At 56.5% G+C, this 136,600-nt stretch overlaps 5 protein-coding genes across 10 annotated transcripts in view; 4 read left to right on the top strand and 1 right to left on the bottom strand.

Moving 5' to 3' along the window:
• The window catches only part of AHCYL1 (adenosylhomocysteinase like 1), a 27,447-nt gene extending 10,453 nt beyond the window's left edge, over positions 1-16,994 (top strand). For 2 of the 3 annotated variants that reach the window (XM_063418429.1, XM_063418431.1), the window contains exons 2-17: positions 4,787-4,898; positions 5,253-5,396; positions 6,093-6,193; positions 6,851-6,953; positions 7,822-7,916; positions 8,699-8,805; positions 8,885-9,001; positions 9,144-9,207; positions 11,031-11,119; positions 11,535-11,605; positions 12,191-12,285; positions 12,359-12,457; positions 12,985-13,053; positions 14,038-14,116; positions 14,506-14,626; positions 15,200-16,994. In XM_063418429.1, coding sequence (XP_063274499.1) covers positions 4,787-4,898; positions 5,253-5,396; positions 6,093-6,193; positions 6,851-6,953; positions 7,822-7,916; positions 8,699-8,805; positions 8,885-9,001; positions 9,144-9,207; positions 11,031-11,119; positions 11,535-11,605; positions 12,191-12,285; positions 12,359-12,457; positions 12,985-13,053; positions 14,038-14,116; positions 14,506-14,626; positions 15,200-15,206 — 1,473 coding nt within the window. In that variant the 3' untranslated portion in view covers positions 15,207-16,994. Of the gene's footprint in view, positions 1-4,786; positions 4,899-5,252; positions 5,397-6,092; positions 6,194-6,850; positions 6,954-7,821; positions 7,917-8,698; positions 8,806-8,884; positions 9,002-9,143; positions 9,208-11,030; positions 11,120-11,534; positions 11,606-12,190; positions 12,286-12,358; positions 12,458-12,984; positions 13,054-14,037; positions 14,117-14,505; positions 14,631-15,199 lie in introns of those variants that run through there. The other variant, XM_063418430.1, reaches the window with a different exon arrangement.
• A 401-nt stretch (positions 16,995-17,395) lies between these two features.
• STRIP1 (striatin interacting protein 1) lies at positions 17,396-32,459 on the top strand. Of its 2 annotated transcripts, none has more exons than XM_063418427.1 (21): positions 17,396-17,668; positions 19,842-19,911; positions 20,178-20,252; positions 21,097-21,231; positions 23,851-23,971; positions 24,295-24,363; positions 24,784-24,890; positions 25,266-25,393; positions 26,264-26,446; positions 26,533-26,750; positions 27,011-27,076; positions 27,270-27,333; positions 27,948-28,019; positions 28,212-28,286; positions 28,451-28,548; positions 28,922-29,048; positions 29,142-29,242; positions 29,458-29,524; positions 30,249-30,353; positions 30,497-30,701; positions 31,761-32,459. In XM_063418427.1, the coding sequence occupies exons 1-21, from the start codon at positions 17,411-17,413 to the stop codon at positions 32,006-32,008; spliced, it is 2,592 nt and encodes an 863-aa protein (XP_063274497.1). In that variant the 5' UTR covers positions 17,396-17,410; the 3' UTR covers positions 32,009-32,459. The 2 variants fall into 2 exon arrangements, with proteins under 2 accessions (XP_063274497.1, XP_063274498.1); XM_063418428.1 differs by lacking the exon at positions 17,396-17,668 and adding an exon at positions 17,675-17,834.
• A 1,119-nt stretch (positions 32,460-33,578) lies between these two features.
• On the bottom strand, positions 33,579-40,548 carry ALX3 (ALX homeobox 3). Its single transcript, XM_063418432.1, has 4 exons — positions 40,302-40,548; positions 36,892-37,193; positions 35,766-35,828; positions 33,579-35,105 (listed from the first exon to the last, which is right to left on the bottom strand). The coding sequence occupies exons 1-4, from the start codon at positions 40,546-40,548 to the stop codon at positions 34,800-34,802; spliced, it is 918 nt and encodes a 305-aa protein (XP_063274502.1). The 3' UTR covers positions 33,579-34,799.
• A 28,295-nt stretch (positions 40,549-68,843) lies between these two features.
• SLC6A17 (solute carrier family 6 member 17) lies at positions 68,844-93,476 on the top strand. The gene is made up of 12 exons (XM_063418359.1): positions 68,844-69,760; positions 76,830-77,237; positions 80,675-80,832; positions 81,415-81,541; positions 82,196-82,377; positions 83,438-83,548; positions 84,674-84,915; positions 85,930-86,122; positions 86,472-86,664; positions 87,215-87,374; positions 87,970-88,132; positions 89,143-93,476. Exons 2-12 carry the CDS (start codon positions 76,952-76,954, stop codon positions 89,509-89,511), a joined length of 2,184 nt encoding a protein of 727 aa, XP_063274429.1. The 5' UTR covers positions 68,844-69,760; positions 76,830-76,951; the 3' UTR covers positions 89,512-93,476.
• A 2,009-nt stretch (positions 93,477-95,485) lies between these two features.
• On the top strand, positions 95,486-119,687 carry KCNC4 (potassium voltage-gated channel subfamily C member 4). Of its 3 annotated transcripts, none has more exons than XM_063418337.1 (5): positions 95,486-96,448; positions 98,257-99,003; positions 103,527-104,463; positions 105,893-106,081; positions 111,986-112,774. In XM_063418337.1, the coding sequence occupies exons 1-5, from the start codon at positions 96,290-96,292 to the stop codon at positions 112,102-112,104; spliced, it is 2,151 nt and encodes a 716-aa protein (XP_063274407.1). In that variant the 5' UTR covers positions 95,486-96,289; the 3' UTR covers positions 112,105-112,774. The 3 variants fall into 3 exon arrangements, with proteins under 3 accessions (XP_063274407.1, XP_063274408.1, XP_063274409.1); XM_063418338.1 differs by lacking the exon at positions 111,986-112,774 and adding an exon at positions 118,820-119,687 and having other exon boundaries at positions 95,494-96,448; XM_063418339.1 differs by lacking the exon at positions 95,486-96,448 and adding an exon at positions 97,138-97,371.
• Positions 119,688-136,600: the final 16,913 nt, after the last annotated feature.

Below are 136,600 nucleotides of genomic sequence, written 5' to 3'. Positions count from 1 at the left end.
ATGTGGGAGCAGGGCTGGTGAGGAGGAGGATGCTCGTTTGAGCTGTAAAACATTCCTTGTCTGGCTGAATTTCCAGGACAAAGAAAGGATGAACTTAAAGGACAGGTCATGTCAGGGCTGCCTTGGCAGGTGGGCATCCAGCAGTGCCCTCCCAGCCTCTGCCAGGGAGTTTTTGTTGGGGAGAACATATTAAATAAGGGGAACTGGCTGCACTGAATAGTCCTGATCCCTGCTGCTGGTTTTCTGCAGCCAAAGGAAATGTCCAGGACTCTGCATCCTTCCAGGCTTTCTCCTGGGAGGACAGAAGTGGGTTGCAGGGACTCTTCTGTGTTAGAGGTGGTTGTGTGACTGTAGGAATGTGCTCTCCTCCCATTTTGCTGTTCCTCCCTGGGCAACTGTGCTGTGTCCTCACATCCACGGATGTCACACTCAGAAGTCTGGAGGGTTTTAGATGGTTCATTGCTTCCTGCTTATCTTGGGTGATGTGTGGAGCCTGCTTCTGTCCCCTCTCCACTTATCCAGGACAGAAGTGGCTGGGAGGACACTTTTCCCATGGCTGCGTGTGTGCTGATGCTCACGTTGTCCCTAATAATAAATAATAATAGTAAAAAAAGGATTGCTGAAGCAAACCTGGGGGTGCTAGAAATAGAGCCTGGAGCTGCTTCCCAGCCCATGTCCTTTCCCCTGTGGAGGCTGTGCATTGATGAGCCATGTCAGCTGTGAGTTGGTGGATGCTTTCCAAAATCTCTGTTCCTTCCACAACCTGCTCCTGCTCTCCCCCAAGGCTGCATGGGATGCAGTCAGGGATGTGTAGCACAAGAAAGGAATTTAAGCGACCTCTCTGGAGCTGGTCTGGGAGTGGAAGAAGTGCTAAAATGAAAAGTGGGATTGTCCTGAGCGAGAGAGACACGCTGGGCTCATCTGTGCCTGAGGTAAATCCAGCTCCATCTACAACTCTCTCTCCCTGAAGTCAGGGAGTGGAATTTTCTTACTCTGTCAGCTCCAAAAGCTGCTCTCCTGGCTGACCACTGGGAAAGTGCTTGGTACCAGCCATGGAGGATGGCACACCCTGCAGCCGTGAGCTGCGAGTTTGGTGAGACGGTACCAATCCAGACCTGCAATCTGTTTGCCCTCCCTGTGTCGCAATAATTAAACAAATGAGCCTGTGTGTGCTGGGGACACTTGAGCTGCTGGGTTTGGCTCTGCCCCACCAAGTGTTCTCACTGGTTGTGTCCCTGTAACCCGGAGAGAAGCTTGTTCAGGCTGGTCTTCCAACTTCCTGGTGCTTTGGGATGTCCCAGGCAGTGTGGCCGAGTAGGGTGGACAATGCTCCCTCAGCTCCAGCTCTAGCCCTGGAAAGGGGGGTTTGAGCTGAACATGGGCGGCTGTTGTTGGGAAATGTCAGATCTGTCTGGGAATAGGCACAGTGGCAGTGGATTTCCCAAGGGAGAAAATGCCCTCCTGGTTTGGCTGGTGTGACCGGGAGCAGGCAGTGCCCAGCAATGCTCTGGAAGAACTTGGCAGAAGATGCTGGATCCTGCTGTTTTCCTGCAGAACATCTCCCCAAATCCCTGCTGTTCCAAGTGAGGAGCTGCTCATTTGGCCCCTCATGTTTCCAGCCCCATCTCCTCCTTTTCCAGGCCAGTGATGCTGAAAACCCCTGGCTTCATTCCTGTGCAGGGAAATGGGTGCTGTCTTGTTTTCCCTTCTTGATCATGAATTTCTGGGATGAAAAAATATTTTCCTTGCTCTTAAGCCCTTGTGCTCCACCCGGTTGGAAAAGCAGCTTCCAGCAGGATGAAGTTTGGGATGCGATCCGTGACCGTGCCCTCGGGAGCTGGGCTGCTCCATCCCGCCCAGGCGCAGGGAATGCCGTTCATTCCAATTCCCATGACAGGCAGGGGGATTAGGAGATTTTCTCTGTCTCCTTAATGCAGCTCGAGCGCCTGGCACGTGGAGGGCACTGGTCACGCACCTCTGCTCCGGTGCCTCCTCCGACCTGCCTGGGCTCCCGCCTGGCACTGCCGGACACAGCGGTAACTTCCCGGGCTCCGAGGGGTGGGATGTTTGGGTGGTTGGTTGGATTCGGGTGCTGTTCGTGGTGTTTGATGATAATTTTAGCCAGGGCAGATTTTGCTAAGCTGGGGAGTTCAGTTGAGCCCTGGTAAAGCCATGGTAGGGATTACTGAGGGTAATTCAGCACTTGGTTTGTTTAGCACTTGCTTTTTCTCTCCCCTTGGATTCAGTCCCCTTATTCCTGTGTTTCTAACCTATTTCTCTTGTGTGGTGGGGTTGTGCCTCAGAGCTGGCTCAGCACTCACAGCTGGAGCCCTGAAGGGGAGGTGGATTGTGGTGTGGGATGTTGTGGGATGGGACAGTGCAGCATCCCTCCATCCCACCCTCTCTTTTCCACTGCATCCCAAAGGAGCTTTGCTCCATGAGACCATCCAGGCAGCACATATCCCTGGAGGGAATTGCCCTGTCCTGGAGCTCACACATGCTGGATGCTGCAAGCCAGGACAGACCTGCACCCTGGGCTAGAGCATTGTGCCTTATGTTATTTTTCCCTCCTGGGTCACCTCTTCCCCGGAAACCTTTCCCTGAGATACAGAAAATTCCTCAGCTAACACTTTAAGCTGTTGTAATGCCAGCAGCTGTTTTATGCAGAATGTTTTTTATTTCCTCTGGTTTGATGAGCTGCCAGAGGAAGAGCTTGATGTGACAGCATGGAAATCTTGTGTCCTGAAATTGCTGATACTTTTTCCTCCTTGGAAGTGCCTGTGAGCAATAATAAACTGACACGGAAGTAGCACAAGCCTCTCCCAGGCTGTGTGGGGAAGATTGATCCGAGCAGTAAACCTTGAACAAATTCCAGCGACATCATTCCTTGCTGGGAAACCTGCCAGCTCCTGCCACACGCCCTGAGCACAATGCTGGTACCTGCCTGGAAGTGCTTCTGCCCCTCTTATCCCTGGAACCAGCTTTCCTGTGGGGATGGGGGCTGAGCAGATCTTCCCTCTGCTCTTCCATGGGGATGGAGGTTTCAGTGCCCTCCAGGTCCTCCCTCTGCTTTCCCATGGGGATGAGGGTTGTGGTCTCCTCCACATCCTCCCTCTGCTCTCCCGTGGGGATGGAGGTTGTGGTGCCCTTCCAATCCTCCCTCTGCACCAAATGACCTCAAGCAATTGCAAAACCAAACCTTCTGTCTCCATTTACCATTCCTATTCCTTCCACTAATACAAACTGAAGCAGTTTGCATCAGAATCCAGCTGGAGTCTGCTGGGAGGTCTGGTTGGGGAAGCAGATACTGGGCTGTGATGTGTCCAGGATGGAGGAGCTGGCTGGAAACCCTGCAGCAGCAGCACCCACAGGAGTGCCTGGGATGCTTGGCTGGGTGTGGTAATGGGTCTGATCTGTACCAGTCAATTCCTGGAAGGGATGCTGGAGTCCCACATCATCCTCCTGGCCTCCCTTGGAGTGAGCCATGGGTTTCATGCCCCCTGTCCCTTCCCGAGTGAAATACCATGCTGGTTTTGGCCCATCTGCTGGGATTCTGTAGGATTGATACTTTTTCCAGCCCCAAAAGCTGTACTGGTGCTGCAGCCACCCCAGCTCCAGCTTGTGCAGATTCCTCCTTTCTGGAATGGATCATTTCAACTTAATGGTTTCATTCTTCTCCCCTCCAAAGGCTGTTTCCTGCATCAAAGCTTTCAGGGAGCTTTTGGGATGACTGTGGCACAGAAAACCCCTCCTTGAGGCCGCTCTGGGCTGTCTCTTTCCATCATCTTGATTTCTCCAGGACTCCTCTTGAGGTCTCCTGGGTCTTGGGAATGCTTTGTTAATCCCACTCCCTGCCATGACCTCTCATCCCTGTTAAATGGCAAAATTAAATCCTGCAGCGACGTGATCTGAGCAAAGGGGCCGTGCTGGGGTTCTTTGTCAGGGTCTCCTGCATGGCAGCAGGGAGGGGGCTGCAGGCTGGATTTGTGGTGCTTTCCCTAATTCCCTTTCATCTCGCCTTTCCCTGGCAGGAGCAGCAATAAAGCCCTTTGCTGGCTGCTCACTCAGGGCAGCAGCTGAGCTGTTTTGGGTTATTTTTCCTCTCTTTCTGGCCCAACACAGTTGAATTTGATGATCTGGTGGAAGGTGCTGGAGCCTTGAGTTGCCTCTGGCTGAGAGAGGTGGCTGTTTTGGGGGTTCTCTTCCAATGGAAACATCTTGTCCTGCAGAGGAGGCTGAAAGCCAATGCAATGTCAACTTCTTTTTGTTGAAATGTTCTCTCTTGCTGAGGTTTTTTCCTGTACTTTTAGTGTCACTTTTGGAAGGATGTGCAGTGTTTTTAACCTGCGGGATGCTTTGCTCCTGGGGAAGAGCCTGGAAGCACCAGGGGTCTGTTGGGACCACCCCAGCAAAAAACCTGCTGCATTTTTGGGCAGAAATCTGCTTGGACAGGGGCTGGGGGAGCAGGGGCTCTGCCTCCACATGGCATGTGGGTTGTACAAGGAGTGTGATTCCTGAGGGAGCCCTAGGGAGCTGGGAATGGGTTAAAGGGGATTTTTCAGGATGCTCTTTTTATCTTCAGGTGTTGTGTCAAATCTGCAGGGTGATGAAAACCTGGTGGCAGTTGTTCAGGTAGAGGGAGGGATTTAATTTTTGGCATCTGTAGCCTTGTATTTGGTGGTGTTAATTGTTGTAGACTGAAGGGATCTGTGGGTCCCTGTAGCTTGGGGATGTTCACGCCCTCAGGATCACCTCCTGATTCAGCACTTCTTTCCTTTGCTCCCAGCAAATCCAATTTGCAGATGACATGCAGGAGTTCACCAAATTCCCCACCAAGACGGGCCGTCGGTCCCTGTCCCGCTCCATCTCCCAGTCTTCCACCGACAGCTACAGCTCCGGTAGGTGCCAGGTCCTTGTCCTCGTATGTTCCTCTCACAAACCCAGCGTGGGAGCTGCAGTCAGTGTGCTGCTCACACCCTGTGGCAGGATTTGTGCTGCTGTTTGTACTCAGATGCTGAGGGAGTGATTCCAGGCATTCCCCAAGCTCAGGCATTGATTGCCTGTTGATAATCCTGTTACCTCTGGGTTGTTTCAGAGAAAAAAAGCGCAAAATTCCTTCAGGGTGTTGGCTTTCCTTGGGTAGTTTGAGCCATGAGTGAAAGCTGGGAAGGGAAACAGAGCAGAAATCTGAAGGGTAGGAGGTTTCTGGATTCATAGGGCCTGGCATAACACTCATTCCTCTTTTGGTTTAGCTGCCTCGTACACAGACAGCTCTGATGACGAGGTGTCCCCCCGAGAGAAACAGCAAACCAACTCCAAGGGCAGCAGCAACTTCTGTGTGAAGAACATCAAGCAGGCAGAGTTCGGGCGCCGGGAGATTGAGATCGCCGAGCAAGGTACAAAGGGGAGGGTGGGGCTTCTGGGGATTGGGGCAGGTCTGGGGGCTAGGAGCTGAGGAGTGGTGATGCCACTCCTGCTGCAGCCTTGGATATCCTGTTTTCCCCTGCAGATCAGTTAGGGAAGAGCAAGATGTGCCAGCAAACGTTGATGCTGTGTCCCTTCCCTTTTCTAGCAGGAGCAGAGCTCTTGCAGGGTTTAATGTTTTGTTGGCTTTGGATGGACAAGGGTCTTGTAACACCTTCAGAGACATGAAAGCTGAAAATCCCAACCCCTTCCTTTGGGGGTAGTAGGAAGCTGAATTACCATTTCCAGTGGGGTGATTGGGTAACTCTCCTTTCCTTTTAGAAGGGGAAGATAATCAGGCACATTTAGAGCAGCTCTTCTGAGATGTGGCAGCTCTGTTTTCCAGTTCAGATGCTTCACCTGCTCCCACAAGGCTGGTGCCGGTCCCAGACCTCTCCTTCCCCCTCTCCTTGTCCCTTGGTCAAGTGACAAATGACACTGGTGTTTTGGTCCCGTTTTGCACAGACCTGCCAGGCCAAGGATGAGGAGTTTTCTTCCTGGCTGTTTCACAGCTACAGCAGAAATTTTGGGGCTGGAGATATTCTGAGAGGCCCTGAAAGGAGGGGAGCTGTGGCAGAGAGGGGACCTCGTGGACTGAATCAGCATTAAAACCTCTCTTCCTTTTGCAGACATGTCTGCTCTGATTTCGCTCAGGAAACGAGCCCAGGGGGAGAAGCCTTTGGCTGGAGCTAAAATTGTGGGCTGTACCCACATCACAGCACAGACTGCGGTGAGTGGATGCTTATCTGGGGGGCCTGGGGTGGAACATCAGCTTTTCTATGGGGAAGAAAGTTCTTTATCTCTTCAGAGTGGAAGGAGGCACATCCAGTAGAGCCTGGAAGGGTTGTGCTGGTGGCATTTCCCCAGGGCAGCATTTGGTTCCTGTGCCCATCACTGCTGCCTGAGGCCTGCCCTCCTGTGGGGGGCATCCCTGATCCCCGGGGCATCCCTGATCCCCAGGGCATCCCTGAGCCCTGGGTCTTCCCTGAGCCCCCAGAGCATCCCTGATCCCTGAGGCAACACTGACCCATGGGGCATCCCTGACCCCAGAGACATGGGACCCCTGGGTTATCCTTGACCCTCAGGACGTCCGTGACTCCTGCATTATCCCTGACCCTTGGGTGCTCCCTGACCCCTGGGTCCTCCTTGGTCCCTGGGTTATCCCTGACCCTCGGGGCATCCCTGTCCCCTGGGGCATCCCTGTCCCCGGGGCTGTCCCTGACCCCGGGGCTATCCCTGACCCCGGGGCTGTCCCTGACCCCGGGGCTGTCCCTGACCCCGGGGCTGTCCCTGACCCCGGGCTGTCCCTGTCCCCCGGGCTGTCCCTGTCCCCCGGGGCTCTCCCTGTCCCCCGGGCTGTCCCTGACCCCGCTGTCCCTGTCCCCAGGTGCTGATCGAGACGCTGTGTGCCCTGGGGGCGCAGTGCCGCTGGTCCGCCTGCAACATCTACTCCACCCAGAACGAGGTGGCCGCGGCCTTGGCAGAGGCTGGTGAGTGAGGAGCCCTGGCAGCCCCTCCTGCCTCCCTGGCCTGAGCCCAGGGGAAATCCTACAGGGAACTTCATCTTTGATTTGTTATATTTCGTTTTCTATTTATATATGTTTTAATCTATATTTATAGATTTTAAAACATTCAGTATAATATTTAATAATATAAATTTAAATACTTAAATATAATATATAAAAGTATAGAAAATAATAGAAACAATAATATCAAATTAGTAATATATAATAATATAAATTTAATAATATATAATAACAAATTTAACATTATATAATAATATAAATTTACCAATAAATGATAATATAAATTTAATATGTATAATAATATGATTTTTTATGTTATAAAATAATAAATTTCTAATTTGGAAATATTTTATACTAGCTATGTATAAATATATACACATTAACATATAATGTACAATATAAACATATTAAGACATGTATAGATATCTATAAAATGCTTATAGATATATTTTATATAGAATATAAATATAAATGAATAAAAGAAATAAGAATAAATATAAAATTATAAAAAACATAAAATATATTTTCATTTTATATTTAGCCTAATTTAATTTAATTTATTTTTATACTGTTTATTGTTAGTTATACTGTATTCTTATTACTTATTTTTTATTATTTCTTTGGGGTTTTTTTCTTTCTATTTCTGTTTTAGGCAATTAATATTTTTGGGGAGTATCTTCTAGGGAGGGATGGACAGATCAGATCTGGTGTGGGCTGTGATGTGATCCCTGCATGGCCCCTTGGCTCCTGTGTCCGTGTGTCTGTGGAGCTGGCGGTGCAGGAGGGAGCTCTGCCAAGCCCAGCACACCCCAGGATGCCCCGGTTCTTTCAGGTGTTGCCGTGTTTGCCTGGAAAGGGGAGTCCGAGGATGATTTCTGGTGGTGCATTGACCGCTGTGTTAACGTAGATGGCTGGCAGGCCAACATGGTAAGGAGCCTTCTCCAGCCCTCGCTCCTCCTCCCTTTCACTCTGGGGCTGTTCTGGGAGCCTGCTGGCCTCAAAAGGGCCCTGACCCCCATTAAAGGGGGGCCCTTGGAAAGCAGCAGCTGGGGATGAGCTGGGAACAGCCACGAGAGTGTCAGGAGCTGCAGAGATGATGTCCAGATTGGCACATCCCAATGGCAAGGGAACAGCTCTGGGTGGAGTTGCCACAAGGCAAGCAGTGGGACCTGTTTCCCCCTGCAGGAGCTGCCCCAGCCACTCCTGTCTCAGCACAGATGCCATCTGCCCTCTCCTCCCAAAGCTGGGATCATAGTGGGGACCTTTCCCTTGTCCAAGCCGATGCCCCCCCTTGGTGCATGGTCTGTGGTCACCAGTGATGTGTCCGTGGGCTGTGACACTTCCCTGAGCCTCTCCTCTCCCATTTGCTTTCAGGGCATGAATGTTGTGGCATCCTGAGCTCAGCCTAGTTAGTTAGTGCTGCCTGTGGTCACCTTTCCAGGCTGCAGAGCAATAGCAGAGGCAGGAAATCCTGTTAGGATCCAGCAGCTCTACACAGGGGTAAGGAATCTCAGTGTTTTGGAGGAGATCCCAAGTTGCAGGCACCTAGGGGAACCCAGGAGTCCTGGCCCCCAAGCCTCTGCCCAAACAGCCCCTCCAGCAGTGCCTGAAGATGCTCCTCCAAATCATTTTCCCCATCCTGTCCTCAGCCAGTGCATTTCCCAGCGGGAGGCCTGACTGCTCCCTGTTCTTCCTTGCCCGTTCTCTAGATCCTGGATGATGGTGGGGACCTGACCCATTGGGTTTATAAGAAATACCCCAGCGTGTTCAAGAAGATCCGGGGGATTGTGGAGGAGAGTGTGACTGGAGTGCACAGGTGGGAGCTTTGGGAAGGCAGATCCAGAGGTGTCAGGGAGTTGCTGCTGTCTGCTCTGACCTGCTCTGCCCTCTCCCAGGCTGTACCAGCTCTCCAAGGCTGGCAAGCTCTGTGTCCCAGCCATGAACGTGAATGACTCGGTCACCAAGCAGAAGTTTGATAACCTGTATTGCTGCCGGGAATCCATCCTGGATGGGTGAGTCCGGCTCTTTTCCCCACTGGCACTTCCACAGGGGTGGGTTTGGCTATGGCTGCTCTTAAGCAGAGATCAGGCTCTGCTGCTTTGACCTGGTTTGGGGCTTGACTGATCCCAACACAGGTCTCTCTCTGTCCCCCAGCCTGAAGAGGACCACGGATGTGATGTTTGGAGGGAAGCAAGTGGTGGTTTGTGGTTATGGGGAGGTGAGTTCTGTGAGCTGTGCTGGCCTCCCCCAAGCTCAGCATCCTGCAATTCCCCGTGCAAAGGCCACTCGCCCTTGCTATAAGGAGTAGATCCAACCTGGTGAGCAATAACCAGGGAAATCTTACTGGAATCTGCTGGGAGGATGGAAATCTAAAATCAGATTTCCCAATTTGCTGCAAATGAACTGGGCTGCACAGCTGACAGTTGCTGGGAACACTGGCCTGAATTATAACTACCCATGGGTACTCCCATCTGCTGTCCCTGGCCCAGGTTCAGCATCCAGCCTGGCTGTCACTGAGCAGGGCAGGCGGCTTCTCCCTGGGAGTAATACTCTGGCAGAGGGAAATCATTTAATGAACTTGTAACTGATCCTACCCTGGAAGAGCTGGAGCTGGGAGCTGCCACCTTCCCTCCATCTGTGCACGTCCATGTGGGTGTTTATCTTCCAGCACTGTGCAGGGACTGGCAGGAGCTGCAAAGGCTCTTCCCAGCAGGAATTTGCTCCCTAATTCATTCAGGTACCAGTGGAGCCCAGCTTTGCTTGATCAAGAGACTGTGCTGGCTCTCACTGAGCTCTCTGGGCTGGTGCCTGATTCTCCAGGCAGGAGCTGTGCTGGGCGTTGTTGTCTCCAGGGTCTGTCCCAAGCTTTACTGGACTTCTTCACAACAGGAAAGTCAGAGAATCCCAACTTCCAACCCGTATTTGGGTTAGAGGGGAATTTCAAGCTCATCAGTTCCACCCCCTGCCATGGACAGGGACACATTCCACTGGACCAGATTGCTCCAAGCCCTGTCCAACTTTGGACACTTCCAGGGACAAGAAGCCACAGCTTTTTTGACAAGTCCATTCCAGTGCCTGGCCACCCTCACAGGGAAGAATTCCTTCCCACCATCCTATTTAACCCTGCCCTCTGGAAGTGGGAAGCCATTTCCCCTTGTCCTGTCACTCCATCCCTTGTCCACAGTTGCTCTCCAGCTCTCCAGGAGCCCCTTTAGGCACTGGAAGGGGCCCTAAGGTCTTGCTGTAGCCTGCTCTCCTCCAGATTTCCCCTAAGGATGTCAGTTAAGTCCCAGTTGGTCCTGCCTGGGTGTGCTCAGTAGACCCCAGGTTGGAGCTGGGTGATAAGTCGAGGTCTCTCTGGAAATGTTTTTGGTCCAGCACCTTGCTGTTCACAAAATGGGGCTGAGTGGAGTTGATGCAGCAGAGCCAGGTGTTGGTGTGGGTTGGTGATGTGGAGAGCTGGACTTTGTTTTAATTTTCCACTGAGGAGAGGGAGCGAGTCTGAGATGCTGTTGCAGGAACCCTGTGCTCCCTGTGATGAAGTGGGCAGCATCGGATGGAGGATCTGTCCCCTGAGGAGTGCAGGATGGCTCTGAAATCCTTTAGCTTAAAGGCAGTGTGTGCTCCTCTGGGCTGTCTTTAATTCCTGTTTGGAGAAAGGCTTCTGCAGTGCTCGGGCTGCACAAGCTGTGAGAGCTTTGGGTTGGGAAAGCTGCTGCCATGGACATTTCCAGATGGAGCAGCCACAGCTTGTCTGGACAACCTGTGCCAGGGCCTCACCACTCCCACAGGGGAGAATTCGTTCCCAATATCCTGTGTAACCCTGCCCTTTGGCAGTGGGAAGCTGGTGGCCTTGGAGGGGGAGCTGGGCTTGTGGCAGTTATGCCATTCACCAGGTACATCCTGAGCTGTTCCTGAGCATTGGGCAGGTGGCTGGGATGAAGATCTTCCAGCCTGGGATGGGCTCGGGCTGTTCAGGGCAGGGACTGTAGCACTGATGTGTCTGTGTCCTGCCTCACTGTGATCCTTTTGCCTCGGCAGGTGGGGAAGGGATGCTGTGCTGCCCTGAAAGCCCTGGGAGCCATCGTGTACGTCACAGAGATCGACCCCATCTGCGCCCTCCAAGCCTGGTGAGGGGTTCCCATCTGTGTGGGAGTGTCTCTGTGTCTGCTCTTCCAAAGCCTGACAGAGGCTGGAGTGAAGCCAGGGGGATCTGTGGCTCATTTTGGAGAACATGCACCTTGTTGGGGTGTGATGGGGAAGGGCTTGGGCAGCTTTCAGGGATGGGCTACCGGGGCAGAAGGTGTTCAGTGGGTGCTTTGGGGAGGCTGCTCAATCCCGTGTCCCATATTCCTGGCTCATCCAACATTTCCAAGAGTGGGTTGGGCAGCCCTCCCTCGTGGCACTGGTGTCCCTGGAGGGGTAGAGGAGAGCCTGGGCTGCTGCCAGAGCAGTTTGGAGCTGCTGAGATCCCTCATGGCCTAGAGCAGAGAAGGAACAAGCTTCTCCTCCTCATCACGGTCCCTACTCCCCTTTTTTTGCCAGCATGGATGGATTTCGGGTGGTGAAGCTGAGTGAAGTAATCCGTCAGGTGGATGTCGTCATCACCTGCACAGGTAGGGACAGACAAGCTTGGAGCAGGGGGAGGAGCATCATTCCCAAGTGGGGTCTCAAGGGAGCTGGGAATGGAGGAAATTTCACTGCTTTGTGCTCCTAATTTTCCACAATATCTGGGCGCTGCCAGGAGCTTTTCCCCTTGATTTGCTATTTGACCACAGTCCTGGCCCAGAGCAGAGGGACGTCTTGGCCACGTGTTCTCAGGGTATTTTGGGATCTCCTAGAGCCTGATTAATTCACAGGAGCAAAGATCAAAGATTTGGGCACTGAACAGGCTCCCCATGGAGTGGTCACAGTCCCAGTCCTGCCAGAACTTAAGTTTGGACAATGCTCTCAGGCACAGGGTGGGATTGTTGGGAGTGTCCTGTGCAGGGTCCAGGAGTTGTGGACCCCTTCCAGCTCACCATGTCCCAGCACTTGTCCCACATGTTCTCTGCTGTCACAGCCAGAAGGGCTCATGTCCTAGGGAAGTTCATCTGATGTTGTCCCAGGCTGAGCTTCTCTGACTCGAGTTCAGGGCAGGAGAAACCAGCGGGTTTGTGTTCCCGCTGCCGTGGGATCAGCTGTGCCCTCTGTGCCCGCAGGGAACAAGAACGTGGTGACCAGGGAGCACCTGGACCGGATGAAGAACAGCTGCATCGTGTGCAACATGGGCCACTCCAACACCGAGATCGACGTGGTGAGTGCCGGCGCCTCGGGCCGTGCCCGCTGCCGGCTCCGCCCTGACGCAGCCCCTGCTGCTCCTCTTGCAGACCAGCCTGCGCACCCCGGAGCTGACCTGGGAGCGCGTCCGCTCCCAAGTGGACCACGTCATCTGGCCGGACGGCAAGCGGGTGGTGCTGCTGGCCGAGGTGTGTGCTCAGGGCTGGGCCACCATGCCTTGGGCCTGCATCAGGAAATCACAGGTTTAGCCAGGTGGAAAGGTGCTGGGAGGAGCTTCAGGGCTCAATAAAGGGGGTTTTGGTTTATTTTATTTATTTTTTATTTCCTTTTCTTGCGGGCGGGTGTGTGATATCCCACATGCAGCCACAGAGGTGCTATCTGGCTCTGTTCTTCTGAACTGGGATGCATCCCACTCAGGCAAACCCCATCTGTGCAGGGTTTCCCAGGTGCTGGGTGGCCCCTCTTCCCACAGGAGCTGTTCTGGCAGGGGGAAGGACTGGCTTTTCTAGGGTCCAAAGCATTCCCCTGCCTTGAAGGGTTAAGATGGAAACTGGAGCTGGACTCTCAGCTCTGGTCACTGTGCTCTGGTTCTCTGTGCCCCTGTTCCCTGGTCCCCCGTGCAGGGAGGGGTTGGAGGTGAATCCCATCCAGGAGCTCAGTTTGGTTTGGATTTGGGAGTATGTCCAGCTCTGTGCTGACTCCTGCTTTCTCCCAGGGCCGTCTGCTCAACCTGAGCTGCTCCACAGTTCCCACCTTCGTTCTCTCCATCACAGCCACCACGCAGGTCCGTACATGGGTGGGGCCCTGCACCAGCCTCAGGGTGGGGATGGTTTGGAAGGAGCTGAGAACGTGCTGGGATTGGTCCTTGAGGTGGCACCACTGCCAGAAATACCATTTTGTCTGGGCTGGAGTTATTGCTGGCATGGACTCAGTGTTTTGGGTACAAGTTTTGGGAGGGCTTTTAAATGAGTGGTTTCATGGCACAGATCCAGCTGGGCTGGAAGACAGGTTTAAGTTTCCCCCAGACAGGTTAGAGCCCTCCTAGGACAGGTTTGAGACCCCCTAGCATGGGTTTAACCTTCCCCAGCACAGGTTTAAGCCCCTCTAGCATAGATTTAAGCTCCCCCAGCATCGGTTTAAACCCACCTAGCACAGGTTTGAGCTTACCTCAAAGCAGAGTTTTGTTTGGGCTGGGAACACCGAGGGGACTGGTGGCACTGGAACACAGAGGGGACTGGTGGCACTGGTGCTCATGGGGAAGGACAACCAGGCTGACAGTGGGGAATTCCCTTATCCTCACTCCTGTCAGCCCAAGTGGACAGGGAACAGGCCTGCGCTTTGGACTTGGTTCCCCACAGTGGAAGCTAGCACTCAGGGGATGCAGTTCCATCTGTCCTGAAGGAATGGCCCTGGTTTTTGGATGCTGCCAGTTTCTGAGGAGCAGCCCCTCCATTTCCATGTGCTGCAGCAGCTGGATGGTTTAAGAGAAGAGCTGCTAACCCTGAACCATCCTCATGTTTTCCCCGGGGGTGTTGAGCCTAGATACTGCACACGAGTTGAGTAGCATCTCATCCCTGCTCTCTGATCCCTCCAGTGGGGCTATGGAGACTCAGACAGGGCTGGACCCGGGGTGGGAGCCTTTCCCTCAAGGCATGTTGGAAATGGTTGCACTGTCCCTCCAGCTCCTTCTCTGCCTTTGTGAGCTTTGTGCTGCCCAAGCTGGTGGCCATTCCTGACTGTTCCCAGCTCATCCCTGTGCTCTCTGCAGGCTTTGGCTCTGATTGAGCTCTACAACGCTCCCGAGGGCCGCTACAAGCAGGACGTTTACCTGCTGCCAAAGAAGATGGGTGAGTGAAGGAGCTGACTTTTCCCTGGGGATTCTGTGTGCCAGCAATGTCAGAACTCAGACCTGGGCTGGGAAACACTTCCAGAGGGACAGTGAGTTCAGGGAAGCCACCAGAGGCAGTGACCTTAAAATACATGGGGGTTATTTGATTTTTTTTTTCATTGGTGTTCTGCAGCATGGGAGGCATCTCACATCCTGCAGCCTCCCTTCTCTGGGATTTCCATGCCCTCCTTGTGCCTTTAGGGGCACATCCCAGGCTAGGGCTCAGCTCTGCTTTGGGTGATGGTGAATCTGGGGTGCTGCCCAGCCAGACCTTCCCACCATCACCTCCCCGAGTTGTGGTGGGGGGTGTGGACCCCCTGATCCCGTTTTTCCTGTTGCCATTCCCAGATGAGTACGTGGCCAGTTTGCACCTGCCGTCGTTCGACGCCCACCTGACGGAGCTGACGGACGATCAGGCCAAGTACCTGGGACTCAACAAAAATGGGCCTTTCAAACCCAACTACTACAGGTGAGAACTGCCAGGGCAGGAGCTCCCAGCTCCCTCTTGGTTTGGAGTTCTACCCCCAGCTCCAGGTTCTCCAGCAGCAGAAGGATGTGGAGCTGCTGGAGCATGTCCAAAGGAGGCCATGGAGATGCTTGGAGGGCTGGAGTCCCTCTGGGAGAGCTGGAAGGCTCCCAAGACAGCTCAGAGCCCCTTCCAGTGCCTAAAGGGGCTCCAGGAGAGCTGGAGAGGGACTTTGGACAAGGGCTGGAGTGAAAGGACCAGGGGGAATGGCTTCCACTGCCAGAGGGCAGGGTTAGGTGGGATATTGGGAAGGAATTCTTCCCTGGGAGGGTGATGATGCCCTGGCACAGGGTGCCCAGAGAATCTGTGGCTGCCCCTGGATCCCTGGGAGTGTCCAAGGCCAGGTTGGACGGGGTTTGGAGCAGCCTGGGACAGTGCAAGGTGTCCCTGCCCCTGGAATGAGAAAAGCTTTAAAGTCCCTGCCAGCCCAGTCTGGAATCCTGTGCCGGGGAGATTCCCTTGCTCTGGCACAGCAGCACTTCCGGTGTCCCTCACTGTCCCTTCCTTCTCTCCTAGATACTGACGGGACCATTTCCATGAAGGACCAGACCACACAAGGCAACATTTGAGAGATTATTTTTAAAAATCATTTTTATTTTGGTTTACCTTTTTTTTTCTTAACCACCACCAGAACCTGTTTTTACATTTTATCTGTGATTTTAAGGTCAGGTTTTCTTTTCTCCCCCTTTTCCATGATCGCATCCCAGTCTGATCTTGCCAGACAATCTGGGATTTGCTTCTTGCTTTCATGTGGCTGAAGCCGCTGATTCCAAGCCCTGGCTCCAGGAGGGGCTTCCCTTTTCCTGCTGTGCCAAGGGCACTTCATTCCTGCAGCAATGGTTTATTTTGGCTTTTATTTTGTATTTTTTCCCACCTTTCCAGCCCACGTTGGTCTCAGCCGGGCTCCCTGCGGATCCGGAGATGCTCTTCTACTTTATCTTCTATTTCTTTGTGTGGATTATCTGCAACTTCTAAATTGCCTTAAAGAGCCCAGTTTTAGCTGCTAGATCCCTGCTCCGGGTGCTTCCTGGGAGCAGAGTGGCCTGCAGGACACCTGGCAAAGGGGGTGACTGTGCCCAAGCCCAGCCCAGGTCCCTGCGCTGAGGTGGCCCAGGTTTGGTGGCCACTGGCCTGGGTTTGCTGGCCACCTGGGTCCAGGGGAGTTCAGTGTTTCAGGGTGCTAATCTGAATCCGGATGGGGGTCGCTTTCCCAGCATTATCCTCATCTCTCCTAGGTTTTTTAATTTTTTTTTTTAGCCAAACTGCACCTTAATTGAGTTTTAAACATTTTTTCCATTTGTTTGTTTTTTTCCTTCCTCTTTTCCTTTTTGCTCCTTACAGAGATGTTTTAAAGAGGAAGCACTCTTTAAAGGATGTGGCCACCTTCCCTTCTCCCACTGGGAAGTGCTGGGTGGTTTTGAGGGTGTCTGGGGTGGGTTTTGGGGGTGTTTCACTATTTTTTTTTTGAGCTGGATGCAGAGATGAGCCTTCCCCCTACCCCAGCCTGGCCCTTCTGCTCCCTGTTGCTGTTTTCCTCACCCTCTCTCCGTGTGTCCCAGCTGCTCCCATCACCTCCTCCATGCCCACCCTGCTGGCATTTCCCTTTCCCAGCTTGTGCTGGAGTGTGGGGAAGCTCCTTCCAACCCACTGAGGTTCCTCTTGGCTATTTTTATCCTTCCCAAATCTCCTGTTCCTTTCCCCACCCGAGGGAGGGAAGGAGCAGCTGGCGCCTCCCGGCTCGTGGAGCTGCTCCTTCCCCCTTTGCAGGGATCCACCTGCCTGGGTCCTTCCCAGGGAATTTGCAGGTCTAGGAGTGCAGAGCTCCTTAGAGGGCCAGGAGATGGGAGAGGTGCTGCGATCATCCCGCTCTCATCCCCTCCTCCGTGTCCTCTGACTGTTCCTCTCTCCCACCCTGCCTGGTCTCCTCCTGGATGAGAGATTTGGGGGATCGCCTGCCTGCTCCCCGCAGATCCCGGGGATCACCTGGGTCCCCTCCACCATCCTGCAGACCTCCCTGGGGACGGCTTGGCAAGCTGGGATGGGTGTTTGTGGGAAGGACTGGAGCATCCCCCCTTCCCTGTGAGGCCCCCATGTCCCGGGCCCCGTTCCCACCCATCCCGGGTGGAATCAGCGCAAGGGCTCCGTGTCTGGATAAGCCATTGGGGGAGCCTGGGGGTGATGGCAGCGGCAGCGTTGGGCCGGGAGTGAAAGGTTTATTTTGTATATGAATGATTTTTAATGAATGCAATATTAATCCTTGCAGATGAGCAATAAATCATTAAAGTCTAATTAAACTATTAGGAAAAAGGAACTGCTTTTGGTTGTGGGTGGTTTGTTTGGTGCCTTGGAGGACCTTGAGTTGTTTCTGAGCCCAGGGGCAGGGCTGGAATCTGCCTTTGGCCACCTCGGGGCAGAGATTGGGTCCTGCCAGAATTTTCCGAGTGTTGCCATAACTCTGGATTTTGGGGTCTCACCCTCTTTTAAGCCCAATAGGGCTCCTTAGCTTGGGGGTTAAACCCTGTCAGGTTTGTCCGTCGGGGTCCAACTCCCCTCTGAGTCCCACCAGCTCCCCCCTCTCTGGGGTCTGAGCCCCCCCAGCCCCTTTACTGGGGATTCCTTTGTCCCAGGCCCTTCAAGTTGGGATCTGCCTGTTCCTGCCACTCTCAACATGGCGGCCTCCAGCGCATGGCCCCGCCCTAGGGTGAGGGTGGAAGTGCCACACCCAGCATGGCCGCGCCCGGTGCCGCGCCGCACCCAAGATGGCCGCGCGGGGGCGGAGCCCACCGCCTGACCGTGTGTCGCGCCGTCCGTGGCCACCGGGGGCGGGCGGCGCCGGCCGTGACGCGGCCGCCGCGGCGGAGCGCTGGGACGGGCGGGCGGAGCTGCATCGCACCCACCGGAGACACCGGCGCTCCCCCAGGTGCCACTCCCAACATGGCGGCGGCGCTGCCCCGGCTCTCCCTGCCGCTCCCGCGAGAGGAGGGGGTGAGTCCTCGCGAGAGCTCGGCGCGGCGGAGTGGCCGACATGGAGCCGAGTGGCGGCCCCGGGCCGGGCCCTGTCCCGGTCCCGGGGAACAACAAGGGCCGCGGTGGGGCGGCCGCGCCCGGGAGGGGCCGCGACTTGGCCCGGCCGCCGCGCAAGGACTCCGAGGTCAGCGCCGCCGGTAGCGGGGCGGCCTTTCCGGGCGGGGCGGGCCGCGCTGGGCCTCGTCCAGGGTCTGCCCGTGGGTGCCGGTGCCCAGGGGCGGTGCCGGTGCCGGTGCTCCTGGATCTCTGTCGGTGCCGGTGTCCTGGGCTGCCAGTGTCCGTAGTGCCGGTGGCCGGGGGTGTCAGTGTCTGTAGTACCGGTGGCCGGGGGTGCCGGTGCCGGTGTCCGGCTCTCCCAGCCCTGCTTGGGCGCCACCTTCCCGGGACCAGCCCGTGCGCTGGCTCCGGTGCTCCCGTTCTGGTCCCAGGGCCGGTCCTGGACCGGCCGCTCCCTCGGTACCGGTTCCCTGCGCAGTGGCCTCGGGCTGTGGAGCTGAGAGGCCTCGGAGCTGGGGGCTGCCCGGCCCCTGCCTGGTCTCGGTCGATGCTGGTTTCCTTCCCCGGGTCCGGGCCGCTGTCCGGGCTGGGGCGCCAGGGTGGCTCGGTCCGCCGGTCCCAAACGGGAATGACAGGGCTGGCCTGGGGGTCTCACAGCCCACCCGGGGGTTCTCTCGGTGTCACCGGTCCGTACCAGCCCGGGGTGGGGTGTCGGGTCCCGCTGCCGTGCTCGGACCAGGGATGGATCCAGCAGGGAGTGACCAGCCCCCCCTGGGGTCGCCCTGAGCCGTGGGGTCCGGGGGTTGTGTGGAGCTGAGGTGTCCCAGGGCTTTTCCAAAGCGTTCCCTTCCTGGGATGGCCCCAGAGCCGTTCGCACCCAGGGGTTCCTCAGAAAGGTCCCTGGAATGCCGGGGGAGGGATGTGAGGGGGAGTCTTGGAGAAGCTGAGGGGCTGGGGGTGCTCCCAGCAGAGCAGAGCCAGTGCAGGCCAGGGGCTTGGAGCTGCCTCTCTCTCAGACTCCTGGAATTTGGGATTGATCTGATGTGGATCTGCCCCTCTGTCAGGAGTGGGAGCCCCCAAACTTAGGAGAGTTCTGCTCTGGATTTGCAGCTTGTTCAGGGGGAGGTGCCCCAACATTTGTGTGGATTTGGCTCTGGGTATGCCCCTTTTTCAGGAATGTGTGCCCCAAAATAGGAGATCATTCTGTGGTGGCTCTGCTCCTTGCTCAGGGGTGTCCTGAAAGGGTTCTGGTGTGGGTCTGCCCTGTGCTCAGGAGTGTGCATCCCAAAATTCTGCTCAGGGTCTGCCCCTCACTCAAAAGTGGGTGCCCCAAAATTTGGGTGAGTTCTGGTGTGGATCTGCCCCTTGATCAGGTGTGGGAGCTCCAGAGCTCAGGAGAGTTCTGGTGTTGATCTGCTCCTCACTCAAGAGTGTGTGCCCCAGATTTTGAGATGGTTCTTGTATCAGTTTGCTCCTCACTCAGGAGTGGGTGAGGATTCTGTTCTGGATACTCCCCATGCTCAGGAGTGGGAGCCTCATAATTCAGGGGAGTTCTGGTGGGGATTTGCCCTGTGCTCAGGATCCCGAAATTTGTGAGGGTCCTGCTGTGGGTCTGCCCCACTCAGGAATGGGTGCCCTGAAACATTTTGGGTTAATGTTCATGACTTCCATAAATGGAGCTGATATTTTATGCTCTAAAGCTTCTCCTGGATGGTTTTTAGCCTCTCCAAAGCTGTTTGGAGTTGTTTCATCCTCACTAATCCCATCTGCTGGGATGGCACAGGAGGATAGCCCACATTTTCCCAATTTTTTGCAAAATGGGTGAGCTCTGAGAGTTCCCTGATCTCACAGAACCCTCTCCCTGTCTCCTGCCGTGTTTGTTGTGCTTTGGGGGCTCCTCCCGTGCTTTGAGGGTGCTGCAGTGGCTCCACGTGGCACAGCCGAGGGAGACGCAGGAGGTGGGCTGGGGTTGCCTCGGTAACATTTGTGCTGCTGCAGGAATGTTTTTGGTCCCTGAACCAGGAAAACCAGCCCTGGATTTGCAGGAGGATGAGGTGAATTGGGAGTGTTCTCAGGGATTTTGGTTTTCCTGAAATATGCTGTAATGGAACTGGTTTTTCCCCTGTGTTTTCAGGGCTTTTCGGAGTCGCCAGACCTGGAGTTTGAATATGCAGACACAGATAAATGGACAGCAGAGCTGTCAGGTAAGGAATTCTTCTGTGGTGGATCAATTAATCAACCATGATTTCCTCTCCTGATAGAATTAAAGGAACTCTGTCAATTCCAGTATTGCTTTATTATTATATTTAAACCTTGTATTGATGTTAGAAGAGACAGGATATGTGTAATGAATATTTTTGGCCTTACACTGCTGGGTTTTATTACATTTTGATATTTTGGCTAAAACCGCAGTTCCCAGGGCTGAGTTGCAGCTTGGTGCAGGTTTTTGGAGCTTCTCCTCTTTTGGCAGAGCTGTACAGCTACACAGAGGGGCCAGAGTTCCTGCTCAACCGAAAATGCTTTGAGGAGGACTTCAGGATCCACAGTAAGAGCCTTTTTCTGGATTCTTCTCCCCCTGGGAAGGGACAGGGATTTCTCTTCCTGGAGGAGCCTGATGCCAGAACTCACTGGGGTCTGCAGCTACTCCCGAGGGGCAGCTCCAATCTCTGCTCCCTGGAGTAGGGACAGGAGTCAAGGGAATGGCTGGAGCGGCGTCAAGGGAGGGTCGGGCTGGAGCTCAGGGAAAGGTTCTTCCCCCAGAGGGTGCTGGGCACTGCCCAGGCTCCCCAGGGAATGGGCACAGCCCCTAAGGCTGCCAGAGCTCCAGGAGCATTTGGACAATGCTCTCAGGGACGCGGTGAGATTTTGGGATGTCCTGTGCAAGGCCAGGAGTTGGCCTCTGTGACCCCTGTGGGCCCTGTGCAGCTCAGGGTATTCCACGATGCCATGAGGGATGGCAGGAGACATCCCTGAGCAGGCAGGGGACATCCCTGAGCTGGCAGGGGACATCCCTGAGCTGGCAGGGGACATCCCTGAGACATCCCTGGGTGGGCAGGAGTCATCCCTGAGCCATCACACATCCCAGGAGCCCTTCCCTGCGCAGCGCCGCTGCCCCTGTCGCTGCCCCTGTTGCTGCCCCTGCCCCTGCCCCTGCCCCTGCCCCTGCCCCTGCCCCTGCCCCTGTCCCTGTCGCTGTCCCTATCCCTGTCCCTGCCCCTGTCCCTGCCCCTGTCCCTGCCCCTGTCCCTGTCCCTGCCCCTGTCCCTGTCCCTGTCCCTGTCCCTGTCCCTGTCCCTGTCCCTGCCCCTGTCCCTGTCCCTGTCCCTGTCCCTGTCCCTGCCCCTGTCCCTGTCCCTGTCCCTGTGCCCAAGCCCTGCCCTGCCTTGCAGTGCGGGACAAGCGGTGGCCGGAGCTGGAGCGGACGCAGCACCGCACGCACGCCATGCGCCTGCTGGACGGGCTGGAGGTGACGGCGCGCGAGAGGCGCCTGCGCGTGGCCCGCGCCATCCTCTACGTGGCACAAGGTGACACCGCCCCTACCCCTCGCTGCTGAGCCCAGAAAATGGGCTATATTGTGATATAGTTAATATATATATATGTTAGATATAGTGTACAGTATAGTCATGGATGATAGTTAATTTTATAGTGATAGTTATATTGTGATATTGTGCCTCTGCCCCTTGCTTGCCCCCATGCCAAGTCCATAAGGGGGTTGTGTTGTGATATAGTTTATATATATATATCTGTTATATATATTGTACAATATAGTCATGGATGATAGTTAATTTTATAGTGATAGTTATATTGTGACATTGTGCCTCTGCCCCTTGCTTGCCCTACTGCAAAGTCCATCAAATGGGTTATGTTGTGTTATAGTTAATATATTATATGTTAAGTATATATAGTATATATTAATATATATACTATATATTTTTATATATACATTATATTTATAATTGTATTCACATTATATATATTTATATGTAGTATATATATAATGGATACTATATATATAAAATATATGTAGTATATATGTTAAGTATATATAAGTATATATTATACAATATAGTAATGGAGTGTATGGTGATATAGTTAATCTATATAAGTATATATTATATATATTGTACAATATAGTAATGGAGTATATTGTGATAGTTAATTTTATAGTGATAGATAGTTATATTGTGATCTTGTGCCTCTGCCCCTTGTTTCCCCTACTGCCAAGTCCATCAAATTAGTTATATTGTGATATAGTTACTATATGTAGGTATATGTTAAGTATATATAGTATATATTAATATGTATAGTATATATTCTATCTGTATTTTATATATATACATTATATATAATTATATACACATAGATTTTTAATATAGTATCTATATTATACATAGTATCTATATTAAATATGTATGGTATATATGTTAAGTATATGTAAGTATATGTTGTACAATACAGTAATGGATTATATTGTGGTAGTTAATTTTACAGTGATAGATTATGATATTGTGATATTGTGCCTCTGCCCATTGCTTGCCCCACTGCCAAGTCCATAAAATGGATTATATTGTGATATAGTATATATATGTTAAATATATTTAGTATATATATATAAACACTATATATGGTATATATACTGTGTATGTTAATATATATAATATAGTTATAATTATATAGACATTATATATATTTTTATATAGTATATATATTAAATATATATAATTGTATATTGTACAATATAGGAGTGGCTTATATTGTGATAGTTAATTTTATAGTGATAGATTGTGATATTGTGATCTTGTGCCTCTGCCCCTTGTTTGCCCCACTGCTAAGTCCATAAAATGGATTATATTGTGATATAATTAATATATATTTAAGTATATGTTATATATATTTATATATAGTTATATAATTTGATATGCAATGGTAAGTGTTACATTGTGTACATTAGCTATATTTTATATATAGTGTATATTTAAATAATATAGAACTCCTATATATTAGTAAAGTTTTTATATATTTATATATTGTATATCTAGAGCATTATATATAGTATATATAAAATATACAATATGTAATATATGGTTTTATATTATATATAGTATAATATATATTGCATTATATGATATATGGATTGTAGAATATATTGTACTGTGTATTACATATAGTGTACATATTGTAATTATATATTTTGATGTATATATGTGAGACATAGTACAATATAATCTCATGTAAATTATATACATAAAAATATTTAATTATATGTATACAAGTAATAATAATACAGTATAATCTACAATACATACAATATGTAATATACTATATATTATATATTACATATATTACATGTTGTGACTTACATATAATATATATACATATAATGTATGTATATAATATATTTATACATTATATATGTTATATATTAAATGCTATGTGTATTTTATATATTACGTAGATTATGTATGGTCTATATTATTAATATTATATATTATACATTATACACAATATGATATATAATATATTATATATTATATATATTATATATATTATATATAGTATAGATATGCTATATATTATATATATGCTATATATTGTATTTAATGTATCAATATATAATATAATGAATATATAGTATTGATATGATATGTTAATTACCAATTATTTTAATATGTAATATTTTGAAGAATTTTCATTTCTTGGGGTTTTCATTCCACCTGGCATGTCTGGAATGAAGCTGAATCTCACAGGACCAGATAGTTTAGAGCAGTTTGGCCCAAAATTTGATTTCCCTGTGTTATCCCAGTTCTGCAGATTGCATTACCCACAGAGGGCAGTTCCATCCTCTCATCCCAGTTTGAGGGGTGTGTTTTCCATAGGAGGTCACCCAACGAGAGCAGTTCCATCCTTTCATCCCATTTTTCTCCTGTGTGAGGGGTGTGTTTTCCACAGGAGGGGACCCCAAGAGGGCAGTTCCATTCTCTCATCCCAGTTTTCTCCAGTGTGTGGGATGTGTTTCCCACAGGAGGGGACCCCAAGAGGGCAGTTCCATCCTCATCCCAGTTTTTCCCAGTTTGGGGCTGTGTTTCCCACAGGAGGGGCTGTGGGAGGCCCGTGCAGGTGGCATCACCTCGGTCTCTTTGCAGGCACCTTCGGGGAGTGCAGCTCCGAGGCCGAGGTGCAGGCGTGGATGAGGTACAACATCTTCCTGCTGCTGGAAGTGGGAACCTTCAACGCCTTGGTGGAGCTGCTGAACATGGAGATTGAGTGAGTACTGCAGGAAAACACTTCAGGAGTGCCTCTGGAGCTCCTTGGTAGGAGTTTTTCAGCTTTATGGCACAAAAGCTTACCTATCCATCTATCCTTAATCTGATTCTTGCATCTACCAGAGTGACTCCTGTTGTCTCGGGTGGATGTGTAATGTAGGATTATACCTGATTTCTCCTGAAATTCCCAATGAATCAAACAGACTGGCAGCTCTGCCCCTCCTCCTGCAGCTGTGTTGGGAGCAGGGAGTTCATGGCAGCAGTGTCTGTCTCAGGGTTTGGAGAATTCCCCCGAATTCCCTCTGAGCTGTTCTCCCTCCACAGCAACAGCGCAGCCTGTTCCAGTGCCGTGAGGAAACCGGCCATTTCCCTGGCTGACAGCACCGACCTCAGGTATGGAGTGGGAATGGAGGGACCAGGAGGGGGCTGGGGTTTCCTTGGAGCTTTGGGAGGCTGAGACAGGCTCTAGAAGGAGTCCCAGAGCTGTCCCAGCTCTGAGAGTTTCCCCTGGTGTCTGTCGTGCTCAGCCTGCACAGCAGGCTGTGGGATATGAATTTTGGGATATGAATATGGAATATGATATTGGAATATGAAATTTGGGGTATGAAAGCAGTAAAATTTGGGAAAGCAGATTTTTTTCCTGTTTGGACTGGTAGAGACCTTTCCCCCCAGTGTCTGTGTGCTGATGTGGGGCAGGTACCTGAATTCTGGATGTGGTCTGGGTTGCTCCAGCTTCTCCCTGAGCCCTGGGTGCTGACAGTGCTTCCACAACTGATCCCAGTCCCCGGGATTCAGCTGCCCTGGTTTTTGCAGGGTGCTGCTGAACATCATGTACCTGATTGTGGAGACTGTGCGCCAGGAGGCCGAGGGGGACAAGCCTGAGTGGAAGAGCATGAGGCAAACCTTCCGAGCAGAGCTGGGTGAGGAGCAGGAGCTGGGGTGGAGCTGACAGGACATGGATTTGGCTCTTGGAGTAGGATAACAGTGACTGGCAGCACTGGCTTGGTTTCTGCTCAACTTGTGGGGCAGAGGGAGGTGAGCAGAGGAAGCCATCCAGCATTTTCTGCTGCTGGGTGCTCTCCCTGAGAAAAAACCAGAATATTGGAGCTGTTATCTCCTCTCAACATAGAGGTAAGAAATTATGGAGTTCATGAGGCCTTGGAAGGGGAGAGGGAGCTGTCTGTGGTGAGGATTTTGGAGCTGTTGGGGAGGAGGGTGCAGGAGCTGGTGGTGCTGGTGATTAGGGTGAGGCCAGGGATGGGGAATTCCTGGCTAATGGTGCTGTGTGGTTCCAGGAGCCCCCCTGTACAACAATGAACCCTTCTCTGTCATGCTCTTTGGGATGGTGACCAAATTCTGCAGTGGCCACGCTCCTCACTTCCCCATGAAGAAGGTGCTGCTTCTGCTCTGGAAGACTGTGCTGGTAAGGAGAGGCCATGGGATGTGGGATGTGTGGTTTGATACTTGGCAGAGGAGGGAATTCTGCCCTCAGAGTTGGCTGTAATTGTTCCATCCTCTTGTTCTGGTGTTCAGTTTTCCTTTAAACCCAATCCCGGGTTTTGCCCCATAGGGAAGCATTGGATATTGGTGTCTGGAGCTGGGTACTGAGGATAGACCAAAGCAAGGTCCCTGGCTGGGGAAAGGAAAGCTCTGAGTGCTGCAGTTGTGGATGCCTGGACATCCTCCTGTCCCTCCTGCCTCTCTCAATGATAGGAGGAGTACAGGACAGGCAGCTCCCACTTGATACCCTGGGGAAGGATTTGGGCCCCTCAGGACAGGAGAGACTTTGAGGGGCTGGAGCGTGTCCAGGAGGGGAACATTGCTGGGGAAGGGTCTGGAGTGGCTGAGGGAGCTGAGGGGAGAGAAGGAGGCTCAGGGGGGACCTTTGCACAGCTCCCTGACAGGAGGAGGCAGCCAGGTGGGGGTCAGGCTCTGCTCCCAGGAAACAAGGGACAGGACAAGAGACAATGACATCAAGCTGTGCCAGGGGAGGTTTAGATTGGATATTGGGAATTTTTTTTCATGGAAAGGGTGATCAGGCATTGGCACAGGCTGCCCCGAACAGTGCTGGAATCACCATCCCCAGAGGGATTTAAAGGACACATAGATGTGGCACCTGGGGACATGGACCAGTGGTGGCCTTGGCAGTGCTGGGGGAGCAGTTGGACCCGGTGATCCCAGAGGGCTTTTCCAGCCTGAGCGATTCTGTGATCCTGCAGAGCGGGTTTGGGAAGGGCAGGGGTAGATGCCCCCGGAGCCCGCCGTGCTCAGCATGCTGTGCTCTCCCTTGCAGTGCACCCTGGGAGGGTTCGAGGAGCTGCAGAGCATGAAGGCAGAGAAGAGGGAGATGCTGGGGCTGCCGCCGCTGCCCGAGGACAGCATCCAGGTGATCCGCAACATGCGGGCGGCCTCCCCGCCCGCCTCCGCCTCCGACCTCATCGAGCAGCAGCAGAAGCGCGGCCGGAGGGAGCACAAGGTGGGGACGGGGGTGTTAGGGAGGGCACTGCCAGGGGCTGGGCTTGTTTTCTGGAATGTTCCCTTCCTGCCCTCTCCCTGCTCCAGGCCCTCATTAAGCAGGATAACCTGGATGCCTTCAACGAGCGGGATCCGTACAAAGCTGACGATTCCCGTGAGGAGGAAGAGGAAAATGATGATGACAACAGCCTGGAGGGAGAGACCTTCCCCCTGGAACGGGATGAAGTGATGCCCCCTCCTACCCAGCACCCCCCCAGCGACCGCATCACCTGCCCCAAAGGGCTGCCCTGGGCCCCCAAGGTCCGGTGAGTCCGGGGGCCTCCCTCTTTGGAGAACTGGAGCAGGGTCAGGGAAACAGAGGCCGTTGGATGTTGGGAATCGCAGCAGGGATGTAGGGAAGGTGTTTGGGATGGGGTGGTCACTTTGATGGCTGTTTTCTTGTTGGCTGGGCATCCTTTACCTGACCACAAGGCTTTTCCCTGTGCCTGGGCTGTGCCTTTCCCTGCGCCTGGCTGGGCATCTTCCAGATGCACAGGAAGATGTGACTCTTCTCTCTTTGCTGCAGGGAGAAGGACATTGAGATGTTCCTGGAATCCAGCCGCAGCAAATTCATCGGCTACACGCTGGGCAGGTGGGTGCAGAGCCAGCCCAGTGCTGCCATTATGGGGGGCCTGTGGGGGAGGCCAGTTTGGGGGCTGCTTTTGTCTCTGCATGGCAGCAGGGAAGGCCTTGGCTGGCTGGTTTGTGCCTTCATCCCTGGGTGGTCTCTGCCCCACCCCTGGGTGCTCAGCCCTGCTCCCAGTGTGGCTCTTTCCCTCCTCCAGTGACACCAACACCGTGGTGGGCTTGCCCAGGCCCATCCATGAGAGCATCCGCACCCTGAAGCTGGTGAGTGCAGGAATTCCAGCCCCTGCTGCTCTGGGTGCCCCTTGCCCATCTCCCTGCTCCCATCACAGCTCAGGGTGGATTTTCCTGACCGTTTTCCCCTTCCTCCACCCAGTGATGGGAGAGCAGCCTTAAGCTTTCATCTCATCCTGGACTCACAGGTTGTTTGAGCCCCTTCCTTAGGGGGCTCCATCCCTTCCTTAGGGGGCTCCATCCCTTCCTTAGGAGGCTCCATCCCTTCCTTAGGAGGCTCCATCCCTTCCTTAGGAGGCTCCATCCCTTCCTTAGGAGGCTCCATCCCTTCCTTAGGAGGCTCCATCCCTTCCTTAGGGGACTCAATCCCTTCCTTAGGGGGCTCAATCCCTTCCTTAGGGGGCTCAATCCCTTCCTTAGGAGGCTCCATCTCTTTCTTAAGGGGTTTTATCCCTTTCTTCACGTCTTCATCCCTTTCTTACTGGCCTTGTCCCACACCTGAGCCCAGCAGCTCCCACCCTGCACATCTGCACAGGTCACCCGTGGGACAGGGACCTGGGGGAGTTGGAACAGGGTGGTGGGAGCAGGCTGGGGCTGGGGGCAGTGCTGGGGGGCCGTGGTGACCCTGCCCTGTCCCCCTGCAGCACAAGTACACGTCCATTGCGGAGGTGCAGGTGCACATGGAAGAGGAGTACCTGCGCTCCCCGCTCTCCGGAGTGAGTGTGGGGTTGGGCTGGGGGTTGGGGGCACTTGGTCCTGCCAGGCTTTATGGCGGGGCTGAGGGGTTTGTTTTGCTGGGGAGGGGTTTCTCTGGGGCAGGAGTTGAGGGTATCCTGCCCTTGGGTTCATGCTCCATGGTGCTGGTGGCAGCTCCTGGGATGATGTCTTCTGGTCTCTCCTGGCACCAGGGGGAAGAGGAAGTGGAGCAAGTCCCTGCCGAGATCCTGTACCAGGGCCTGCTGCCCAGCCTGCCCCAGTACATGGTGAGCTGGGGAGCACTGGGATCCCCTGGATCAGTCCCTTCCCAGTGATGCATCCCAAGTTTCACCCCCTGCCCCTGCTCTGTTCCTCCCTCCTGCATGGGGAAAGGGTGTGTGGCCAGTCCCCTGCAGCTCCCATTCCCCCTCCATCTCTCCCTTCTTCCCAGATTGCTCTTCTGAAGATCCTCCTGGCTGCAGCCCCCACCTCCAAAGCCAAGACAGACTCCATCAACATCCTGGCAGATGTCCTGCCCGAGGAGATGCCGTGAGTGGCCGTGGAGCAGAGGAGCTGGCTGGTGGTGGGAAGGGAAGGAGGGGGCTGGGGGACTGACCTGGTGTGGGCTGGGGCTCCCTGGGGAACCTTGTCACCCTGCTGTGCCCTGGATTGCACCCTGCAGGAACTGGGAGGGGCAGACCCTGCCCCAGCCCAAGGACTGTGGATCATGGAATGTTTTGGGTTTTGGAAGGGACTTTAAAGCTCATCCAGTTCCAGTCCCTGCCATTGGCAGGGACACCTTCCACTGTCCCAGGTTGGGCTTGGACACTTCCAGGGATGAGGCAGCCACAGCTTCCCTGGACAGCCTGTGCCACCCTGAGAGGGAAGAATCCCTTCTGATTCCTCCCTCTGTGTCCCCCAGGACCACTGTGCTGCAGAGCATGAAGCTGGGCGTGGATGTCAATCGGCACAAGGAGATCATTGTCAAGGCCATCTCCGCCGTGCTGCTCCTCCTGCTCAAACACTTCAAGCTCAACCACATCTACCAGGTGAGCTGGGCCGGGCTCCAGCTGTGCCCGTGGGTCTTTGGGCATGGCAGGACCCTGAGTGGGTCCCTGTTCACCCACGTTTCTCCTCCCCAGTTTGAGTACATGGCCCAGCACCTGGTCTTTGCCAACTGCATCCCGCTCATCCTCAAGTTCTTCAACCAGAACATCATGTCCTACATCACTGCCAAGAACAGGTGAGGGAGAAGGCTGCCCACCTGCATTGCTGGGGGATGTGGGGAGGGGTCCCTGTTTCTTTGGCCCCTCCGCAGTCCCTCCCTGGCAGTGGCTCAGGCAGGCCTGGAAAGTTCCCACAAAGCCCATCTGCAGTGGGTGGGAAGGGGGGGCTGCATTGACTCCAGGCCAGGGGGGATCTGGGGGACCAGCACAAGCACCCCTCTCCTTCCTGCAGCATCTCTGTGCTGGACTATCCCTACTGCGTTGTGCACGAGCTGCCGGAGCTGACGGCAGAGAGCCTGGTGAGTCCTGCTGTGACAGTCCTGGGCTGCTTCCCAGGGGAGTTTGGGATGCAGGGAGGCAGCAGGGCTCCAGCACCCAGCCCTTGCACCCTCAGCTCTCCTGTGCTGGGCCCCTGGTGCCACTGGGATTTTGGGGAGGATGGGGATGGCCGATGTCTGCTGGGGTGGAGTGTGTCCAGAGCTGGGGAAGGGGCTGGAGCACCAGAAGTGGCTGAGGGAGATGGGAAAGGGACTCAGCCTGGAGAAAAGGAGACTCAGGAGGGACCTTGTGGCTCTGCACAACTCCTGACAGGAGCGTGGAGCTGGGGGTTCAGGTTCTGGTCCCAGGGAACAAGGGACAGGAGAAGAGATAATGGCCTCAAGGTGTGCCAGGGGAAGTTCAGGTTGGATATTGAGGGAAAATTATTAGTGAAAAGGATGGTCAGGCACGGGTACAGGCTGGCCTGGGCAGTGTTGGAGTCACCATCCCTGGAAGTATTCAAAAAATGTGTGGGTGTGGATGTGGCACTTGGGGACAGGGATTACCGGTGGCCTTGGTAGTGCCGGGGGAACTGTTTGACTCAATGATCTCAGAGGGCTTTTCCAATCTTAACAATTCCATGCTTGGCTGATTCCATGCCCACATGCTGCGCTGTCCCCTTGGGACGTGGCTCCTCACATCACCACAGCCTCTCCCCATCCCCTCTCCGATCCCTTGCCTGACCCTGCATCTCCCTCCCCACAGGAAGCTGGAGACAACAACCAGTTCTGCTGGCGGAACCTCTTCTCCTGCATAAACCTCCTGCGCATCCTCAACAAGCTGACCAAGTGGAAGCATTCCCGCACCATGGTGAGGGCTGGGAACCTTCTGGAGCTCAGCATGGCCTGGCACCTGCACTGGGGATAACGCAGTGCCTGGTGGGGAGCGAGGAGGAGCGAGCGGGGCATGGAGGAGGGGTTGGCACAGGAGTGGGATCTGGGCTGTTCTGGCAGATGCTGGTGGTGTTCAAGTCGGCGCCGATCCTGAAGCGGGCTCTGAAGGTGAAGCAGGCCATGATGCAGCTCTACGTGCTCAAGCTGCTCAAGGTGCAGACCAAGTACCTGGGCCGGCAGTGGAGGAAGAGCAACATGAAAACCATGTCAGCCATTTACCAGAAAGTGCGGCACCGCCTCAACGACGACTGGGCCTATGGCAACGGTACATCCCGGCATTCCCGGCATTCCCAGCCCTCCAGGCTCTGTGCCCCAGCTCTCCCTTTGCTGCCTGAGGCTTGGGCAGGTGCACTGGGTTGTCCTTGGTGGACCTGGGCTGGTTGAGCTTCACCAGGTGCCCACCAAGCTGCTCTATCACTCCCTTTCCCAGCTGGACAGGGCAGAGGAAATCAGATAGGAGATGACTTGTAGGTTGAGATAAGGTAGTTTAGTACAGCAAGAGCAGAAAAAATTAGGTTTGTTTTCTACTTCCCATCAGCATGTGATGTTCAGCCACTTCTGGGAAGCTGAGCTCCAGCACATGGAGTGGCTGCTCTGGAAGGCATGTTTAAAATAACCAATGCCCCATCATTCCTCCTCATTTCCTTAGCTTTTACATCTGATCTGACATCTCAGAGTCTGGAATATTCCCTTGGCTGATTTGGGTCAGCTGGCCTGTGTCCCCTCCCAGGATCTTGCTCGCTTTCCTGTGCTTGATGGGGTGGGCATGTTGGGAGACAGTGCTGGGGCTGTGCCTGTGGTGGGGATGCTGCTGGAGCTGTTGGTGGCTCCTGACTGTGCTTTGTTGGAAGCACCCACAAAGACCTTTCGAGGTGTGAGGGGGCTGGGGCTGTATGGGTTGTTGGGAGGAGAGAGAACCAAAGGATATTCCAGACCCTAGGACATCAAGCTCAGAATACAAAGTGGGGGGAAGAAGGAGGAATTGGGGGATGTTGGGAGTGATGGTGTTTGTCGTCCAAGTCACCATTCCCTGTTCTCCTGAAGGTGCTGAACACCTGCCTGCTCGTGGGAAGCAGGGAATGAATTCCTTGTTTTCCTTTCCTTGTGTGCACAGCTTTTGCTTTCTTTATTAAGCTGTCTTCCTCCTAACCCACCAGTTTTCCAGCTTTTACCCCTGTCATTCTTCCCTGCTCCGGCTGGTGGGGGAATAAGCTAGCGGCTGCACGGGGCTCAGTGTGGCTGGGGTTAAACCACACCTCCGAGGGGTTTGGGCCGGCTGAGGAGCCCCCAGCTCCTCTCTGACCCCTCTCATCCCTGTCCCCAGACCTGGACGCCCGTCCCTGGGATTTCCAGGCGGAGGAGTGTGCGCTGCGGGCCAGCATCGAGCGCTTCAACTCGCGGCGCTACGACCGGGCCCACGGCAACCCCGACTTCCTGCCCGTGGACAACTGCCTGCAGAGCGTGCTGGGCCAGCGCGTGGAGCTGCCCGAGGATTTCCAGGTCAACTACGACCTGTGGCTGGAGCGGGAGGTCTTCTCCCGGCCCATCTCCTGGGAGGAGCTGCTGCAGTGATGGACACAGGGAGGCAGGATGGGGTGTTGGGAGAGCTCGAGGCTGACCTGCTGCCGCAGGGCAGGGGAGTGAGCTTTGGGGAGGTCTGGGGTGGCTGCAGTGTTGTGGTGGGCTTGGGAAGAGGATGGAGCTGGGGGTTCCTCACTGAGACCACATCCTGCCCCTCTGCCTCCTTCCAGGCTCATCCCAAAGCTGAGGGGGTTTCCTGTTGGGTGGGGATCTGTGCCCACCCCATGCGATGCTTTCAGGGGCACCACCCTTGTGTGCCCCTCCCAGCCAAGAAGGGAGAGCAGGTTGCAGTGTGGGAGTGGGGTCACTGGGTGGGACACCAGGCTGGCCCTGCCCAGCCCCCCTGGGGGGTTGTGGGGGCTTGGGAGGCTGGAACAGCCTCCCCTCAGCCCACGAGGGGTGCAGGAGCTGTACATAATTATATATATTTGGTGATACCTCTGCCCTGAGTGTGGCTGGGCTCTGTCCGTGTTCCTGTCCCTGCTGCCTGGAGTTGGGCGGGGATAAGAGTTCCTCATCCTGTGTCCTTGTCCTCATTTATCCCTCAAATCCTGGGGGGTACATGGCCCCTCACCAGAAGGTTTAGTCTTGTCTTGCCCCAGGTCTGTTGGTTTGGGGGGCTGGTGGCCTGTGTCCTTGCAGGCATTTCCCTGTCCCATTTGCTGAACCCTCCCCCAGCTGTGTCCTGGCATTTCTGAGACCAGTGTGGTGTTACCACTGGGATTTTCTTTGGTCCCTGCTCCTAGAGGAGGATCCTGTCACCAAATCCTGCCATAGCTCAACCTTGCACATTGCCTGGCCTCAGTTTCTCTGGCAGAGGGACAGCAGCAGCCCTGGGGGATGAAATCCTGGGGGATTCCCCCTGATTTGAGGCAGGGATTTGCAGAGATGGTTGTGGGCAGAGGGAGCCTGGGACAGCCCCAGTTCCACCCCTGCTGGGATTCTGAGCCTATGGAGCTCCAGGAGTGATTCCAACTGTGGGGATGCTCAGCCCCAGGCATGGAAGCAGCAAACTCAGAGAAGTTCTGTGGGCTCAGCATTGATGGTATCATGCCCTTAATCCCTGCCTGGAGCAGTCCCCATCCTGCCCTCTTCCCCCTCAGCCAGGGGTGAGATGGAGCTGCAGCTCTGGGGCCATCTGTGTGCCCAGTGCTGCACCCTGACCTTGTCCCCTGTGGGCAGCACAGAGCCAGGAGCTGGATGTGCCCCCAGGGTCCTGCCAGGGCTGTACCCACCCCTGGCACCCACCTGGGTACCTCCAGCACCATCCTGCCCCCTAAACCCCATTCCCAGCACCAGAACAGGCCTGAGGAGCCTGTTGGGTGTCTCCATCCCCAGCCCCTCTGGCTTTCCAGGGCTACTGAAGCCATAATTAACTTATGAAAAATGTGGTTTATTTTTTAGAAATGAATAACAAAATCCCCGGTGGTGGGAGGGGTGTGAGATGTCCTGGGTGAGAGTGGGCAGCCCTGGGCTGCCTCCTGGGGGCAGCCAGGGTGCCCAGGCTGTGCCCAGGGTGCCAATTCCTGGCTGAAAACCTTAGGGTTTGGCCCAGATTGGGCTGGAACCTCCTCTCAGGGAGGTTTGGTGCCTCCCCGAGGGGATCTGGGTGCCCCACAGGGGTGTCCCTCCATCAGGATGTGGGAGCTGGGGCAGGGCCCATTGCAGATTTTGCAGGGAGGGGGTTTGGCCTGAGAGGGGCCCTGGGGGTGTGCCAGCATCTCCTGGTGCTGGGGTGAGCAGGGTTCATTCCTGCCTTCGTTTTTTGGTGTTTCCCTGTAGTGGGGAGGTCACAGTGGGTGAAGGGGGGGACAGGACACGCTGGCTCTTGGAGGGACTCAGGGAGCCCCCCTGGGAGCCCCCTGAGCAGATGAACCAGGTTGGATACAGTGAGGTGCCCCCTCCCCCAGGACTGGCCTTGCAGGGAGCACCAGTAACATGCAGAGCCCTGCAAAATGCAGAACCCCCTCCCCAAATCGACCAGCTGTGCCCCCAACACCCCAGCTGGAGCACCGGGGAGGGTTCCCCCTGCTGGGATTGAAACACCTTCCTGAGGGGTAACAGAGCACCCCTTTAATTTGGGATGCCTTATCCCGGTAGCTCCCACCTCATGGAGTTATTGCCTGTGCCAGGGGGCTCCAGGAGCTGTGCCAGGGCGTTATTTCCCCTCCAGGAGGGAGCAGAACCAGCTGGGATGCTCTGGAGGGGACTTTGGAGCTCCTGGGCCCTGCCCTCAATGACCCGCGAGCACCAGCAGCTGTCCCAGTCCAGTCTTCCCAGTATGGGACTGGGAGAGGAAGAGCCCAATTTCTGCCATTGCTGGTTGTACTGGGCGGGGGGTGAGCGGCCAAATTTCACCTGGGGAGGGGAGAATTGCCCACAAAACTCCCCTGCCCCGGTGCTCCCCCTGGCACAGCCCCTCCTCAGCCACGCCCACGGCTGGCAGTGCCCGGAGCGGGGGGAACCACCGGGCTCTCCATCAAACCCCAGTCACTGCAGGCGCTGGGAGGGCTCAGGGATTTTGGGCAGCCCTTTCTGGGGTCCCGAGCTGCCAGTGCCAGCCCTGCTGGGGCAGCCTGGATTTGGGGGCGCCTCTTTTTCCTCCCCACAGCCCCCCTGTGGCCCCCTCTCAGTGGGGGTGGATCGAGGTGTGTGCAGGAAAGCTCAGGGCGTGCAGAGAGGGGTGAAGGTGACCCCACCACTCTGACCCCCCTCCCTGCTGCCGGGGGGTGGGGGATACGCTCTGGGGGGATGAAGGCTCCGTGTCCATCCCCCCAGGGGATCATGTGGCCCAATCCAGGAGGCTCCCGGCCCCCTCTTTGCTCTTCATCCTCAGTGGCATCAGGGTGGGCGCCTTGTAGTCGTGTTGGGGGGGCGGCTCGAAGGGGTGGGGGCCCAGGGCCGGGGGGGGCAGCCCGTGCAGGGAGTAGAGGCTGTTGATGCCGGGGTGGGGGCCCGGGGACGCGGGGATGCCCACGAAGCCGCTGCTGGCAGCGGGGGGGTACGGGGACATGCAGGGGGATGGGATGCCCTCGGGGGGCAGCAGCCCCGGGGGGCTCCCAGGGCTCGGCCACAGGTTGTTCTGAAGCTGAAATAACAACAAAACAGCCCAAAATGAGGGTGGGGTTATCATATCCCGCTCAGTTTCCCCCCCATTCTGCCTTAGAGCCTCCTCTTCAGGATTCCTCTTACCCCCTCTATGATCCCTCTCACCCCTGCTGGATTCCCCTCGTCCCCCCTCAGATCCTCCTCATCCTCCTTCCAATGCCCCCACCCACAGGCTGCAAAGGGAGCGATGCCTTTGCTCTGTTCTCTGGCCTTGGCGGGGGTTGAATCCTGGTTGAAATATCCCCCCGGGAGAGTCTGGCCTCAGGGATGTGGGTGAAGCTGAGTTTTTATGATTTCGATATTGGGGGGCAGGAAGTTTTGCAGAAAAGGGGGGCAGGAAGCACAGATGGATGTGGGAGAGCTAAAGGGGGTCTTCAGGAGGAACATCCCCAAACCTGCCCCAGAGGGCGTGTTCCCACGGGAAATGGAGTGGGACACAGAGCAGCATCTTCCTGCGTGTGGCAAAATGTGATCCGCCCTCCTTTCCATCCCGGGCCGCACTCTTCCCAAGGATGGGTGCAGCCGTGGGGGGAAGGGACAGGAATGGGAGATGTGGGGCACCCACAGGTGCCCTGGGACAGGACCCCTCCCCTGGGAGCGGGGGACACAGGGCTGGAGCAGCTCCCGCGCCGTCTCTCACCTCCTGGATTTTCCCGTAACGTTCCCGTTTCCGCCACTTGGCCCGGCGGTTCTGGAACCAAACCTGGGGGATGGAGGGGGGGCTGAGGTGCGGGGACCCTTCCCCTGCCGCTGCAGCCTCCTGCCGAGGTCCGCACCCCTCCCCGGCAGGAGGAGCAGCCGCGCATGGTGCCCCAGCGCTCCGGAGAGCCGGAGCCGAGCAGAGGGAGCTGCTCTGTGCTCAGCCTTGGAGCCCTGGCCTTTACCAACAGCAGGAATATCTTGTCCCGCCCCAAAAATGATCCGTCCTGCTCCGTGCATGAACCTTTCCCCTCCCTGGTGCTTCTGGGACTTGTTTATCTCAGATTTTTCAGCAGAGTGAGGCTTTTTGGGTGCTCATGTCCCCTCCGTGCTGGGGTGGGGACACCTCTCGGGGTGGGGGATGCACTACCGGGGTGCCTGGCTTGAGGCTCGTGTCTGCAGGTGGTTTCATCTCCATCCACCCCAAACCCGGGTTCGGACGCTGGGGTGGGCACTGGGTGGGTGCAGGCTCGGGGGACATTTCCCCCTGCCTGTGCCGTGTCCCCATTCCTGCTCCTGGGGATCCCAGCTCTCAGCGGGTGCTCGCACTCAACTTCCTTCCCCTCCACCTTCATTTCCTCCCTGCTGGGAGCACGCTCCAGCTGCCTCTTCCCACCAGGAGCCTCAAAGCGCATGGAGACCCCTCTGGAAGCAGCTCCCTGCCAGCGCCAGTGGAGGCGGGGCCGAGGGTCCGTCTCCTCCTGCCCCACGTTCCAGGATGTGCCACCCCAGCCCCATCCACGCTCAGCTCCCGGGGATCCCTCTCAGAGCTCAGCTGGGGAGGGTGGCTGGGAACGATGGATCATGGGGGAATCACGATTAGGGCATCCTGAGGGGTGGTTGACACCCACCTCCCAAATTTTAGGCTCTTTGCACCCTTTGGGCGCTTGTCCAGGGGGGGAATGCAGAGGGTTCAGAGCCACAGCACGGCAGTGGGTGCAGAGGGCACACGGCCTGAGATTTTCCATCTGGGATTTAGCGTATCTCATGGGAAAAGCAGCTTCTATCTCAGCATCACCTTACAGACAGGGGACCCCCCCTCCGTGCCCACCCCTCCGTGCCCGTACCTGCACCCTGGCTTCAGTCAGGTCTGTGCGCAGTGCCAGCTGCTCCCGGGCGTACACGTCGGGATAATGCGTCTTCTGGAAAACCTTCTCCAGCTCCTCCAGCTGGAACGTGCTGAAGGTGGTCCTGTTCCTCCTCTTCTTGCTCTTGCTCTTGCCCAGGGACTCGGGGAGCTCGGGGATGCCGTGGTCCCGGAGGCTGCCCAGGGGTGCTGCCAGGGGGCACCCCAGATCCTCCGGGGCTTTCTGGGAGACCCTGCAGGCTGTGGGAATTGCCTGGAACCCACCTTTGCAGCCCTTCTCACCTGGTGGGGGAGAGGCACAGGGCCAGAGGGTGTTAACAGTGCCAAGGAAGCCCTGAACTGTCTGTGCCACAGCCCTGGCATCCCATCCCTCATCCCGGGGGATGTCGAGGTACTGCCCCAGCAGAAAGGGCTCAGCATGGACACACAGCAGGGCAAAACCCGTGCTTGCTGCGGGAGCTGTGTGTACAAAAAGCTTCTGGAGGGTGGGGAAAGCCTGGCTGGAGCAGCAGACGCTCAGAGTCCCACTGGGATGCTGCGACTGGACAGGGAGGGGGCAGAGGAGGTGGGCACAGGGTTTTTGCAGACAGTTTTGCTCCTCTCCTCCCACTCCCTTCCCACACAGGCTGGTGCCTCCGCCTAGCTCAGAGCCCAGAACAGCCACAGCCCCACCAGTGACCCCAAACCCAGCCTGGCTCTGGGCTGTATCCAGACCCTGCACCCCAGATAGTTCATGGGGAGCTCTGTGGCCCTGAGCCAGCACTTCCCTGCAGCTGCAACTCCCGGGAAAGCACTTGGAAAGGAGTAAAAAATACCACCCTGCTTTTTTTTGCTGGAGAAGAGCGCCCTTTCCTCACCCTCCTTTGGGACCAGAGCAAGAAATCTGGGGGTTCCCCCCTTCCCTTCAGTGCTGCTGCATTGCTGGGTGGATGATGGAATGGGATCAAGGAGGAAAATCCCTGCCACACATTTTGGGGGCCACCTCTGTACCCCCAGGAGCGCTGTTTGTCCCCACATGGGAGACACATTTGGCAGCTCCGAATGATTCTGGGTGCTGCTGGGACCCCGATAGGCTGAGCCAGGAGAATTGAGCAGGGAATTCACAGATGCAGAGGGGTGCCTTGTCCCCATCTGCTGAGGGGACACTGAGGTGTCACCCGTGAAGGGACAACCCAAAGATGCTGGGTTTGCCCTGATCCCACCCCAGTGTCTCCAGAGATTTTTGGGTTCTGCAGGTGGGGACCGCTGGCTCCCTTGGAGGGGCAGGATCAGGCCCACAGCGAGGAGGGGGAATTCCTCCTTTGGGGTGAACCCTCCTTCCCAGCCCATCAACCACCACATCCCAATGGAGTGGGGAAACGGGGTCCCCATTCCTGTGACCTCCCCGGGGCTCGGCACCCCCCAAACCAGCCCCCGCCGCGGCCTTTTCCGGCCTTTCGGTTTTCATTTTTGGTTGTTTTCTAATTAAGGCAATTTGGGGGCTCTGGAGCCGTCAAGCCCAGATCCAGCTGCTTTGAATTAATGAGAAATTGTCATTTGGAGGAGGTTTGGGGGGCGACTGCTCCTCGGCCCTCTCAGTACCGACCTGTCTGGTCATGGATAACGGCAAAGGAATGAGGCCAAATTGCCGTTTCCTCCCTGCTCTGGCCTCTGAAGGGCTCAGCTGCTGGGCCGGAGGGTTTTAACGACTCAAACCCAAATCTCACCAAAGAGCAGACCCAAACATAACCAAAATTAAGGAAAAAAAAACTACCAAAACAAAATCCTGCTGCATAAAGCATCGAGTTTGGGTTTTCCCCCCCTTTTTTCAAAGGCAATGCGGCGCATTTCCGAGTGACCCGTGGGTTTTGGCTTTGGAGACGAATAAATAAATAGCCAGAAAAAGGAAAAGGCAGGAAGGAGCGGGATACAGGCACGTAGCTAAACAAACACAGTGGCACAGGGGGACAAAGGGAAGATACAGAGATTTTTCTCCCACTCCTTCCTAAACTGACACCCCCAGAAAGATTTGGCGGCGCTGGGGAAGGCGGCAGCTGGGAAACAGCTGTACAATTCCTGGGATAATGGGGAGGGGAAGGAACTCAGAAGGATCATTAGTGAAGGGATGGGGGCATGGAAAGGAGTCCCAGGGACCGGGGGAAACACCCGTGGAACGGCAGCATCCCCCCGCCGCAGCTGCAGCAGGTAAGCGCCGCGGCGGGGACCCTCCCGGAGCTCCCTGATGCCTTTTCCCGGCACTTCCCGGGGCTTTTTGTACCTGTTCCCCGAGGCGGCTTTGCCGGGTCCCACCTGGCTCCCATTGCCCCCCCCCGGCGCTGCCTTTTGCTTCTCATACGAAAGCAGAAGTGCGGGAACGATATCAAAGCGAAAGTGCGAATCCCGCGGGAGCCCCCGACGGGCCCTGGGAAAGCGCAAAGGAGCGGCGGGAGAGCCCCGGCAGTGAGCTCGGTCCTGTCCGAGCCCGGAGACGGCTCCGGAGCCCCGGGACATCCGGGCCGAGGGGAACCGGCTGCTCCGAGCTCCGGACATGGGTACCGGGGAGACCCGGGAGCGCCGGAGCCCGGGTCCGGGTACTGAGGAACCAGAGCGTTATCGGCCCGGAGCGAGGCACCGAGGAGTCCCGGGGAACCGGGAGCGCCGGAGCTGCGGGGAGCGGGGTGCGCTGCCAGTCCCGCAGTCCGGCCTCCGGCGGAGCCCCGGGCCCGCCCGTGGGGCCACAGCGCGGTTGCTGCCGCCGCTCCTGCCCGGTGGGGACCGGGAACCGGAGTCTGCGGCCGGACGCGACTTTCCAGCCTCCTCCGGGAGCGCGGCCGTTCTCCATCCCCGGGAACGGGGACCGGCCGCTCTCCAGCCCCGGGAACGGGGACCGGCCGCTCTCCAGCCCCGGGAACGGGGACCGGCCGTTCTCCATCCCCGGGAGCGGGGACCGGCCGTTCTCCATCCCCGGGAACGGGGACCCGCCGTTCTCCATCCCCGGGAACGGGGACCGGCCGTTCCCCACCCCGGGCCGCTCCCCGCCGTCGCGGCAGCGAGGCCGAGTCTCTCCCGCCGCCTTTTCTCCCTCTTTCCCCGCTGTTTCTGGAGAACGGGAACCATCCCCGAGCCCCCAGTGTCTGTCGTGACACAGTCCCAGCAGCCGACACCCGGCAGCTCCGGCTCCCGTCGGGGGACACCCCGGTGGTCCCCGATGGGGCCATATCGCGACATTGGCCGCGTCGGAGAAGCCCGGGAGAGCGTGTCGGAGAAATGACGCTCATGGGAGCTCAGGGCTGGGGCTGCTGGCAGAACCCGAGGCCGCGGGCGGGGGGCAGAGAGGGGGGAAGAGAAGCAGAAGGGGCCGGGAGGGGTTGGCGGCCCCGTCCCCCCATCCACCCGCCGCTCCCCCGGTACCTGCAGCCCCGGCCGGGTACAGGGGCTTCCCGTGCACGGCCGCGGCGGGGGGGCCCGGGCTGGCGACCCCCGGGTACCGCGGCTCGGCCCGGAGCGGCGGGCAGCGGCCGGGGCGGGGGCTGAGCGGCGGCGGCCGCCGGTGCGGCCCCGGTGCACCGAGGGCGAAGGCGGTGGGAGGCCGGGGGAGCCCAGGGGGACCCCCGGGCCGGCGAGGCGGGGGGAAGGCCGGGCAGCCCGGTGTCTCCATGGCTCAGGTTGGAGGGGACGGGGATGGTCCGGGGAGCGGATTTTGTGCGGGGGACCGGGAGGAGGGGGCCGGGGGGGGGGCGATGGGGAGGGAGGGATCGGCCCGCAGCCCCCCCACACCCCCACCCGCCCCCCACTCCACAGGCGTCACGTGCGTCCTCCCAGGCACTGCGTTAACCCTCCAGTCCCGAAGCCACCCCTGCCGGGGACACTTTCGCGAGTGGGTCAGAGCCCCTCATCCTCAAGGCGGGGGCAGCCCCGCTCCCCTCTCCCGGTGTCTCCCAGCTGCAGGAAATGCCCAGGGCACTTCTTTGATTTCCAGCTTCATCCCCCACTGCTGGCAGCAGCAAGAAATCCCAGGCAGGGGAGAAACTTCCATTTCCCTGCCACTCTCTGGGTTTATTTTCCCTTTCACAAGCTCTGCAGAGCCATTTGTAGCCTTTCCCTCCCCAAAGCCAGGGCTGAGGCCTGGGACCAGTTGGTTCAGGGACGATGGTGACCCTGGGATGAGGGATGCAGGGACGGTGGTGACTCCAGGACGTGGGATCCAGGACCCCACGCAGCAGGCCGTGTTGACCATGACAAAGGAGAAGGGACGGCTGTTTTGTTCTCGTAATTGCCCACTCCTCTTGATTTTATGTTGCTTACTCCCGACTCTAAGGGAATCCTGTCCTGCTCCCCGTGTGTCCCTCCACCCCCAGGGTTTGGATTCTCTCATCCCAGGTCTGGTTTGGCATCGGACACTGCTGTGGAACAAAGTGGATCAGAGCTTGCCTGGACTTCTCTATTCCCCTTTTTCCTGAATTTTGCTCCCCTGCTCCCCAGGGCTGGAGGTTTGGCTTGGCTGGGGAAGGATACACCCCCAGCTTTTGGGGTGTTTTGGTGCAAAACGAGGGGAAAGATCTGGAATTCAAGACTTGGAGGGGAAACAAGGGGCCTGGAGAACTAAGTAGAGATCTGGGCTGAGGGGTGAGATTTTACCCCTCCATTTGCTTTTTTTCTCTGTGCACAACACTTCGAGTTCATTCTTGGGCATTACTCCTTGCTCCAGGTCTATGAAAAAATAACCAACAGGTGTGGGGGATGTAGGGAGGGGATGAGCTCCCTGTGAGCAGCAAAGAGGTGGAGAGGAACCTGGCAGATCCCAGATGTGGATGTCAGGTAGCGGAACAAGGGGATAACACTGACTATAAATAACATTATTGCTTTTATTGGTGGTGCCGGGGCAGGACTTTGTTACCAGGCTCAGAGAAAATCTGGAATTGCAAGAAAATCTCATTTCAAAGGGTTTGTGACATAAATATGTCACCTCTGTGCCTTGGCAGGGGTTCAGGATTGACGTTTGGTCATTGGGAGAGCTGTTGATACTGCGGGGGTGATGGGTTTGTGGTGGAAATCACGGCGGGATTTTCCAGCCCCTGCTCAGGGAAACTGCGTCTGCCAGAAAATGCTGGGTTGTGATCCTGGGCTCAAAATGATCCTTTCAGAATCCTGTGAGGGGCTGGCTCTGCACAGAGGGGTCTGAGTGTGCCGTGCCTCCTCCTTGGCCACCCTTTTAATACCCACGGTGCTCCCTGTGCATCCCCCAACCTTCCCTGGTCCTTTCCCTTCGCAGCGGCCGGAGCTGCCGGGATTTCCCCTGCCCGACTGTCCACAGCTCGCAGGGTGCTGTAAATTATGGGGAAGCAGGGGCTGGGAAGCCTCTGGCTCACAACAGGTCATGAAATATTATTAAACATAACATACCTCCTGCAAAGGCTTATTAGTTTTAGGGCTGCTCTCCCGGTTTTACTGCTGGCATTCAAAGGGATTTAACAGCACAGGGATGAGTCTGTCCACACGTGCCGGGGGACGCAGGCTGGGTTAGGATATCCTGCTTTTCCAGGCTGGAGAGATTGCTGGGACCCTCCTGGGCAGGTGGACAGGTCCTTGGAATTTGGGGTGTTTGGAGTGAAGGCAACACAAGGTTTGTGGGGTTTTGGGGTGTTTGTGGCGGTTCCTGGAGCTGCTCAGGAATTTGGTTCTTCCTGTGGGCAGGGATGAGGACCACGACCCCGGAATCTCCCTCTGAAGCTGCCACCAACCCTCTGCCCTGTTCTTTTCCTTTCTTTGTGTGTAGAGCCAGAGCAGGGTGCCTCCTTCTCCTGGATTTGGGAATGTGTGTGTTGGGTGCTTTGGGATCAGGGAAAAGGCTGGGAAGTGGCTGCCCCGTGCTGGGGCACTGTGGGTGGGTGCCAGTGTGGGACTGACTGGAGTGGAGGGGTGCCTGTGCTGCTCCTGACACTTCCTGGTGTTCATTTTCCATGGATCAGCTTATTTTTGGGCAAAGAATGATCCCACCAACTTGAAAAGCTTCCAGGAGAAACTTTTCCCAGCGTCAGTGTCCCACTCCATCTCCGTAAGGGGAAGAGCTGCTGGGTCAGCTCCTGGCTGGAAATGACCTTTTGAGGCCAAATTTTAATTGGCTCTTCCACCCCATGAGCCTCACCAGAGAACCACCAGGAGTGCCAGGAGCGCTCTGATGGGATCCTCTGTAGGGAAAGGCTGGGTTTGCTTTGTCTCTTGCTTGCTGTGAGGATTTTTTTCCTTCCTCTTGGCATCCCATTTGCTTTCCCTTCGCCTCCAGCCACCCCAGAGCGCTGCCTGTCCTCCCCCGGGACCGCGGGGTGTCGCAGAGGAGCTCTGCAGGAGGCCGGGAGGGTTTGCAGAGCTCTGTGGTTTGTAGGAACATCCCTTCACAGCCAAAACTCTGCAGCATTACCCGGAGCCTTGGGAATGCTGGCGGGGGACGGAGCAGTGCACGGGGATTGCGCTTCTCCTTCCCCAGGGTCGCATTTTCCCTCCCAGCCAGGCAGTGCAGCTCAGGACCAGCAGCTGACATCCAGCTCCAGGCCCAGCTTTTCCTCAAGGGCACTTGGGTTTTGTTATTTTTGTTGTTTTGTTATTTTTGGCGATTTGGGAAGAAAGCCCTTTCCTGGGAGCCAGTGGAGGAAAAGCTCTGGATTCCTCTGGAGAGAGGGAGGCAGCTCAGCTCAGCTTGGCTCGGCTCAGCTCAGCTCGGCTCAGCTCGGCTCGGCTCAGCTCAGCTCGGCTCGGCTCGGCTCGGCTCGGCTCGGCTCAGCTCGGCTCGGCTCAGCTCGGCTCGGCTCAGCTCAGCTCGGCTTGGCTCGGCTCAGCTCGGCTCGGCTCGGCTCGGCTCAGCTCGGCTCAGCTCGGCTCGGCTCGGCTCGGCTCAGCTCGGCTCGGCTCGGCTCAGCTCGGCTCGGCTCAGCTCGGCTCAGCGTGGCTGTGGCACAGGAGCTGCAGGGTGGTGGCAGGAGGGACAGTCTGGGGACAGCTGTCCGAAGGGTGATCAGGCACTGAGGCCCCTCCTGCCTGCAGCATTCCCGGCTCTGTTGGGTGTTTCCTGACCGAGTTCGGAGCAGCGCTTGGAGGACGATCTCCAGTTCTGCTGCTCCTCTCAACCCCAGGCAAAAAATTCCTGTCTCCCCTCAGCCCGGGGAAGCGCCATGTGTGTGCAGAGGGATCTGGAACAGCAGAACAAAGGCCCTTTCCTCTGTCCTTTAAGGGATCAGCATTTGGGGGATGCCCCTGGGTCCTTCCCCTGCCTGAGGAAGATTTGGGACTCAGCTGGGATTCAGCGGGCCAAGCCTGGAGTGCTCCAGGACCTCCCCCTGCTCCCCGAGGGATCCATCCCCAGGGAGATCCATCCCGGGGGATCCATTCCCAGGGAGATCCATCCCTGAGGGATCCATCCCCAGGGAGATCCATCCCTGAGGGATCCATCCCCGGGAAGATCTATCCCCAGGGAGATCCATGCGGGGAGATCCATCCCTGAGGGATCCATCCCGGGGGACGCCCCCCTCGTGGTGCCGCGGGATCCTCGGCTCTGTCTGGGCACTCCCCTGCCCCTCTCTGTGACAGGGACACCCAGCCCAGCCCTGCAGGGAATCCCTGCCCTCCCTCAGGTTTGCTTTTCCCCAAACCTGCAGTCTCACCCTCGCTCTTTGTCCCTCTCCACCTCCCAAATATCCCCAAATCTCTGATTCCTCGTGTCCAGCTCTCTGCAGAGCTCCGTCCGCAGCCACCGCTGGATTCTGTTCAGGAATGTGCACGTTGGTGGCAGGAAAAAATCACTTAATTCCCCCGGGGAAATAATAAAATAATTTAAATATATATTTTATATAGAGAGAAATAAAATCCCTTGCTGGTCACAGCCCTGCTTTGTGTGAGGGAGCTGGAAGCAGAAACCCATCGGGATCAGGGCTCGATTTGTTGTTTTGGCGATGCAGGGAATGATCCTGGCTCTGGATCTCACAAAAGCCAAAGTACAAACACAGATATATCCACCCATGTGGAATCACCATGCCCTGGGCCACACACGAGTTTTACAGGCATGCAAATAGATTTGAATCTGTAATTTTGATGTAAATTAGATAATATTAATTATTAATATATAAAATATAAATTAATATAATATCATAAATTAAATAATTACAATACATTATTATTAGTTATAAATAGTATATATATTATATATATGTAGATTTCATATTATTATACATACCATCTATTATTATAAATACTAGTTTATGTTGCATTAATTATAAAGTATTAATTATATAATATTTTTATTTTATGTATTTTTAATATTTTTCTATCCCCTAAATATTTAAGGTCAGGTTGGACAGGGCTTGGAGCAACCTGGGATAGTGGAAGGTGTCCCTGCCATGGCAGGAGGTGAAATGAGAGGAGCTTTAAACCATAATATGATTCTGTAATTCTGTAATTCCATATTAATACATGCATATTTATCTAGAATAATATTTGTGCATTAATTCATGTTTTTATATCTATATAAATTTACAGTTATTCTGATATATTCCCTAAGAAGTTAATCCTATGCAAATATAATTATAATTTTCCCAAACCCAGTGTATTTCCATGTTAGCTCATGTTATCCGTACACGGGCACTAAAATCATGGAATTTCGCGTCTGGATGAAAGGAAGATGGGGATGAGCACGTGGAAATCACATGCAAATAACTGCACAAATCCCCCAATTTGTACAAATACACGATGATTGTGGAGTTTATGCATACAAAGCACGTGGCTGCAGCGAGGAGGGAGAACAGATGGACACTCTCAGCGCTGGCAAGGAGGGATTTTTTCCCAGGAAAATAGCGAATTTGGTAACAATTCGATTTTTAGCATTTTTCCTTCGTTGTTCTCTGTGTCGGTGAAACCTCGGCGCTCCTGTTTTGGTCCCGGTGCTGGCTCCGGAGCAGCGTTTGGTGTCAAACCGCGCTGCAAATGAACGTAAATGAAAACTCCCGAGGAAGCGAATCCCGTGGAAACAAACGGCGGGGACGGGATCCACCGCGGCGGGAGCGCCGAGCTCGGCGCTTTCGTTTTCTGCTGCATTTCAAGGAGTTTTCCTTCGATTTTCAAGGACTTTTCCTTTGCATTTCAAGGAGAGAGATTAGGAGGAGATAAAAGAAAATACAATACAAATTAACATTATTTTTAGCCCGATTCAAACCAGTATCGGAACAACAATTTTTTTTTTTTTTTTTTTTTTTTTGCCAATGCTGGATAAAATTCCCAATTTTTATAAATTAATGTAGTGGCCTTTGGAGGAGCCGCGGGAATAAAACAGTTTAAATCCCTTGGGCTGCTTTAAAAGAGGACTCTGACCTTGCAGTCAGAGAATTCCAGCCCGGGGTGTTTTGGGTCCATAAACTCGATTTTACTCCGGGAGGCAGAGGGGACTCCGTGGATCCCTTCTCCCGATGCTGTGCTGGATTTTTGCTTTAATGGGGAAAGATTTGTGCTTCATCCCCGTGGAGAATTTCCAGGCTGCTTTGGGAAGTACTTCAGGATGGCAAACTCGGGCTTGTTTTCCTTCCAGTTGCTCCAAAAATATATCTTATATAAAAATAAAAGGGTGGAAGTGAAGGCTGGAAGCGGCCGCGAGCCGAGCCGGCGGTGGGTGGGATTCAGGAGAGATCCTGGGCTGGAAGGGTGTTAATTCCATTAATCCCAGTAAAAGCTGTGGAACTGGGAGCAAAAAGGTTCTTTTGATTTCTAAAAACCCAACAGTGCTTGGAAAATCAGGAAAGCAACCAGGGATTAAAGGGAATTTATTCCATCTATGATTGAAGGGAATTTATTGCAATATTTGCTTTGCTGGGATGTGGTAGGATTTGAATCCTTTTGAGTTTAATTTTTAACCTGTTAAGAGTTGTAAGTCTCAAATATTGGTGTTAAATAAGTGGGATCACTTTGGATTTAAGATCTACAGAACCAGGAGCAGGATCTGGCCCCTGGATTAACACGGCAGCTGGAGAAATGGGTGTAAATCAGAGTAATTTGGGTGTTATGTGGATTTATGATTCCTATAGGATGTACAACAGTCTGGCTTGGGGGAATTAATTCCCAGGGAGTGGGGGGGGGAATTTATTCCCTGAGGGGAATAAATTAATTTATTCCCATCATTAGTGCAGGGCTGGGCTGAGCCTCTTGCTCTGGGCTCCATTATTCCAGGTTTCCATGGGATAACCATGGGCAGAGTTTATCTGGAAAACGGCTGGAAAATGGTGGGAATGGGGGAAAAAAGCAAAAAGGGGGGTGATGATTTGGGAGGGCTGGGGGAAATCTGGGGAAAACTGAGCAGTGTGAAAGGATTGAAGCAAGGCTGTGATCCCGGGAGGGATCAGGAATGAATCCGAGCTGTTCCAGAAGCCGTCCCAGCTTTGTAGGGACAAACACGCCTGGCCCCAGCTTCCCCTGCTCCTCTGGGATCCCTGGAGGTTCAGCACCCCCTGATTTCCTCCCGTGGGGGGCAGGACCTGTGGCTGTTCCAGGGTGATTCCCCCACCTCGGGGGTTCCTTTCCCCCGCAGCCGATTCCGCTGTGCCGGGGACGCCGAACGGCTCCGGCGAGGGCCCCGATCCCAATCCAAGGAAAAGCCCAATCCCCTGAGATCTGTGAGCAGGGCCGGACAAAGCCCTTCCCCTCCCCGGGGGATTGATGGATTTATTCCTCCCGTTCCCTAATGAGCCACTTCCAGGTCCCAGTAAATTATACGCACCGGGACGGACGAAATCTTGCTCCATAAATCAGATCTGAGGCTGACGCGCTCTGCCCGCATCATTATCCCGGCGAGGTTTGGAGATCCCAGGTATGGCTGCCCCCTTTGCAAATCCCAATAAATCTGGGAGTAATCATTCCTGACAGAGAGGCAGCAAAAGCACCGGAAAACATTTTCTTCCCTTAAAAATGTAAGTGGAAAATTTATTGCACAGAAAGAAAAGGTTTTCTCCGGAAAGTCTGTAACAAACAGCAACGTGAGGAGCTCCCCGGGGCCAGGCCGGTGGGGTGGCATCACCTTGGGATTCCTGGGATAAATTCACAGCAGCTCCTAAAAATTAAGGAAAGTTTTTTTTCTTGGGGTGAAACGAGAGGGAAGAAATAAAGCCGAGCGTCTCCAAGTGTGTCCCGAAAGGACAGCGGAGCCAGCGCTCTGCACTCTGCTGCCTTCTGGTTTGTGTTTAGCCTTTGGAAAAAAATTCCCCCCCTGCACACCTCCTTGTTCCTAGAGGGAAGATTGATTTTATTAACTGGCCGACACCTGAAAGTAATCGGGGTTTTTTTGGTGGCGGGGGAAGGAGCCGTCCCGGGGCTCTGCAGGGGCAGAGCTGAGTTTTCCCGCTGCCCTTGCTCCCAGCCAGAGCTGGAATGGAGAGCACACGGACTCTCCATCACTTCAGGCTGGATGTGTCCTTATCCTCATGGTCCCATCATGGAGCCAACACCAGGGGACAAAACTCTTTCCAAGGGGAAACTGAGGCACGTGGCTGTGGCACAGTGTTAGGGGTTGCAGTTCTCCCTTGGCGGGTGTGTTGGTGGATTGGGAATGTTTGGCTGGCTTTGCACCTGGAGGAAAGCAGGGAAGGGGAGGTTGATCCTAAGGAACCCCCTTCAGGCATCCCAGGGAGTGTTTCCCCCCTTCCCATGTGCTTCCCACTCCTCCCAGCTTTGCAGAGCGTTCTGCCTTCCCCACATCAGCAGGAGCTCTTGTTTTTCCATAACAGGATTGTCCACATCAGGACTTCAAGGGACCGGGCTGGTGGGGATGTCTGTGCCTGTCAGGATGAATGAGAGGGGACAGCGCCCGGAGCACCACGGGAGCTGTGCAGGACCAGACGGGCTGCAGGGGCTGCTCCTGCCCACGGACGGGTTTGACCTGCCCCGGATCCCAGCGGGGACGGGACAGATCTGTACAGGAGGGTGAGGAACAGGGAAGAGCAGGAAGGAGCAGGAAAATGGGCATGGAAGGGTCCAACAACTCGGAGAATTGGGATTGGGTGGATGGATGGATGGATGATGGATGGCTGGATGGATGGGTGGATGGAGGGATGGATGGATGATGGATGGCTGGATGGATGGAGGGATGGAGGGATGGATGCATGGATGGATGCACAGATGCATGGATGCATGGATGCACGGATGCATTGACGCCCTGGTTCTGTGTTTGGGGATGGATGGATGGATGGAAAGAGGGGGGTGAAGGCTGTGAACAAGGCAGGGATGGGCAAGAGCTGAGCCCAGAAGCATTTCAGCCTTGCTGGGTTGGAGGATGTTTCTGTTCTGATGTTTCTGTTTTGGGTTTAAGGCCAAGGTGGTCCCATGGGATGCACGTTGTGTGGAGAACCTGTCCCTCAGGACTGGCCAAGCTCAGGAGGCCTTGGTCCTGCAAAGCAAACACTGCTTCTGGCCTTCTCGGGGGGGGGAACTGTGCCCAGCCAGCTCCGTGTTCCTGCAGAGCCCTGGAGGAGTCCCCAGATCCAGCAGGGATCCTCGTCCATGTCAATGGATGACCCAAACCAAACCCAGCAGTGCTGGGAGGGACGTTGAACACGTCCAGAGAGAGGAGTGGCCACCCCTGGGGACAATTCTGTAACTCTGCAGCACCCAAATCCACTCTGGGCCTTGGCGTCCCCCAAAGCTTGGTGTGCCCCTGTCCCCTTGTGGGTCTGTGGGGTGCGTCCCCCTCCAGGCCTGGCTGCAGGGACAGGGTCGGCATTCCCGGCTCCTGGGCTCCTCCACACCCTCTGCCATCGGCGCCTCTCCTCCCGTGCCCCCTGCCCTGTCCCCGGCGTGACCCCCCTGACCCGACCCGAAGGTTTCCTTCGCTTCCTCCTGCCCGGCCAAGGCTGATAAGGGGAACCAGAAACAGCTTTGACCTTTCAACCACAAATCCCCCTGCCAGGAGCCCGGGCTGTTCCGCATCTCAAAGGCTCCTTGATAGGAAACAAAACCCCGGTGCTGCTGAACTTTTGAGGAATTTCACCCCCCAAAACCTCTAAAGCACCCGAAGGAAGAACCCCCGAGGGGCGTGGGGTGGGTTTAACCCTGCTGAGGACCAGGCCAGCACGTGTGATGTGTAAGAGGTGCCGTGGGCTGATCAGTTGTCTGGAGTGTTGGTCTTGTGCTGCCTTCCCTTTTCTTTCCTTTCCTGTCTCTCCTTCCCTTGGGGCTGCTGTGCTCCCCCCTGGACACCACTGATGGGGTACAAAGGGTTTTGGGACACCTGGCACCTCCTTTGCTCTTCTCTGAGAGCAAGAGACCTCGATGATGCTGGGGCCTTTACCTCTGCCAGTCGCAGGCCTGGGGACAGACAGACCCTCGGTGTCCCTACCCAAGGCATGGGGGTGGAGCCGGGTGATCTTTAATGTCCCTTCCAACCCAAACCACTGTGACTCTGTAATTTCAGCGGATACACAACGTGCCTGTGGATGCAAAGCTCCATCCTTGCTTTCCTTCCCATCCCAAAACTTCACAGTCCAGCTCTGGGGCATTCCCTGCTCCCTGCTCACACCCTTGGTCACGCTGTGATAGGCAGGTGATGGCTGGAGGTGTTGGAGCTCCTTAATTGCTGTGAGCGAGCTAATTGGTAGAAACACAACAGCAGGAGATGCGGTGGCTCGGCAAAGGGATTGGGCAGTGTCCCCATGTCCTGGCAGGTGTTTGGCCCCTGCTGGGTGGATTAAGGCTCTTGGGACCACGTGTCCCTCACTGGGTGTGGACTGGCCTCTGTGTGAGCCCCTGGGCTGGAGGAGAACTGTGTGCTCTGAAGCTTTCCCCAAACACATCCACTTGGCTTCCAGGACTTGGGCTTTTCCAGGGTGTTTGTCCAGAACAGCTCCACGGGGCTGTGGCAGGTGATGGAAATCCCAAATCCCAGAGGACCAGGCCCTAAACACCAGCAGGTTCCCCATATTGCCTCTGTTACTGACTCTGTGTTTTCCCTGCTCTTGCTTAACCCCATTAATGGGATCTGAGCTGGTTCAAAGCCTCCGGAGCAGCAGGAGGGAAAGCTCAGAGCAATAAGTGGAGGCGACCTCTGCCAAATTGGAGCAAGGCTTGCCTTCCTCCTGCTGTCCAAACAGCCCACAGCATTTTCCCATTAAACCTCGGTGCCCAGAGTTACTGGGGAAGAGGAAAGAGCCAGGACCAGCTCTTCCTGCATGGAACCAGGGTGAAAACCCTCTGGATGTGGGGATAAGTGCTCAGCAGCCAACCCTATGCCTGGGGGAGGACGATCCTGGAGGATCGCTCAGAGATCCCAGATCCCAGGAGGTGAAGCCTTTTGGAAAGTCATCAACTCAGGTAATTTGGGGGTAATGATGTTTTAGAGAGGTGGGGCTGGGAAAAAAATTATGCTGTGGTTTGGGTACGACGTTCCTCATGGGAAATGGGCAGAATGGGCCATTCTGGGTGAAAAGTGTTGATTTGGGATTTTGTTTTTTGTTGCTGCTCCTTGTGAGCATCTTCAGTGGGGGTTCCCCACCCCAGCTTGACCGTGCAGTACCCAAAAGCTGGAGGGAGGAGCTGGCACAGGGACCCGCGTGGTGGAGGGAGCTGGGGATGGAGCCCCTCGTGCTGGGCACTCAGGAGGGACACAGGACTCTGGGTTTGGGATCCTGGGGGATCCTGTGGGGAGGGGTAGGGGCCTCTGTAAGAGGTGTTTTCATTGGGGCTGAGGTTCTCAGAGCAGACACTGAATTTTAGGCTTTAGGGAGCACCGTACTTGGGACTGATGCTGCCAATTTGGGTAACAGAGATCCCAGTACATCCACTCCAGGCTGGTGGAATTATTCCATGAGCAGGATCTGACCTGCACCAACAACCCTCCTTCCCTCCCAACAGTATCTCTGCCTGCTCCCCATCCTCCCCTGCTCCTGGGGTTTTCTCCTGGCCCTCTTTTGGGAGGGCATTGCTTGGGGAAGAGGAAACAGAGTGCCCCCTGCTCCCGGGGCCTCGTGTGACTGCTGGGATGGGGTTTAATGGGTCCCAGGCGTGGCTCCCACTGCCCCTTCCCTTCAGCTCACGGGGGGAACTAAATCCAACAACCTCGCCCCGGGCATGAGCTCAGCGCTGCTTTCCCGGCGCTGCCGCCCCTCCGCTGATGCCCGGGGAGTCACGGGCAGCAGAACCTCCCCGGGTGTGCCAGCGGGAGCTGGGAAGGGTTAAACCACCACGTGATCCCAGCTGGTGATCCCAGCCGGTGATCCCAGCTGGTGATCCCACCAGTGATCCCATCCGGTGATCCCACCCCAGTGATCCTGCCTGGTGATCCCACCCCATTATCCCAGCCGGTGATCCCACCGGAGCCACGCCTGGGGACGGAGAATAGGATGAAGTTGCATGAGGAAGGTTCATTAATGGGCAGCAGGAGGGAGAGGTTGCTGCAGCATCTTTGTTTTGCTCTCCATCCCTCCAGCAGGAGCGGGGTGCCGGCAGTGGGTGCTCAGGAGGGGATTTAGGAGGAGCATCCCCTCTCTCCTGCCCTGCAGAGCATTCCTGAGAATGCTCTCCTGAGGAGGAAGGTGCAAAGATGGCTCTGTGTCCCTCCAGCAGGCAGTGATTTCGTTAATTCCTTTAATTCAGTGGAGGCTCTGCACCAGGATTCATTTTCTCTGTGGAGGCTGTTTGGTCTTCTAGGCTGGGATCCATCCACTGATTCCAGCTCCCAGCCCAGCCCATTCCCTGGATCCATCCATTCACTTTTCCCGTGAAAACAGCCACTTCTGGGCCAGGGCAGAGCAGCTCACGGCTGCTCAGGTTTTTCCTTGGAAGGAGTGAGGGCTCTGTCCAGCCCCAAAAGGGGGATTTGCCCTCCCTGGGTGGGAGAGAGAGCATTCACTACAGGAAGAAAGATTCATCTGGGATCAGGTGCAGGAGCCCTGTGAGATCCCTCATCCCACTGCCTGTGCTTCCTGCCGGGACAGCCCCACCTTGGTGGGGCTCCACCAGCTGCAGCCCCCTCCTCCCACGGGGAGCCCCCGTCCCAAGGCCCGGCTCTGCTCCTCACCAAACACTCGGCTTTGGGGTCGTGCTTTTTCCCAGGGCTCCTCCTGGCTCCGAGGGAATGCAGGAGGACACCTGGAGGCAGAGCCCCGTTTGCTGTTTTAATAAATGTGGAACAGACAGACCTGGTGGGGAGTGGCTCTCTCTGGAGGGGTTGGGTGGGCTGGGGAGACCCCAGCAGAAGGGGCTCAGCCCCACCTTGAGGCGCTGCCACTCCCTGGCTCTGGAAAATTCCTGTTCTTCCTGCTGGATTTGTGGTTCGGAGGAGAGGGGAACAGGACACAGGGGGGTGACTGTGGGGGCTCTTCTCTTGGATACTCTTACAAACATCTTCCTCCTGTGTCCTGTCATGGCAGCCTGTAGAAGGATGAGGATGAGGATGAGCATGAGGATGAGGATGAGGATGAGGATGAGGATGGGGATGGGGATGGGGATGGGGATGAGGATGAGGATGGGGATGGGGATGGGGATGGGGATGGGGATGGGGATGGGGATGAGGATGAGGATGAGGATGAGGATGAGGATGAGGATGAGGATGGGGATGGGGATGGGGATGAAGATGAGGATGAGGATGAGGATGAGGATGAGGATGAGGATGGGGATGATTTCTTGCTGCCATGGCTCCAGAGCCCAGCAGAGGCTCAGGTTCTCCTCATACCCTGTTCCATGTGCCCATGCCAGGACCTGTGTGGTGATGGCAGAAGGGAGGAGGTGAGTGCTGTGCCCTCCTCAAACAAGCGATCCCTGGGGTAACCCCCAAAATTCCCCTCTGGAGTGCACCCCAACATGTTCTACCCATGTAGGTGACCTCAGGGGGACCTGGGCTCTGTGGCTGTCCTGGCAGCTGCTGATCCAACCTCCCAACCCCATCCTGGCTCCCAGGGCCTCCCATCAGCCCCAATTTCCTGCAGACCCCGGTGATAAGAGGCCGATCCTCTGCCGTGGAAATCCGATGCCCCGGTGTCAGGGAACACAGCTCCTGGGGGACTGTGGAAATCCGGCTGAGAATGAGCAGATCTCGCTGCTTTCCCTCCTTCCCATTGCAAAAAACATCCCTTTGGAGGACGGATGGGGTCTTAGTGCTGCTCACTGGGACTGTCCTGGGCTTCATCCCCCTGATCTGTGCTGGCAGTGCTGGATTCTGTGGGTAAAAACTTCCGCCAGCACCCACTGAGCACCCCCAAAATAACTGGGTGCTCACTGTGAATTGTCATCTCTTTTTTTTTTTTTTTCAGGTTTTGCTGTGGTTGCTGAATCCCAGGGACTCACAGAAGCTTCCTGCTGTCTGGGAAGGTGTGGCTCAGGACTGTTCCCATCTCTCTTCTCCCTTCATTTGGGGTCTGTCCTGGCCGTGTCCAAAAGGAGGAAGTGAACCCCAAAATCTCTCTCCCAAGCTGGTCTGGGGGCAGCTCCTGGTGGGTGCTGTGGGTTTTCCCTGATGAAGGGGCTGTGGGACATTGGTTTTACTGGACTTGGAGGGGATGTCTCTTATCACAGCAGCCCTGCAGCAATGCTCTCTGCCCAGCAAGGACTGGGGTAATTCCAGGGGTTTTTTAATCCCTATTTTCTCAGCCTGGGTGTCCTCTGCCTGTGCTGTGTCATCCCTCTGCTCTGCTGGCCCTGGGCACTTTGTCCTCCCAGCTGATCTTGACTTTGGGGTGGATTTCTCACTTTTCAGGTGTCCCTGTGCATCCCAAGCAGGAGTTTGAGCCTGCACGTCCCAGACCTGACCACACTGGGGTGAAACCACCTCCAAGTTTTGCTGTCTCTTTCCCAAGCAGGAATCGACTCAGCTCCAGCACTGCTGGTCCTGCAGGGCAGAGGGAAGGTCCTGAGGCAGGAAAACCAGACCTCTCTGAAAATCCACTCTGCTGTGAGCAGTGCCCTGCTTGGAGGTCTGTAAACCCAGAAATAACCGTAATTGAATGGAGCTGGTTTCCAGATTGGTTCATCCCTGTGCCAGCCACTGCAACGATTGAACTAAACTGATTTTCCTAGTGAATTCCTTGTTTGGGAGTGCTGGAATCCCTGCCCTGCTGCAGCCCACGGGGGCAGTTTAACTGCCCTGGGGAGTTCTTCCCGTGTGATTGTTCCTGGGTTAAAGAGCTGGGTCTCATCCCAAAGGAACTCCAGGGTTTGTCTTGCCTCTCTCCGTTATAGCTTGGAGAGCACGGTGTCCCTGCACAGGGTCCTGTCCCCATTCTGAGTGTCTGCACGGGGTCTGGAGGGTTTTTTACAACCCCGGGACAGAGAGGGATATTTGGGATCCGCACCACGCTGCTGCTGCTGCCTGGCCGAGCCCAGACTTGGGCAGGGCAGTGAGCCCAGAACCGAGCCTGCTGCAGGGGGAATCGCGGCCAAGCAGCCGGGATCCTCCGTTTGTCTGCCCAAATAAAACCTCAGCCAGAAAAGCGGCTGCATCCAGGGCTACCGCGATGCCTCGGAGCTCGGGCATCGCACCTGGGACCCCTCCGGACCGGCCCCGGGGCGGGGTGAGGTGGCTGCGGGGCTGGGGGAGGCTGGGGGAGGCTGGCAGGGGCTCCGCGGCTCCCCCCGAGCCGCACCGAGATGCTCCGCTGCCATCTAGTGACAGGGACAGGGCTGGGGACAGGGGCGGCTGCGGGCACCGGGCTGAGCCCGCCGGGTCCCGCGGGCACCGGGCTGAGCCCGCCGGGTCCCGCGGGCACCGGGCTGAGCCCGCCGGGTCCCGCGGGCACCGGGCTGAGCCCGCCGGGTCCCGCCTGCCCCTCCCGGCCCTCCCCTGGGGAAAGCGGATTCTCCTTTGCTGCTGATTCCTTCTCTGCAGGGACAGAGCGCTGTCCCAGCTCTGAGTGTCCAAACCAACCTAAACATCTCCAAACCGAGCTGTTAAACCTTAAAATCTGTGTTTGTTTGTTTGTTTCCAAAGGAACTGAGGGGAACGAGGTGTCTGTGCAGCTCTGGCTGTAAATATCCCATTTCCTCCAGCACTTCGGACATCCAGAGCATCCCTCCTCCTGCCTCCCTCATCAACACAGTTAAATTATTTAATGCCTTTAACATAATTAACACGTTGCAATCCTAAACTGCGAGCAGCTGCCCAGCCCTGCAATTTCTCCTTCCAGCTGCCCATTAATGCCTCCCTCCGGGCGATTATAGAGCAGGAAAAGGCCACAAATCCCAGCCCTGCGCCGGAGGAAAAGGAAGGAGCAGCGCAGGGCACTCGTGTGCATTAACATAACTCATCCACCGCAAGGCCGGGTTGCTCGGAGGCTGCCTGAATCCCGGATTTATCCTGGCGATGCGCCCGCAGCGGCTCTTAGTGCAGAGGTGTGTGTGAGGCTGGAGCGCTGCCCCCTTCCCTGGCGTTTGAAGGTTTATTTTATTGATTTGTTGCTCTGTCTCACTCCTCAGTTTTCCACGGAATCACCGCAGTCGCGTGAGGATGATACTAATGCGCCTCCCATCCGTAATTACCTGTGCATATGCTAATTGTGTAATTCGGAGAGGCGATTACACGAGTTAGGCAGTGGGGCTGGATCGCTGTCCCGGGCTGGCTCCTCCCGAGATCCCTCCCTGGTACATCAGGTGCTCTCTGCTTTTCCCATGGCTTTCCCCCCCATTTTAATGCCTAAATGTCTGATCCTGGGGTTTTATCCCGGCACTGGTGGCTCCCTCCGGAATACCAGCCTGTTTCCAGCCCCACGCGTGCCTCCTCCGGCAGGATTCCCTGTGAGCTCGTGTGTTTGTGGAGGGATGTCCCAGCCCGACCCCGCTCCCTGTGATCCAGGGTGGATAAATCTGCCTGGGGTGCTGGAAGAAGGAGAGGGAAGTTCCGAGGGGAAGGATGGGGCTGGGAGCAGGATTTGCTCCAAGATTAAGGATCTGATTTCTTCCACCTGCAGTATTTTCCTGCTGGTGCTCTCGGCTGACAGCATTGGGCTGCTGGGTGAGGGATCTCTGGCTATGTTTTCCCAGTTTTGCCTGGGAATCCTTCAGGCAGGTTTTTGTTTTGGTCCAAGGGGGCCCTGCCTGCTCACCCCAAACACAGGACACCTCCTTACCTCCACATCCTCCTCACTGCTCTTGGACTCTCACCCCCACTGATGCCTGCAGGTCCATCCCCATCTTTTGTCTTTATTGGGATCATTTTCCCACTGGGATTCACAAGCAGCTCTGTTGCTGTTAGCCACACTCAAGTAACACATGGAGTCAGAATTTGGGAGAGCAGCATCAGCAGAGAAAAATCTCTGTCCTTTGTTTATTACTTCCTATTATATACTTTGTGAAAGGTAACCATAGATTGGAGGGTGGCATTCCCACCTCTCAGCCACATTGGTCAAAGGGGCTGTCAAACAACCTCTCCTCTCCTTGGAGAAGAATGTGAAAACAATGGTAATATTTACAAAACACTATCTCCTTGTTTATATCGGAGCATGAGAAGGTGAAAACCTTCTACTTTAATATGAACGCTCAAAAACTAGGAAAATCTCATGGTGGCACAGCTCAGAGGCTGACACTGCCAGAGGCCCACAGCTCCTCACACCTGGCACCCGGCACGGGGTGAGTGCAGTGCTCTGGAGTTTGGCACTTCAGACTTTCCCAAGGAGGGAATTTAAATGCCAGGCACAGCACATTTGTTCTGCTGCCAGCCTGATCCTGTTTGCAAACACTCTGGGCAGGGATGTGCAGCTCTGCTGCTTGTCCGAACCCCTGGACCTCCCAGCCAGATCCTCCTGCCAGCTCACACCTCTGACGTGTGGAGAGCTGCTGCCTTTTCCCCTCTGGATCCCAACCCCAGACGTTTTGCAGGATACTGATGCCTTAAGTTTGACCTTTCATGTATTTCAGACCTTGTGCTGCCCAGGGGTGCAGCTCTGAGCTCACACTCAGGGTCACTCAGCTCTGCACAGAGCAGGGACACAAAACAAATCCTTTTCCTGCTGCACACCAAGGACAACTTTCAGCCCAAAAGCACAAACAAGGGGGGCTAGAGGGAGGAACAAGAAAGATGAGACCTCACAACCTGGAGCTGGAATTGGACAATTAAACCCCAATATGCAAATGGACCAAAATTTATAAAAGTGTGAGACCTTGTGACTTTGTCCATTTTGTGACCATTTTGTGACCATTTTGTGACCATTTTGGGCATTTCAGGATGCCCCTTGGGTGCAGCCCTGGCCAGGCCCTCTCCTGCCCAAGGTGTATCCTAAAGGCGTTTCAATAAATCCCTGCTTTATTCTCTAGCTCTGTCCAGTCTCTGTTCAGGTCAGCCTTCCAGAGGCATCAGTACAAGGTGTCCCCTGTGACAGGACACACACACAGCTCAGTATTCCCAGTGGTCCCAGTGTGGGGCACTGGAATCCCCCAGGGGCCCACCCTGCAGCCCCCCTTGGGTGCCAGGAGCTGCCAGGAGCCGGGTGCACAGCTCCTGCTGGCTTCTCCTGCTCTGTGTGGAGACACGTGGGCGCAGCTTTGTCTCTGCATTTTCCTGCTGGGCCTGTCCCTGCTGTGTACAGCAATTAACAGGCTCTGGTTAATTGGATCCATGATGGTGGCTGGCAGCTCCAGTCCAGCTCAGGAAGGGCTGGGGGATCTTGGGGAGCCTGAGGAGTCCCTAAAGGGCAGGCAGTGCTCAGCTCTAAATCAACACCAGCCCCTGGGAGCGTGGCTGTCCCATGGTGTGGATCCACCCATGCTGAGGAACCAACAGCTTTTTGCAGGTGTGCTAAGGGATAATTAACAGCTAAGGTTAATTATTGGGTTCGTCCCAACCCCAGCAAGGGATAAAAGGGCTGTGGGGAGAAGGGGGGCTCGTTGTTACTGACACAAACACCCCCTGGGCTGCAGCCCCTGTGATGGGGGGACCCCCAAACCCACCCAGAGTGGGGCAGCCTGGCAGGGTGTGGGGGGTTCCTGGCCCAGTGGGAGGCCTCACACTCAGGAGGGAGGCCCAAACCTTTATTTTCTATTTTGATCTTCATTCCTCTCCTGCTCATTGGCAAAGATGGTTTTGGGAAAGCAGTGCTGCAGGAATGGGGACCCTGGGAGAGTTTGGGGGGTCACAGGTGAGAGGGGAGCACCAGGGAGGTGTTGGGGGTGCCGATGGATCAGGGGAAGCTGCTGGGGGAGCAGAGGGGTATTTCTATCCGGGAGCAGAGCTCAGTGGCCCCAGGCGCACGCTGAGGGCTGCAATTGAGGCATCCTTAAAAAGCTGCGAGGGATCGGGCAGCAGCCCGGTTCCGTGACGCCTCTGCAGCTGTTCTGAGCAGCTTTTCCCTCCCTGCTCCAGCGTGGCTGTGCCGGAGGTTCCCGTGCCCCGGGGCTGGTTTGGTGCTGGAGCCGTCCCTGGCAGCCGCCGGCCCCCAGAACGCGGCTCTCCCCTCCGCCCTGGGCTGCGCCGGGCTGGGGCTCGTCCTGCCCCGTTCCCCGGGCTCCTGTGGCCCAGGCTGGTGCTGGGACCGGTTCCCCTCAGCGGCAGCTCCTGCAGCAGAGCCGAGGCAGCGGAGCGGGAGCGAGCCCGAGCAATTCAAGGCACCCGCAGCAGATGGTCGGTGCCGTCTGTCTCCCCGCCGCCGCCTCCTCGCTCTTCCTCTCCTCATTCTCTCTCCTGACTCCTTCTATTCTTCTGTTTTGCTGATTTATCCCCCACCAGGACTTCCCAGCCGAGCAGGACCCCCACGTTCTCCTGCGCCCCCAGCCCAAATTTCCACCCAGGGCACGGTGCAAAGGCAAAGCTTCAGCTGCTGGGGAATTGAGGACACAGCTCCATACGAGGGGAAACTGAGGCACGAAGGCTGCTGGGACTTGCTGGTTCCACCCGACCCTCCCCTGCCAGCTGCAGAGCTGCTGCCACGTGTTTTGTGTCCTTGGCTCCAGCTCTGAGCGTCTTTTTGAAGGAGCTGTAAATTCTAGGTACCGAAGAGAACGGAAGGTTACAGCATGCATAAAATCGGCCTGATTGATTTATCCCCGCTCTCTCTGCACCCCCAAACTCCTCCCTCGACTCCCAGCCCGCCCCCCCAGATCCCGGATTGTTCTCAGCCCCAGGGGTTGAATTTTCAGGTGGTGCAGCCAAAATGGAGCCGAAAGTCTCTGAAAAGGTCACGGGCTCTGCAATCCCCTCTCCCAAACACGACCTCCCCCCGTGCCCCCCGTGCCCGGGGACCCCCCCGTGGCCGCGTTCCTCCGCGGTCCCTTCTCAGCGCCGGTGGCCCCGTCACTGAGCCGAGCCCCGCAGCGGGGCCGGTCCCAGCCTCAGAAAGCGGCATTGTTTCATTCGGGGGGGGTTTGATTTCTCTCGTTTGTCTCCTCGCCTCCTCCGGGGTCTCTCTGGCGCTGCCAGTTTTGTTGGATGCCCGCGGCTCCCGGCGGGTGGCAGCGGCCGGGCCCGCCCGGACAATGGGGCCGTGCTGCTGTCCTGGCAGCGCTCCCTGCGCCGGGGGATGCTGCGGGGAAGGGACGGGGACAGGCGGGGGCTGCCTGGATGGTTTCCCACTAAAGGCTGAGCTGCGCGGGTGTTTCCAGTGGAAGATGCCTCGGGAGAGCCCTGAATGGCCGCGTTTGAGGTGCTCGTGCTGGGGATGCCCTTGGGGTGGTCCCGGGGGGGATCCTGAAGCTCTAAGGGCTCTTGGATAAGGAGTAAAGTCCTGTTTGCTGAGGCCCCGAGTGAACCCTCCCCTGAGCCCATCCGGTGCTGCCCGAGCTCAGTGCCGGCTCCAGGTGCTGCCGGAGCCCCGGGGGAAGGGAAGGGGCACGGCGGAGGAGCCTCCACCTGGAGCCAGCCCAGAAAGCTCTGGGAAGCGGGGGGAAAGGAGGAGAGACCAGGAACACGGGGGGGGATGGAGCAGGGTCAAACCAGACCCTAAACCACAGCCCTGCCCTTCCCGGTTGGCTTGGGAGCACCTCCTATCACATCTCCCCTCAGCCGAGCCACCTCCTGCTGTCACCCCCGGGCACGTAAGGGCCCTACGAAGCCCTCTCTCAGCTCCTTGCAAAGCTGCAGGAAATCTTGCCTGGCCTGAAAAATCTCCCCGTCCTGACATCTTGCAGAGCTGCCCCGGTGCAGGATGCCCCAGGCACGGTCCCGCAGCCCTGATGTGAGGGGCACGGGCAGCGCGGCTCAGCGGGGCACACAGATCCCACCCCGGGAGGTGCTGCTCAGGCAGGAACGCTCCTCAAAGCTCTCCCGAGCCTGACTCCTTCTCCCGGTCCTGGTGTAGTCGGGCTGGGGCTGTGTGCTGGGCGGGAGAGCAGAATCAGCCCGGGGCTGACGAGGGGAGATGCCTCTGCGGGTGCCAGCCGTGGTGGGGAGCCCGTCTCTCCCCGCTGGATGGGAGCACAGCGGGGAGGGTGAGCGGGGATGGCATCCAGGCTCTTCTCTCCAGCAGCGTTTCACATTCCTTGGGGCCTTTTTTCTGTCCTGAAAGCTCGTTGAGGACCTTGGAGGGTTGAGGGGCACCAAGGAGGGAGGGGAGGGCAGGGCAGCCCATCCCAACCCGCCTGTCTTCACGTGGATGATTGTTTCCAGCCGAATTGCTCTGATGGGATTTTTTCTTTCTTTCTTTCTTTTTATCAGCTGCTTTAGTCCTCCCAGTGTCCCCTCCCAGCCCTGAGCCCTCCTGGGCTTTCCCCCTGTGCCTGTCCAGCTCGGGTGGGGGCTGGATCATGGACTGAGCTGTTCTAGTACAGGACAGGCCTGTGGGAACACCTGGCTGGGTGACAGGTGAGGATCCAAACAGAAAAACTCGGGCTGTGCCCAGAGTTCAGGGCAAGGGAACAGCTCCTTGGCCAGATGTTTTGGGTTTATTTTGGGCCAGGGATGCTCTCAGGGCACTGAAGGGTGGGTTTGGGCATTGTGGGAGTCAGTGGGCATTTCTACAGCATCTCCTGGTTTTGGGGACATCCGAGGAGGGACAAAGGGCACTTGTGTCCCTGGTGTTGGCTCTGGGACCCAGCAGGATGTGCTGAGACAGAGGCACAGGTGAGAATTCCTAGGAGGAGGGAAAAGCAGGTTGGATCCCTGCCCTCTGCTGCTCTCCATCAGTCACAGCTCAGCCCAGACTGGATCAGGGGTGGTGGGAGGCGCGGGTGAAGGGCACTGGGAACACAGGGGGAGTTTTTGGGATGAGCCACGCGAGCTCCAAGCTCAGTTTGTGCTGTGCCGCAGGGCTGCCAAGCCCTGCCCAGCCACCAGAACCAGCCCAGGGCCCTGCCCAGGTCCTTTGTCTCAGGTGGCTGGAGGGGCTCCAGCCCAGCACGTGAGGGATTTGGAGGCTTGGTGCTGGTTTGGGGCAGGGTGCAGCTCTTCATTTAACCCAGAAGTGCAGCTGGGGTGGAGAGGATGGGACAGGGGCTGGTTTGATGGGGCTTTTTTGAGATGGTCTGTTGAGACACAGGAAAGATTTTTCATTTGTGCCAAGCTCCAAAAAGAAGAAGGGAGCAGGATGAACCCAGCATCCTGCGTGGATCCATCCCTGTTGTCTTGCTCCCCACACCCACCCTGTGGGGCTGATGGATCAATCCTTCCCCAGTCTGATTGCTGGGTGAGCTGGGCATCTCTCAGCCTGGGATTTTCCCCACCTTTCCCTTGTTCTCTCCAAGGGGTTCATCAATATCCCCTCCCTGCTCCTCAGCTCTGTTCGGCTGCTGAGGGGTGACCTGGCTTGGGGGGGCTGCAGGGAATGGGAGAAATTCAGGCCAGGGTAGCTCCGTGCCTGGTGGGGGGAAGCAGAAAGGGAGATTTGGGAACGGTTCTGCCTGGAAACTCATGGAAAGCAGCATCCTGGGGAAGAGAAGGTGTGACATCAAACGCAGCGCTTAAAATACTCCCAGGGCAGAATCACATGGCAGCTGGTGAAACAGGAGCTGCAGGGCTCCCAGCACGGCCCCGTGGGATCCATCCTCCAGCTGGAGCTGCTTCCCAGCCCTTGCCATGGCCAGGGAGCTGCTCTGGCAGGCTGGGGACAGCAGGGAGGGCTGGGGACAGCGGGCAGGGCTGGGGACTGCAGGTGGCCGCCTGGCTGCCATCTGCTGCCAGCAGCCGGGGCTGGGGCTGCGTGGCCCCGAGGCGTTTTTTGGGTGACTTCTGCTGGAAGCAGCTACTGCTGGGGACTGGCTGGATGGTGCTTGGCTGCTCCTCGTTAGCTGGGGAGAAAATTGTGCTGGGTGCCAAGCTGCTGAGGGTCACCTCCCCGGAGGGACAGGGATGATGAGCAGCTTGGAAGGGTTGGCTCAGGAGGCCAGGACAGGCTTTTGCCACACAGAGGATGCAGGTTGGGGTGAAAATCCTCTGGTTTGGGCACTTTGAGCCCTGTTGAGCCCACCAGGCGGGTCTGCACTGCCAGGGTGAGCACTGCAGGAACAAGCCAAGTTCTGGTGTGGGCAGCATCAGACAAAAGCAGAGCAAACTCCCTCCCTGCAGGGCTGTGTCCTCCCTTTGGGCCTTGGGGAGGGGACACAAGTCCCACCCAGAAAAACCGGCCCCAAGTCAGGCTGAGATCTCTCTTTACCCCTCCAGGAATAGGCAGCACAGTCAGCAGTGCCTGTGCAAGGAGATCTGAGGCTGAGCAGCCTTTGAAAGGGTTTTATTTTCATTTCCAAGGACAAAATGTCCAAAGGCCACACAGCTCCCCTGAGTGGGTCCAGGCACTGAGGCTGTCCCAGATCCCAGCTCAGACCTCTCCGCCAGGCAGAGAGGGTCGGATCCAGCTGTGAGGGAGGGATTTGGGGGTCTATCCCACTGGAAACCCTCCAGGGAGATGGAGCTGGCTCAGATGGGCCCTGCAGACAGTGAGGGGCAGCACCGGAGGTCTGGTGTAGGGAACAATATCATCCAAACTATGGGAAAAACCTTAAAAAAACTCTCTGAGATCACCCAAATCCCTTCTAAAAATGCACCCAGGCCACCAAAACCACCTGGAAATGCTGTGACAGCCTGAGCTGGAGTGGTGCCAGGCAGCCCTGCTGCTCCTGAACTCACCCCGTTGCACAACATTGCCTCGGTCGCGTCTGCCCCACCAGCAGCTTGGCATGTGAAGAAAATTAAGACCAGAACTCTGGAGCAGCAGCTCTTTAAAGCATGTCCCACTGCTTGGAGCCCTTCCAGGGGCCATGGGACATGGTTCTCATTCCTCTGCCTGGGCTGGGGTTTATTATTTTTCCCTCTATTGTGCAGAGTCCCCTTTATTCCCTGCATGCCTGTCCCTCGGGGCTGAGGGAAGCAGTGTGGTTTTCTTGTGCTCAGACATGGCTTGCTGCCTCCTCCCCACCACCCTTTTGTCTTTCAGACGTGATCCCTGCTCCTTCCAGTGCTGGAGACAAAGAGCCAACAGGTGAGTTCATGGAGGGACACCGGGCTGGGCTAATCAGAATCCCTGATAAAAGGAGAGGATGCATTTAAAACTAATTTTCTCTGTGATTCCTGATGTTTCCAGTGGGGCTGTCTGACATCAACCCCTTTTTTGGGGATATGCTGCCCCGTGGTGTTGTCATCCCACCCTTGACTGACCCAAGAGGTTTGGGAGCACTCGGAAGTGCCCCAGGCCTGCGTGTGCTCGATGGTCACAGGCTCGAGTTGTCCCCAGGGAAGGAGCATCTCTGTGATGGGGAAGGCAAACCCAAGGGGAATGCCCTGCTTGGGATCCCAGTCACGCTGCAGCCTCTCCCATTCTTGGGAACATCTCTTTGCCTCATGGGATGAGAGAAACATCCTGGCAGAGAGAGCTGGGATTCGGATTCTTGGGTGGAAAACGCTCCCTAAGAGCCAGAAATTCCTCTGCTCTGACTCAGGCTGGGCCCTCCTTTCCCCGGGTCTGCTCCTTTCCCTCCTTGTTTGCAGCCCTGGCCCCGAATGAGCCACGACGGGCCCTGGCTTTGCAGGCAAATACGTATTTAGAAACCAGAGGGCTTTATCCCCTGCAATTATTATCACTTGAATGTAGGTCGGCTTGACAGCTTAGGTGGAAAATCATCTTCGGAGTGTTCCGGTGCTCCGCACTCACTGTCCTGTTAATCCCCACCCTGTTCCCACTCGGTTTTGGGGGGAAAGTCGGGTTTAGGAGCTGTTTCGCCAGTGGAGGAGGCACAAAGGTGGATTATAAAGGCGGCCGTCTCCTCCCGAAGGCACAGGAGGGGGCTGGGGGTAGATGAGAGGCGAAGAGCCGCTCCCTCCTGCTGCTCCGAAATGCCTGGGGGGAGAGATTCATTCATCCCTGTGCTCCTCGGTGTCCATTCATGCCTGGTTTCTGTCCATCCCGGTTTGCCTGTCTGTCCCTCCCTCCCTGCCTGGCTGCGGCGTGTTTGGGAGCTCCGGCTGTGCCGCATCCCTCCCGGGAGGCTCCGCTCCCTCCTCGCCCGCTCCACCCTCGCTCCCTCTAAACCTCCCTCCCTGCGTATTTTTCCCTCCCGAAATCACAACTTCCACCCTTTAAAAAGCCTCCCCCACTCCGGACCCCCTCCCCGGCCCGGTCCCCTGAATGAATGGCTGGTGGCCCTGCGATGCCATTTCCATGGCGACAGATGGGAAATGCGGGGATCAGGGTCACATGAGAGCAGCGGTAAATTCAGCCGGTTATTTATAGGCTGCTGCTCCAGCGTTTATGGAAATGCGTCTGCCTTCCACCGTGGTATCAGCCCCTCGCCGGCTCTCCGGGGCACTGCTCCTCCAGGAGAGACATTACTCATGCTCTGCTTTAATCCAGACTGTTCCTGCTGCTCAGGCTGGTGTCGGAAAAGTACCGGGCAGAGGGGCTGGTTTATTTTTATTTTTTATTTTTTTCCTGAGCCTGAATCTCTGTGAATCAGCCTCAGCCGAATGCAGCCGTAACCTTCCCGCGTCTGCCCGTGGCATCTCCTGGGCTGGTCTCTGCAGTGTGACCACAACCTGGATTTTTGGTCCTGAAAATGTTCACGGCAGAGCCCAAATCCAGCTTTTTTCCATGTCTCCTCTTGTTTTAGCCATGATACATCTGGGAATATTTCCGTGCCTCAGTTTACCAACCAACCACACGCTTTGGTGATGTGTGGTGAACTAAAGGGAGATTTAAAATCCGCAGGGGAGGATTTATGACACCTCAGGGTGTCATTGAGCCAGCCCTCCCCATCTCCAGCAGGGTTATCCCTGCTCCCTGGTGAGATGTGCAGGAGCAGGGAGCTGAATGGCTGCCTCAGCCCCTCCTTCATATGGATCCTTGATTTCTCTTTGCTTAAGACCCCCTAATCAGGTCAGCTGATCTTCTTTTGGTTAATCTGGGCGTGCAGACTTTGCTGGCACTTGCAGCCCATGGGATCTGCAGCTCCCCTTCCCCAGCCCTCCAAGCTCAGGCCCGTCATGGAGGCAACAAAAATCCCAATTTTCAGAAATTACAGTCAAGGAATCACGGAGTGGTTTGGGTTGAAGGGACCTTAAAGCTCATCCAGTTCCACCCCTGCCATGGCAGGGACACCTTCCACTGTCCCAAGCTGCTTCAAGCCCTGTCCAGCCTGGCCTTGGGCACTGCCAGGGATCCAGGGGCAGCCACAGCTGCTCTGGGCACCCTGTGCCAGTTTGTCACCTCCCTGTCCCTGGAGTGTCCCCACCAAGGCCTTGCCTGTCTGTCCTGTGCAAGTCTCCCTGTCCCAGCCTTGGCTCCCGTGTTTGCTTCCCCACCAACCAAGGGGAATGTCCCACAGGGGGGACATCCACAATGCCTCACTTCAAACACAGGAAGCACCAAGTCTTTGAAGAGGTCACGAGGGCTGACCACAGCCAGAGCAGCCTCTGGCAGGCACTGAGCAGGCACTGAACCTCCTCCAGGCTGGTTTGCATCATCCATCACTCCCTGGATCACGCCGAGATGTTCCCACCAGCAGACACCATGGATTTTGCACTGGGAGGGTGCTTTGATTTTTAAGTCATGATTGTGACTGGTTCATTCCCTTTCCAACCCTGAGCCAGGCTGGGAGAGGCGCAGGTAATGGAGTGTGGCCTCGTTCCTTCCCGGGGGAAGAGGCAGAGTTATGGCCATCAGTGCTGGCCCAGCTCCCGAGGACCTGGGAGGATTGATCGTTCTGTGCCTAATAGGCTGGAAAGGGAAACGGCTCCAAAGGCCAGGAATGTGTATAAACACTGCAATCCAGGAGCTGAGGGAGTGTCCTGGTTTGAAAGCAAAACCAGTGAGAGACTCCAAGTCAGAAATACAATTTGATAGGAGAGAGAGAGAAAAAAAAGTAAAATAAAATAAAATAAAAGCAATAGCACAAAAACCACTGACAGAGTCAGAACACAACCTGACACCCTGTTAGTTAGTGGGATAGTAGCAGTTCAGGTGAAGCGCTCTTGTTGAAGCAGTGATCCTGCAGAAAGGTCTGGTAGCTCTTGTCCTCTGGGAATCCAGTGGGTCAGGCCCCTGTGCTGTCCCAAATCCCAGATTATATCCAGGTGGGAATGCCTGGCTCCTCCCCTGGGCAGAGCCTCTCCCAGTGGGCTGAAATCATTCCATGAGCCTGCAGTGGGTCCTTGATTGCCCATTAAACAGAGAGAGCTCCCGAGGGAGTTACCTGTGAGTCAGGGCAAGGCCTTGGTGGCCCATGAACAGGAGATATCCGGAGGGAGGGGCAAGGGAAACACTGCCCCAGCTGGTTCCAGCAGCTCCTGAAGGTGGGGATAGAACACAGACTGCGGGCACATCTTACAGTGTAGCCTAGGACAGGGAGCGTGGTTTGAGGCCGGAGGTTTGAACCCTCTGGAGCCTGTCTCTTCCAAATGTGTTTTTGTGTTTTTCCCCCTATCAGGGTTTCTCCCCTGATATCGGTACCAGCATCCTCCACACCACAAATGTGCTGGTTGGAAAACGCACCCAGGCTCCATCGCTGGGGTTTGGATGAGCTCAATGTGTGTTTTCAGACCAGGAGACTTTTCCATGAGGTGCTGAACCACGAATGAACCCCTCTGAAAATTTTTCCCTCTTTTCCCTGCGACGAACCAACCCCACAGCCCTGTGCTTTTCCTGATTGATCTGATTAGGGCTTTTCTGAGGGCAGCACTGAATAGACAGGGAAGGCTGAGCCCTCCAGGTGTCCTGGGCTCTGCTCCCCACACCCAACAGCCTGAGAAGCTGTGGGAAATTGGGCCTAAAATTGGGCTGGATTTGGGGTTTGCTCACCCTCGAGCTGTTTGTGCAAGGTATTTCTGCCTTCATCCAGATTGAACATGCTGCTATATCCCATGTCCTGTTGGGAAGGAAAGTTGTGTCCTTTTACCTGAAGAATTTTATCTATTAAAGATGGGTTACAGGTGGAGACCTCAGAGCAGCTGAAGGGGCCTAGAGGGGAGCCAGAGTGGGACTGTTCCTGAGAAATTGGAGTGACAGGATAAGGGGGGATGGGTTTGCACTGAAAGAAAGGGAATTTTGGTTAGATATTAGGAAAAAAATCTTACCCTGTGAGGGTGGGCAGGCCCTGGCACAGGGTGCCCAGAGCAGCAGTGGCTGGCTATGGATCCCTGGAAGTGTCCAAGACCAGGCTGGGCAGGGCTTGGAGCAGCCTGGGACAGTGAAGGATGGTGTGGATGAAATGAGACGGGCTTGAAGATCTCTTCTAACCCAAACCATTTGACAATAAATGCAAATATCTGACACCCCAGCTCAGCCCACTCCGGTCAGTGCTGCTCCTGGGCTCCCCTGGCAGAGGAGAACTGATGTGGCCAGAGGTGTGGTATCCTCTGAGCCCAGCGCTGGCTCTGGGGTCCCCCAGTGTCACAGGGCTCAGGACAGCACTGAGCATCCTCACACTGAAGGGGCAGGTTGTGGATTCACACCTGAGTGAGGGGGAGCAGAATTTGGGGCCTGGCTACTCCTCCTGCCTCCCTCCTGTGTGGTCCCAGCCAAAGAAACTCCTCTGAAATACCAAATAATAAAAGATATACCTCTTTCAAATAATGACGCATAGTGGGTTTAGATTAGATTTTAGGGATAAATCCTTCCCTGTGAGGGTGGTGAGCCCCTAGCACAGGATGCCCAGAGCAGCAGTGGCGGCCCAGACCTGGAATTGTCAAAGACCAGGTTGGATGGGCTTGGAGCACCCTGGGACAGTGGAAGGTGTCCCTGCCCATGGCAGGGGTGGGATGAGGTGGTCACCAAAGTCCCCTCTAATGCAAACCATCCTGCAAGCCTCTGATAACAGATCTGGGCACAGGGGTGACCAAACCCCCCAAACTCTCCCTCCCCCAGGGGAAGCAGCAGCCAGGAGGGCACCCCTGGGGCCACTCTTTAGGGCGTTTTAGGGGGATTTTATTTTCCCCGCAGCAAAACCAAGCCCACCCTTTGTGTCAGGACTCGACGCTACTTTTTTCTGAACGCGAGAGCCTCCCTCGGAGAGGGAGGGGGGGGTGGCCCGGCACCCCAGCTTTGACGCGCAGCCCTGGTGACTCAAGCCTGCGTCAGGGGCTGCGTGTCCCTTCGCGCTGATTTTTTTTTTTTTAATATATTTTTTTAAATTGCTTTTCCCTTCCTTTCTTTATTTCCCGGGAGCCGAGCGGAGTTACCTCCCTCCGGCTGAGGCGAGCGGGGCCGGGCGAGCCAGCGCGCATCCACCGGGCGGTGGCGGGGCGGGGTGGGGGGGACCCGGAGCGGAGCCTCCGGTACCTCGGAGCTTCATCGCGGAGCGTTCCCGGCCGCCGCTCGCCTTTCCCCGGCCGCTGCTGCTCCCGGCTCCCCGCAGCACCGGCAGCCTCGGAGCGGCCCCGCCGCCGCCCGGACTCGCCGCCCCTCAGCGGAGCGGGGGGAACCTGGCTGATTTCTCCGGGAATTTGCGCCGTTTCCTCCGGGAGCGGGCCGGTTTCGCCTGGAATCGCCTGGGTTTCATCCTCCCGCAGCGCCCAGGTAAGGATGCTCCCCCCGCGCCGGGGTCCCGCTCCCGGGGGTGTCCCCGCCTCGCCGGGGGGGCCGGCTCTGGGTGCCCCCTCCCCACCGGGGTCCTTTGAGGGGGAAGATGCTCAGGGCCAGGGTGAGGTTAATGGAGGGCTCAGCCCAGCCCGGAGGCATCAGGCGTGGCCCTCAGGGTGGTGGCATCCATGGCTGGGGGGGACATTCAGAGGCAGCAGACGGCTCAAGCCACTCCAGGGGTGGGGGGTCACCGCCGGGGGTGGCACTGGGCTCCTGCCCGGCTCCTGCTGCTGGGGGGTTCATCCCGTTTGAGGATGGGTGGAAATGCAGCCTCCAGGTTGACCTTGACAATAACATTGGGCGAGGAGAAAGCGTTCGGCTGCAATGAATATTTCAGTCCTGGCCCCCGCAGTCGTGGGGGTTTTGCCCCTTCTTTATTTTTCTGCTGCTCCCTGAGTGTGGATGGTTTGGTTTGAGGTAGAAAATGGGGCTTGGGGTGCTGGCTTTGTGAAATCCCCAGTATCGGATGTGGGGAGCCCTTGGCCCCCTCCGTGCATTTCTTGCACTGCTGGATTCACCCAAAGGTGCGTTTTGGGCTGGCCTCGTGGCCGGGTCTGAATTTCCATCTCCCCGGAAATGTGGGGCTCAAACCAGCTGAGAAATCTGCTCCCAGCCCTTTGCAGAGGAGCCAGAAGGTGAAATCCTGCTTCCTGGATCACGCCTTGTGTCTGAAGCACCTGAGGTTTGACTCCATCAAGAGCTGATGTAACTATTTCTGGTCTTGGTAGGAAAAAAACCTGGAGCACCGCAGCAGCCGAGCTATTCTCGGCAGGGTGGAGAGTTCCTTGAGAATATTTCTCCAGAGGTGTCAGGACTAGGTCAAGGAACCTGGCTGGGGGTGTGACTGCTCCAAGGGAGATAAAATGTGGGTCTGAGCTGTCCGCTGGGATGAACTGGAGATGGCTCTGCTAAAATCAGTGGGAATAGAAGGTTCAGTTTAAATCTGGAGTGACTCCACTGCTACTTCAGGCTTGCACAGAGCAGGAAATCTGGAGTTACACCGGAGCTGGGGTCAGGAGGATCAAACTGACCCCAAATCGGACGCTGACCCGCTCATGTCCAGGCGAAAGCGTCGCCGTGGGAGGAGAGGCCGCGCTTTTACCCCGGGCTGAGTTTGGACTTGTTTGTTTACAAACGTGGCAGCAGCTTCACGAATTACAACGGGGACGAGCAGCACTTACGGCAGGGCTTGGTTGCTGCCCGTTGGTTGCTTTTTTGGGCTCAGTCTCGGCGGGTTTGGGGTTCGCTCGGTCACCTCTGGCTGGAGCGGGTGAGTTACAGCGGAGCGCCGAGGTCTGAGCGGAGAGCGATCGTCTGGTGAATCAAAGGAGCCCTGAGGGGATCATATGATGGCTGGCTTGGCTCTGGTATCACGTTATTGCAGCTGGGTGTGTTTCCAAGTGAGACACGAGAGGAGCCCGGAGCTGATGAATCAAGGGGCTCACACGCGTCGTGACAGGGCTGCTCCTCCACCCGTGACCCACCGGCCCTGTCCGGGGGCTTCTCGGCACCTGCTGGGGACAGGAGCCACTGCGTGTCCCTCTGGGGTGGGACAGGCTCCCACCCGCCCTGGGCAGCGCAGCCACCCCCGGGGGGGAGCAGGGGGCCGCTGTAGCCCTGGTTCTGCTCTCCTGGAGGGATTTGGGTTATTTATAACCCCTGGAGAAAGCCACTGCGGTGGGTGTAAGACAGAAGCGGGGGCAGCTCTGATTCATCGGCTCTCCTGTGTCACGATGCTAAAGCGGGACGGGGTTTGCAAGGGGAGGACGAGGAGCGGCTCCGGCCCCTCCCGGGGAAACGGGGCCGGGCTGAACTCAGCTCCAGCCGGCCTCGGGGATGGGAAGCTCCTCGCAGATGTCCCCTGCTCTCTCAGCTCCTCGCAGGTGTCCCCTGCTCTCTCAGCTTCTCTGCTGAGCCCACCTGGAGTCTGTGCCTCGCCGGGGGTGGGTGTGAGGAGGGCACAGCCCCGGTGGCACTGAGTCACCCCGTGTCCTTTCCGCAGGGGGGTGAGAGATGGGCGCTAATTAGCGGGGCTCATTTTAACGAGGGGAGAATGGGAGCAGCCCTAATGAGCCCAGATGGTAAAACCCTTCCCTGTGGAGGCAGAGGCCAGGCAGGAAGGAGCAAACCCCAGCGTGGAGCAGATTTAGGATGGAAGTGTCTTGGACCAGCCTTGCCTGGTGGAGGATTGTGTGGCAGAGGCTGTGGGAAGGCCCTCAGAGAAGCGCAGGAGTGGCCAGAGCTGCAAAAACTCTGCCTTGGGCAAAAATCCCTTCCTGGGGCTTTGAAGAGAAGTTTGGGTGCTGCTGGGAGGGTCCTGCCCGTGGTTTCCTGTGGCTTGGAAGAGCAGGATGCTTCCCAAAGGAGCAGCTCTGCCAGGGCATCCCCTGTCCCACCACAGAGGCTCTCCCACCCTCAGGGAGCAGCAGGAGGGGGCCTGGAGCTGCTTTTCTCACGACTTGGGCTCCAAGTGGGATGTGCACCCAGGACGCCTTCCCTTCCCTCTTGGCTGTGCAGCACGGAGGGACCACGGGAGGAATCCGTGGTCTTTCCCTCCTCCTCTGCTTCCAGGGTGACCTTGGATCTGTCCCTTCTCTCCCTGTTCCTGCACCGAGCAGCCTGGCCCTGGGTGCAGGATTTCCCCGGCCCTGTGAGTGTCAGGGAGGATGAGGAGCTGCAAATTGATGCTCAGATCTCCGAGCCTGAAGCTGGGAGTAGATTTCCACCTCCTGAAATCCCTCAGTTCTTCTGTCTCCACTCCTCCTTCTTTCCCTGCTCTGTGACCTTGATGGGGCCAGCTGAACCATCCCGGGCCTGGTGAGCTGGAGGCTCCTCCAGGAGCATCATTCCCCTCTTCTTTAGGAGCTGTGGAGGATTTGTGTGGAAGCTGAAGGGGGAGAAATGGTAATGGTGAGGCAGGGAGGGACCAGCAGAGAGTCCCCAGGGGTTGAAATGCTCATTTTTAATTCACCCAACCCCATCTTGTGGCTTTTCTCACCTCAGTTTCTCCTTTCTGGACCCAAACAAGGGATAAATGTAGAATTTGGATGCAGGAGAGGATAAGTTCCCCTGAGCCCCATCATTTGGACCCAGAACACGCCTACTGCCGGTGGCTGCTCTCCTTGGGTTCTGCTGTAAATCCCCATCTCCTCCCTGCCTTCCTCTGCGCTCCCCGGCCCTGCTGAAAGCTTTGCTGACACATTTCCAGCCCGTTTATTGCTCCCCAGCTGCCTTCCCAAGAAAGCAGGGATGGCCTGACACAGGACACGTGGCTCGGAGCCTCCCTCCTCCCCTGACCCCCTCGTGATGCTGCTGGCAGGCCTGGGGGGTGTGGGGGGTCTTTTTCACCTGCTTTTGGGATTAGTGGGAACCTCTGAGCGGGGATTAAACCCCCTGGGTGTAACAGGGCAGGAGCTTCTCCATCCCTGCCCTTTCCCTGATGGGTTGAGCCCAGTTTGTCCCACAGCAAACCAGTTCCACGTGCCTTGGGGCTGCTGCACTGGTGATTCCCACCCCAGCCCAAAGGGATGCTGTGCTTGTGTGCCCTGGGCAGGAGGACAGTGAGGGGGGACTGTCCCTCTGTGCCAGCAGGAGCCCTGGACCCAGCCCAGGGGTCTGCCCTGGGAGCAGGGCTCAGGGAATGGTGGTTGTTTGCTTTCTGAGGAGTTAAATATGGATGTATCCACTGGGAGAGGGAAGTGGGAATCTTCAAGGACACACTCAGAGACACGGAGCAGGACGAGGTGAGTTGTCCCCTCGTGATGCCTGTTCAGAGACACCAGCACTGCCCACAGCACAAACCACTCCTGTCCCGGGTCCTGCTGGGGGAAAAGCCAAGCTCCCTCTCCGGGTGGGTGGCACCAGCACTGCTCACACCTGGGCAAAGCCGTGGGTGCAAAGGCAGCCCTGCTCTGGCAGCAGGAGTGAGGTTCCTGCAAGCCGTGGGCTCTGGAAGACCCTAATCTGTCTTCTAAAGAGAGAGGAAAAAATGCACATTTAAGAAAATTAAGGTCATGGGGACTAAGTAAACAAGCTGAATCTCCATCTGTCGGTGACAAGGGGTTTCTATCTCTTTCCAGCCCGGAAAGCTCCTGGTTGTCAGCTGATCTGCCTTGTCTTTCTCACAGGGTGGTTGTTATTTTTGGCAGATGAATTTTTGATTAAATTCCCCTTTCAACCAACGAAATGCGCGGAAATACCTTTCTCAGATGGATTTGGATTGTGCTTTTTCATTTGAGGGCGCAGGCCTTGGGGCTGCTGCACGAGGCTGGGGGAAGGAGCAGGAAGAGCCCTGCTGACCTCGCTTCCCCTGGGTGGTGTTCCTGTGCTGTGTGCGTGGGTGGCTGGGTGCAGGATCTGGCTGGGCTCATCTCACAGCTCCAGCAGGGATGAGGATGGGGATGAGGATGAGGGTGAGGATGGGGATGAGGATGAGGATGAGGATGGGAATGGCTGGGCGTCCTCACGGACCTGCTGCTGGGAGTGATCCTCTCTCCTTCAGGCCTGGAGCTCTGCCAGCCAACACCACCATGCCCAAGCTGGGGTTGAGCCGGTGGGAGACAGCAGGAACTCCCCAAAGCAGCCATGGGGATTGTGCCAGAGCTGTTCCAGGATCAAGATTTGGATCTCTGCTATGCTTCCCGTCTCTAGTTTAGTTTGGGCACATCTCCCACAGGCAGGGAGATTTGTACCTCTGTCCTTCACCCTCATGCCAATGTTTAGAGAGCCTTTCCCATGCCGTTAAAGCAGCCAAGCAGCCCTGCTGCTGATTCCCCAAAGCCTTTAGGAATGTTGCTGTCTGGAGTTCCTCCAAGGCTCTGAGAGCCTCTGGGGCTTTGTAGGTGCTGGAAGGACCCTGTTCCTCCAGGACCTGTGTCCTGGTGCCTCTCAGCTCCTCAGAACAACTCGGGGTGGGGACCTAACCTGAGGAGAGGAAGAGGCTGAGATGCAGAGGGATGCTGTGGGGTCTGTCCTGACTCCGTGGGGCTGGCCTGGCTCAGCACCCCCTGCCCTGGAGCTGGGCACCTCCAAGGGGTTGGAGAGCTGTTTGGGTGCCCTCACCTTGGCCACTGAACTCTGGGGGCTTGGGCAGTACATCCTGAATGTCTTCTGCTCTCTCGCTAATCCCAAGAGACACTTTAGCCCCAAGGCCGAGCCCTCCTGAGTCCCCCTGGCTCTGGAGGAGCTGCAGAGCAGACACGGAGCAGCAAAGAACCGGCGGTGATTCACCCAGCTCTGCACAAATCCACAAATCTGACCCAGCCTGGTGGGAACCCTGCCCTTCCCTGGCTGCCGGAGGAGGGGACGGGCCCTTCCCGGTGCTCCGTGCCCATCCCCATCCCGGCTGGGGCCGCTGCAGCCCCGGGCAGCCGCGTGCCGCTAATTGCCACGATCAGTGAGCGGTTCATGTGAATGAACCTCGTTAGGAAATTAAACATCGCCGGCCGAGGCTCGAAAAAATAACTCAGGCGGCTTCTCCGGAGGAGCCGGATCCAGGGAAGATGTGGAGCCGAGATGGTTGCATGGCAACGGATGCAGCCGACAGTTGAAAATAGATTTTTTTTTTCTTATAGGAACAGGGCCTGGCAAAGGGGGAACTTCCGTCAGGGGTGAGAAAACACCAAGGTGAGGGTGGCTGAGGGGGAGGTTTCCTGCTCCCGCTGCTTTGCTGCTTGGGATGGGGATGGGCTTTGCTGCCTGGGCTGAACCCACCACCCTGAAAAGGGTTGGGATTGTGGGCTGAGCTGGATTCAAAATTCTCAAAGGAAGAAAGAGCTGGGAAAGGCTCTGGAAAAGCCCCCAGGGTGGGAGGAGGTGGCGGTGCTGCCCAGCTGGGGTGGGTCAGGTCTCGGAGCATGGCACCATCGCTCTGCCATGGCCCAGCCCCAGCTGGGAGACCCCTGGGAGCAGGGATGGACAGGACAGGGCAGAAGGAGGAGCAGCTCTTCAGCAGGGTCATTTTCAGGGTCACTGAGGGATTTGTTATGGGAGTTCTGTGTTTTCTCCCCAGCTGATGCAGCACCATGGTCCAACCCAGGGTGGGAAGTGCCCATCTGACCCCAGTTCTCCCAGTATGGAGCGGAGGGACATGGTGCTGTCCCAGGTTGGGGATCCCCAGCCTGGTGGAACAGATTTTCATGATGTCACCAAGATTTTTGAGGCAGGAGAGAAACCTGCAGGGCTGGGCTGGGTTCTGGGCACCTCCTGAGGTGCTTCTGTGCAGGATGGCTCCTCCTGCCCCACGCTGAAGGCTGGGAGAGCCAGGGGGCCAGGGTTGATGGCTTTGCCTCGGCTGCTGCTGTTTTTGCAGCCATTATCTGTTGTAAAGCTGCCTGGGGAGATTTAGCATCAGGCTCCAAGGCTTTTCAGTCACTCCTGATAACTTCCTGGGATGCAGAGATAGCCTGGGCATTCATCACTGTCCCCTGAGTGCTTCCAAGCTGTCGTAGAGTGAAGCCTGGGCCGTGCTGATGGTCAGAGGGGAAAGGAGCAGGGCAGGGAGGGCAGAGCCTTGGCCAGGGCTGGATTTGGTGTCAGGCCTTGGGAGGTTCTGCTGTTGGGCCAGAGGTGTTAGAGGGGAGAAAGAGGTGTCACAGCGATGTGACCAACTCCACCACCTCTCACTGCCCCCTGGAGTCCGGGAAAATTCCTCTCTCTGGGACACAGGAGGCTCTTCTCCATGGATGAGAGCAGCTGTGGCTGCCCCTGGATCCCTGGAAGCGTCCCAGGCCAGGTTGGACAGGGCTTGGAGCAGCCTGGAAGGTGTCCGTGCCCATGGCAGGGGTGGGGTTGGGTGACCCTTAAGGTCCCCTCCCACCCAAACCATCCTGGCATTCCATAATCCTCCAGCAGAACGTTGCTCCTGGTCCCTCACTCCTGGAGCAGGAGACCCTGCAGGCTCAGGCTGAGGTCCCCAAGCCATGGGGGGATGGACACCCTTCTGTCCTGATGTCCCCTGGGGATAAGACAGAACTGACTGACCCCAGCTGGCCCCTTCCCCACGCAGGTCCTGCTGATGAAGAGGAGGTGAGGCCCGAGCTGTAGCTCACACCCTCTGCTCTTCCCTGTGGCGCCTCCACCCTCTTCCCCCAGCCCGTCCCGGCCCCGGGGCCGCCCGCAGCCGCCCCCATGCCCAAGAACAGCAAGGTGACGCAGCGGGAGCACAGCAGCGAGCATGTCACCGAGTCGGTGGCCGACCTGCTGGCCCACCAGGAGCCCGTGGACTACAAACGGAGCGTCCTCAACGTGACGGGGGAGGCCTGGGACAAGCAGAAGGAGGGGGACGAGGACCTGGACGAGGAGAACCGGCCGGCCTGGAACAGCAAGCTGCAGTACATCCTGGCACAGATCGGCTACTCCGTGGGGCTGGGCAACGTCTGGCGCTTCCCCTACCTGTGCCAGAAGAATGGAGGAGGTGAGAGAGGGGCAGGGGTGGGGTCAGCCCTTGGAGAGGGGGGTGTGACCCACTCCTGCCTCGCTGCGTGGTGGGGTGTGGCTCCTGGGAGAGGACAGGGGTGATTTGGGCTCTAAGATGGGTTATTTGGGCTCCCTGTTTGGGCTCTGGAGGGGGAAAGGGCTGCCAGAAGCTGTGCTGAGATGTGGAAATCTTCAGGATGGCCACTTCCTAAATGTTGCCCACCTGCCTGCTCCAAGGTCATGGTGAATCCCAGGCTGGGAGCCAGGATTTCTGGCTGCACCCCCTGATTCCTCTTGGGGCAATTTGGAAATTAGGGCTAAAAAGGGAAGAGAGAGTCCTTCCATTTCCCTGGGTCCTTGAAGCCACATTTTGTGGTTGCACCCCATTCCTAAATCCTCCTTCCAGCCAGCCCATTCTCCCATCCCACTCCACGCCTCCTCCTTGGGCAGTGCAGCCCAGAGGGCCAGGTCTTTGCCAGCTGTGCTGAACCTCACCACCCTTCATGACATTGATTAGAGAGCAGATTCCTCATCATTAATCCAAACCCAGTCTTTTCCCAGCCGTGTTGGAGGGAGCCAGGACCAGCCCAGTGGCGCCTGAGCTCTCCATGCTCCCAGAGCTGCATCCTTTGCTGCCCTGCAGCTGCCGAACCTGCAGCGCTCTCAATAATTCAAACATCTCGTGTCATTGTCAGGATGAGTCATTCTGCCAAACAGAGACCTGTGCAGTCAGCACTCCCCTCCTGGGGCTGCTCCCTTCCCTTCCCTTCCCTTCCCTTCCCTTCCCTTCCCTTCCCTTCCCTTCCCTTCCCTTCCCTTCCCTTCCCTTCCCTTCCCTTCCCTTCCCTTCCCTTCCCTTCCCTTCCCTTCCCTTCCCTTCCCTTCCCTTCCCTTCCCTTCCCTTCCCTTCCCTTCCCTTCCCTTCCCTTCCCTTCCTTTCCCCAGTCAGAGCTGGCTGTGCCTGGCTCCTGTCTCCCAGCACCTCCCCGTGCCCTGCTTTGGCTCGGGCTGGGCTCGGTTTTGGCTCAGCACGGCTCTGCACGGTGTGTTCACCCCCGGCTCAGGGCTGGGAGAGGTCAGTGCAGCCCCTCTGGCTGCGTTCCACAGCTGGCCACAGCTGGCCTCTGCGTGCCAAGAAAGATTTCCACATTAAATGAGGTTTAGAAGCAGCTCAGGCCCAGAGGTTGGAGAATCAGCATCCTTCTCTACACAGATTAACCCAGCTGTGCCTCAGTTTCCCCATGGCCCCAGCAATCCTTAATTAACCATAATTAGTGCAATCAGTGGAAAATCCTCAGCTTACCCTGAGCTCTCTGCTGTCTCTGTGGGTATTTGGCCTCAGCTGTGCGGGTGCTGGGCTCTCGAGGTGCAGCTGCTGCTCCCAGGCTGGGATTCCTCCTGGGGTATTCCCCAAATCCGGGGCTGAACGTGCAGTCTGTACTTGGGGAGTATTAAAGGAGTGGGTTTGGACATGAGACCAGACGGGATGGGGAATCTGAGGATGGGAACTGAGGCAGCACCGCCCTGACACTGCTGCAGCAGAGGAGATGAACAATGGCTTTGACCCATCCTGTGGTGGGATCCAGGGGCACCAAGCCAGGCAGGGACTGGGACAAGCAGCTGCTTTTAGGAGCTCCTTGCTGTGATAGAACATCTTTCTGCAGCAGGACTTAAAATAAAAGGCTTTACAAGCTGCCCCAACCATTGCCACTATTCCATGGACGGGGAAACTGAGGCATGGAGCTGGGGACTGGCTCGAGCAGCAGAGTGCTGGGCTTTGCAGTGCTTTTTCTTTTGCCCAAGTGGCCTCACCTGTCTGTCACACGGGGCAGACACCCATTCCCTGCCTTTCCCTTTGCCATTCCTCACCTCTCAGCTGGGATTCCCACCAGGCCATGAGGCTGCAGGGGTTTGGGAGGGATGGACAGACCCTCCCTGGTGGCTCTGAGCAGCTCCAGGGTGTGATGGTGGTGGCTGCTTTCCCTCCTGCTCCCCGAGCAGGTGTCTGCGGGGGAGCACGGCTGCGTGCTGGTGGCAGGATGGGCTGGAGCCAAATTCCCAGGACTCGGAGTGCTGGGAACGCCAGCAGGGGCTGGCAGTGCTGGCTGGAGCTGCTGCACACCTCCCCAGGCACCACAGGAGGAAAATCTCCAATACTGGACAGATTTGCATCTGAACCTGTCCATCACGTCCACCCTGTCTGTAGGCTGAGATACCCAGGGGAGAGTTGCAGAGACGGGATGCTCTTGGTCCTTCCTGAATTTCCCTGAGCTCCAGCTCTGCTCTCTGCCTCTCCTTCCACCCTCCCAATCACTCTGGGCTGCTGCACCTCCATTTCTCTCCCCACTCACGTTTTTAACACACCATCCCCAGCCGTGCAGGGGCTGATCTGCTCTGCAGATTCCCCGCTTGGAGCAGCAGCCCTGCCCCAGGTCCTGTCCGGCGCCGGGAGTGTCAATCCAGGCGGGAATTTCGGTTGTCTTTGGACCGTCTGGTACCCTGCAGGAGTCAGGCACACGCTCCCGAGCCCATCCCTCCGCTCCTGGCAGGAGCTGGAGTCATTCCTCAGCCGGGCGCTGCAGCGTGAGTCATCGCATCATTTACGGCCATCGGCTCAGCCTCGGGAGCCGCCGGCTCCTCTCCAGCCTCGACAGCCAGCCGGACATTAACCGAGTTTAATCGGAGTTGTTTCTACTCCTCGGACCGTGCAGGGGGCACAGGGTGTGGTGCTGCTGCTGCCGGGGATGGGGGGTGGCCGGGGGGATGTGTTGGGGCAGGGGGCTTGGCTGTGCCTGGGGGAACAGGCTCCAGTATGTCCGAGATGGCCGGGAATGTGGCCGTGTCCCCAGCCTGTGGAGGTGGCTCCTTGCACGTGGAGATTTCTCTGTGTGGATTCAGGGAGTCCTCGGGGACCTTGGGTCTATCCCAAAGCATCCACAGTGGCAGGGGCTGCCGCACCCTTTCCTTCCACACTCGTGTTTGCTCCTCTCGTGGTCCTTCCTGAATTTCCCTGAGCTCCAGCTCTGCTCTGTGCCTCTCCTTTTACCCTCCCAATCACCCTCTCCTCTGGCCAAGCTGTGATCTGCATTCCTGGATCACAAAATCATGAAAACATTTAGGCTGGAAAAGCCCTCTAAGATCGCTGAGTCCAACCATTAACCCAGCCCATATCCCCAGGGCACACCCACACAGTTTTTAAACCCTTGCAGGGATGGGGATGTCCCCTGGACAGCCTGTGCCAGTGCCTGACCACCCTTTCCGTGAAGAAATTTGTCCCAATATCCAATCTAAGCCTCCCCTGGTACAACCTAAAGCTGTTTGTAAATTAACCATGGGACCAGGCAGAGGCTCTGCCCTGCCTGTCCACCCATGTCCATCTGTCCTTGGCTGCACTGGGGCAGGGACATCTGTAACGCCCTTTCTCTCCCCTTCCAGGTGCCTACCTGGTCCCGTACCTGGTCCTGCTCATCATCATCGGGCTGCCCCTGTTCTTCCTGGAGCTGGCGGTGGGGCAGCGGATCCGCCGGGGCAGCATCGGCGTCTGGAATTACATCTGTCCCCGCCTGGGGGGCATCGGCTACGCCAGCTGCCTGGTGAGTGCCCCCCGGGACCCTCCAGCCCCGCCTCGAGGTGTGTGGGGCGAGGCAAACCTCGAGGAGCCAAATGGGGAGCTTCAAGAGGGGTTTTTGCAGCTCTGCTCGTGGCTCTGGGGCTGCTTTGGGAGTGGGCCCATGAAATAAATCCCCCTGTAGCCCCTCCGATGTTCCAATGCTAGCTCAGACCTTAGAGGGCTTTGGAGGAATATTTCAGGGACAGGACAAAGGATTCAAAAGAGGCTCTGATCCCCAGCTGCGGTTCAAGACGTTTATTCCAGGTGGTGACCAGAGGGGAAAGAGGATGAGTGTGGAAGGAGAGGGCCTTATCTGCTCTTCTCCCAGGGAGGGGTAGCTGGACACAGCCAATGGGGTCAGAAAGGGGAGGAAGGGTTAAACAACACGGTTACAGGCTCTGGGGGTCTCTGAGGGGGGAGAAACCATTCCCCAGGGAATGTGACAGGCCCATCCGCTGATGCCGGCAGCCCCGCTTCCCTCCACTCCCTGTGCAGGGAGGTGCCCTGGGGATGGTGTCACTGCCCCGTGGTTTGGTGCCATGTCCTCCTCCTTCCTCCCCACCAGGTCTGTTTTTTTGTTGGTCTCTACTACAACGTCATCATCGGCTGGAGCATCTTCTACTTCTTCAAGTCCTTCCAGTACCCCCTGCCCTGGAGCGAGTGCCCCATCGTGAGGAACGGCTCCGTGGCCGGTGAGGGACGGGGCAGCCGGGCTGGGAGGGGGCACTTCCAGGGAAAGGGGGCTGAGGGACACTGTGGGACACATCACCACCCCCAACAGAAGGTGGGGCCACGGGAGGTGGAGATGTCTCCTGGGCTGCTGGGTCCTCTCTGGCCCAGCTGCCCTGAGCATGTGGCGAGCTTCCCCTTGGGCTGGATGAGTGTGTCCCATGCTCTCTCTCCCCACTGATGGGGTTTGATGCCAGTTTGGGAATCCAGAGTCCCCACTGATGGGATTTGCAGGCTGCCTCAGTGCTTGAGGCCAGGACCTGACCCAGGACCAGTGAGAGTCAGGCAGGGGCTGCTCCACTGCTGGACTGAGACAAGGATGGAGCCAATGGTGTTTAACAACATCTGAGCATCAGCTTGGGACTCTCTGAGAGGTGTTACAGCAAATGAAAAAGTCTCTCCCCATATTTAACATTTCATTTTCACCCGGCAGTGGTTTTATGTCCTGTCTCTTCTTTTCCCTGTAAAGAATGAGCCCCGTTAATTTCTGTGCCTCAGTTTGCAGAGGTGTCTCCCTTGCCTGGCCGGCTCCAGTGGGTCTTTGACAGTCCATCCCCCTGGAGGGTGGCTGTGGGGGACTCTGCCCCTCACGCTCTGCTGCCTCTGCTCTGTTGCAGTTGTGGAGACTGAATGTGAGAGGAGCTCAGCCACCACCTACTTCTGGTACCGGGAGACCCTGGACATCTCCAACTCCATCTCGGAGAGCGGCGGGCTCAACTGGAAGATGACCCTGTGTCTGCTGGTGGCCTGGAGCCTTGTTGGCTTGGCCATGATCAAAGGCATCCAGTCCTCGGGGAAGGTGGGTGTTGGTGGCCCCCTGACAGGGCTGGGCTGTCCTGGAAGTGGGAATCTGCCTGTTCCACCCCCTCCTGCCCTGCTCTGGGGCACCACTGGGATGCTGTGTCCCCTGGGGTGCTCACACCCGCTCCACATTGGGGTCACCTCTGGAGGGATCCAGAATAAGATCAAAAGAGGGTGTGGGGAAGAGGTTTAGTTCAATTGACACGTACAGCCAGAGCTCAGCCACGCCAGCACAGAGAATCCCTCTGAGCTCCAGCACTTCACAGAATCACAGGATCAGTGAGGTTGGAAAAGGCCTTTGAGGTCATCAAGTCTGGCCTGTGACCCAACACCACCCTGTCACCCAGACCATGGCCCTGAGTGCCACATCCAGGCTTTCCTTAAACAGCTCCAGGGACAGTGGCTCCACCACCTCCCCAGACAGCCCATTCCACTGCCCAGTCACTCGTTCTGTGAGGAAATTCTTCCTGATGTCCAGCCTAAACCTCTGGCACAGCTTATGGCTGTTTCCTCTTGTCCTGTCGCTGGGAGAAGAGCCTGAGCCTCACCTGGTTGCACCCTCCTGTCAGGGAGTTGTGGAGTGATGAGGTCTCCCCTGAGCCTCCTCTACTCCAGGATAAACACCCCCAGCTCCCTCAGCTGCTCCTCACAGGACTTGTGCTCCAGACCCCTCACCAGCCTTGTTGCCCTTCCTTGGACACACCCCAGCACCTCAACGTCCTTCCTAAACTGGGGGGCCAGAACTGGACATAGCACCTGAGGTGTGCCCTCACTAGTGCCCAGCACAGGGGAAGAATCACTGCCTGCTCCTGCTGGCCACACCACTCCTGACCCAGGCCAGGAGCCTTTGGCCTTCTTGGTCCCTTTCTGCCCGGCCACTGCCCACCCACCTGCACCGCCCTGCCCCGAGGGCTCCCACAGCTCATCCCTGGGGACCCAACCCCCTCCTGGGGAGGGAAACGCTCCCTTCTCCCCGCTGTGAGCTGTCTGTAGGGTGGCTGGGAGGGTGGCTGGGCCCAGGAGTTGAGGCTGTGCTGTGCTCATCCCTCTTCCCTCAGGTGATGTACTTCAGCTCCCTCTTCCCGTACCTGGTGCTCGTTTGCTTCCTGGTGCGGGGCCTTCTGCTGCGAGGGGCAGTGGATGGGATCATGCACATGTTCACACCCAAGGTGAGAGCTCCAAGCCCGGCAGGCTCCAAACAGGTTCCGCTCCTGGCTGGTCGTGGCCTATTTTCCCTTATTCTCTTATTATTTCCTTTTTATTTTCCTCCCCACCCCAAAAATCAGAGTGCCAGCCCCAAACTGGGGGATCCTGATAGATCATCGGGATGTGGAGTGGTTCACAAGTCTGGGGTCCACACCCCAAAATTCAGGGTGTGGCCAGGACAGCCACGAGCCTCACAAACTCACCATCCTCGGCCACCCAGATGCCAGGGTGGGGGGCACAGAGGTGCTCAAGGGAATATATAAATATAAAGATTTAATAGAGAGATGCTGGCTGGCAGCAAAACCTCTGCTGGTGGTATGCATTTATTAATTAACCAGCTAATTAATTAATTAAGCAGAGATGTAGATGAATCAGCTCAGCTGGCGAGGCTGTTAGAAGACATTAATTATGGTCCCTTGATGAATGATGCTGGGAGGCCTCCAGGCTGCAGCTCTGGCTCCCAGGAGAGGGGGATGTGGCTGGGGGGCATCAGGAGTTAAAACAAGCCCCAGCAGGATGTTTGATCTCCATGCTCCAGGTGCTCTGGAAGCAGGAGATGGCCAGGGGAGGATGGAGACCCAACACTGGGCTCGTGGTGGTTCCCTGGGCTGGGGGGACACGGGCTGGGAAGCTGCACAGAGAGAGATGGAACCCTCAGTTAGGCCCCTGGGGCAGGTGGAGCAGACAGAGACGTGGTCAGGTTAAACCTTGTCCTGACCCTCTCTGTGCCTCAGCTTCCCTCTCTGTGTGAGTGAGGAGAAAGACCTGTGACTGCTGGGTAAAGCCAGGCCTGACCATGGTAGATCATGGAATCACAGAGTGGTTTGGGTTGGAAGGGGCCTTGAGGAGTCACTCCAGGAGAGTGTGAACATTGCAGGGGGAGAAGTGGGCCATGCCCATGCAGGGAATCCCTGAGGGGGTTCTGCTGACCAGGCTCATGCAGGGAATGGACTTGGTGGAGGTCCTCCCCCACCACACCAAAGCAGTCCACAGCTGCTCCAAAACCAGCTTAGCCCACTTAATGTAGCTCTGGGATGGGTTGTGGGGCCACCAGGCCACCTAACACCTTCTTCTGTCTCCCTTCCAAGCTGGACAAGATGCTGGACCCCCAGGTGTGGCGTGAAGCAGCCACACAGGTGTTCTTCGCCCTGGGCCTGGGGTTTGGGGGGGTCATTGCCTTCTCCAGCTACAACAAGCAGGACAACAACTGCCACTTCGACGCCACCCTTGTCTCCTTCATCAACTTCTTCACGTCTGTGCTGGCCACCCTGGTGGTGTTTGCTGTGCTGGGCTTCAAGGCCAACATCATGAACGAGAAATGCGTGGTGGAGTAAGATTTGCTTTTTCTCTGTTTGGGGCAGGCAGGTCTTTGCTGCTGCCAGTTGTGGTGGGTCTGGAGGCAGGAAGGGGCTCTGGAGCTGGATGGTCCTGGGGTTTTCTCAGGGTTGCTGTTCCCTGAGATTCTCCTCGGGGTTGCTGTTCCCTGAGGTGTGTGGGGTTTTCGAGCTTTTCTTGCCGGAAAGGTCCAGAGCCAGAGCCACAGAAGACAAACAGAGTCTGCCAGTCTGTGCCTCCAAGGTTGTTCATTCTTTCATTATCTCTCAGTTCTTTCTCAGCTCTGCAGGGCGTCCCCAGCAGAGCAGAACACGCGGCAGGACTGGGCGGGTCAGAGGGTCCCGGGTTTTATGTACAATCCCCTGACCCAAACACCATCCAAAATGTACTTTTTATTTACAGAATCTTACCAACACTTACTACCTATGTTAACGTGTCATTTCTACTCTAAACCAATCCTTGTGATCCAACTCAGCAGAAAATGGGGGACGAGAACAAGAACAAGGAGGACAGGACTACTCCCCAATTCCTCCATCTTGCCTCTTCAAACCCATATACTAAAAATCCTGGATTCTACATTCACACTCTGTGATAAACTACTACTTATTTCGAATTCCCTTGGCTTGTCATTCTTCATGCAATGTGGGCATTCACTCCCATGGACAGGGATCAGAGGCAGTGTCCTCCTGGGCTCTGTGTGGGGCTGGCTGACCCCTTTGTACAGACCCCAGACCTCCCTGTTCAGTCTCCAAACCCTCCTGCCCAGGTCTCAGACCCTTCAGGGTGACCAGAGGGATGTCCTGGACTCCGACAGGGTTTGGTGGACCCAAGTTCCTGATGGTCAAGACCTGGATTTCCAGAGATGTACCACTGTAGCTGAGGGAGTTGGACATTCAGTTCCTCCACCCTAAAATCCAGCCCCCAGACAGGCTCTTAATCTGCAGATTGAGTGTGAATCCAAAGTGTCTCGGGTGCCCTGCGACACCTGAGAGGTTCTGCTCTCCCTTAGGAATGCTGAGAAGATCTTGGGCTACCTGAACACCAATGTGCTGAGCCATGACCTCATCCCACCCCACGTGAACTTCTCCCACCTCACTGCCAAGGACTACAACGAGATGTACAGGGTGATCATGACGGTGAAGGAGGGGCACTTCAAAGAGCTGGGCCTGGATGCCTGCCTGTTGGAGGATGAGCTCAACAAGGTACCTGGAGGCACTCCTGGTAGGGCCAGCAGGTCACCTGCCCCATTGCCCCTCCCTGTGTCAATCCCAGGCACATGGATCTGGAAAAACAACTTTTAGAGACCCTCCAGGCATGGGGAATCCAAGTCCCTGTGGTTTTGCCCAGCACACAGGGGCCCTCCTGGGGTGGGAGAAGCTCTGTCCAGTACAAGTCTAGCAGGGTCATCACCAGTTCACCTCCAGTACCAGACTGGGATTTTCTTTCCTTTCGAAGAGGGTTTGGTGAGGGAGATCTGAGACATGAGGGGCTCAAAGTCTGCATGCCTGACGAGTTTCTTCTCATCTTTTGGTCCTCTCCCCACCTCAACAGTCGGTGCAGGGGACTGGCCTGGCCTTCATTGCCTTCACAGAAGCCATGACCCACTTCCCAGCCTCGCCCTTCTGGTCCGTCATGTTCTTCTTGATGCTGATCAACCTGGGCTTGGGGAGCATGATCGGGACCATGTCGGGCATCACCACGCCCATCATCGACACCTTCAAGGTGCGGAAGGAGGTGTTCACAGGTGAGGCCTCTTCTCCTGCAGCCTCCTTGGGAAGGGGCAGGGGGGTCCCCATTGCCTTGAGGGGTCACTCCAGGAGAGCAGGGACATTGCAGGGGGAGGACTGGGCCATGCTAATGCAGGGAATGGATTTGGTGTCCCTCAGAGGGATTTGCTGACCATGACCATGCAGGGACTGGACCTTGGGGAGGTCTTGGTGTCCCTTAGGGGGCTCTGCTGACCATGTCCATGCCGGGAATTGACCTTGTGGTGATTTTGGTGTCCCTCAGAGGCCTCTGCTGACCATGCCCATGCAGGGAATGGATTTCTGGAGGTCTTAGTGTCCCTCAGGGGGCTCTGCTGACCAGGCCCATGTAGGGAATGGACCTCATGGAGGTCTTGGTGTCCCTCAGGGAGTTCTGTTGACCAGGCTCATGCAGGGAGTGAACATTGTGGAAGTCTTGATGTCTCTCAAAAGGCCTCTGCGGACCAGGCCCATGTAGGGAATGGACCTCATGGAGGTCTTGGTGTCCCTCAGGGGGCTCTGCTGACCAGGCTCATTTGCTCCCCACAGTCGGTTGCTGCATCTTCGCCTTCGTAGTGGGGCTGATCTTTGTGCAGCGTTCTGGAAACTACTTTGTCACCATGTTTGACGATTACTCAGCCACGCTGCCACTCACCGTCGTGGTCATCCTGGAGAACATCGCTGTGGCATGGATCTACGGCACCAAGAAGTAAGGAATTCCTACAGCAAAAGGAGTAACTGTGCTGCAATTCCTGACTAAAAATCCTCCCTCCACTCTTTTCCACATGGCTTTTTCTCCAGGAGAAAATGCACCAAGGATGGTTATACAGGCAGTGATTTGGTTCACTTTAGTTCACTTGGATCCTCCTGCCCTGCCCTGGTGTAAGGCAGACCCAGGCGTGGGTCCTTCTCGTGGGTATCTCCTGTTGGTTGTGATGCTCAGTTGTGGGTTTCTTTATCTATTTATCTATCTATTCAGCCTAAAATTCTCAGCTTCCAGGGTCCCAACACTCAGTTACTTGTGATGACCCTTTCTTCGGAGGTTTCCAGGTCTTTCTGGAAGGGGAGTTGTTCCCCAGAGTTCTTCTTGTTCAGAAGTTGTCCAGAGCAAAGGCAGCTCTGGATAACGCTCAGAGGGTCTTGTCCTGAGGAGTTTTCCACAAGTTCCTCAGGCTTGTGGGATGCTGAGATGGTGTCAGCTGGGTTCTTCTTCAGACTCTGCCTTGAGCACCAAAGGGGCTCCTGGGAGGTTGTTTCTCACTGGAAGGCAGGGGATATCACGATTCCGTGTCTGTCCTTGGCAGGTTCATGCAGGAGTTGACAGAAATGCTGGGTTTCAGGCCCTACCAGTACTACTACTACACCTGGAAGTACGTGTCTCCCATCTGCATGGCCGTGCTCATGACCGCCAGCATCATCCAGCTGGGAGTCAGCCCCCCAGGATACAGCGCATGGATCAGAGAGGAGGTGAGCTCAGCTCCCTCCCCTTCCCCACCCATGCCCCAGCACAGCAGGGGCAGCTCAGAGCTGCAGACCCCTCTGTTCACCCCAGCTCTGCTCCTTCCTCTCCTGCTGGGTGATGCTCCTACCCTGCTCATCCCCTGGGAGCAGTCAGGTTTGTTCACACTGCCCGGGTATCTCCAGCCAGCTCTGCCCATGGGCTGGAGTTTGTGCTGATTTTGGTTGGCTCCCACAGCTCCACGCTGTGCCCAGCGTCCTGTGTGAGGATCCTCTCCCTCGACACGAGCCCACCTTCATGTGGCACCCCTGAGTCTGGCAGGAGGCAGCAGGAGCTGGCTGGCACTTTGGAGATGTTGTTGGGCATCACCGCTGCTGCAACAGCCCCGTGACGTTCATGTCTGTGCTGGTTTGAAAGCAAAACCAGTGAGACTCCAAGTCAGAAATACAATTTAATAGAGAGACAACAAACAATGTGAAAGATAAAAAAAAAAAAAAAAAAAAAATGCAATAGTACAAAGGAGCACTGGCAGAGTCAGAATACAAACCTGACACCCTGCTGGTGAGGATGTTGGAAGCAGCCCGCAGTGAGTCCTCCCACAGTGACAGTTGTGGCTCTGTTGGAGTAGAGATGATCCTCAGCTGTCCTCTGGGAATCCAGTGGGAACGGCTCCCTTGGTGTTTGGGATTGCTGGTTTTATCCCGGTGGAAAGGCTTTGGCTCCTTCCACTGGGTGGAGCATCCCACAGTGGGATGAGGTGATGTTATCAGTCATGTGAGAGGCCTTCAATGGCCCATTCAAAGGTGATGTCCCTCGGAGCAGGGTGGAGGAAGAGATAAGAAGGCCCTGCCTTATCTGCTGTTATCAGGTGTCCATTAACAGAAGGCATCCGCCCTCTTTCCACCCCTAGAGTTACAAGAGATAAGGAGCAATATCTCCCAACCGACTTCAACAGATGAAAACAGAATACACATTTTGGTTACATTTCTCAACCCAGGACAATGTCTGTCTCTTCCAGGCTGCTGAAAAGTTCCTGTTCTACCCAACCTGGGCCATGGCCATCCTCATCTGCCTGATCATCCTGGCATCCCTCCCTCTGCCCCTGGTCTTCATCCTCCGGCAGTTCCACCTCGTGTCGGACGGCTCCAACGCCCTCTCCGTCACCTACAAGAAGGGCCGGATGATGAAGGACATCTCCAACCTGGAGGACAACGACGAGACCCGCTTCATCCTGAGCAAGGTGCCCAGCGAGACCCCGTCCCCCATGCCCACGCACCGCTCCTACCTGGGCCCCGGGGGCAACTCCCCCATGGAGATGAGCAGTGCTCCCAATGGACGGTACGGGAGCGGGTACCTGCTGGCCAGCACCCCTGAATCCGAACTGTGAGGGCTGCCTGCCCTGCCCGCCACCCCCGCCGGCAGAGGGGGGCACTGGGGAGTGGATCCTGTCTGTCCAGGCAACAGGGAATTTAATTACTAAGGAAGATGAAGAAGAAACCCCTCTTAAAATCGTAAGCAAAGCAGCCGTTTCTAAGGTGAAGTCGGGAGGAAGGGATTGCAGGAGGGGCAGGACTCCTCTGACAACCCTCGGTGGAAAGGCAGGACCCCTGGACTCATCTCCGGGGAAGGGAGGAGGAGTAAGAGACGCTGCAATACCTTCCCAAGAGCTGTCCTCATGCAGCTCAAATCTGAAGCAAAGAATCTCTTTCCTAAGCAGCTGATGGTTGGAACAAGGACCTGGCAGCAGGTGGGAAGCCAACCACGCTTCCTCCTGTCACCCAGAGCTCTTCCCTCCCCGTCTGTTGTCCTTTAGCCGGGAGGAGTCATGGCCTTATTCCAACGAGCACAATTAATCATCGATGTTCATAGCACAAAAAGGTGCTGTTGTTGTCACCATCGTTGTTGTTGTTGTTGTATCTCCTGTAGGTTTTTATAGCTGTGGACACACCCAAGTAACTCCCCCAGATTCTCACAGGGTTGGCAGGGAGCAGCGCGGGGCTGGCTGAGGTGTTGGGGGGTGTGAGGCAGGGCATGGGGCATCCCTGGAATCTTTGTTGCCACCAGCAAAGGGGCGGTGGCCGGGAGTTGTTTGGAGGCACGGAGATGTCACATGCATGGGATGGAGGGGCTGGGGTGCTCTGTGGGTTGGTGTGATGGTGCTGAGTGGCAGGAGGACCCCTGAGCTGACAGTGTTTGGGGGGTGTGAGCCTGTGTGGGGCCTGGATGGGGGTCAGGAGAGCTCTGCTGGAATTACTCCTGACGTGTGGGATACTCTGCTGAACCAAAATCCCTGGCATGGTGATCATCTCCTCTCACTCCTCTCCTTAGATGTCCCAGAGGGACAAGCAGAGGAGCTGTGGGACACCCAGTCCCACCACACTCCTGGTTTAGCTCTCAGGAATCCACCCCTGACTTCCCTCCCTTGCCCCCTGCCGAGGTAAGCTGGCAGTGGTTCTCTCTGGATGTGCCTCCTCATTTCTCCTCGTGTCCCCTCCATGCCAGGGAGGGGGACATTGCCTCCTGTCACACCCCAAGGAGCTCAGCAGCCTTTGGATGGGGGTGACCAGCTCTTGGGGACCACAGGCATCCAGACCACAGGCTCTTAGGGGCCAGTGCTGGGTGCCAGGTCCCCTCCAGCTCTTGATCCAGAGCCCCTGTGAGAGTCCAGGGGCCTCTCTTATGCCCATCCATGTTTTTGGGGGATCAGACTGATGTGACCTGATGTGCCCAGGCTGTCTGGGAAAGGGTGGGATCTTCTAGCTCGGAGTGTCTCCCTCTGGGACTGAGGGTCATTTCCCTGCATCCTACGTGTAACCAAGCACTTCTGCCAAGGATAACCTGGCATCATCCCCCTTTTCCTTGGGGACATGGAAGCAGCAGCCTCCTTGCAGCCTCTCTCCCCTCTGTTCCCTCCAAAGGCTGGGGGAGTGCCTCATCCTGGGTCCTGCTGGCTTAGGTTGTGCATGGAGATCTTTCAGGCCCCTCTGAGGGCCACATCTGTGGATGCTGGTTCAGACCCCTTCTCCTCTCCACTTTCCAGTTGCTTTTCTTCCACCTTGGTTCTCCTTTTCCACCTGGCTGGAGGTGAAGGCAGAAAGCAGCTGGTCCATCCACCACACCCCTGATTCTCAGCATCCCCGTGGCCAGGAGGTTCCCACAGTGACATCTCTTGAGGGTGTGATCCTTTATTCACAGTCTTCTCCAAGGACTTGGCTGGTGACCTGGAAACTCTTCCCAGACAATTAGCTCAAGCCCTTCATTAACAGATTTTCTGGCGGAGGAGTGGACTGAACCAAAGCAGCTCAGTGATTGTTCCAAGAGGCACCAGATCTGAGAGTCGGGATCAGCCACGCTCCTCCAGAAGCTCCCCCTTCCTCATCCCCTCCACTGTCTTTCTCCTTCCTCTGCCCCTGCAAGAAGGACACAGAAATGTCCCCATGGCACCATCTCTGGAAGGGAGAAGCCCAAATCCAGGAGCGTTTTCAGCACCACGTTCCCTCCCATTTCTAATGGGGTCCATCCTCACCTGACCAGCAGAGCAGAGGATGAGTCAAATCATTGCCCAGCATCCCCTCCCGACACCCCCGAGCCTGGGGCCGGGTTCCCACCGTAGCTCCCATGGAGTTAACGGAGCAGGACACCCCCCATAGCCAAAACTCTCAGTCCCACATGCTCCCATGGCTCGATGCTCCTTGAACCCTGGGGGGAAGGATCCGGCTCTCCACCTCTCCCACCCCCGTTCCCAAACCAGCCAGGGAAGCATTTGCTTTCCTCTCTGCTTCTTGCAGCATCAACAGGAGGCAAAGTCAATAAGAAGGTAACAAAGAAGCTATATTATATATATATATATAAAATATATACAGAGAGAGGAGATGGAATAATAACCTAGAGATTCTCTATTTCTATTGTATATTTATTCTGTAAATGTCACTGTAAATGCTGTTAAATGACAAATGGTATTCCGAAGTGGCCCATGACCTATTTTCATTCCCAGTGCTGTACAGATCAATTCTCATTCTATAGCAGGGCGTATTTTTACCTTTTTATTTCTTGTGCGTGGTGGGTGCACGTCCCCTCCTCCCCCCCAGCCCCAGAGGATGAGGAGGAGGAGGAGGAGGAGGAAGAGTGACGACACCTTTACTTTTTATCTGTGGAAATACCGTGTTTTGTCGTGGCATTTGCTCAGTGTTAGACACGGGCTGTGGGGTGGGGAGTGTGTGTGTGTTAGGTTTTAGGGGCTCCGTGTTGTCGCCGTGGGAGCGTGCGCGTGTTCGTCCGTAGATGCCGTGCGTGGGCTGTGCGCGTGTCCGTGTGCGTGGGTGGCTTTAGGATTCACTTCTGGCTGTACTCGCTCACTTTCCGAGCCTGCCTGGGGGCTCCTCCCCGCTCGCCGGGGCAGGTTCTCCCTGCACACACCTCCTCGGGGTCCCAGGCTGTGGATCGGGCTGACCCCCAGTGGCTTTTAGCCCTAGGAATCACTTCTTTTCCTCTTTTTCTGCACAGAGGCACAGGGAATAGCTGCTAGTTGTGAGCACAGGCACTTTTCAGTTTTCCTTCAGGCAGTGGGACAAAGAGGGGGGGAACTACTGCCGATGTCCCTGTCCCCCCACATCAGCTCCTTGAGGGGTTCCCAGCCCAGCTCCTGCTGCTCGGAGCAGTGCGGTGTCCCTGGCCGGGGGACGGGGAGGCACTGGGTGAGTCAGGAGGGTCCGAACCCTGTTCCCTCTCTGGGGGAGGCTGTTCAGTGGGTCTGGAGAGGGCAGGAAGGAGGTTGCTACAGGGGCACACCCTGCGGTGCTGCAGCTGCAGGTCCAGCCGGTGGGGCTGCAGTTGGGGTGCTCTGCTCCCCAGCATCTGCTGCAGGGACCTTGCCCCCGGTGCGAGGCAGAGGGGATGACTGGAGCTGATGACCGCGGTGTCCCACGGCTCATCCCCCTCAATCCCTTCAAAACAGCCCCTTCCTCACCTCTCAGCTCCTGCCCAGACCCCGAGAGGTCACATCAAGCCCCAGCACCTCCCAGAAGCAGCTCCCACTGCCTTCTACTGCCCCCCACCCTTCCCGAGCGTGGGTCTCGCCAGCAGGAGCGGGGCCGGGTGGCCTCGGTGGCCGGGGGGGACATGGCACAGCCGTGGCAGCAGCAGGACGCGGCTGCCTCCCCTGGGACAAGCACAACGCTGGGAACCCCTCCCGTACAGGTAAAGCACAGAGCTCGCAGTGGCGCGTCCCGTGTCCCCTGTAGCCGCAGTAGTTCCCCCGTGCGCCGGGCGGGGCCGGGCTGCACCGCCCGGCCCCTCGGCCACCGAGAGAAACCCTGTAAGAGCTGTACCAGAGTCTGATTAAAAGTCTCTTCTTACCAAACCTCTCCTCACCGAGTCTCTTCTGTGCCTCTGTTTCCTTTCTTGGGTGGGCTTTGGGGTCTCTCTGAGGTTTAGGGTGGCAGAGACATAAAGCAAAGGGCCCACGGGTGTCGAGGTCTGTCCTTCCCTGTTCTGTCCCACCGCTGTCCTTCTGTCTGCTCTCACCCCTTCCTCCACCCAGCAGTGGCCTTTGCTCAGAGCCAGCTGTCTGTGGGTGCTCCAGGAGCGTGGTGGGGGTGTTTTCCCTCCTGGATGGGTGTGATGCAGTGTGAGGCACACCTGCACCGGTGTGGTGCAGCTTCTGCTGCTCTGCACAATGCCCTGCCAACGCTGCTGGTGGCTAATCCTGAGTGCTGGGAGCCTGGAGACCCTCCTGGAGGGGAACTTCCAGCAATCCCAGATGACTTCAGCCGCTGGGAATTCCTCAGGTTAGCTGGGGAGAGGAGCTGCCTCTTCTCTCCATCTCTGGTAGCTTGTTTGGCTCCTCCAGGGTGGCCTCAGGGAGCATGAGGAAGGAGGGAAGAAATCAGGGGAGATGGATCCAGATGAGAGCCCCGCACTGGGGGCGCCGTGGGGACACTGCCATGGCCATGACCTGAACCTGTCCCCACGCAGTGGCAGCTGTGGGGAAGCAGGGAAGGTCTTTTGGGCATCTGCAGATGTTGGGCAGGTCTGGGGCAAGGAGGAGCAGCAGTGCCCAGGGAGGGGACAGGAGGTGGCACAAGGGACATCCAGGACCCAGCTATGGGGGGAAACAACCCCCAGGAGTGATGAGCAGGACCATGGGACACGCAGGGCAGCTCTGAGCCCAGCACAGCCCAGCTCTGTGGGAGCAGGGACGGAGGTGACAGCTCAGGGTAATGCCCAGTGCTCGAGGGGACACACGTGTGGTGTCACTGCTGTGCTGAACCAGCCCACCCTGTGCTCCCAGGGCTGAGAGAGGGTCTGCAGGGGCCTGAAAATCCCAGTGCCAGGGGCTTCCTGAAACCAGGTGAGAGAGACAATCTGGAAAGGGCAACTCTGGCCCTTGGATGCTGGAAAAACAATGCAGAAATGGGCCCAAATGTGGAATTTAAGCAAAACATATTCTATTTTAAAAACCCCCATAAATACCGAACTTCCTGTGGCAGTGAGGGAGAGGTTTCGGAGCCTGGTGGGAGGTGAAGGATGTCGCTGCCGGGTGTGGGGGTGGGTTTTGGGTGTCCCATCTCAAAAGAGCTCTGGGCCAGGCTGCGGGCACGAGGTGGGTTCGGACGCGAGGTGGAGCTGCTACAGCAGCGTCTGCCGTGGTTCCCTGAGCACCTCGGAAAGGGAAAGGCCATCCTGGCCATAGGGACAGGGAAACAGAGGCACAGCAGCGCCGCACGAGCCGCTCTCGCCCCTTCCAGAGTCAGACCATCCCCAGCGCTGTCCCCACTCCGGCCCAGCCCCCTCCCGCTCTCAGGTTGTTTTTATGGAGCGAAATCGCGTCAGCGATGCCGCGGATGGAGGCAGATTCACACCAGACCCCGCCGCGCTCCGTGCGTTCCCAGCCGGGGCTCCGGGCGGGACACAAGGTGGCACTGTGCGACAGAGCACGGGACACACCGCCCCGCCAGCCCCGCCAGCCCCGCCGGGAATTCGGGAGCATTCCCTGCCCGGGAATCGGGGGATGCGCCAGCTCCCCTTCGAGCCTGAGCTCATGGAGGGACGGGGCTGCAAACTCCGGCAGTGCCACCTGCACGGCTAAAATGAGTAACTGTAGCTAAAAAATCCACCCGGCAGAGGCAGAGAGCAGAGACAGAGCTCGGCCATGGCTTGCAGCAGCTTTTTTGGGAAGACCCACCTCTAACAGAGTCTGGAAAGGTTCCTTGGGGATCACACCCTGGGGAGGGCAGTGCCGGGGGTGCCACCACGCACAGGTCAGAGATGAGTCTGTCCCACCAAAAACACGAGGGCAGGGACCTTGCTTGGAGCATCCAGGGGTTCCTGAGGACAACATACCTTTCATTAACAAGATTCTGGGCTGGAAGGACCTGGAGAGGTTGGTTTGGCTGTTTCTACACCAAAACAGGATTGCCTCTCCTCAAACTGCTGCAGTCCCCCTTCCTCCTCTGTCCTTCCTTGGACAGAGACCTCCAGGGGTCCCAGCGTGTCCCAGCCTCTCTGTGAGGCCTCCCAGCCCCCTGAGCATCCTCTGCTCTGTCCTGCTGGTCTGTCCCCACCTCTGGGGATGTGCCTGATGTGCTGGACCAGGGGCCAGGCTCAGGGTGCTGTGCTGGGTCAGGGGAAGAGGCCATGGGTGGGGGGGACCCATAGACCCCTTACCACGTCCTCAGGACCCACCCAAGGCTTTCCAGCTTAGAGCTGATCCTCCTGGAGCTGTTCCAGGCCCTGCTCTTCATTCCATCCTTTGCCTGGATGTTATCTGAGATGCTTTGCAGGACATCCCTGCAGAAGCGACTCCTCCTTGCTCCACAAAGGCCTTTATTCATCCAGCTCTTTCCATTTTCTCTCCTTCTCACTTTCCTTTTTTTTTTTTTTTTCTTTTCCCGTGGACATTAACAATCAGAAGGCATATTTAGAGAGCAGACAGCTTTGGGCGGGTGTTGCTGGCTAAAAGATCTCTTCCTTCCCCAGAAACAACTCATTTATCTGCTTGGCCACCTCCTCCCACCCCAGGAGCGGCCGCGCTCGGGTGCACGGAGCTCTTCCTGGCGGGATGAAAGTCGACAGATAAAATATTAGCATCAGGTCGCAGCATTCCTCCCTCCCGGCCAAACTGGCATCACGGCGATGAGGAGCTGAGCCGCCGTGCCTGGCCGGTGATGCAAGGCTCGATTTTTCCAGCACGGTTTTCCCTCGGGCTCCGGGCGCTCCCGCTGGTGCAGCTCCGGGCGGTTCGGGCGTGGAGCCGCGCCAGCCTCGGGACCCGGCCCTGGACGCTGTGGAGTTGCAGTCACAGTTGGAGCAGGGCTCTCTCCGTGGTAAGATTCGAGCGGGGCTCTCGTGCCTCCTGGGGTTTTTTTGGGGGTGGAGCGTTTTCCCCAGCCACCCCAAATGCCTCCCTGATTTTGGGGTCACGTTACCGAGGGGACAAGCCTGGGCAGGGGGCAAAGAGGGTGGGGTGACAATGGTGGTGACAACACCACACAGCCCAGGGAGGTGCAGAGAGGGGTGCTGAGGCAGCATCCCCCACTCCACATCTTTCCCTGCACCAAGAACTCCCTTATCCAAGGGCTGGATGAGACCCCCACCCCAATTACAGGCCTGTGCTGGGCTTGGATCCCTCCTATGACCCCCAAACAGCCCCCACGCCCTCAGTGCAGCAGCACCGGCAGTGCCAGTGCAGAGTAAACAGCGCTGGCAGGAGGAGTCCCTCGGGGTCTTCACCTGGGTGACAGCCCTGGCCCTGGGGCACCGCAGCTCTTCTCCCCCTCCCCAGCCGTAGCAGCCGGGGCTGAGCACCACCAGCACCCCGGGGGGCTCGGAGCCCCCCAGGGAGGGAGGGGGGGCTTAGGGGAAGGGCCCCGCTGGCTGGGGTGTTTGGTACCCCCAGCCCCGGCAGCCGCTGCGGGAAAGGGGCATCTCACACGCAGGAGCAGAAACAGGGCGGGGAGATGCTCGGGGAGGGGGGTGGGAGGGAAGGGGGGTCAGGCCTGAGTGCAGCCTCCCAGCTCCCCACCGGCCTCGGGGTCGGTCTCTCCTGACCTCTCGGTGAGCGAGGAATTGCGAGCCAGGGAGGGATGGGATCTGCGGGAGCCTCTGCCAAGAGCTGGCTCCAGATCCGCAGGCAGCTCTGGGCTGCATTTCCCCTCCGGCGCGAAGAGGAGCTGGGGTGTCCGGGGTTCACTCCTCGCTGACACCGACCCCCCGAGACCCCCACCGGCACGTCGGGCCCCGCGGGGAGGTGAGCCGGTGCCGGGGGGTGCGGGGGACCCGCGGGTAGGCGGAGGGTTGGGCTGGGGGTGGAGGGGATGAAGGAATGGATGGAGGGATGGGAGGATGGAGGGAGGGAGGGATGCGGGGATGAGAGGGAGGGCAGCGGCGGGGGGGCACCGGGCGGGCTGCGGGGCTGGGCGCCGGGGCGGGGGGTCCCCGGCCCCCCGGCGGGGCGGCGCCGGTTCCCGGAACCCCACAGCTCGCTCTCAGCCCTATAAAAGCCCCGCTGAGCCCCGCAGCCGCTCCCGCCGCCTCCCTCTCGCCGAGCCCCGCGGGGAGGCACCGCCGGGGCGCAACAGGCCCCCCCGGCCCGGCCACGCGTGAACGGGGACCCCCGGGGAGGGCGGGCGGGAGGGGAGGCGGGGAGGGCGCATCCATCCCCCCTTCTCTCCGCCGGGAACCGGGGAAGAGCCCCCTCGGCCGCCGCCTCCTCCCCGAGCCCGGCCCGGGGGGGGGGCGGAGGGAGCGCGGAGCCGCCGGAGCGGGAGGGGCGGGCGGCGGGGCCCCCCCGCGCCTGGCGCTGCAGGTACCGGGAGGGGGGGACACGCCGCCCGGCCGGGCTCGGCATCCCCCATCCCTTCCCCAGCATCCTCCCGGCCGGGCCCGCATCCCCCCCGGCCGCCGCACCCCCCCGCCCGCTCCTGGCCCCTCCATCCCGCACTTGTTGCTGCCCGGCGGGGCTGGGCTGGCTCCCGGTTTAGGGCGGTTTTATTTGGGAGGGGTGGCTTTGGAGGAGGTGGAGGTTGCAGCCTCCCCTGCTGTCCCCCAGCAGCCAACGGTGTCCGGCGCGGTTGCAGCCTGCTCCCCCCGAGGCCAGAGCCCAGCCTGAGCCTCCCCCTTTTCCCCTCCCCAGTCCCGTCTCCGTCCTCCTCTCCCGCCTCCGCCGAACCCCAGCTCCTCGCCCGGAGGAAGGGAGCGCGCCGTGGGCATCTCCCATCCACCAAAATCTATGATCAGCTCGGTGTGTGTCTCCTCCTACCGTGGACGCAAGTCTGGGAACAAACCACCCTCCAAAACATGCCTGAAGGAAGAGATGGGCAAAGGGGAAGACTCGGACAAGATCACCATCAACGTGGGCGGCACCCGGCATGAGACCTACAAGAGCACCCTGCGGACTTTGCCGGGCACCCGCCTGGCCTGGCTGGCCGACCCCGACGCCCAGAGCAACTTTGACTTTGACGGCAAAAGCAATGAGTTCTTCTTCGACCGCCACCCCGGGATCTTCTCCTACGTGCTCAACTACTACCGCACCGGGAAGCTGCACTGCCCCGCGGACATCTGCGGGCCCCTCTTCGAGGAGGAGCTCACCTACTGGGGCATCGACGAGACCGACGTGGAGCCCTGCTGCTGGATGACCTACCGGCAGCACCGCGACGCCGAGGAGGCCCTGGACATCTTCGAGAGCCCCGAGCCCGGCGGAGGGGCCGGCGGAGAGGAGCCCGAAGAGGAAGGGGGTAGGGAGATGGCCCTGCAGCGCCTGGGCATGGATGACAGGCCCCCAGGGGCGGCGGGGGCTGCCGGAGGGGGCGGCTGCTGCCGGAACTGGCAGCCCAAGATGTGGGCGCTCTTTGAGGATCCCTACTCGTCCAAGGCGGCAAGGGTAAGGTCCCGAGAGGCGCCGGTGGGGAGGTGGGATGGGGCCGTGCTGGGGTTGGGTCTTCAGCTCCCCAGCTCTGAGGGCAAGATCAACTTTCCTGGTGGGTTACAGGAGCACCCCCATAACTGTCCCGCTCCTGCTGTGGGGCCTGTGAGCCGTGTCCCATCTCACAGGACACCTCTTCTGTTGTCTCCCAATCCCCTCTCAACGCGTCACATCTGGGAGAGCTGGGCTGAAACTGAGGGCAAGCACCATCCCTGCCCCCTCTGTGCCCTCCAGTGCTCCCTGGGCACCTCCTGGGCACAGGGAGATGAGGGATTGTCCTTGGCAGGGCTGACTCCTGGCAGAGTTTCAGGATGCTCTAGGATAGGATGTTTGGGTTCCTCTCAGTGGGCTGTGCGATGCCAAACCCACATTTAACAGCCCAGGTGTGGGGTGGAGGTCAGGGTCCTGCAGCTAACGGGATCCTCATGGCTGTCCCCGAGCAGCTCATGCTCCTCATGAGTAGAACCTCATCCCCAAAGGACCCGCGGTGCCTGTGCACCCCCTGCCCGCTGTCCCCACCGCCCCCGCAGCCCACGGAGCCCATCGGGCAGCGCTGCTGCCCCGCACAGCCCCGCAGCCCCCTCACCTGTGTGTGTGTGCACACCTGAGCTCATCCACAGACCCTGCCACGCTCCCTGGGTGTGCAGGCAGCCCCTGCCCACGGGCACCCACCTGCCTGGGACGTGTTCCCCAAAACCAGACACTCCTGCAGGCTCCAGCCCAGCGCTCAGGCACTGCCCTGAGCCTGTGTCTGCTCTCCCAGCTCCTCGCAGATCATCCCCAAAGCGCTGCCCACCGACCCCCCGTGCCCACCCGTACCCACCCAGCCCCTGGCACGCCCAGCTTTTAAATCTGCCACACACACAGAGGCAGGCAGCCGGGATGGAGATGAATTCTGGATGCATTTAGAGGTGTAAAAAAACCCCATCAATGGTAAGGAATTCTGCAGGCATTTCACACCCACGAGCGGCGCGCGGGGCAGGGGTCAGTTTGGCAAGGAGGTGTTTTTGCAGCAAATGTTAGAGCAACACACACATGCAGAGAATGCTCGGGCAGCAAGAGCTGGACCCATTTTAAAAGAGTACCCCCTCCTCTGCCCATCTCTGAGGGCTCTTCACCTTGGAGAGATGCTCTGAGTGGTGTAAGGCTCCGAATGAAAAAACTAAACAAAATTAAAAATAAACCCAAGCACAATAACTCAGCTCGTGTTTTTCCCCCTGGTGTCACTTGGTTCTGCTTTTCCTGTGTGCTGAGCTGCTCCTGGAAAGGCTTTAGCAGGAGGAATGCATTGGAGGGAGCAGACAGGGCTGTGATTGAGGCCCAGCTGGGGCTGGAGTGGGACCAGTTTGTGCTGGGATCTCCCTGCTTCCTTCTCCCTGCTCTAGATGAATGTTCAGCTCAGCAGTGCCATGGGAACGATCAACTTCCACAGGAAACAGGAAAAATACTGGTATAGTTTTGCCATAGCCTGGGAGAACTGCTCTGGTAAGAGGGGAAACTGAGGCACAGAGCAATGCAACCAGCCCAAGTGAGTGCACCCAGCTCCTGGCTGGAGTCACCCTCCAGCACGAGGATGCTGCAGGATTTGTGAGCATCTCTGTGGGTACAACATTCCTGGAGCTGCCCTGGCTTTCGTGGTGGTTGGGATTTCTTTGATGTCCCATTTTGGGGTCTCCCCCTTTCTTGCCAGAGCCAAATGGGAGCTGCTGGCTGCAGGGCATGTGCTGGAGCCAAACCTTGGGGAGCAGCAGTCCCAGCTGCCCGTGTAAACCCTCTCCCTCTCTGTGTGGCAGCCTTGACTAAGAGTCTCAAGAGCTGAATTTCTCTGGTCCCTGCTCCTCCTCTCCATGGAGCAGCCCCTGGGGCCCTGACTCAGTTGGCTCCTTGTTATTTCCATCTTTCCCTCCCTCCAGCTCCTCCTGAGCTGGCAGCTGCGTGAGCACGTGGTCAGAAATCTCTACCATGTTTTAGCCCCTTTTCCCTGCACCATCCATGGCCCCTGGCTCCTCCATCCAGTCCACTCAGGGAATATTTGGTGCAGCTCCTGTCCCAGCTGGAGCTTAACCCTTCTCCTCCCCATGGGAAACTGCCCTGGCTACCTCTACATCCAAACTCTTTTCACGTGCAGCTCCTCATTACTTTTTCCCTTTGCTACCCAACTTGGAGAGCCCTGACCTCACTTTCATGGGGACTTCCAGGCTAGTGATGCTCTGTAGGATTTTTTTGGGAACACCCATCTCAAGCTGTTGAGTGAAGGTCAAGATTGTGTAGGACACCAGCAGGTTCTGGAGGACTTGTTTGGTGGAGTTCTGGTGTGTATTGGTAGTACTGGGTTCATACACAGATTTTATTTTATTTTAAGGACATTTTTGGAAAAGAACTTGAGTTTGGAGCAGAGACTGAAGCTGAGGTGAGACATCTCGGGTCAGACACAGAACTGGAGCAGCACCCTCGGGGGGACACCATGGTTGGCACCGGCTGTGAACCCGACTCTTCTATTTTTAAAGGCTGATTTTGCTCCTTGGGCTAAATCAGGTCTCACCTCACACCCAGCAGCAGGGCTGCTTCATTACTCAAGTGTTCGCATGGTCTCACTCCCTTCCTGGGCGAATTTTTCTTTCTACTTTGCTTTAAGTCTGAATTTTTACTCTTCAGGTTTTCCCAAGATTCCCCACACAGGGAAGCTCAGGAACGTGACTCAGCCCTCAGCTGAAAAGCGGATTATTTTGGCTGTGCCACCACTGTGTAGAGACACTTGCCTGGTTAAGCTGGCCTTGCTTTAAGATCCCAGTTCTGTTGGATTTGTTTCCCAAATTGCACAGGATGGATCAGCCTTCAGAGCCGAATCCCCACGCGTGGCCCAAAGGGGATGAGGGGTGAGGATCATCTCATTCCATCCCCGAGCAGGTGTCTCTCAGTCTCTCAGTGGGGCAGGAGAATCATCCTCCAGGGGTTTCTCCATCATTTCATGCCTGATTTCAACTTCACAACAAACTCTTGCAGGGCTGATCTCGCTATGAATTTAGGATGGCTGAAATAACGATACAAGACTCCAATCTTCTTGAAGGTGTATAGCAAAAGTTTATTGAAAGACACACTCCTTTTATGCACTGGCTTGGTACAATTGGACACGATTGGTCACTCAGACCAACACCCTTTGTAAACATCTTTGCAAGGAAACAAGTTGCAAAGCCAGCAGGTGCACAGATCAGGAATTGTTTGGAATATCCTCTCACAGCTCTCCCAGAGCAAATGCCTGGGAAAGTCTATCTGACTTGCTTTCCCACAGGCTCCGCTGCTGCCTGGCGCCCAAAAATCTCTCTGACCACTGTCGGCATCCCCCGGCTGATCCCACACGGGTCTGCCCCGGGGATGCCCCTCGGGGATGCTGCTGGCAGCTCGGGGCTGCCGGCACCGGGTTCCTCTCCGGCGTGACTCAGGCTGTCTGTGCTGCTGATTCACTCCGGCCGCGGATCCGGGCTGTCGCTCGCGGTGCGGCTCCGCCAGGCGCAGCCGCCGGGGTGGGTTCCACAGCAGAAGGTCGCATCCTGCTCGGTGCAGCTGCAGCAGGAGCTGCTCCCGGGAAGGTGAAACCACCGTGCTTTTGTGCTGGAGGAAGGTAGAAAAAGGGGGTTTCTGCGCTGAAGCTTTTTTTTTGGGGGGTGGGAGGTGGCTGTTGGAAACAGATGCATCAGGTAAAGGGATTGCCGTGGATGAGGGAGGGAGCTGAGCAGGACTGATGGGAGAACAAGGTGGTGCTTTGTGACACAGCCTGTGACCTACAGTGCATGCTGCTGGTCCCTCCTCATCACAGGCAAGGAGGAGGGAGGTGGAGGAGGTGACATGGAGGGGACAACGGACACCCTGCTTGGGCAGAGCAGAGAAATGGGAACATCTGGGTGCCACCAGGTCCAGGCATCTGCAAGGAGCCTGAGCTCTGCCTGCTCCTCTCCTCATCCTGCCCTCCCAGTCCTGGACCTTCTGTGGCCACATCCCCCCGCACTGACCCTCAGGGAGGGGGTGAAAGGATGTCTCTGACACATCCAGACCCCAAAGCTCACAGCTGTCAGCAGTGTGAACCTGGAGGGGTTTGTGATGAACTTGGGGGAAAGCTCTTTCAATTTGCTCTGTCAAAATTCCCTTTTTATGTCTGTTCCTATTGGAAGATTGCTCCAGCCCCAAACTATCCCAGTTCCCCCTCATCTCCACCCGTGCTGTTCCTGGCACATCTCCATGCACAGCTGGAGCCCAGCTCACTTTCTCCTGTACAGATTGTAGCTCTTGGAGGAAGGTCCTGGACTGACCCAGGAAGGTCCAGGCACTGACGTCTGCTGTCATGGGAGAGGTCCGGGGATCCCTCCTCATTCTCCACCCTTGGTCTTGGGGCAGTGCCTGGCAGCACCTGGAGTGTTTTGACCTCCTCCAGACAGAGCAGCTTGCCCTGCATCCTCTCACGGCCCGTGTACCTCTGTTTTCTGCAGGTGGTTGCTTTCGCCTCGCTTTTCTTCATCCTGGTCTCCATCACAACCTTCTGCCTGGAGACGCACGAGGCCTTCAACATCGATGTCAACGTGACGGAGACCCTGGTGGTGGGCAACACCACGACGGTGCTGCTGACGCACAAAGTGGAGACGGAGCCCATCCTCACCTACATCGAAGGGGTCTGCGTGCTGTGGTTTACCCTCGAGTTCCTGGTTCGCATCATCTGCTGCCCAGACAAGCTTCTCTTCATTAAAAACCTGCTCAACATCATTGACTTTGTGGCCATCTTGCCCTTCTACCTGGAGGTGGGTCTCAGTGGCCTGTCCTCCAAAGCTGCCCGGGACGTGCTGGGCTTCCTGCGGGTGGTGCGCTTCGTCCGCATCCTCCGCATCTTCAAGCTGACGCGGCACTTTGTGGGTCTGCGGGTGTTGGGCCATACGCTCCGGGCCAGCACCAACGAGTTCCTGCTCCTCATCATCTTCCTCGCCTTGGGGGTCTTGATTTTCGCCACCATGATCTACTACGCCGAGCGGATCGGAGCCAAGACATCTGACCCCACCGGGAGCGACCACACTCACTTTAAGAACATCCCCATCGGGTTCTGGTGGGCCGTGGTCACCATGACCACCCTGGGCTACGGTGACATGTACCCCAAGACCTGGTCGGGGATGGTGGTGGGCGCGCTCTGCGCCCTGGCCGGGGTGCTGACCATCGCCATGCCCGTGCCCGTCATCGTCAATAACTTTGGGATGTACTATTCGTTGGCCATGGCCAAGCAGAAGCTGCCAAAGAAGAAGAAAAAGCATATACCCCGTCCGGCCCCGCTGGACTCCCCCACCTACGGCAAATCCGAGGAAAACTCCCCCCGGAACAGCACCCAGAGCGACACTTGCCCCTTGGCAGTAGAGGAGGGGGTGACTGAGAGGAAACGGTCAGGTGAGAGCCCAAAGGTGGGGCCGAGGGAGGGGGAGACCTCCGGGAGCCCTCAAGGCAATGACTTTGGTCCCCTGTGTCCCCGAGTCCCCGGGGATGGGGCAGGATGCGGCCCCAGCTCCGGGTTGGCGCAGAAAGGGCCCCTCGGGTGTGGGGGTGTGGGGGGCCATGCTGGTGGAGCAGGGTGCTGCAGGTCAAATCCCCCATCCAGGCAGGGGGGAAAGGCCATATCCTGCTTTCCCAAAGGCCAGATCCTTCCTTCCCAAAGGCACAAAGTCCCCATGGTGGCTTTCAAGGTGTCCTTGCCTAACCTCTCCCTCACAGTGACAGAGATAAGGCCCTGCTCCCCCATTAGCCTGGTCATGCCCTTGGGACAAATTTTTCCTTTGATTTCTTCCCCCATAAATCAAGGTAACCTTCACCAAAATTGATAAATCCATGGACATTCCCTGGGGCTTGACCCCACTGCCTCATTCATCTGCCGGAATCCCTGCGCTGCTGCTCCAAATCCTGATCAAAACCAGCCCCTGGGTATTTCTTTTTTTCATCTCCCACACTGAGCTGACGTTTGGGGGTTGCCCAGTCTTTCCTCTGGGTCAGGAGAAGGCTGTGGGCAGCTGTGGGGACCATTCCTTGGGCTAACTCTGGGGGTCTGTGTGAGCCCTGCCCTCCTGTCAGTGCTGGCCGTGGTGGCTGCTCTGCCCCTTTTGTCCTGGTTTGCTGTCAGGGGCATTCTGGGGTGTCTGGAACAGGAGGCACCACGGTGGGGCTGTGTCCTGCACCAACACTGAGGCCAGGCCTGGGCAACTGCACATCTCCCACGTGTGTTTAACAGGGATGGGCCTTGTCCTGCTGGGGAACCAGGGAGCTCCAGGTGCCCCAAACAGCTCTTTTCCTGTATGAATCTCCTTTTTCCACAAGCCTGCGAATCCCATCTGCCCCAGGAGCCCTGGCAGCAGCGAGCAGTTAGAGCCAGGAGCTCAGGCCAGGCCCTCACGTGGCAGAGCATCCTCTCAGCCAACGAACCGGGGAGCCAGGGGACATAAATTAGCACTTCCCACTACCCCGAGCAGCCCGCTCCTCAGCAGTGTGAAGTTTGGAGAGCTAATTCCCTCCAATTAGGTGGGTGGATCTCAAAAACCTGGGGTGTTTCATCCCCAGCTTTGGCTTCATGCAGGTTTTATAACCCTCAGCAGGACTAGAGTTGCTTGGAATTATATCTGTCTTTGTCCTGCTCCCCTGGCTGCTCTCAATGAGTGTGTCCAGGCTGTGGTCAGCACCCAAATTGGTGGGTGTTGCTCTGGGCCACCTGCAACCTGCTCTTCTGCTTCCTTCCATGGTCTGGCAGCCCTTCTCAGCCCTTCTGGGCACGCTGAGCACTTTCCCCTGTGGGTTTGTCAGCTGCTGACGGGTCTCTGCCCCCTCCCTGCAGACTCCAAGCAGAACGGCGAGGCCAACGTGGTGCTGTCGGACGAGGAGCAGCCGCTGTCCCCGCCCGACGAGAAGCGGCCGATGCGGCGCTCCAGCACCCGGGACAGGGACAAGAACAAGAAATCCTCCACCTGCTTCCTGCTGGCCACGGGGGACTTCTCCTGCACAGCGGATGGAGGCATCCAGAAAGGTACGGCTGGAGGTGTGACAGGAGCTGGGTGGGGAGGGAGAGGTGGAGGCTCAGCTCTGTGGAGCCGATCCAAGGCAGAGGTTCATCTCCATCGCCTGCCTCGCTGTTCTCTGCTCCCCAAATCCTCCTGCCTCTCCATCTGCTTCACTTCCGTCCAACACATCTCTCCGTGCTGGCTCCACGTTTTGTTTTCCCCTCCCCAGCTGCCCCCACCTGGGGTCTGTGACCTCCTGCTGGCTGTCCCTTTGTGGTCACCACAAACTGATGCTTTGGGAAGGCTGACCTGAAACAGAGACTGGGCAGAGCTGGAGAATAAAGCAGGGATTTATTGAAAGGCCTTTAGGATCCACCTTGGGCAGGACAAGAGCCTGACCAGGGCTACACCCAGGGTGGACTAAGAATGGTCACAAAAATGGCTGACCAGTCATGAGGTCTCACACTTTTATAAGTTTTGTTCCATTTGCATATTGGAGTTTAATTGTCTAATTGCAACTTCAGGTTGTGAGGTCCCATCCTTCTTGTTTCTCCCTTTGGCCACTGTTGTTTGTGCTGTTGGGCTGAAACAGCCCTTTTCCTTTTTCTGAGCAGGAAAAGGATTTGTTTTGTCTACCTAATCTGTGAAGAGAGCTTAATATGAGGTTCAGAACCGCACCTAAGCAGCACAGAATTGTAAACACATGAAAGCGAAATCTTAAGGCATCAGCTGCACTGCCCTCCCAGGGGACAGAGTGCTCCAACCTCTGCCCCTCCAGCTCTTCTCCCTGGGTTTCAACCACTCATCTCTGGATGGTGTGAGTGGGACATCTCTCCTGGGGACATGGTGAGGTTGTGACTGAAGGTGACCAAAAGGTTTTCAGCAGGGAAAAAAAACCCAGAGGCTTTTTCCCTTCCTCTCCCCTGCGGTGGCTTTCAGTGGGTTCGAGCGTGGGGAGACGTGTCAAGTGCTGCCTTGCCAGCAGCTCCAGGCTGCCAGGAAGGCTCCTCTGGGCTTGGAACAGGAGCTGTGCTAAGTGTTGAGGTTTTCCTTGGGAAACTGAGGGGGAGATGAGTCAGGAAAACACAAAAGTCTTCTTCCCATGACAAAACAAATCTTCAATCTGGTCCCAGATTTCTCTGCTCCTCTGCCCATCTCCCAGCACGCCGGCCCCAGAGAGGGTAAATGCAGTGCCCCAAAATCCAGCTGCACCCTCGATTGCTTGGACAGCCCTTAGGGCACAGCTCAGTTTTCCAGTTGTGCACTGTTTGTGTGTCCAGGGTGGTGTGGGATGCTGTAGCTGCAGAGCTGACCTACTTCCACCTCCCTGGTACCAAGAGGTGCCCGTTGCTCACGGAGAATGGTGCCCAGGAGCTGGGACTGGGCAGGAGAAGGATGTGCTGCACCTCTGAGCTGCTCCCCAAACCTGGTAGTGCTTTGCTCAAGGGTTTGTTCCTTCTGGGGCTGCTTGGGATGGCACAGCCTGGATGGGACGCAGGGAGGTGCTTGGGGGTGATCACATTTATCAGTAGTAGAAGGGAATTGGTTTCCTCCTGGGAAATCAAGGATTCCCTTTGGAATTCTGCTCAACCTCCAAAAGAGGACAGAGAGGAAAAGCTTTGCTCATCCTTGGGGTTCCATCAAATACCTGCTCGAAATGCCTGATGTTTCTCCCCTGGAAGTGCCTGTTCCTGTGAAGTTGGTCTCTTTTCTTAATGCCTGCTAATCTGAAGAGGGGAGAGAGGTTTAGTCCCACTCCAGACTGGAATGTTGGACTGGGAGGGGTGGAGGAGACAGATGAAAGCCAGTGCTGATCTTCCTCCTTAGAAAATGCTGAAGTCAGGCTTCAGCTGGAGCATTTGAATCTGGTCCCACTGAAGCCAGGAGAAGTGGAGCAGCTCTGAGAGTTGAGGATCCAGAGCTGCTTTCACTCACTCCCACCATCACTGGATCACAGGAGACCGGGAGATTTCTGTCCTTGTGTGGTGGCAGCAGCAGCTCTTTGAAAGGGCACTGTGGTGATGGTTCTTGGGGTGTTCTGGTGTCTTCCCTGCAAATTTCAGAGCGCCTTTTACACTTTAAAATAGAAGGTGTGCATGGGTCACTCATGCCCACGTTGCTGGAATGATGTTGCACCTGGAGAAAGCTGGATCTGGTGCCCAGAGGGGCTCCAGTGATGTGTGAGATATTTTGGGAAGAGGGGACCTCAGTACCCGAGTCCTGTATGGGCTGAAGGTGGGTGGGACGCTGTCCTGGAAGGTCAGGGCTGGCCTAGTGAAATGCTCCAGTATGGCTAGGGGTGACCAGGGGTGACCAGGGGTGACCAGAAGTGACCAGAGGTGACCAGGGGGCAAAGCAGCCTCCAGCCAAACGCCGTTGGGAGCTGCAGAGGTGCCTCCTCCCTTGGTCTTGATTTATCTCCTGCTGAGGCTGTTTGTTCTGGTACTGGGATGTTGGCTGCTCTGCAAATTGAGATGAGCTTGGTTGTGAGCCCGACTCGCTGACGGCCATCTGTCAGATCCTGGGACAGGTACTGGTGTCTGTGGAGATCAGGGGAGGGAGCTGCTTTGGGAACAAGCTGCAGATCTCAGCACCCATCGTGGTTTAACCCTGACTCCAGTGGTTGGTCTTGTTGGGGCAGCTCAGAGAGAAGAGCTGCTCCTGCCCTTGGACCTGAGCCTGGAGCAGATGGAGCTGCATTGCTGTGCATTCCTATCTGGAATGTGTTCCCTGCTCCTGTGGCTGCTCCCAGTGATGCTGCTCTGCTCCCTGGCTGCTGGGGATGGCTTCAGACCCTTCCTCTCCCCTCAGCACTGGGCTCCTGCTCAGCTGTTCCCAGAAATGTGTCCTGCTGGGTGCAGACACCTTGGCACGGGGCTGTCCTGGCACAAAAGCCAAGGAGGATGGAGGGAAGTGGAGTCAGGATGAGCCCAGCCAGTGAGACTGGTTAGGATGCAGCCACGGAATCACTTGGGTTGGAAAAGGGATCTGCGAGTCCAACCTTCCCCCAGGACTGTGCCACTAACCCACGTCCCCCTGTGCCACGTCTGCGTGTCCCTTAAACACTCCACCGCCTTTATCAGCACGTTTACATGGCACAGAGGCAGTTTTTGGCTCCGCAGGGCACCGTGAAGATTTTCTCTGTTTCCTGCTGTCAGGGCAGGGCCATGGCTCTCCCATGGCCTGAGCACGTGGGGTGGGATCAGCTGGGAATGCTCAGGGCAGCATCCCCTGGAATTCCCTGCCTTAGGGAGGGTGAGGACCAGCCCACGTTCCCACAGGGACATGACCCCACATGAGCTGCATGCCAGGCCTGTGTCACCAACCACGGGACATTCCTGGGCTTTGCTGCCTCCCTGCTGTACCCCATCCCCTCTGCCACCAGCTCCCAGCCTGTGCCTGTTGGGGCTCGAGCAGGCAGTGCCGGGAGGAGCCCCCGGGGGTCACACAGCGCCCTTTCATTGGCAGCAAGCCTGTTTGTAAAGCAATCCCAGTGACTCTGGGTGGCCCCAGGGCCAGTTACTGGGACACCAGCTCAATCAGCTGTGGCAATTGGCAGAGCACAATCCCCTTGTGCCTTGTGGCTTCACTCTGTGGTGGCACCCGGCCCTGGGTGTGGTGGGAAACCACGACAGCCTTGAGGGACTGTGTCGCTGTTTGCCACGCTCAAAGTGACCACACGGAGACTTGGAAGTTGTGTGAGAAAGCAGGGCACAGAAAATCCGCCCTTTGTTTATTACGTGCTCTTATATACTTTAAGAAAAGTGACCATGGATTGGAGAGTGGAATCCCAACCTCTCAACCACATAGGTCAAAAGGACTGTCAAACAACCGCCCTTCTCTTTGGAGAAGAATGTGAAAACACTGGTAATATTTATAAAACATGATCCCCTGTTTACATGGAAGACTGTGAGAAAGTGAAACCTTCTACTTTAACATGAACACTCAGAAGACCAGGAAATCTCATGATGACAGGACTGAGTCTTGAGCTCCTTCCCAGGTGCTCCTGCAAGTGTGGCTTGGATGGAGGGAATGAAGCGTTGGGCTTGGGGCAGGTTTTCCCTGGTGTCCCTGGGGAAATCAAAGACCTTTGTGAAGTTCTGTCCCAAACTGTGATGCCTGGGGCTGAATCAGAGGGAGCAGTGTGATTCTGACCCTGTTCCTGTTCCTTTGCGCCCTTTTCTGTTCAGCCAGAGGCCGAGATCATCCCACAAACCCCATCAGCAGCTCCCTGCAGTGCTGGCAGCTCGCAGCAAACCCCGACCCCATCACACTGCCTGCCAGACTGCTGCAGTTTGGGGAGTTCTTGGGGATCCAGGGTGCCCCAAGCTCTCAGGGACCGCGGGGATCTCAGCACGGCCGCTGCCCACGCGCAGCTCAGCGTGGCAGGGAAACACGTGAGCTCTGCAAGGAGCCCCAGCACACCCGGGGAAAAGAGCAAGAGGAAGGGAGGACGAGCCCAATGCAGTTTTTTGGGAGTGTTGTGGGGAGCAGGGGGAGTCTCTGCATCAGCTGCTGTGGGTGGGAAACTCCCAGCTCCCCCCAGCTCAGGGCTGTGCTCGCTTCCCTCCGCGCTCGCCGTGTGGATCCGTGCCAAGAAGTAAATAAGGAAATTGCTCTTCTCCTCAGGCCTGCTTCTGCTCCTGCTTCCACTGTGGGGACGGGGAAAGCTTTGCTGGAGTCAGCAACAGGTTTGGGCAGGTGTCCCTCTGTCCCCTGGAGCTGCCTCTGTCTCCTCGGGGGCTGAGGGGTGGGGAGGGGCTGAAGAATCCCTGCTGGCTGCTGGGGCTGGGAAAAAAAAATGTCCAAAGGGGACAACCCCCAGATTGGCAGAGGCAGAGCTCCTTTTCCAGGGGATGTTCCCATCTCAGCATCCCCCCTGAGGGGGTGAGTGAGGGTACTGCTGTGGCTGGTCTGGTGTGAGCCTTGATCCCTGATCCAGGCCCAAACCAGCACCAAAACAGAACCCAAAGATGCACCAGGAACCCCTGGGGTGGGACACAGGGAGGGATTCCAAGCCTGGCACTGCCCGAGGACCATCCATCACCTTGTTTTTCTGCTGTCAGGAGCTGCCTCCCTCTGCTCCACCCCCCACACGCTGCTGCCATGGTCTGGCTCTCCCTGGCACGCGCTGGTGCCTTGGGCAGGCTCAGGCTTGGCTGGGTTTGCTCACCTGGGCGCTTTCTGGGAAGATCCAAGCAGAGACATTGGGCTCATCACGCTGGGAGCATCATTAATTTTCCATATTTTGGCACCAGATCCAGGGAACAGACTCATCCTTAACAGCGGTGCTCTGTGGACCCAAAAATCCAATTTTCAGTGCAAAGACTTTGTGTCTTTCCAGCAAGAAAAGTGGCTTTTGACCTGTGAGGAGATTTCTTCTGGCTGTTGCTTTTCCAGTAAAAGCTGGAGAAATTTCTGGCTCTTTGGGGGAGTGTGAAGGGTCCCCGTGCTTAAAGAAATAGAAATATCTGCTCTTTAATGCAACTTCTTATGGAAAATAATGAGCATGTCTACCTGCTCCTTTCCACACAGGAAGGTGTCAGCAGCAGCTTGCTGCTACAGGGGTGTAAAAACCAGAGCTGGGGGAATCACTCCTTCCAAATCCCATATTTGTTTGAGTTCTGCTGCTTTTCCCCGTCTGCTTCAGCCCACAAAAATCCCCAGACTCATTCCTCATTCAGAGCAATTTGGGAAACAAAACCCCACAGCCTAGCAGAGCAATTCCATCTCCTCATTGATGACTCTCCAGTCCCGGATTTGGCCGGCGCTGCTCGGTGAAGGGAGTGGGAAGCTCTGGGAGCCCGGCTGTCCTCAAACAGCCCTCCCTGGTTTGTTTTTAGGGGGTGTCCCGGGGTGTGGGGCTCAGCCTGGTGCTCTCAGCCCCCCGGAGGCTGCCCGGCTCTAACCTGTCTGTTTTCTTCACCGAGGCTGTGGAAAATCGCGGAGCCTGAGCAGCATAGATGGTGTGGCAGGAGCCGCGGGGTCCCCGGCTCCGCTGGCGCCCCGCCGCAGCTCCCCCTGCTCCCCCGTCCCCTCCATCCTCTGACAGGACCTGCCTGTGCCCCGTGTGCCCCTCCTGCCCCACCACGCCGTGCCCGCAGCCCCGGCTGGGACATCTCCATCCCCCAGGAGCTGGTCCTGACCCCCTCAGCTCCCCCTGCCCTGGCTGCAGGACCTGTAACGCCTCCACCGACCTTGCCTCGTGTCCCTGTGTACAGGACAGTCCCTGGAGGAGGTGTTGGGGCACTTTTCCCCCCCTTGAAACCTCATTCATCCTAAATAAACCCTGCAATTCCCTCTGGTGTCGAGCCCTCCCTCCCGTGGGCCGTTTGTGTTGGGCTAAAGGGTGGTGGAAACACGAGGAGGACAAGTTGACTCATGAAATTATATCTCATTGTGCTGGAAATGGCTGAATTCATATATTTTTAGGTTTTATTTTGTGTGTTTGGTTTTTTTTTTTTTAAACCAGCCTCAAGTTTCCGGAGGCAACAGATGAATAAACCTCTATTCCCTGCCCAGCAGTGGTTCCCCTCTTGTTTTGTGCCTTTTTCTCCCTAAGTCCTCCTTGTTCTTTCCCAGATTGTGTCTACCTCTCCTTCCAGCCTCAGGAATGGGCCTGAGGGCCTTGGAAACCAGCCTTGAGCCCCCCTGGAGGCTGGAGGGCCCTGGGAGAGGGTGCAGGGAGCACTCAGAGGCTGGGATAATCGGTATGGATGCTCCCACGAAGAGCTGGGAAGCGGTGGGAAGAGGAATACAGGTCCCTGGGAAAGCCTCTGCTGGTGTTGAATAGTGGGGCAGAGAGAGGTTTGAGGCAGAATGATGCTGGAATAGATGGCAATAGATTAATCCTTGTTTGGGATGGACGTGAGGGTGGGGCAGGACATTCCCGTGGGTGTGGGAGCTGGGTTTGAGCCAGGCTTTCCCCATCCCTGGGAAGATGAGGCTGGAGAGTCAAACTCCCTGCTGCACTGCTGATTTTTGCTCATGTGTATCGATTTTGGGGATGACCTTGGATGATCTCAGGTGTCTTCCCAAACTACAGAACAAACCCTTCAGTCCTTGACCTCTGGCTCGTCTCAGTTCTGCCCAGCTCAGCCTCCCTGAGGAGGATCTTGGTTTGTTTGGGGTGTTGGGTGGTTTGGGGTGCCCAGCCCCGGCCTTGAATCCCCCTCAGTGCTGTCTTGGCCTCTTTCCTCATTCTGAGCAAGTCAGGGCTGGAGCCCAGGGACTTTTCTGGGGAGGAGAGCTTTGATTTGGGTGTGTTTAAAAAGTAAAGAGCCCCAAGAGCTTTTCTGGGGTCAGACCCTTCCCCTCCATCACCTCCCTGGTGCTCAGGGAATGGTGAGGAAGGAGGATGCCTGCGGGGCAAGGCTGGCAAGGTTGGAGTTTATGACCTTGGAGGTCTTTTCCAGCTTAAAGGATTCTGTGTTTCCATGGACCCTGCACCTGAAAGAAGCTGGGATGGATTTTGGCATATCCCACAGCCAGGACCCTCCTGCTCCACCCCAGGCTTCCTGTGCCTCAGTTTCCCTTGGTGTGGGGAAGGAGCTGCCAGGAGGAGCAGTCAGCACGTCCAAACCAGCCCCCTCTGAGTTTATCCTTCCTTCCTTCCTTTCCTTCCTTTCCTTCCTTTCCTTCCTTTCCTTCCTTTCCTTCCTTCCTTCCTTCCTTCCTTCCTTCCTTCCTTCCTTCCTTCCTTCCTTCCTTCCTTCCTTCCTTCCTTCCTTCCTTCCTTCCTTCCTTCCTTCCTTCCTTCCTTCCTTCCTTCCTTCCTTCCTTCCTTCCTTCCTTCCTTCCTTCCTTCCTTCCTTCCTTCCTTCCTTCCTTCCTTCCTTCCTTCCTTCCTTCCTTCCTTCCTTCCTTCCTTCCTTCCTTCCTTCCTTCCTTCCTTCCTTCCTTCCTTCCTTCCTTCCTTCCTTCCTTCCTTCCTTCCTTCCTTCCTTCCTTCCTTCCTTCCTTCCTTCCTTCCTTCCTTCCTTCCTTCCTTCCTTCCTTCCTTCCTTCCTTCCTCCCTTCCTCCCTTCCTTCCTCCCTCCCTCCCTCCCTCCCTCCCTCCCTCCCTCCCTCCCTCCCTCCCTCCACTGTCCCAGAGCCAAAGGGAAGCAGAAAAGAGGCAAAATAACTCAGTTCCTTGGGTTGGGTCTTGGAGATGGATGACAGGTGCTGAGCACTGCACAGACCTGGTACTGGAGCCAGAATTTTTGTGGATTTGGGAAGAAATTGGGATGAGCTGCACCATCCTCTGCTCAGGATGCTCCATGCTGGGCTTGGTGCTGATCCTTCCCCAGCAGCACCAGAGTTTGTGTGCATTCCTTGGATTTCTGTGGTTGTGTATTCCCACAGCAGGTGGGCAGGGTAACAGGGCAGGTTCATGGATCATCCAAAATTCCATGAACCAGGCAAAGGGGTGGGCACAGCAGCACCAGGCAGGTGCTTCTCTGGCTCATCCTTCCCTCTGGAGCCGGAGCACCCCCAGCCCTGCCAGAGGGAAGGTCACCCTCCATGACTTCAGTGGTCTTTGGATCATAAATGATTTATCCAAGGTCATGCACTGACTTTGGGGATGAGCCAGGTATAAAACCCTTACAGGAGAATCAGATCAAGATGCTCAGACTTTGAGGTCTGAGTCTCTTGGAGGTAGAGGATTAAACCCAGAGCAGCCACAGACCCCAGGAGATCCCATCCTTGCCTTTCCCCCCTCAGGCTCCCAGAGCAGCTCATCCCAGTGCCAGAGTGGTTCCTTGGGGTGGAAAACCTTTGGTGGACCCCCCAAAATCCCATCCCCACCGGAGCAAGGAGGGCTGGGCACGAGCTGACACGGAGCCGGCAGGATGCAATTTTTAGCTGGGGCGTTATGCAACCCGGGAGAAGGGATGAGTAATGTGCAAAAAGCTCCTCTAAAACAACCCAGCCCCAAAAGATGGAGGGATTTCAGTGGGAGGCACCAAACTGCTGAAAAACCCATCGCATCTTCTCCCTCTTCCTCCCCGCCTTCTTCTGAACAGGATTTGGGGGATGCAGGAGGGAGAAAACAGCTTGTTGTTATTTTTAGGTGGGGTCTGGGTTGGTTTTGGGCACCAGTTAGCACAGGTTAATCCCCGGGTAAGATTAGAAGAGGAGCTGTAGTGGATCAGAGCAGACCTCGAAATATCTCTGGAGCCCAGGTTTTTATCTCAAACAGTGGCCAAAATTGGCTGCCTGAAGAATAGGACGAGAATAGAGCACGAATATACGATACTTCCCCTGAATATCCTCGCTGGGCTTATCTGTGTTTGGGGATCTGCTAGGAGCACACGTTCCAGCCCAGAAAGACAAGTTGTTGTATTTATTCCCAAGAAACTGCATAAATCCAGGAGTCCAGCAGGAGTCCAGCTGCCCCTGCCCAAGCTCTAAAATGGCATAAAAAAAAAATAACATTGAGGGGTGTGCAGTGACCGCCGGGGCACGGCAGCACGGAGAGGGGACGTTCCTGGGGATGGGGTACTGGGCTGGCTCTCAGTCCTGGCAGGGAGATGGGACTGAGCAGGGGCACAGGGGGAGCCCTGGGGATGCTGCAGGAACGGGTCCCTCCCCTGTGGGCAGCGGGGTGGGGGCACACAGGGTTTGGTGCCCGTGTCCCTCTCCCCGCCTGTGGTGCTCAGCAGTGGGAGTGGAGATGAGGGTGTCCAGAGGCCGTGGAGTCATGGAATGGTTTGGGTTGGAAGGGCCACGGGCAGGGACAGCTTCCACTGTCCCAGGTTGCTCCAAGCTCTGTCCAGCCTGGCCTGGAACACTCCAGAGGAGCTGGGTGACACCGGGCTGCCCTGGTGGAGTCCTCACATTCCTCTGCCTGTGTCTGCCCACTTTGGGACAAGGATCAGCATTTTGGGACAAGGATCCAACCCCTGTGACCACCCACCCCCGTGCAAGGAGCCACGCCAGAGCAGCCTTGGGATCAGGGGGATTTAGGAGCAGCTCCCTGCTCCAGCTCCTTCCTTCCCTTTTCCTCCTGGAAGCCTCAGAGCCCAGCCCTGCACGGAGGCTGCACCACGATCCCGGGTTGCTTGCAAAGTATTAATTTTTATTGTTGCAACAACTGCTCTGTTTCTCGGGAGATGCCTGAGAGAGCTGAGAAAATAGAAAGGCCTGTCAGGCAGCCGGGCAGGAGGTGAAGATGTCAAGAGAGTAATTGCTCTACCCAGAAGGAGCCTGTTCCTGGCTTCCCCAGCACTGCCAGGAAAAATCCTCGCTGCTTATTTGATGACAATAAAGAAAAACAGAAAATAAATAGCAACCCCATGGCTTGCCCGTGCTGACGAGGAACAGGGAGAGCAGAGGCAGATGCAAAATAGGATGCAGTTGAGCTTATAAATAGGAGCCTCCCAGCTCCCAGTCTGTTACTTCCTTACCTCCACCCGGGCAACCAATCCTTATGTTTTACCCACGGAAAAGGTAAATGGAGGCTCAGAAAGGATTCTGTGAACTTCTGGGAAGAGGGTCACACTTCCTCCTGTGTGGGATGGGTGGGGGCAGGGAATGGATCCTGGTGGCTGTGAAAAAGTGATCACAGAGTCAGGGAATCATTTGGGTAGGAAGGGATCTTAAATTCCATCCCATTCCAGCCCCTGCCATGGCAGGGACACCTTCCACTGTCCCAGGCTGCTGCAAGTCCCATCCAACCTGGCCTTGGACACTGCCAGGGATCCAGGGGCAGCCACAGCTTCTCTGGGCACCCTGTGCCAGGGCCTGCCCACCCTCACAGGGAACAATTCCTTCCTAATATCCCACCTAACCCTGTCCTCTGGCAGTGAGAAGCCATTCCCTGTGTCCTGTCCCTCTCTCCCTTGTCCCCAGTCCCTCTCCAGCTCTCCGGGAGCCCCTTTAGGCCCTGGAAGGGGCTCTGAGCTCTCCCTGGAGCCTTCTTCTCTCCAGGCTGAACATTCCCAGCTCTCCCAGCCTGGCTCCAGGACAGAGGGGCTCCAGGCCCTGCTGATGTTGGAGCCCAGGGCTGGAAGCAGCTCTGCAGGTGGGGTCTCACCTGAGCAGGGCAGAATCCCCCCCTTTCCTGCTGCCCACACTGGGGGATCAGCCGGGGGGTTCTGGGTCCAGTGCACGTGGCTGGGGAATGTTGAGCTGCAAATCCCCAACACCCCCAAATCCTCCTCCTCAGGCTGCTCTGCCAGAGCAGAGCAGAGTCAGTGTAGGACCCACCCAAACCTTGTGCTGGGTGCTGGAGCAGCAGCCTTCGGGCTGTTTGAGGAGATGCTCATCTGAGTGAACTCCCCATTCGGGGAAATTTGGGGGTGAGGGCTCTGGGAGCAGTGCAGAAAACCTTGGGGGTATTTGGATTGTGCCAGGCCATGCCAAGCCTCCTGCCTCACCCAGGGCAGCACCCTAGGGAGGTTGGTGGCAGATCTGCACCCAAAAATAGGCTCGAGGAAGGGGCTGCACGTCACTGAGGGGCCGTGAGGGTGGGAGCAGAACAGAGCTGGCACTGATAAGCCAAGATAGGAGGGCTGTTTTCTCATAGTGCCTTTGTCCGGGGGACAAAAAAAATAAAACTCTGGGCTGTTGTTATTTATTTTTAGTTGTGCTAATTTTTTTCCCAGGCTGGGAAGCTGCTTTCCAAGGCAGGTCCCTGGAGGCTGCGGGCAGCAGGTCTCGAGCTAACACACAAAATGGCTTTGAACGGGGAGGAGGAGATGGCAGTTAAAAGCCAAGTCGTGCCCTTGGTAAATCAATCGACCTGATGGGGAATGTTTCTAGCAGGACACGAGCCCTGCCAAGAGCTTTTAGCTGCTTGCAGGAGTGACTGAACCAAGGGCTGGGATATTTTTCAGCAGCTGCTGCTGCGTGGGCACTGCTGGTCCCCAAATTGCTGCAGGGGGATGTTGTTGAGTCCCCAAAGCATTTTGTCTTCGGAGGTGGGGAGCTCTCCTGGCAGCTCGGGGAGGAAAACTCCTTCAATCCCTGGGGTTTTATGGGATGGGAGGTTTGAAAAGCCTCCATGCCCGGGCATTGCTCACCCGAGCAGTGCAGAGATGCTCGATGGAGAACCAAACCTTTATTTTGTGGCAAAGGAGGAGGTTTTGGAGCTGTGTTGGGTCTGCAGGGGAGGCAGCTGGGTCAAACTCATGAGCAGGAGCTGGGGGTGAGGTTTAAAGCAAAATTCCACGGCTTATCGGGTGGATCAGGCGCTGCCTCCCTGCCTGCCAGCCCCTCGCCTGGAGCCTGGGCCCTGGCACATGGGGAGAGGCGGTGGGGTGACTCAGAGCTCCAATCAATGATAATTAATTCAATGATAACAAATGAGAGGGAGAGAGGGAGAAGAAAAAACACTGAGGGAAGAATGCACCAGGCTTGGCTTTGGGACATCTGGCTTGGGGTTGGCTAGGGAAGTTTTGGGCAAGAGCAGCTTTCTGGGAGGAGAGGGGTGAGAGGGGTGTGGTGAGGGTGATGTTTTTCCCCTGCTTTTCATTTATACCCTCAGAATCACCCTGATTCCATGTGTGGTTTCTCTTGGAGAATCATTTCCCAAGTCTCCATCTCTGCCATCATTCCGAGGCTTTTTAAAACCATTTTTTCCCTGACTTACAGATGCAACAGCAGCATTTTATCCCTCTGGAAAAGGCCACTTCACTTTGTGGTTACTCTCTACTGCATCCTACTAAGCTGGGGTCCCCTGGAAGCTCAGTGTCCCTCTCCCTCTCCTATTTCTCCCTACCGAGCTCACAGAAGCAAATATCTAATGCTGTGTTTAATGTTTATGTCTTTCATTGCAGATTCCTGCCAGGACACCCTCGCTTCCAGTTACCCCCAGGGTGAGGTGGTCACCTTCTCCTGAGCCCCAGCTGGATGGAGGCTGCGCCCTGGCGAGGGATGCCTTCCCCAGGGGACGCCTTCTCCGAGGGGGAGGGCTGTGTATCCCGAGGGATGCTTTCCCCAGGGTGGAAGGATGCTCTCCCTGGGGCCACGGGATGTTCTTCCTAAGGCTAAAGCATCGCCCCAGGGATGCTCTCCCCAAAGCCCAGGGATGCTTTCCCTCAGGCTGGGACATGCATTCCTCCAGGGGCGCTCTCCCTGGGGCCAAGGGATGCTCCTCCCAAGGGAGATGCTCTCCCCAAGGCTGAGGGATGCCCTCCCCAAAGCCCAGGGATGCTCTCCCCAAGGCTGGGACATGCATTCCTCCAGGGGTGATCCCCCAAGGCCAAGGGACACTCTTCCCAAGGAGCTTTCTTTCCCCAGAGCTCCAGCTCCATCCCCGGGGGGGGTTGGCAGCCGGGTCCCCCCGAGAGGTGCCGCAGAGCAGCGGGGCCGGGAGGGAGGTTGGGGACAGCCCCATTCCCTTCCTGGTGCCAGCCCTGCCACAGCCACGCTGCCCCAGCACCCCTGGACTGCCCCAGCACCCCCTGGGCTGCCCCAGCACCCCTGGGCTGCCCCCTGCCCTCGCCCACGCTTTTGGCTGCACCTCACCCTCCACCTCTGGAGATCCAGCTGCTCACCAGGACATCTCCACCGCGGCTGTGCCATGCTCCGGCCCCTCCATCGCCACACGGCTGCTGGGAGCCCTTCCCCAGGGTGCCAAAGGCTCCTCTCCAGGTGCCACCATCGCCCCCTCCCACGGGTGCTGACCCCACGGGCATGGGGGGCCGAGGGGGGGGTTGGGGGGCAGGGATGGGGATGGGAAGCAATAGGAGACCGAGGTGTGGGGGTCCCGGCTGGCCTGGGGGGGTCGGGGGCCTCCCAACGCTGTTCATATCTCTGTGACCAAGGCAATACTACTCCTGTCTCCGTCTGTCCTGTTCGCATGCCTGTCCCTCGTGTAGAGTTCCAATAAAGACATCCATGAGCTGAGTCAGCTCCCGTACCCCGCTGCCTCCCTGTGTCCGTGCCTCCGGCTCCGTGCGTGCCCACACAGCCCTGTCCCCGCCCCAGCTGCCCCTGGCAGCAGGAATCGGGGTTTTGGCCATGGCACTGCCTGGATGTTGCCTGGATCCCCTTGAGGGAGGGGATTCCTCCTCCCTACTCTGAGATTCCATCTGGAATGCTGCATCCAGCTCTGTTGCCCCCATTCTTAAAAGGACCTGGAACTGTTGGAATGAGTCCAGAAGAGGCCACAACATTGATAAAGGAACTGGAGCACCTCTCCTATGGAGGCAGGATGGGACTGTTGGGGCTGTTCAGCCTGGAGAGGTTGTGTGGAGACCTCAGAGCACCTGCCAGGATCTGAATGGGCTCCAGGGAAGACAGAGGAAGACTGTTCATCAGGAACTGGAGTGAGAGGACAAGGGGGAATGGCTTCAAGCTAAAACCAGTAAATTTAAGTTTGAGATTGGGAAGAAATCCTTCCCTGTGAGGGTGGGGAGCCCCTGGCACAGGGTGCCCAGAGCAGCTGTGGCTGCCCCTGGATCCCTGGAAATGTCCAAGTCCTGGTTGGATGGGGCTTGGAGCAGTCTAGGCCAGTGGAAGCTGTCCCTGTCCATGGCAGGGCTGGGACTGGATGAGCTTTGAGGTCCCTTCCCATCCAAACCAGTCTGGAATTCTGTGATTCCATGCTGGGAATGCTCTTTGGTTTCTCATGTGGCTTGGAGCAGAGCCCACACTGGAAAGTCTGGGGCAGAGACATCCCTGTGACACCCCTGTGACATCCTGTGACATCCCTGTGCCATCCCTGTGACATCCCTGTGCCATCCCTGTGACATCCCTGTGACATCCCTGTGACATTCCTGCATGGGGGAAAGGCCCCTCAGAGCTGACCCTGGCTCTGCCCACCCCGGCCATCAGCGAGGACCTCCCAGCCCTGCTGGGACACCACAGGGCCACCCCTGGCTCTCTGAAGGAACACCAGCCTGGCCCTGCTGAGCTGCATGGGCCACCCTGAGCTCAGTCCTGACCCCAGGGTTGACATTTCACACCCTTTTGGGGCTGTGCCCTCCCAGGCCCAGCGAGAGCCCCTGCAGAAACCACAGAGACCTGGCACAACTCCAAATCCCTTCTGCCACGAGCTGGGGGTCTGCGGCTGCCACCTTCTCTGGAGATCTTGGGGCTCTACCTTTGACAACGTGAGGTCTTTTGTTTGGGAGTGGTGGTGAGGGAAGAGGCTGGGCTGGGTAAAACCAGCCAGGGAACTGAAGAGCAGCCATGAGACTGGAAAGAAAACATTCCCAAATGTGAGCGACTGGTGGCCAGGGGCCAAAGAGCAATTACAGAGAGGAGAGAGATCCTTCCTCCAAGAGGCTTCGCTCTCCTGCTGTGGCTGCAGAGCCCTCGGGAGAGCCCTGTGGCACTGCCAGCTGTGCCAGGCCCTGCTCCGCCGTGGCCCTGGGCATGGATCGATCACAGGATTGATGCCGGGTGCCAGGGCTGGCTGATCAGGGAGGATGGGCAGGGGGTGCTGAGCCCTGCATCCCCCAGGGTCCTGTCAGGGAGCAGGAGTGCTTGGAACATCCCAGCAGAGCTCAGGACCTGCCTGGAGTGCCCTGAGTGGCCTCGAGGGGACAGGAAGAGCCCAGGCCTTTGGGAGGGGGTGTGGGACAGGGACAGAACTGGCTGGAGGTGATCCCCAGCACCAGAGTGAGGTCCCTGCTCCAGCCTGGACAAAGCCTCTTCCCATCACCATTCCAATTGCAGCCTGTGCCTGTCTGATCCATGGGCAAAAAAATAGGCAGGAGGAACAAAGCAGTGACTCGGGGATGGAATGTGTGTGCACAGATCCCCACGGGCCCCTCTCCTTCCTCCTGCCTGGGGAGAGAGCAAAGCCCCTCCACGCCTGACCCGGGGGCTGCAGGGTGGGCTGCGTCAGGGAAGGTACAGGTTAGATATTAGGAAAAAATTTTCACTGAAAGAATAATAAAGCACTGGAATTGTCTTCCCAGGGAGGTGGTGGAGTCACCATCTCTGGATGTGTTTAAAAAAAGACTGGACATGGCACTTAGTGCTATAGTCTAGTTGGGGTGTTAAGGCATAGGTTGGACTTGATCTTAGAGGTCTCTTCCAACCTCATTATTCTGTGATTCTGTGTAATTGCGGCCCCAGCCTGAATTTGGGGGCAGGGGGCAATGAAAGGCCAAACCCCCCTGAAGCTGCACGAAGGGGATGCGACCCACGAGCCAGGTGAGGTCCCTCAGGACCCCGAGGGGGTGTGGGAATGCAGAGGGGATGGAGCAGGGCTGGCTGAGCTCCGTGGGCTGGGGCTGTGCACTGCGCTGCTGGGCAGGGCTGTCAGCAGCTTCCCAACAGACCACGGAGACGCGGGAATGCTGTGGCAGGTGGGGAATGGGGCTGGGGCAGGCTGGGTGGGCTAAAACCCTCTTGGGGGAGCACCAGGATCAGATGTGGAAATGCAACATTTCCTGAAGGGAGCAGAAATCCCAAAGAGGAGCAGAAAGGTCGGTTTGTCGGTATCTTCCAGTCTCCACCAGGATTCCAAACCTTTTCTGGACCCAGGCATCCGCCCCTCACGGGGCAGGGGGATGCTCCTGGCATCCCCGCATCCCCACAGAGCAGATGATCCTCTCTGGTGGGCGGTCCCAGCCAAGCCCGGCTCCGGCAGCCCCAGCCGGGGCTGGCAGGGATTGTGTCAGTGCCACCGCTTGTTTGGAGCCGCAAGACTTGGATTCCGGAGCTCTTGGCACGCTCTGCTCCTGGCCCGTGTTCCTTGGCTCTCCATCCCTCTAGGTGTAACTCCAGCCAAGTGGGAGAAGGGAGACAAGGGATGAGGACAGAGCCTGGCATGCCCTGACACCAGCCCCTTTCTCTTCCCAAATCAAAATCACCCTTTCCCCGTCATATTTTTGTTTCCTTTCCTTTATTTTTGAAGCCAAGGAGGCGCATGGAGCACCCGGGGACACAGGGCTGAGAGGGAGCACGGGCAGAGAGGGGGGACAGGGGGCAGTGCCAGCATCCCTGGCTCGGGAATGGGATTAACCAGCAGGTGCTCTTCAAGGAATTTTAATCAACAAAAGATGGGGCTGTCAATAAAAACAAGTGCGAGGCTCTGGGGCACCACGCCAAGGGATGAGAGCAGAGTTTTTAATCTAGGGAAGTACCTGCAGCGAGGGAACAGCCATGGACTGGGCAAGGAGCTGCATCCAGCCAGGGAAAACTGAGCTGAGCTGTGAGAGGGGTTTTCCCCCGGAGCCAGGCCACCCCTGGGTGCTGTGGCAGCGGGAGAGGGGTGGGTGCTTTGTGTGGGGTTGGTGGGATTCTCCACAGCTGGTTTGTGCCTCAGTTTCCCCACTCCATGGTGGAGGTGTCTGATCACCCCTTTCAGACGGGGAGATTTGGAGGGGGGAAGGAGGGACTGTTGCAGGGTGGGGTGAGGGCAGCAATGGGATGTGGGATAAGCCTGGAGCAAGGCCTGGGAGAAGGGCAGCAGGAGCTGAGCATCCAGCCGTGGGCAGGAAGGGCCAGCTCTGGGCAAGGATGGGTTCCAGAGCTTCAGGAAGGATTGGGGACCATCCCACATCCCCATTGGGGCAGATGAATCCCTGTATCCCTCCTCTCAAACTGCCTCCAGCCCCTTCCCTGCATTCCATAGGGGGTGAGGCTGCCTTGGCCTCTCCCCGTGCTCACCTCTGGGACATTGCCGGGGGTTTGGAGCAGGGAGGCTCCCCGGAGCCAGGTGTGACTCCTCCTTCCACTGCATACCCGTGCAAAGATGAGGAGGTTGAGTCCCTGCTCTAATCCCAGCTCTTAGTTGAGGGTACCTGTGCTTGCCACGGTCTGGGGAGCCAGGGGGCTGCAGGGGGTGGAACTGGGAGCACTGGACAGGTTCTGAGCCCACCCCAGAGCAGCTCCTGAGCCCACCCAAGTCTCTGGTGCAGGTGATGTCACTGCCCACGGCCTTGGAGCGAGGACGGTGAAGGGATGGGATTCAAGGGGCTGCCCTGTTCAGTTTGGGATCAGTGGGATCCTACAAAACCCTTTTCCCCTCAGTCTCATGTGCTGGATGCACCTTGGCATCAGGTGGAGCCCCTCCCCCAGCTCGGTGTGATCAGACACCCCTGAGTCCAGCCCCTCTCCAGCTTCCTGGAACCTTTAACCATGGAACAGAATTATGGAATTGTTTGGGTTGGAAGAGACCTTAAAGCTCATCCAGTCCCAGCCCTGCCATGGACAGGGACTTCCCACTGTCCCAGGTTGCTCCAAGCCCCGTCCAACCTGGCCTTGGGCACTTCCAGGGATGCAGGGGCAGCCACAGCTGCTCTGGGCACCCTGTGCCAGGGCCTGCCCATCCTCACAGTGGTGATATTCTTTCACAATATCCCATCCATCCCTGCCCTCTGGCAGTAGAAGCCATTCCCTGTGTCCTGTCCCTCCCTCCCTTGTCTCCAGTCCCTCTCCAGCTCTTCTGGAGCCCCTTTAGGCCCTGGTAGGGGCTCTGAGCTCTCCCTGGAGACCTTCCAGAGCACTCCCAGCTCTCCCAGCCTGGCTGCAGAGCAGAGGGCTCAGAGCATCTCTGTGGCCTCCTCTGGACTCTCTCCAGCAGCTCCAGCCTCTCATCCCACACTGTCCCCACCACCCCCATTCCCACCAGAGATCACCACACTGGAACCAGTTTGGTTCAGGGTTCCTCCCAAGTGCTGCTCCCGTGCCCAGTGAGCTCCTGGGCTGTGCTGCCTGCCAAACTCCACGCACAGGAGCTGAGCCAGCCGTGGGGCTGGGGGGACAAATCCCCCTGACCCCACCCTGATCCCACGGAGATTTACAGCTGCTGGACTCGGCCGTGTTCCCTGGCTGCAGCATCCCTGCCCAGGGCTGCTCCAGGCTCCCAGGGCTGGAGCAGAGGGGAGGGGCTCGGGGTGCTCAGCGTGCCCAGTTCCCACTCTTCTAACGAGATGCAGTCTAATAAATAACTCAAGCCCCAAACAGAGTTTCTTTATCATCAAGGGATGAACAAGCCTTGCAGCCTGGTTTTGGCCAGGCCATGCCTGCCTTGCACAGATTTATTTTACTGCTCTGGCTACTCAGAGCCAATGGCCTTAATCCCATCCCTGCTGGAGGGAGATCTTAGAGTCCACAAAAACTGACCTAAGATGTTCTTTTTTCCCTCATCCCTGCTTTGCAGTACTGTAAGATGTGTTGAAAAGCCAGATAAGCTGGGGAGAGGCTTAGGAGGGGTGCCTGGGGTACTGGGAATGGCTCAGCCCTGAAATGGTTTCTAGTGGGAAACAGGCTTTTCCCACACTGAGCAGGGCAGGAGGGGAATTTTCCACTGCAAAACCCCATTTATCACCCACCCTAAATCCTCTGACTGTGAGCTGGGGATGGCATTTCTCCCGCTTCTCTGGATCCTGGTAGAAATGAAGGTTTAAAGCAGCAGCCTGGGAATGCCGCCTGTTTTCCCCACAGTTGGAAGAAAAACAAATGTATAAATGCAGAGTTTCCCTAGGAAAATCAATCCCAACTCTCCATCCAGCTGCTGGAGCCTCCACAAAGTCACTCGGATGTGGGTTCATGCCCTTGCCATGGGCTTTGGGAGCCTTTTAATTAGGAGGCAGCACTAATCAGGGTAGGAAAATTTCCTTGATGGGGTGTTGCAGGGCAATGCCTGATCCTGGCTCCTGGCACAGCCGGGGAGACCTGGGAAACCTGGATTCCCTCCCAGCTTGCAGAGAGCTCTGGAGCAAGCAGGCTCGTGCCTCAGTTTCCCCTTCTGGGCGTTCTCTCCCAGGGAATGCTGAGCTGCTGGGAGAATGTCTTAAAAAAAAATAAATTAAGGAGGTGTTTGTGTATTCTGCAAAAAGCAGCTCTGGGAGTCAGCTGAGGACAGTCCCAGCTAATTGGGAGGGGAGAGCTGGGTTTTATTTGCGTATTAGGGCCCCGGGGAGGCTGGGCTGGCACGGGGCTGTGGGCACGGCGAGGGGCTGGCACTGCCCAGGCCCCAGCGCCCCTTTTGCTGGCCCTCAGTGTCTTTTTCCTGGCGAGATGACAGGGGGGAGAAGGGAAAACACGGTGCCAGTGCGGCAGCAGTGTTACCCCCCCTCAGCTGTCCCCAGCCCCCTCGGTGGGGACAGCTGGCTCCTGCCCAGCCCATGGCAGTGCCACGCGTCGAGCTTGGCAAGGCAGAGGACACAGTGCTCCTCCCAGCCAGCTGGGGACCAGGGAAAACCTTGTTTTCCTGCTTTTACACTGGGAAAAGGGCATCTCGGAGAGGTGCAACAAAGCCCCAAGGACCCGTCTGCTGCCTTCAGCTGCTCCTTCTCCATCCCTGGAGTGGAGATTTGCCCTTCCCCACTGAGCTGGAGCTCCTCGAGAGCTGAGACCCCACTGCTACCTCCCCCATCCCTTTTTTCTGGGGTTTTTTTTTCAGCTGATTCATGGAATTTCTGCTCTGGCAGCACCGTGTTGCTTTAAGCTGTTTACTCGAGTTCAGGAGGCGACAGCTCCGAGGGTATTTTTAGCTCTCCGGGTAGCAGAGCGGGATTAAAATGCAGTCAGTGTTACAGACGCTGGGGCTGAATCAGTATTCCTGCACAAGCGTCTCCGTGCCAGCGTTTTCCATTGAGTGTCTGAAAAACCCAAGTTTCCATGGAGACACAGCTCCAGGGCAACCCGTTTTCCTCGCAAAAATAATGATAATAAAAAAAAAAGGAAAAAAAAATATGGAAGGCAGCAGGTAGAGAGCAGGAGCAGGGCTGGCCATGGGATGGCTCCAGGAGGAGGGGGTGGCTGTAAATCCCAATCCCTTCCCGCTGGGAGGCTGGGGCAGCAGCAGAGGTGTGGGTGTGAAATGCTGGTAAAGGTGGTTGGGTGTGGGCTGTGCTGCTCCCCCATGGCCCTTGGGTGGGTTTGGGGGCTGGGTGTGCTCCCTGGGGGGTGGGCTTGGTGCTTGGCTGTGGAGAAAAGGGGCAGTGTGATGCCCAGGTTGGGTTTGGGATGGTGGAAACAGGAATCGTATCCCCCATCTCCAGGAATGAAATGAGTTAAATCAGAAGATTCTTTTACCTGTGTTGGATCTGCATCGTCTTCTGCCTCGAGGCATCTCTGAAAGGGCTTTTCAGGGGCAGGCTGGTCTCCAGTCCAAAGTGTGGGGGCAGAAACGCCCTCAGAGGACACAAGGATGAAGGTGGGGGCCCAGGGTCGCACCACAGGGCTCTCTTGTCTTGGTTTGCTCGTTGGCCAGCGTAGGGACATCAACCAGGGACTCTCCCATGGAGAAGACACTGAAATGTTGGGTTCTCTGTTATTTTCTAGCTTGGCACATTTCCCCCTTTCCCCTCCTGCTCCTGCTGCATCTTCCTTGGACATTTGGAGGGAAAAAAGAGAAAACTCTTCATTCTTGCAGGACTTTTCTCTGCCCTCTCCTGCCTGTGCCTGGCACTGTGGACAGGACCCACCCCTGGTGCAGTGACAGTGCTGGGTGGTAAAGCAGGTCAGCAGGAGAAAACCCAGTGCTCCCAGTGTGGCACTGGGAAAGATTCAGCAAGAGGGAGCCAGCAATGAGATGATTTTGGTTTTCCTAATAACCACAGCATGACTGGCCTGGGGATTTATCCAGTGGCACCTTTGGAGGCCCTCCTTGGTGGGGATGTGGATGTGAGTGAGGTGCTGAACCCAGCAGCTGATCCCTGCTCATGTGGCTCCAGAACCGGGGTCCTGCCTGGGGATGATTTTCCCAAGTGAACTACGCCCTTGAGCCCTCTGAGATCCAAGCTGGAGCCACAGCATTTCCTGTGGGTTGTTTTCCCCCTGCTGTGGTGGGATTTTGCCATGTGGTGATCCAGCATGTGGAAACCTTGAAAACCCAACCTGGAGCCACTCGTAGCTCCCCAAGGGAGGCTGAAAAGCACGACAAGATTGAAGACAAAGCAGAGGCCAGCTCTTGGTCAGCCCCAGCACTGCCCCCCTGCACAGGAATGCTGCATCTGCAGGGACAGCCCATGGGTGACATGGAAATGGTGCAGCTGCTGTTGTATGGACCAGGGGGCTGAGCTGCTCCTGGCAGCAGAAGGCTCCCCAGACCCAGACTGCTGGTGACATCTCTGTCCTAGAGCGGGTGTGAGGGCAGCTGGGATCCATGGAGAGGTGGAAGGCTGCACACAGACACGAGCCACCAAACCTCTGGTGCAATCAGGCACTTCAGGGCCACGTTGTCCACGGCACAGTTCATTATTTTGATTTTTCAAACCAGTCACGAGCAGCCGGGGTTGAACAAATTGCTCCATTTTCAAAGCAGGGTTTGTGCTTCGCCATCCGTCACCTGGGGGAAGAATCCTGAAATCCCATCTGTGGAGAAGCTTCCTCGCTGTCCCAGAGGTGTTTTCATCAGAAGAGCGATGGGTGTTTAACACCCCGTGTCCTCCGAGACAAATCCGACTCCCAAACTTGCACCAAACCAAATGAGTTTTACTGCAGCTCCTCTCAGCCTGATTGATTAACATTTCTGCCCAGGCAAAGAAAATGTCCTGTGAAAAGGCTCCTTTTGATCTAAAAACTGTTGTCATCGGCTTTTTTTAATTGAGAACCACTTCCACTGGCACTAATAGCTGCTCCCCCAGCCCTGCCCTGCGCTCAGCACGCCTGGAACAGCTTCTTTCCAACGGATTATTTTCCAGGATTGGAAACAGCTGACACGATGGGATTTCATCTCCATTCATAGAGAATTTAGGCAAACTTGTTCTTGTTCAGGTCATGCTCAGAAAATGGGCTGTTTTCCTTGTTCTCGGTAATAAAAGAGGAAAAAAAGTCATTTTTTCTGCCCAACTCCTTGCTTTTTGTAGTCTTGGAAACTGTGTTGTTCCCCATGGAGTCAGGGGGTGCTACCAGAGACACTTTGGTGCTGGAGGGTTGTGGTGCAGCTCTTGGATGGTTGATTTGGCCGAGGTTTGTCCCAGGTCAGGAATGGGCCAGTCCTCCCTGTGCTGCTGGACATTCCTCTGGGATGCAGAGGAATGTCCCCTGGGACCACCACGGCAGTGTCACCACAGCAGGAGTGGCCCAAGGAGAACCCTTCTCTAAGAACATCGAGTCCAGCCTTTGAATGGAGCTGCAAAAATCTTCCTTTCTCCAGGAAGAGCCACAGGCTCCCATGGAGAATTCAGCCAGGTCACTGAAGCAGAGTCAGTGGATATTCAGAGTGCCAGCCCTCCCTGTGCTGCTGGACATTCCTCTGGGATGCAGGGCATGGTCCCATCCCCTGGGACCACCACAGCAGTGTCACCACAGCAGGAGTGGCGTGGGGAGAACCCTTCTCCCTGGGTCAGGGACCACGTGCCAAGGGCATTCTCTGAACTCTGCCAGAAGCCCCGTGGCAGCCAGGAGTCATTGTCTGATTTGGGATGGCTGAAAGCAGCCACACAGACTCTCCAGTGTCAGCAGGACAAATAGAGCAATCTTCATTTTTCATTGACTTTTTTACAGACAGTTCCGAGCAAATGAAACATGACTGGACACTCAGAACAACACCCCTCGGACACACTTGCAAGTAAACAGCAAGTTGGGCGAACAGCACCTGCAAGGACCAAAACCAACACCTGTGGAGGCTGCTTTTCACCTTCAAGGACTGTTATGAGTCCTCCTCACAATTTCTCAGGCCAGTGTGAGGAAGTTATGTGACTCCATTTCACACAGACTCTGCTGCTGTTGCTTTCAGCACCCACAACCAGGGGCTTATTCCGTGTGTGTCTGGGGCTGCATGAAACACACGCAAATGAATTCCCGCTTATCCCTGCCTGGGCTGCTCCATTGTCAGCCTTTGGTTCTTTCCCAGCAAGAGCAAGTCCCCAGCTTTGCTTGCTGCTCCCAGAAAATGGTAATTATGGAACAGCCTGCAAGGAAAACAACCAACCAACCAACCAACCAGTCAAACCAACCAACCAACCAATCAACCAACCAAACAAACAAACAACCAATCAACCAACCAACCAACCAACCAACCAACCAACCAACCAACCAACCAACCAACCAATCAAACCAACCAACCAACCAACCAAACAACCAACCAATCAACCAACCAACCAACCAACCAATCAAACCAACCAACCAACCAACCAACCAACCAATCAAACCAACCAACCAACCAACCAATCAACCAACCAACCAACCAACCAACCAAACCAACCAATCAACCAAACCAACCAACCAACCAACCAACCAATCAACCAAACCAACCAACCAATCAACCAACCAACCAACCAACCAAACCAACCAATCAACCAAACCAACCAACCAACCAACCAAACCAACCAACCAATCAACCAACCAACCAACCAACCAAACCAACCAATCAACCAAACCAACCAACCAACCAACCAACCAAACCAACCAACCAATCAACCAAACCACCCAACCAACCAACCAAACCAACCAACCAATCAACCAAACCAACCAACCAACCAACCAAACCAACCAAACCAACCAACCAAACCAACCAAACCAACCAAACCAACCAACCAACCAATTAACCAACCAAACAACCAACCAACCAACCAACCAACCAAACCAACCAACCAATCAACCAAACCAACTAACCAAACCAACCAAACCAACCAAACCAACCAACCAACCAATTAACCAACCAACCAATCAAATCAACCAACCAATCAACCAACCAACCAACCAAACCAACCAATCAACCAAACCAACCAACCAACCAACCAACCAATTAACCAACCAACCAACCAAACCAACTAACCAAACCAACCAATCAACCAAACCAACAAACCAATCAACCAAACCAACTAACCAACCAACCAAACCAACCAAACCAACCAACCAAACCAACCAACCCACCAAACCAACCAACCAACCAATCAAATCAACCAACCAAACCAACCAACCCACCAAACCAACCAACCAACCAACCCACCAAACCAACCAACCAACCCACCAAACCAACCAACCAACCAACCAAACCAACCAACCAACCAACCAACCAAACCAAACTGTGACACTCCAGATATCCACTGACTCTACTTCAGTGACCTGGCTGAATTCTCCATGGGAGCCCGTGGCTCTTCCTGGAGAAAGGAAGATTTTTGCAGCTTCATTCAAAGGCTGGACTCAACCTTCTTTGAGGCATTTTCCAACCTAAATGATCCTGTGATTCCCAGCACTGATGGGAGGCAGGGATGGCCAGACAGGGGTGGGCAGAGACAGATGATAAACCTGGTGAGATCTCTGTCCTAGAGCCGGCTGTGAGGGCAGCTGGGATCCAGTGAGAGGTGAAAGGCCACAGACAGACATGAGCCACCAAACCTCTGGTGTAACCAGGCACTTCAGGGCCACGTTGTCCACAGCACAGCTCATTATTTTAATTTTCAAACCATTTTTCAATTTTCAAAAAAAACCCCCCACCATTTCCAAACCATTTCAAACAAAGAAACAAACAAATGTATTTAAGCCCTGGTGGGAAGCATTTTGCAGTAGAGCACAGAGTCTCCCCTCGAGCACGGAGGGTGCAAGACACTTGGCCAGGGGAAGAGGGGAGAAGTCCAAGGAGCAGCTTTCCCTATGGATCATGGAATGCTTTGGGTTGGAGGGGACCCTAAAGCTCACCCCATTCCACCCCCTGCCTTGGGGAGGGACACCTTCCACTGTCCCAGGCTTCTCCAAGCCCTGTCCAGCCTGGCCTCAAACACTTCCAGGGATGGATGGCTGCTTCCAGCTGGAAGAGACACCATCTCCTCCCAAAGTGGCCACAAAGGGAAGGTCAGTGGTGTCCAAGCAGCTCTGCCAGGCTGCAGCAGCTCCTTGCAGGGTCAGCCCAGCATTGTCCCCTTTGAATGTGTTTCCACTTTCCCTGCAACCCCTCAGCCCCTCCCCAGGGGACCCCAACCTCCTCCAGCCCCTGCTTTGCATTTACAGCTGCCACTTGAAGCTCTTTCGTTGTTTTCTGCTGCTCATTTAAAAAAAGGCAGCTGACACCATCTCACTGTTCATGGAAGGAAACTATTTAGGGACCCAACCAGTGGGTTTTGGAAAACTTACCATAACGGGAGAGCTGCGGCTCCTTCCAGGCGTGCCCTCCCTGCTCCCTGCCAGCCAGCTCTGCTCAACGGGACACTTTTAATGGGATGTTAACAACTCCAAAACATGCCACAGAGCAGTTTCAGAGCAGAATAATTGGGAGTCAGTGGCAGCTGGGGGCTCTTCGTGCTTCCCCAATGTTGTCCCTCTCAGGGAAGGACGTCACATTCCCGTCACTGCTTTGAGTGTCCTTGGAGCCAGCCGGGTGTGTTGAAAGCCAGTGAGAGCTGAGGAGCTTGGCAGAGCCGGGATTTGTGGGGAGAAATGGCCTTTCAAGAGGCTGGGGCTCCTAAAGAACTCATCTGGAGCTTTGGAAGAGATTAAGGAGGAGCAGGGAAGGTGCAAGTTCTCCTCTCTGCTCTTGGCTGTGGCTGTGATGGGGGGGTTGTGTTGGCTCTGTGCAGCAGAATCAGAGCTCCCGTATCCCAGAAAATGACAGGGATAAATTGGGGATAGATGGTGAGGAGCCCCCCTGATGCCCCCCCATCCTCTGCTAAAACCCCTCAGGAGACACTGTGGATTAAAAGTTCCTGTTGTGGGGCTGCTGCTCCGATCTCAGACAGCCCCTACTGCCCCTTGCTTGGAATTCTTGGGCTTCTGCTTCCAAATTTAGCCCTTTTGGGGCAGGATGGGTATGGAGGAGGGTAGATGATAGATAAGGAGGAGGAGAAGCACTTCTTTCTCCCTGGGTCCATTGTCTAATCAAAGGGAGCCTGACTTTAAAGGCTCCTTGTTCAGTGTGGAGCCGACAGGGAAAATCCATCATTAAAAATGTTCAAGGGCTTTTGTTCCTCGGCACTTCTTTGAAACTGCTGGCAATGACCAGGCTTGGAGCAACCTGGTCCAGTGGAAAGTGGCCCTGCCCGTGGCAAGGGGGTTGGAACAAGATGGGCTTTAGGTCCCTTCCCTCCAAAACCATTCCAGGATTCCATGATTGTAAACAGAGCCTTGGCCGTGCTGCTCCTTCCCCTCCTCAGCAGCCCCCGGGCAACACAGCAGGCACCCAGCTCCTAGGAAAAGAAATTGAAATGCAGCAGCTCCTTGGGCTGCTGGGATCTCCCCACCCCAAAATGCAGCATGCAGTAGGAATTGTCATATTTTCCTGTCCAGCCCCTCTCCCCATTTCCCTCTGAAGCTGCACAGACGTTGTTGGAGCCAGAGAGGCGTTTGGGGATAAACCAGGGGTGTTTCCCTCTCTCTTGTGTGTCAGAAAGCAGCTGCTGGAGGGCATGGCCGCTGTCCTAAAACAGCTGTGACCAAAACACCAGGCCAGCGGGAGGGAGGGGAGGCACGGCGGGGTCCAGCTCTCAGATCTGCACCGCCTCTTTGGGTCCTGCTTTATTCGGGTCAGGACCCGCTTTTGTCCCCTCCGATGGACAGCTCTGGGGGCAGGATGGGGCCGAGACACTGCAGGAGACTCCGGTGCTGGCTGGGGGCAGAGCCGCGGGCAGGGAGGGGCGGTGGGCGCAGGATGCCGCTCTCGGCAGATCGATGCTAATCGCGTTGTCTGTGCTGCAGAGCCGGAGCCGCCCCGAGGGCTTCGGGCAGGAGCCAGGGGTAAATCGGGATGGCTCCCGAGGCGCTGGAGTCTCTTCTTTGCCGCCAGCTGATCCTAAAAGAGGTGCAACAGGGGATCCTCAGCTTCCACAGCGGGCAGGGAGCTGCTGGTGAGGGAAGGGCTCCTGTGTGTGGTGGTCTTGGTTTGTGCCTGTCCTCAAAACCTCACCGGGAGGGAGGAAAAAGGAGAATTTTCTTAGCGAGTCCCCTCCTTTGTGAACCTCAGCCTTTACTCCTTGCTCCTCTCCCCGTCTCTCACTGCTGCTTTTTCCCCCCCACGTTTTCAGCCTGCAGGACAAAACCATCTCCGGAGCTGCCCTCCCCAGTGCCACCACCCTGTCCACCTCAACACCCCCTGCTGCAGCATTTCCAGGGGATCAGACTCGTCCCAAGACGCGGGAAGAAACATTTCCCGGGTTTCTCTCTCCAGATTCCCCCCGTGGAGGATGCGGGTGGATGGGTTCTGCCGGGCCTGATTGAAATGCGGCTCAGCGCTCCGTGGCTGGCGGTCAGGGCCGCCCCGAGCGGCTCCGGCACCCAGCGGCTCCCGAGAGCCCGGCCCAGCACATCGGGCCGGGAACCAGCGAGATCTGCCGGGCTGGGGGGGTAATTAGTCTAATGGGGGAGAAAATTGCTGCGGGGGGACGGGAATCATCCATCCACTTCTGCAGGCTGGTGGACACGGGAGGGAGAGGAGCAGACCGCCAGCCCCGGGTCCTGCCACCGATGCACTGTCCAGCCTCGGGCGCATCATTTAACTCCCAGATTCAGCTTTGATAGCCCAAATCAAGGCTGCTGGCGCGCTCTGCCGCTTCCAGAAGGCTGCTTTGGCTTTTTTTCCTTGGATTCTGCTCATTTTTGTGGCTGGAGGAGCCCATTGTGTTCAGTAACTTTGACTTCCTGCATTAGACAGGCCATAAAATGCTGCGTGGTGCTGAGCCTTATTATTAGCATTTATTACTGCGGAGGGAACAGGCTCGGCGAGCGCAGCTCCATGGGTGGGGAGCTTTTTAAAGCAATCACCTACGGCCATGCAACCTGTTATGAAAGCTCTGCATAACCAGGATGGATTTGTTATGTGGGTAATTAGAGGAAAATCAACCTCTCTTGACAGAGAAGAGCCTGGTGTGTTTGTTCTGGAAATTAGGGGGGTCGGCACGGCTGTTGGAGGTGTTTCCCCCCCGTCTCGGGGTTGTTTTCCTTGTGCAGGTGGGGATGGTGGAGGCTGGCAGCCCGAGGAGCGGTGTTGGCTCCTTGATGCCTGCCAGGAGCAGGGCTGGCTGCCTGGCTCTCCTCGTGGGCACAGGAGGCCGTGCTGGGGTAATTCCTGGGTAGGAAAACCGTGCTGAACTCTTGATCATACCGTTCCCTGATCATCCTCCGCTTTCACTCCGTGCCCTGGGGATGGCCTGGGCTCAGATCTGCCTCCTCCACCCCTGCTGACCAAGAGAACGCTGATTTTAGCACTTAAAGCTCCAGCCTGGGCAGGATCTCATGGTGTGAGGGGCTTGAAGGGCACAAAACGGGACCCACGTGGCCAAAGCCGGGTGGGATTTGGTTCTGGGTGCGAGGCAAGAGCCAGGAGGAGCCCTGAGACAGGGAAGAGCTCGAGATGGGCACTGAACAGACTGCCCAGGGAGCGGTGGAGCCTCTCTGGAGACATCCCAACCCCCCCGGGGTGTCCTGTGTCCAGCTGACTGCCTTGGCAGCAGGGTCGGACTGGGTGATCTCCAGAGGGCCCTTCCAAGCCTGACCAGCCTTCCCACCCTTCCTTAGCTCTGCAGGAGCTGGCAGTGATGGGCACGGGGTCGGAGGGCAGTTTAGGAAGGGATTCATGGGCACCGTGGTGGCTGGGATGTTCCCAGGAGCAGGACAGATTTAGCACAGGGCCCTTTGGTCTTCATCCTTCTGCTCCCTGTGCCCGCCTCTGAGGCTTCTGCCCCCCTTGGCCCCTACCCACCGCTCTGTCCCTGCACCACGGTGACAGCGCCACCACCTCCAGCCACACCAGCACCTGTCACCAGTCACACAACCCCCAAAGTGACGACCTAAGGGCTTCTGTAGACCAAAGCTCTGTGCAAAGGGCTTTGGGGGAGGCTGGATTTTTTGCTACACTTGGATATATTTTTCCTCCCACTTGCACAGCGGTACCTGGGGAGGAGAAAGGATGACAGGACCTGAGGAGCTTTGGGGCTGGATCCAGCCCTGCAGCAGGTCCTGAAGGACCTTCCCTGATGCTGGAGAAAGGCAGTGCAGGGAGAGGGAGAGGCAGGAGGACAGGCTGAACACCTGGAGACATTCAGACTGGCGTCTCTCCCCTCTGCTTTGGTTTAAATTAAACCATCTGGTCACATTAAATGGTAAATTATCTCAGCTGCTGCTCCTCTCCCTGTGGGAACAGTGGCCAGAAGGGAGGGGGAATGCTGGAGGGCTGCACCCCTGGCCCCGAGGAAAACGTGGATGCCATGGAGATGGGTGTCATCTCCCCTTTGGTATCCCAAGCAAACTGGAGGCAGTCACCTGGGAAGATCACAGCCCTGCTCCACTGCCCTGGGAGGAGGGTTCAGAGCTGGTCTCAAATCCATCTAATCAAGCTGAGCGTGGTGTGCCCTTCCCTGTCTGGTGTCCTTGGGAGTCCTTTCCCAGGCAGCAGCGCCAGATCAAATGATCAAAGCTCTCACCGTGATGAGACAAAGGAGGGGAGGCAGTTTTACCAGGATGGAGGGGCTGGAGCAGCCATGGGGAACGACAGCCCGAGGCTGGAGCAGGACCCAGATTAGCCCAGGGTGGGATTTTGCTTCATTTCTGCCTTTTCCCCCTGTTGTTTGGCTTCCTGGTTCTCCAGGGATGTCTTCACCCTGCCCTGGGTGGGCACCCATGACTGGGGAGGGGATCCTCTTCTCTTTGGGGCTTACCCAGACCCTGCTGGGGGTCCCAGCCAGGTCCCCTCAGCTGAGCTCCACTGAATGCCCTCTGTCCCTGCTGTGCTGGATGATCACCTGTGCCAGCATCACAGAATCCTGGAATGGTTTGGG

The sequence above is a fragment of the Prinia subflava genome, chromosome 23, assembly GCF_021018805.1.
Source record: "Prinia subflava isolate CZ2003 ecotype Zambia chromosome 23, Cam_Psub_1.2, whole genome shotgun sequence".
Lineage (NCBI taxonomy): Eukaryota > Metazoa > Chordata > Aves > Passeriformes > Cisticolidae > Prinia > Prinia subflava.
This window is presented reverse-complemented; position numbering and strand designations above follow the sequence as displayed.

Coding starts and splice junctions, on each gene's coding strand:
- STRIP1 (XM_063418427.1), top strand. CDS start 17,411: ATGGCCGCGCCCGGTGCCGCGCCGCACCCAAGATGGCCGCGCGGGGGC. Junction 24,364..24,783: donor GCTGACAGCACCGACCTCAG/GTATGGAGTGGG, acceptor TGGTTTTTGCAG/GGTGCTGCTGAACATCATGT. Junction 28,287..28,450: donor CCAGCCTGCCCCAGTACATG/GTGAGCTGGGGA, acceptor CCTTCTTCCCAG/ATTGCTCTTCTGAAGATCCT.
- ALX3 (XM_063418432.1), bottom strand. CDS start 40,548: ATGGAGACACCGGGCTGCCCGGCCTTCCCCCCGCCTCGCCGGCCCGGG. Junction 37,194..40,301: donor GTACCCGGCCGGGGCTGCAG/GTACCGGGGGAG, acceptor CTCCCCCACCAG/GTGAGAAGGGCTGCAAAGGT. Junction 35,829..36,891: donor TGACTGAAGCCAGGGTGCAG/GTACGGGCACGG, acceptor TCCATCCCCCAG/GTTTGGTTCCAGAACCGCCG.
- SLC6A17 (XM_063418359.1), top strand. CDS start 76,952: ATGCCCAAGAACAGCAAGGTGACGCAGCGGGAGCACAGCAGCGAGCAT. Junction 84,916..85,929: donor AACGAGAAATGCGTGGTGGA/GTAAGATTTGCT, acceptor GCTCTCCCTTAG/GAATGCTGAGAAGATCTTGG. Junction 87,375..87,969: donor TGGATCTACGGCACCAAGAA/GTAAGGAATTCC, acceptor TGTCCTTGGCAG/GTTCATGCAGGAGTTGACAG.
- KCNC4 (XM_063418337.1), top strand. CDS start 96,290: ATGCAAGGCTCGATTTTTCCAGCACGGTTTTCCCTCGGGCTCCGGGCG. Junction 96,449..98,256: donor GGAGCAGGGCTCTCTCCGTG/GTAAGATTCGAG, acceptor TCCCCTCCCCAG/TCCCGTCTCCGTCCTCCTCT. Junction 99,004..103,526: donor ACTCGTCCAAGGCGGCAAGG/GTAAGGTCCCGA, acceptor TGTTTTCTGCAG/GTGGTTGCTTTCGCCTCGCT.